The sequence below is a fragment of the Pseudoliparis swirei genome, chromosome 5 (assembly GCF_029220125.1).
Source record: "Pseudoliparis swirei isolate HS2019 ecotype Mariana Trench chromosome 5, NWPU_hadal_v1, whole genome shotgun sequence".
NCBI lineage: Eukaryota > Metazoa > Chordata > Actinopteri > Perciformes > Liparidae > Pseudoliparis > Pseudoliparis swirei.
The window spans coordinates 13,536,996-13,647,369 of record NC_079392.1 but is presented as its reverse complement, the minus strand read 5'-3'; the positions used below and the strand labels follow the sequence as shown (position 1 = coordinate 13,647,369).

The 110,374-nt window shown below is 44.0% G+C and overlaps 5 protein-coding genes and 1 long non-coding RNA gene across 8 annotated transcripts in view; 5 read left to right on the top strand and 1 right to left on the bottom strand.

The window, feature by feature from the left end:
• arhgap39 (Rho GTPase activating protein 39) overlaps positions 1–18,612 on the bottom strand; it is a 93,195-nt gene extending 74,583 nt beyond the window's left edge. Inside the window, exon 1 of the mRNA XM_056414932.1 lies at positions 18,536–18,612. Within this exon, the coding sequence (XP_056270907.1) occupies positions 18,536–18,546 (11 nt within the window). The 5' untranslated portion in view covers positions 18,547–18,612. The remainder of the gene's footprint in view (positions 1–18,535) is intronic.
• A 7,163-nt stretch (positions 18,613–25,775) lies between these two features.
• On the top strand, positions 25,776–33,792 carry dohh (deoxyhypusine hydroxylase/monooxygenase). Of its 2 annotated transcripts, none has more exons than XM_056414143.1 (6): positions 25,776–25,817; positions 28,919–29,036; positions 30,393–30,560; positions 30,819–30,895; positions 32,024–32,276; positions 32,963–33,792. In XM_056414143.1, exons 1-6 carry the CDS (start codon positions 25,794–25,796, stop codon positions 33,271–33,273), a joined length of 951 nt encoding a protein of 316 aa, XP_056270118.1. In that variant the 5' UTR covers positions 25,776–25,793; the 3' UTR covers positions 33,274–33,792. The 2 variants fall into 2 exon arrangements, with proteins under 2 accessions (XP_056270118.1, XP_056270119.1); XM_056414144.1 differs by lacking the exon at positions 25,776–25,817 and adding an exon at positions 26,162–26,273.
• Positions 33,793–34,259: 467 nt separating this feature from the next.
• Positions 34,260–42,047, top strand: rsph4a (radial spoke head component 4A). Of its 2 annotated transcripts, none has more exons than XM_056414142.1 (7): positions 34,260–34,435; positions 35,620–35,845; positions 37,537–37,821; positions 39,015–39,446; positions 39,523–39,661; positions 41,518–41,635; positions 41,743–42,047. In XM_056414142.1, exons 1-7 carry the CDS (start codon positions 34,338–34,340, stop codon positions 41,975–41,977), a joined length of 1,533 nt encoding a protein of 510 aa, XP_056270117.1. In that variant the 5' UTR covers positions 34,260–34,337; the 3' UTR covers positions 41,978–42,047. The 2 variants fall into 2 exon arrangements, with proteins under 2 accessions (XP_056270117.1, XP_056270116.1); XM_056414141.1 differs by having other exon boundaries at positions 34,370–35,147.
• A 688-nt stretch (positions 42,048–42,735) lies between these two features.
• Positions 42,736–60,968, top strand: lonp1 (lon peptidase 1, mitochondrial). Its single transcript, XM_056414139.1, has 21 exons — positions 42,736–44,464; positions 45,762–45,850; positions 47,617–47,736; positions 47,863–48,028; positions 49,289–49,402; positions 49,557–49,618; positions 50,428–50,557; positions 51,109–51,192; positions 51,278–51,346; positions 51,540–51,691; positions 53,072–53,210; positions 53,364–53,542; positions 54,102–54,189; positions 56,293–56,415; positions 56,527–56,643; positions 56,802–56,942; positions 57,651–57,816; positions 57,913–57,999; positions 58,710–58,837; positions 59,262–59,426; positions 60,359–60,968. The coding sequence occupies exons 1-21, from the start codon at positions 43,958–43,960 to the stop codon at positions 60,512–60,514; spliced, it is 2,982 nt and encodes a 993-aa protein (XP_056270114.1). The 5' UTR covers positions 42,736–43,957; the 3' UTR covers positions 60,515–60,968.
• A 5,046-nt stretch (positions 60,969–66,014) lies between these two features.
• Positions 66,015–80,889, top strand: LOC130194095 (leucine-rich repeat-containing protein 24-like). Its single transcript, XM_056414986.1, has 8 exons — positions 66,015–66,061; positions 69,578–69,762; positions 70,399–70,485; positions 72,266–72,457; positions 74,556–74,724; positions 75,271–75,533; positions 76,447–77,022; positions 80,479–80,889. The coding sequence occupies exons 2-8, from the start codon at positions 69,595–69,597 to the stop codon at positions 80,887–80,889; spliced, it is 1,866 nt and encodes a 621-aa protein (XP_056270961.1). The 5' UTR covers positions 66,015–66,061; positions 69,578–69,594.
• Positions 80,890–97,077: 16,188 nt separating this feature from the next.
• On the top strand, positions 97,078–98,367 carry LOC130193548 (uncharacterized). The gene is made up of 3 exons (XR_008831662.1): positions 97,078–97,162; positions 97,725–97,856; positions 98,324–98,367. It is a non-coding gene; the product is annotated as an uncharacterized LOC130193548 (long non-coding RNA).
• Positions 98,368–110,374: the final 12,007 nt, after the last annotated feature.

Below are 110,374 nucleotides of genomic sequence, written 5' to 3'. Positions count from 1 at the left end.
GGAAAAGACAAAAACCGATACCCATCCCTGGACAGGGATGTTGTATGTGTACAGATTGTAAAGCCCTCTGAGGCTAATTTGTAATTTGTGATTTTGCGCTATACAAAATAAACAGAATTAAATTGAATCAGATCATTGTTTCCGTTTGGTTGTCTTTGGCTGCACCTAAATCGATTCGGAGCTCAGCTTTTATATCTGGACAGTGTCGCTTGTGTGATGTTTGTTTGTTTGTTTTCGGCCGTAGGAACTGATTTGCAGCGCTGCGACGGACCGTAATAAACAGTCAGCCTCTTCCTCTTCAAACCCAGTTGCCGTTGCACCGTCACGATACCAGAAATCTATTACAGTTTTTGCCTATTGCTTACACACGTTTTGCTAAATTTGGCTCATTGTGTCAAAACTCTACACACAAGCAAAGAAGACACCACACTGGGAAATAAACCATTCACATCTATGTCAAATTGAAACTCTGCTATCAAAAACTAACAATCCTTTGTCAAAATGTCACTCTGATGACAAAATGTACTTGCATACACTCTGCATCATATGAAGACACTTTCAGATCAGCAGCAGCACACTTGTCTACTTTATATAAAAAACTGCAGTCTTCTGTTTTCAATGCTTTTATTCAGTTCCATAGAGGGCATATTTTCACAACAACCAAAAAAATGAAATACTGAATTCAAAATCATTACATTAGTATATTTTACAGTACAGTACATTTTGTTAAATCAAAAATAAAACAAACAATACACTGCTGTAAACACAGAAAAACACAATTGTGCACAAGTGGGCTTATGGATCCTGCCGTCTGTTGGGGTCTGGCCACAGGATCTCATCAACATCACAAGCAATGTCTTCTCTCGCAAAGCATCGGGGGAAATATCCCCTTGTGTGGCGAATCCATCCCTGGATTGACCTAACCTCCATGTCTCCGCAGGCCTGTTCCATTGCCTGCAGAAGAGGCATGTGGTTGGCGGTCATATACGCGCCATCTCCAAACGGAAAATAATTCCTCTATAGGATTTAGAAATGGCGAGTAAGGGGGCAAGTACAGAACTTCAAATTGATCATGGTTGGTGAACCAGTTCTGGACCAGAGCAGCCCTATGGAAACTAACATTATCCCAGACAACAACAAACCTGGGCTGCTCTGGTCCATCCTGTACAACTGCATCATGAAGTGCATCTATAAATGTGAATATGTGTTGCGCATTGTAGGGACCCAGTTTGGCACGATGGTGCAGTAGCCCTCGAAGACTCATGGCAGCACACAATGTGATGTTTCACCCAGCTCTGGCCGTGCAAAAATTGCTTTGGCCAATTATATTACGTCCCGTTGTCTGTTTTTGCTAAGGTTGAATCCAGCCTCGTCAATGTAAATACATTCATGCGGCTGGGCAGCTCCATCCATGTCCAAGATTCTCTGTAACAAAATGTTTTGTAGCTGGCTGATTGGTGTTCAGTTTTGTAAGTAAGTGTTTTCAGGTGTGTGTCTATGTCTTTTCAATTAACCAATGTGTGTTGTATTTTGAATAGAGGTGTTTTCCCAATGGTACCCTGAGATTTCATTTTTGAACTAAGTGTCTTATGTATGAAATAGTGTGTAGTGTCTAGGAGCAAGTGTGTTGCAGAAAGGAACAAGTGTGTTACAGAATTGCAACTAAAGTGCAAAGCAGCGCTTTTGTTTAAGGTATGGTTACACTTTGTTTAAGGTATAGTAACAACACCTTCAAGTTATGTTACTTTGGTTTAAGCATGTGTCTATAGTGTTCAAGCAACGGACAAAAACTGTAAGTCGAAATCGACACAATTCTCGATCCCAAATGGAACGTCACAGCAAAGAAATTATAATGATAATAAAAAACTGCATGTCTAATGTGCACGGATCAAAGTGTCCTGCTCCGGTTCCCCCATCTCGCTGCGCTGCCACCCCCCCCCCCCCCCCTCCCTGACGGGGGGATGTTTCATTTGTTCTCCGGCAGCAGCGTAGCTAATTAAAACTGCCTCCTGCTTGTAAGCGGCACCACCCTCCCTCCACTCGGCTCTGAAGTTAAGCTTGGAGGCGGCCACGCCGCGGGCTTCGCTGACTCAGGAGTAATTGATCGTTGCCTAAAACACAAGGCACACAACAGTATTAGAGCACGCCGCCCTGAATGGATAACTGTATTCACGGCTGACATCAAATCAATAAGTTATCACATGTTTCATGTGTTACTCACAGTTAAGACAGCGGGTCATGGCTCAGCTTACTTAGAACCAAACAAAGGCTTCATCTTTGTTAATAGTGAAGTCATTTCACAACAAGGTACTAAAATAGGCAACAAAGCCACAAGAAGCTGGAGCTGCACGACTGGGCTTTCACTTTTTATTTAAATTCAGACTTCAATTAAATAAACAAAATGTAGCAAAACAGTGTGAGGTAGTATTTTGGGTTTAACACTGTTGATTGTAAGATATACTACAGACATACATAATGTACATAATGTACACACAGTTTTTAACCACAGCTTCCTCTGAATCGTTAACAGAAATGTACAACTAGAGATCATACAATCAGTATTTTAAAGGTGTGTCTAAATGTACAGTCATCACATCAAAAAGCGTCAAACTAATGATTACATTTAAAGTGCCGATAACAAGAACACGCCCTCTTCCCAGTGAAGCCGCCTCCCTGCAGCAGAGACTCGCTAACTGACCTTTAAAGCCTTTGTCGTCCATTCAGAAGGATGTGTGAATTCTTTAATTTAAAGTATTTAACACGTTGTGTGTGTGTGTGTGTGTGTGTGTATGTCAAACTCAATGGAACTGTTAGTTGCAGCAGGTCACCCTGCAGCCACCCTTCCTGCTGCTCATCGTCGCCGCACCAACAGAACTAATCAATATCCATCCGATGAGGGCCAGCAGGCCCCCTGTGGTGTTCATGATCTCCGCACCACTTCTCTGATACCTCGGACTGGTGACACGCCTGCAGCACCCCATATAACTGGCAACAGACCAGAAAAACAAACATCCCAATGTACTGGGAATTTTCATGAAGCGTCAATATGAATTATCACAAGTTCTTCTCAGAGGGACGGCTGTGTGCAGAGGTGCTGAAACGCAGGGGAGGAGATTTATGGGACAGAACATCTCAACAAAGCCAGGTACTCCATTGTGCATGTCTGTAGAGGCTGCAGTCTATTTATGTCTGACAGGCCGACAGAGGAGCAAAGTCTTTGTCATGTGGGCAATAGCTGTGATGCATGATGTGATTATTGCACATAATGGAGCTTTTTTTTTGTTTCAATAAAAAGGAAACTCTGCTTTTGTCCTCATTTCATTGAAGTCGATGGGGAAATGACTAATTCTCTCTCTGTGACTCCACATTCAAAGAATGGTAACTTCTGTTGATTAGTTGCAAAAAACAACATGACCGCTGTATTCCAAGATGGCGACGGCGAAATCGCCGCACTCGAGTCGTCAAAGCGGAAGTCCACAAAACGATGGGTGACGTCACGATGACTGCGTCTCACCTCTGATACACGGTCTATGATATTTGCATGTACACAGGGTTTTTCCTGCATAGAGACAATGTGGGCGCGCGCCTAAGCCGTTTTCCCGAACGCCTATGACAAATCCCGAGCGCCGAAGGCAAAAAAAAAGTCTGCGATGGAAAAAAACAAAAAAAACTGTGTTCATCAATTCAATTCAATTCAATTCAGTTTATTTGTATAGCCCAATTTCACAAATTACAAATTTGTCTCGGAGTGCTTTACAATCTGTACACATAGACATCCCTGCCCCAAAACCTCACATCGGACCAGGAAAAACTCCCAAATAACCCTTCAGGGGAAAAAGGAAGAAACCTGGAGGAGAGCAACAGAGGAGGATCCTCCTAGGATGGACAGATGCAATAGATGTAATGTGTACAGAAGGACAGATTTAGAGTTAAAATACATTCAATGAATATGACAGAGTGTATGAATAGTTCATAGTAGGCATATTCCACGATGGAGACCTCCACGATCCATCAGGCAGATGGCGGTGGGGAGGAGGAGTGGGCGAGTCTCAACAGGACAGTGGCGTAGTCATGAGCAGGAATTCCACGACCCAGACGATCCATCAGGCAGATAGGATCTATGCCGTCTCATAGGGTCCGATGACCCCATGAGACGAATAGTCATAAGGACTTCCGGGAGAAAGCAGAGTTAGTAACGTGTGATTGAGAGATGAAAATTCATCCTTAAGGAGAGAAAAAAGAGGAGATAGGTACTCAGTGCATCCTAAAACGTCCCCCGGCAGCTATAAGCCTATAGCAGCATATCAAGGGGCTGGACCAGGGCAAACCTGATTCAGCCCTAACTATAAGCTCTGTCAAAGAGGAAGGTCTTAAGTCTACTCTTAAACGAGGTGACTGTGTCTGCCTCCCGGACTGAAATTGGAAGCTGGTTCCATAAAGGAGCTTGATAACTAAAGGCTCTGGCTCCCATTCTACTTTTTAAGACTCTAGGAACTACAAGTAGTCCGCATTTAGTGAGCGAGCTCTCTAGTGGGGCAATATGGTACGACAAGCTCCTTAAGATATGATGGAGCATCACCAATCAAGGCTTTGTAGGTTAAGAGAAGAATTTTAAAAGTGATTCTTGATTTTACTGGGAGCCAGTGCAGAGCAGCTAGTGCAGGAGTGATGTGATCTCTTTTCTTAGTTTTAGTGAGAACACGAGCTGCAGCATTCTGGATCAACTGGAGGGACCTAAGAGATTTATTAGAGCAGCCTGCTAATAAGGAGTTGCAGTAATCCAGTCTCGAAGTAACGAACGCGTGAACCAATTTTTCTGCATCTTTTTGAGACAAGATGTGCCTGATTTTTGAAATATTACGTAGATGAAAGAATGCAGTCCTTGAGATTTGCTTTACGTGGGAGTTAAAGGACAAGTCCCGATCATCACGTGCATGTCAGCGAATATGTTCTCAATAGTATGTTTCAAGTCGGCTCCAGCCGAACCCTCGTTCTGTTTTGATCAATAGTAATCGAGTTCAGTGTTTCCCCGAGGTTTACAGCTTCAGGGGGGCGGGACTAGTGCCGCTAGCCATGTTGGTGCCCTAAACTTAATTCAACACTGAGGTGTGCTCACCTGTGTGCGCGCATCACGGCTGAGCGAGGCGCGCGCCGGCATCGGAGCTCTGGGGCAAGAAGAGTTGTTGACGGACGGACGGACGGACGGATGGGAGGGGGGGGGGTGCTAGTGAGAGTGTGCTCACCCGTGTGCGCGGATCTGTGCGCGCCGGTATCGAAGCTCGCGAGCCGAGAAGTGTTGACGGGGGGGGGGGGGGACACTGGAGTTGATAAGCGTGTCTTATCAATACGCAACTGTGAGATGCACGAATGGACAGAGCGGCCAGCTGCTGATAACTTACTCAACAGCCCGACGTGTACGAACATACGGTGCGCGCACAGCGCGCAAAAAAAAAATTTGGGAGCACCGAAGACCCATTTTGACCCAGGAAAAACCCTGGTACAGTATGTAAATCAGGTGGACAACATAATTCAATCACTGCCAAGACAACAACACACCTGCAGCTGCAACGTGCCGCATGCTGCAGCATATCTCTGCCACGGACACCAACTCCACGGATAAGTGTTGTGTGTGATACACATGCAGAACCATGGCTGTTACAGGCCCGCCAGAACCAATGAAACAGTGACCTGCAACAAATTACATTCCAAATAGTTCATCCTTGAGTCAAAGTAGATTGTTAAATGTTTGAACTTGGCATGGATCGATCATCGGCTCCAATTTCTGCATTTTTATGATTATTTGAATCGTGATTTGTTTCGTGTCGTTGGACTGTGTTCGAACAGGGCCTCTCTACCGGCGACCTTTACAGCGTGACCTTTATACCAGAGCAGAGATCAAACTACTATGACTGAATATCAGCTGATCGGCGGCCAATCGAAACAATCACATTCATTCATTTCAGCTCCAGAGACACGTTGAGCCTCCCGAGCTGCAGCAGGAAGGCCGTGGTTCATAGTTGAGTGTGAGAACAGCAAAGGAGAGGAAGAAGGAGTGACACGGAGTTTGGACCAGCGATGAGACCAGATTATCATCATGTCAGAAGTCGCATTAACCAAATATTATTCATTGACTGTTTTCTTTTAATCAATGACGAATAAATCAGAATACGGTCCGTAATTTCAGACTCATGGTTCAAATATATCGTTAGCCCTATGTCTTATGTAACGTTTTAATGACGGGTTATAATAGATCATGACGTAATTTTCACAACCCTAAAACAATGCAACCGTAGTCTTACGCAACCACTGATATTAGTTGCAAATATCTGTTCTTGATACTAATAATCGGCATTGGCCCTGGGAAGAAAAAGCCTCATTTAGACCCAAGCTCCCATCCTGGGTCTCAGATACTGACACGTAGGGGTTGGAGAGGAAATTGCCCTGCAGTAAGAATATTGACATTTTATATTTAATTCTGTGTTTTCTGCAAATAATCATCGATGACAACCAATTAGAAAAAATACATTTAGAATTTTGAGACCGTTTATACTGACTTCAGGAGCGTTGAAACTATGCCACACACTGCTCCGCCCCTTCGGCAGCATGCATATCGACATTCTTTAAAAGTTATACCGTGATAGAAACTTTAGGCCACACCGCCCAGCCGTACCGACTGAAGCACAGCCGAGACTCTGCTGGAACAGAAACACCAACCAGCTGTTCATCAATGTACACACCCACACACACACACACACACAGATCTGGAAGCCTCTGGGGGCAGCCCTGCAGACAAACACATTTACAATAATCCTATTAGAGAGAGAAAGTGCTCTCACTCTCTCACTTCATCTGTCGATAGTTCCTCCATGTCGCCCGCCCTTCCCCCATCCACTGTCAATAACACTGTCGATATGCTATCTCCGTTCCTATTCTAATTCAAGTGGGCCTTGCCGCAGCCGGCGGTGTCCGAGGATGTCGGCGGAGAGCTCGGCAGCTCAACAGATGTGCGGGGAGTCATTCTCCTCGATGCGCCGTCCTCAGCCTGTCGATGTTCCCTCATAGCTTTGTTTCCTCTCCACAGCCCCCCCCCCCCCCCCATCCCTCCCTCGTCTTGGCTTCTTGCCAACACACAGACGAGCTAACGACGAAAAAGATTAGAGCTGCAACCACTTCAGCAACTGACGACACTGTGACGGACGACACTGACGGATGACATGTGACGGGCGACGGCCGTGTTTGAAGTATCTGCAGAGGCGTGCTGCGTTTTTACGGCGCAGGGTAATCGACATTTAGTGAAACAGACGGGGGGTTTTTGTGACGACGGTAAAAGTCAAACATCTCCCATCTAATTCAACAACGATTCACTAAACTCTATTTAAACATTTAATACGAATGTTGATGTTCTGTGAGATGGGTTTTATGATGACCCTTTGTGAAGGCCACGAGCAGAAACACTGGTCCTCGTGTTGTCACGAAGAAATGTGGAAATGTCTCTATTCTAAGACGCATCGCGATTCAGAGCGAGTCTGGACCGGTGCAGTGAAGCAACATAATCTGTGTGTGTGTGTGTGTGTGTGTGTGTTGCAGCTCGTTGGTTTGTGTGCGATGCACAGGGCCGGTCGTTAACAGGATTGTAATTTGTGATTTTGGGCTATACTTAATAATCTGAATTGAATTGTTTGGCAATGTGCCATAAAAACCCCTTAAGACTCATATTGCAAATGTATAAATGTCCGGAGAATGCTCCTTAAACCCGATTAATATCAGCATATCCCACATGTCTGAATCAGATAATTGTCGTTTGGAACAAGAATCGGAATATGCAAATAGAATCTGATGTTCACATGAGCCATATCAAATTTGGAATATTGTCATAGTCTGATTTATAGTGGAACATGTGTGTCGAGGTAAATGCAGTCGTGTTCTGGAGGTTCAGTGACTTTAACCACGTCGGAGTAGAAAAGCTCTAAATGAGCAGGAGGAGCTGCGGCTCTGTGCGGCAACCGATGAGACGGCATGCATGTCGATATGTCCTTTAAGGGGGGACATTGAAAAAATAATTGGTTTAACTGGCTCGAGCTCCTGGTGCCGACGAGCAACGCTTAAACTTGAGTGGAGTGACCGCGCACATCCTCTGATTCACTTGAATTCCAGTTTCTGTAACACAGACTGTGACTGCAGAGAGGTCAATAATTCAGCCCCACAGAGGCTCTTCTGCTCCGGGAAACACTGGAGACTCTCCCTGATGGAGCCAGATGGGGCCCATGACACTCTTCTTGGTGTTAACGATAGCATCGACATCCAGTGGATAGAAGGAGCATTCCAGAGTAGCCAGGGCGCATTTTTCTTTAAAAACTCTTAAAAACATTTGCACACGCATGACATTTGACCTCTGCACTCCCAGTTTTAAGCATTGAGGCTGCTGTGAAACGCCCGGGGTAATATTGTGTTCAGGGTAGGGATGGGAATCGAGAACCGGTTCTGTTTTAGAACCGGTTCCCAGTGAACCGATTGTTTGGGATCGTCAGCCAAATTCTTTAACGGTTCTGCTAACGGTCCTCTGTGGCGTTGCGCATGCACAAACTTTTTTTGTTTCTTCTTCAGACTGCAGCAAACATGGCAACTAGGCAGAGGCGTTCTAAAGTTTGGCTCTATTTCACACGACAAAAAGTGCTAGTGTGAGGTGAGAGTGTGCTCACGTGTGTGCGCGCATTACGGCTGAGCGCTGCGCGCGCCACTCGCTGTGAGCGCTGCGTGTGCAGACAGCATTTAACGGAGCAGAGCATTGCGTGCGCTCTGATCGCTCTTTTAATGAAGTATCGATACTAAAAATATGCTAAATCACATCATTTTTAACGCACGGGTACTTTGTTAGTATCGCTACACCGTGCAGCGTGACAGCAGTAGATGTAGCGGACTAACATTCAAGCTAACCTAACTTCCCAAACGCTGTCGACATCTGAACGCTGATTGGCCGAGACGCGACACGTCCCATCAAAGATGTTTTGTTGCGAAGAGCACCACTTCACATTTTCTCCGCGTCTCACTGCAATCTCAACGGCAGCGGGCCAGGTGAACAAAATAATAATCGGAATGCGTCTCTGGTATTGTTCAGGGGGCCGGTCCACATATGGAGGCGGGCGGGATCCGGCCCGCGGGCCGTAGTTTGGGGACCACTGGTCCAAGGTAAACTCCTCAAAAGTGATCACAACCACTCACTGTGTGAAGCCATTTGCCTTTATTGTGTGGAGTCGATCAAGTTATCTCCTGTCCCTTCGTTTGAAGCATACATTTGAGTTCCGGCATTGGTCCCATTATTGATCACTTCACGTTTGGATTGAAAGTCCAGTTTTGAGAAATGTTTGATCGTAACGGTGTTAATTATCGGAGGGCGTGTGTTATCAGCAAACGTTCGCGTTATCGTGTTAACCCATTATTAAACTGAGCATATCAATTTTTAATCCATTATTAAACTTAGCATATAGCTATGCTAGCTTAGCTACAGAATCTTCCATTGTCAGCCCCCTACATTGAGGTCGTGTTTGCCTCCCCTCTTAATGTGGCTTTATGTCAGCTCAGCAAATTCAGCGATTTTGTTAGTGCCATTTGTTTCATTGTGTAAACCAGCTTTCACTATATAAATAATCTCCATTGCCATCCAATTTAGCTGATGAGGTTCAGAGTCAGACCGGTGTTACGGTTCAACCTGAGACCCTGTTAACTGGCGACCTTCGGTCGAATGCGTCTGTTGTTGTCGTAGTTACGGCAGATGTTGATAATAGCAAGAGAACACGCAGCTGTCCTCGCGAATGCCGCATTGTTTCGTTCTACAATTCAATGAGAAACTAGAGATGCACCGATCAGGTTTTTGGTGCCGATCACTGATCACTGAAATCAGTATCTGCCGATCCGATAATACCGATCACCGATCACGGTGTCGATTGAAGCATTCTATTTATTGTGTAGCATTATTGCCTAGGACTATGAGGAAATACATATATAAAGCAACTCAAACATTAAAGAAATTACCGATTTCTTTAAACATTTAGGACTTTTACTTTGAAAAATGTCCTAATTGATACATTAAAATTGATTGATTGCTATTGTAGGGGATTTCAGATATGTATGGAACACATCTGCATTATTGATCTCCTGGAACTCTTGGGGAAATCTATTTACAGGACTGTTTTTAACATACAAAAGTCTGACTTATTTTTATAAACTCTTCCTTGGTCCAGTAAAAATGTTTTAATGTTGGCATAATTTAAACTAAATCTCAGAAATGATCTATAAAGATACAAAATCAGTTCATTGTTCACTTTTATATGTTCGTGTATGATTTGTCGACATCTTATTTTGATAAACGGATGTTGTTTCACGTGGTTCTTTCCGCTAACTTTGCAAAACCGGATGTTGCCACTTAAATCCTTCCGCTAACTTTATCAAAACCCTCGCGCGCTCCCGATGGAATGCGTTTACCGTGAACATCAGTCTGTAGGGGCTCAGACATGTGAGAGTCGGCTGAGTTGACCCAGAGATTCAACTCGGGGGACGGGGATGCCGCTCGGTGCGTGAGGATCCCCTCGTGGACCTCTCACTCTGCGGCCCTCGCCGGGCGCATCGTCTCCGTTGCGATGTGCTGCGATTGAAACGTCTCTGATAGTTTTTCTCGCAGATGTTACGTCATCTGATCGGCCGTTTTGAGAACGCCGATCAAAACCGATAATGGGAATATCGGCCGATATGGATCGGCGCCGATCAGATCGGTGCATCCCTATGAGAAACCTTCTCGTGTCGTGTCTGGTCTGAACATACCGGAGGAGACGATGTAGAAGAGAAAGCGTCCAGCAACTTGAAGCGTTGCGTGTTGTTTATGGGTTGAAACAGGAAGTTAGCAAACTGCCCTTCCTTTGAAATACATTTGGTCAAATAAATAAACACTTAATCAACATACAATTGGGAGTCTGTTTTGTGCAAACATGTATCACGTAGCATAACTCTGTAGTACAAAAACAACAACAAAAAATATATATAAAGATGTTACGGGATTCGAACTCATGTCTTTGGGAGGAAAAAAGGTTAATTGACGGGGATCTTACCACGAGGCCAAGATCGACACGATATACTCTGTTTGCACAATTAAATAACGTGCACTGCGGTCACTGGTCACCACGAAAGGCAGAGAACCACCAGATCAACTTGTGACCAACACACTGCCGACCACCATGGAGCATGTTGACGTGAACGAAGGAGCACTCGACAATAGTGATGGCTTCTCAAACTAATAGTCAGCTGTTTCAATTCAAAACGTCTTTAAAGGGCTGCACATTAATGAGGAAAATGTTTGTGTTGTTGTCATGAGGTAAACATACACAATATGGACAATAAGGCCAGAAATGGTCATACATGTATGAATATACAAACATTACACCCATATGTGATTGTTTACCATCTGTCCATAGACCATGGGCATTGACCACATTAAGTTTGTCATATTTACTTTGCCTTATTGTGTCTGTGATTTATGCCACTTAAATAAAGTAAATAAGTGACCTGTACTGTTTGACTTCTGTGTTCTTGGCTTGCCACACAATTAAGAATTCAACCAGCCAAGAACACAGAGAGGTCAAACAGTTCAGGTCACTTCTTTAGTTTACTTTAAATATGACAGATGTTCAGACCAGACACGACACAACAAGGTTTCTCATTGAATTGTAGAACTAAACAATGCGGCATTCGCGAGGACAGCTGCGTGTTCTCTTGCTATTATCAACATCTGCCGTAACTACGACAACAACAGACGCATTCGACCGAAGGTCGCCAGTTAACAGGGTCTCAGGTTGAACCGTAACACCGGTTCAGAGGCTGGTCGTCTGTCTGGGTCACAGGCTACAGCGAGCACGTCTTGTACACCTCCTCATATCTTTGTGTTCATCCTCCAGCCCATCTGAGAGAGTGTTCTCCACGGCTGGAGACACAATAAGTCCTGAGAGATCGCGTATCCTCCCGGAGAAAGCAGACATGCTTATTTTTCTGCACAAGAATTGTTGATGATCCATACAATTGATGGTTGCACACTTGGTATTTGCCACTGCTAGTTTCATTTTTGGCAGCTCAGTTCATATACCCTTTTAAAAAAGGAAGGAGCACTGTAATTTCTAGGAACATGTTTAAATTAAACAGAATACATTTTATTTAAGTTATGTAGGTTTTATTTTAAGTTCAAGAGGAATATGTATAAATGTTTTTGGTTATTTAAAAAAATGTAAATGTGTATGTATACATACTGTATATGGTGTATGCAGCATTATAGAAAATTATATAAAAGAAAATTAATGTAAATAAACCCGTTTGTGCTCTTTTTTTCACCCCTTGCCCAATAAGAATCGATAAAAGAATCGATATTGAATCGATAAGCAGGAATCGATAAGGCATCGGAATCGTTAAAATCTTATCAATTCTCATCCCTAGTTCAGGGTCTCACTCGAGGCCCCTTTAGCATACAGAGCCTGCATGGGAATCGAACTGCCAACCTAGTGATAAAAAGGACGACCCTGACTCCTATGGGAGTTGCCTCAGCATCGTTACTTCCTCCTGGGCCCTCAACATCAAAGCGTTACAGTTCTGAGGACGGAGTTTTGAATAAAGTCCACAACCATGAGATCAGGGAACCATCATGTGTAACAGATGAACGGCAGAGCGGATCATTTGAGTGGGATTCAAATGATATAATGCCATTTCAAAGGCGTCATTTTTATGGCATAAACGTACTTGTGTGAAATGGCCCTGAGGTGAGTTCCTGTTACGGACGATACGGACGTGTAGAACCACTGACGCCCCGATGAGTGGAGGCAACACGGGAGGCTGAGGCAGCGCCCCGCGCTCAAAGGCTGTCCTTTGGTGTGGCCACATCAGCGGGAAGTGAACAGTGTGTTGATTCTTTGCTGTCGGGTTGATAAGGGAGCGGCACAAAGATGGAGCCTGGGAGAGCCCAACGCAGCCGCCCTGAGGTGCGTATTAGGGCTGCAACTAACGATTATTTTGATAATCGATTAATCGGTTGATTATTTTATCGATTAATCGATTAATCGGATAAAAAACAAAAAAACATTAATTTTCAACCCTTTATTCAAAACAGGATCCGTACGGTCATGGAAAACCTGGAAAAGTCATGGAATTTTTAAATGGCTATTCGCAGGCCTATAAAAGTAATTGAAAAAAATAAAATCCCAAAATATTTGGAAAAGGAATGAAAATTTGTTTTATTCAAATTTTAATTTACACGGTATGCTTTGGAATTCTCATTGTTAGTTTAAATACTACATCTTCTCACTTTGTCACGTATAGACAGAGTTTTCACAAAATGTTTAATCATGCAAATTTGGTTTAAAGTCATGGAAAGGTCCTGGAGATCCACTGGTCAGCATGTGGATGAACCTGTTCACTGGTCAGCATGTGGATGAACCTGTTCACTGGTCACCATGGTGATGAACCGTCACAAACAGACTGACAGCTCTCCTCTCCTGAGCAGTGGTCCCCATGTGGCCCCCTGAACAATATCAGAGACGCGTTCAGATTTATAATTTTTTTCACCTGGCCCGCTGCCGTTGAGATTGCAGCGAGACGCGGAACAAATGTGGAGTGGTGCTCTTCGCAATAAAACATCTTTGATGGGACGTGTCGCGTCTCGGCCAATCAGCGTTCAGATGTCGACAGCGTTTGGGAAGTTAGGTTAGCTTGAATGTTAGTCCGCTCCATTTACTGCTGTCACGCTGCACAGTGTAGCGATACTAACAAAGTACCCGCACGTTAAACACGATGTGATTTAGCATATTTTTAGTATCGATACTTCATTAAAAGAGCGATCAGAGCGCACGCGCTGCTCCGCTCCGTTAAATGTTGTCTGCACGCGCAGCGCTCACAGCGAGTGGCGTCGTGGCTTATCTCCGTGGAAAAATATTTGCCGCTATCCGCCACGGAATAAATCACCACGTTTTCTACGTTATACTCTTGTGGAAATGCCACACACGTCGTGACATGTAGCGCCCTGGTGTCTGGGGTCATAACGTCACCCGGAGGCGCACTTAGCTCCGTGAATGTCTCCGACGACGTGAATGACTTCCGCATCCAGCGCCACGTGAGCAGCAGCAGCCAATTAGATTCATCAACAGAGGAGCAGCTCAGCGCTGATTGGCTCTCACAACGCAGCGTTCCGTCTCTCCCTCCACTCTTGTTTCTCCAGCGCCGCTCTGCGCTCAACTCAACTTTTTTTATACTCCGTGACTTATTGAGCGCCGTAATAATCGCGCGACACAACGAATCGATAATGAAATTCGTTGCCAACTATTTTAATAATCGATTTTTATCGATTTTATCGATTCGTTGTTGCAGCCCTAGTGCGTATCAACATTGCATGAATCCGACAGCCTGGTGTGCTGCCGCTTGCTCAACGCTTCTCCATGTGGGGTTCACTGCCTCCATCAACGCAGACATTGAAGCAGATATGCAGGAAATACACTGGAGAGGAATATCAGGAGTGCAACATGGCGAATGAACCGTGATGCTGTGGCTATTTAGTTTTTCTGTTTCTTAAAACATCCGCGTTCTTAAGCAACAGTTCAGTGTCTGTTTTCATGAGATCGTTCTCTTGCTCCGATCAGGGTTTTTGGGGACGATCAATGATTGGTGGAAGCAACAGCAGCCAATCACCATCACAGGGCCTTTGTGAAGCCTTCTCTGTAGCATGGAGCAGTATTCATTTATATAACTATTATAAACAACGATATGTAATAAGTGAAGACAGAAGTATTATGGATTTACCGTGACCCAAGTCCCTCCAACGCGGCCTGACCAATCAATCGTCCAGCACTGACCAGGATCAACTAGCCCTACTTTCAGGCCGGTTGAGTGGAGCTGGTCAGCGTTAAACGAGAGACCAGAAGGAGATATATCTTTCTAAAACGTTACATTTTCTCCGTTAAAAACCTGTAGCGCTTACATTAGCGGATTATATGATCACATGAACTAGCGTGAGCACATATATGCTGTGCTCGCTACTGGAGGAATGCTAAAGGTGTTCACGTGCTCATGATAATAGACCTTTTTATTAAACAGTCAAATATGTTTGTCTTTCACCAGGAAGAGTATTGCTCTCAACATTGACCTTTTTTTTTTACCGTGTCGAAAAAACACACCACATTCAAACTCAACAAAATAAAAAAGCGCTTCGGTTGATCTTTCCACTTCTTCAACAATCTCGAAGAGGTGTAAATAAACTTTTATCCTTTTATTCATTCAGGTGAGAAAACATCAGGACTATAGCGAGTGTCCAGCCAGGCAGCACTGAGGCAGCGGGGGAAACGGCTGTAGAGACAGAAAATTGCCCAAATTCGGTCTCATCCGCCGGTGTCACAGCCCGATGCGCTGACCACCAGGCCGGCTTGGATCTGTGGCTGACTGATCCACGCATTGTTAAATCTGAGGCTGAGGGATTTGACTGGTGTAGCACAGGCCGAGAGATACAGATGCTAGTCCCTGATGCGGGTCGTGCTTCAAAAGCGCTAGATCCTACATTTTCCAGATTTCCCGTCAGCCATTTGTTTGACGCGGGTTGAAGTGGAAATGTCACGCTTCATAGTGTCATATCACAGTGTTTTCAATAATAATGACAACAATGTCAAATCTCTTTCAAACATTGCATTGTAACTATTTCATATCTTACAAATATTTCAACAATGTGCTGCCGACCCAACACATAAACTCGGTGCCCCACCCTTCTGCTGGGATCAAATGTCGAGCTGGAGACACGTGCAGCGTGGGGGTCATGTGTGGGTTCACAGGCTTTTTTCAGGATGGTCTCAAGTTCGGCACTGACCGTTCGAGGCATTAGGAACAGGAATAATTTGGTCGATACTATCAGCAGCTGTGCGAGCAGCAGTAATATCATTCTTCGTTACTCTTGAGGATTACGGGCTTCTTTGAGAGCTGTTGATTGGAGGCCTTGTTTCCACAATCATGCTGTGAGGAAACCTCCCAGAAGAAGTTCACGGGATTTATTCATTCAGAGTAGTTTGACAGACTGGAGTGAAACACAACCACAACACATGGTGAGTTTAGAGTTTGGGGAGCAGCTGCATCAAGGCATACATGAACCTCCTCGGGGTCGGCTGATTACCGACCTGGCGCATCATCGGCTATCAGCATTTTTACAATTTCACATTTTTAAATGTGGTTCATTGGCTCTGATGCTCGCACCTACAGCACTGTCTCCTTGGTTACACGTCATAAGTAAATGATTAGTTATCTTGAAAATGACATCCAACAACCGAGGATCAGAAAAAGGGGAGTCACCAAAAATTATGAAAATTTGAGGCATTTTTGCTCTCCAATGAATGCTAAATCATATCCAGGCAAGTCAAGCTGATAAGGAAGTGTCTTAAAATGTGCATTCTCTCTAATTACTCCTCTGGTTGTATATAAGTATATGTGTCATTTGTTAAAGCTGCATTCTCTCTACTGGCCACTAGGGGGGAATCCTCTGGTTGAATCGATTGCTCTCTTGGTTTATTCCCTCAGTAAACATGAGTGTCTGGTCAATATACGGTCAATATCTAGTTTCAAGTCTCCTTCAATACAGCACTATGTTCATTTTGTAAATGATGGTCCATTTAGTTAAACAGACCATAGGGCGGGCTTACTGTGATTGACAGGTTGCTGCCGCTACGAAAGAGTCACTGCTCCACATTCTAAATATCAGAACTTCTGTTCATTAGTTGCAAGAAAACGATTTTGCGACGGCAAAATTGTCGAACTCAAGGCTTTAAAACAGCAGTCCACAAACCAATGGGTGACGTAACCATGACTACGTCCACTTCGACCGGGGTCATCTCCGCACGTAACACAGAAGTGTCTCTCGATGCAAATAAATTGGAAATTGGGAGGTTTCTTCCAAAAGTGCAGTCAGAAAAAAAGCAGTGCTTTGATGGTGTGCTCACCAGCAGATCTGACTGACCTCAACATGCTTCCCTGTCTACACCCCACACCTGCGTGAAAGCAGGTGAGGGGGGGGGATTCTGTTCCCGAGAATCCCAACAGACTTTTCCGTGTCCTGAAACACAATCGTGTGGATGATGCCTTGACATCGGATCACGAGTCCAAACCTCACCAGTCATCAATTATTGCTGCACCCACTTGTGAATGCTGATGCTGATGCAGATGATGATGATGATGCATTTTGACTGGATCAATGGGCCGAGTGGACGAAGCCTCAGTGGAACTCCCCCCCCCCCCCCCACACACACACACGAATTTAACAGCCATTCATTATTAACTCTGGGATTAGGAGCTTGCTCTGCTGGGGAGGACCTGCCATTGTCTCTGCTGACGCTGCGGGCCCACACCCTCACTTTAAAAAGGCAAAACACGGAATGAGGGAATAATTTTTTTGTTGGGGGGGGGGGGGGGTCAATCGGAGATGCCGTGAGCAAAGCTGCCTCCGCTGTAGCGCCAGGCTCGATTTAAATCCCGGACGTTTGAATTGTTTTACCGGAGCAGCAGTGAGTCAACACGCCAGGTTACGTTACGCAACACGGGGGAAAGGTCGGCACCGTCCGCACCTGTTCTCATGGACGAAGATGACCGAACTGCACCGAGCTACTCCAAACCCAGCGACGTTACAAGTTGGGACTCTCTTTTTTGTTGTCGTCACCTCCTCGGGTCCTCGCCATCCGAGGGAGATCACAGCGAGGAGTCGCTCTGGAAAATGGACATCATCCTCCTCGTGGCTCGTGTTCCATCATTGGTGAAGCGAGTGGATGAATTCCCCACGGGAAACTACTCATTAAAACACATGTCTGTGAGGATAAGTGCTATGAAATGATTGCCAGTGAGCAAGTTTCCGTGGAGATGCCACCCAGCAGGACACAGACGGGTAACTTGAGACTCGATGTCCGCATCTCGACCACCACCGGGCTCGACGTGACGGGCTTCAGAGAGCCGGCGCTCACAGGACGGGGCCACGCTTCTCCCGGGCTCAGCACCTCCTCTCATGGGAGGCGGCTCCATCCATGCTGGAGCCGCGAGGGAGGACCTGGCTCGCCGAGCCTCAGACCACACCGGCGGCTATAGGTGCACCGGGCGGCTCTGTCGCCAGCATCTTCCGGTTCGAGGAGCAGGTTCGCTGCATTCCAGCAAAGAGACCGCCGCGATTTAGACCGACAGGTGCAACAGCATCACCGCCCAGCCGCGCGCAGCCTCCTCTCTGCCGCTCCTTCCACCTTGACAAATATCCGAAGGAGGGGGGTGGGCGGAATTCTCACAATCCAACAGACCGGCGAGCGGACCCCCAAAACAACCCCCGAATACATAGACGTGTTATTTTTTTCGTGATGAAAATAATTACGAATAAGTCGCGAGCTAGCTAACAGTCGCTTCAGCGCGGCGACCAAAGGACCCGCTGTTCGCCTCGTCGCTGTGTCGGCTGCCTGCCTCTCGCGCTCTGAGACGAGGCATCGAGTAAAACAGTCTTGGTACTCACCTCTCTGCCATTTTCCCGGACGGTTCTTTAAAATCCCTTTAGAATAAATCCCACAGCGGCTCCCATGTTGCCGAAATTGCGGTCGCCGCAGTCAACGAGTCACTCCTCCCAGACCAGCGTCGAGCTGTCGATAGTGACAAACACCGCTTCCGGTCATTACCTTCAAAATAAAAGCGTTTTGTCCGATCGCACCAATGTGGCACCTGTTTTGAAGATATGGAAGTGAACAATATAAACGGGATACAATATTTCGACATAAATGTAGGCCTGTAATGTAATATGAAGAACACATAGTTTGTAGGCTAGTATTGATTAACAAAATACATGAAGGCATTATGAAAGACTTGTTTGCAAAACCACACAAAATAACAAATAAATACCTTGAAAATATTCAATATAATTTAAATGAAATATGGCAACATTTTTAGAAATGTAATGTAATGAATTGTATTATTAAAAAAGTGTATTTTTACAAATTATAATCCATTTGATTATTGATGTAAGCAATATTATTTAGATGTTGCACGACAAAATCATTTAGAAAAAGCCCATGCCAATCTCAAAAACTGCAATAACAAGATGGCCATACTGCTCTGTTTTATTAGCACGCTACACATGTATACCCATGAAGCAATTATGTAAAAACAATCCAAACACACATGGCAACTCATGAGCAGCCAGATGTTTCCTATCTTGAACATTTTCTCTGACATACACTCTCACGCCAGAGGGTACATGGTGAGACAGCAGTAGTTTAATGTTTTGCACATGAAAGACACAAAAACACAATAGACAAAACGCCAAACGTTAATTTTGTGTCTTCAATTACACTTGTTTATTCTGAAGTTAACATACAATAACGTCCGGTATTAAACGTGCTAAATTTGGTCAGCTTTATACAAAAAGAAACGCGCACGGCTCGATTCAAGTGGCGATGCATTCATGTTCTCGTTAAAAGGACTGTGTATGTGGCATTCTTGTCATGTATTGCTCATCAAAGATATCTGGATGAGGGCTTTATTGGTCCGTCTATATCAGGGGTTTAGGTCCCAGCATGCTCTGGGGCACAAGCTGGACATGTCTTCAACGCATCGCATGGCTACCAAAGAAACGGAGACACTCCCATTCACACCTCACTTGAGAACGACTTGGAGACATCCAGCCATGTGACTGTGGGATGAAACCCACGGGAATATAGAGAACGCATGGGAACCCCACAACAGGAGCCACACAACTTGATGGGTGGCATTAGATACCGCCTGCATGAGGATCATGGTGCATGTCAGGGGGTAACACATGTTTAAAACTAAAGGTTTCAACTAGAGGTCATCAAGAGGATCAGAGGACCGAAGTAGGACACGGTTTTTCTGTGACTGTCCGGGCAAAGACATCTCCTCCTCCCCTTCAACGGATTAATATTATTCAAAGAACTTTTAACCAGCCTGGGCTTAGTGAGACAAGTATATTATGATCAGACAGTAATAAAGTATTGGAATTCTTTGAGCGGTTGCCCTTCCCCTGCTAATAATAATTTTGACTGTTTAAATATAACTTTAGTGACTGTTTCATTTAGCCTTTCAGGGTCCATTTGTATTACAGAAGCTTATACTTCAAAGCATGTCTTGAAGACATAAAAACATGGTTAACCTGCAACTTCCTGATCTTAAACTGACAACACTGATGTTATTTTACTCGGCCCTGAACACCTCAGAGATCAATTATCTGGTAATGTGGTTTCTGTAGACGGCATTGCCCTGGCATCCAACACCACTAAAGAATCTCGGCGTAATCTTTGATCGGGACTTGTCCTTTAACTCCCACAGGAAGCAAATCTCAAGGACTGCATTTTTTCATCTACGTAACATTTAAATAATCAGGCACATCTTGTCTCAAAGAGATGCCAAAAAACTGGTTCACGCGTTTGTTACTTCTAGACTAGATTACTGCAACTCCTTATTTTCAGGCTGCTCTAATAAAGCTCTTAAGTTTCTTCAGTTAAACCAGAATGCTGCAGCTCATGTTTTCACTAAAACTAAGAAAAGAGATCACATCACTCCTGCACTAGCTGCTCTGCACTGGCTCCCTGAACAATCAAGAATCACATTTTTTAATTCTTCTCCTCACCTACAAAGCCTTGATTGGTGATGCTCCATCATATCTTAAGGAGCTTGTAGTACCATATTGCCCCACTAGAGAGCTGCGCTCTAAAAAGTAGGATGGGAGCCAGAGCCTTCAGTTATCAAGCTCCTCTTTATGGAACCTCATAAAAGAGGAGCTTGATAACTGAAGGCTCTGGCTCCCATCCTACTTTTTAGAGCGCAGCTCTCTAGTCTGGGGGACAGACAGTCACAACATTTAAGAGTCGACTTAAGACATTCCACTTTAATAACGCTTATAGTTAGGGCTGAATCAGATGTGTCCTGTTCCATCACCTATGTTGCTCTGGGGGAACGTTGTAGGATACACGGAGCTTCTCTTTCTTCTTCTCTCTCTCCTTATGGACGAATTTACATCTCTTCATTGCACATTATTAACTCTACTTCTTCCCCCGAGTCTTTGTGCCTTCTCGTATCACATGGTCCATCGGACCTGGCTGTGTCGGAGCCAGTCCTGGGTCCTGGCTCTTGGCTCCTGGGTCCTGGGTCCTGCCTCCTTGCCCCCTGGGTCCTGGGTCCTGCCTCCTTGCCCCTGCTTCCTGCATCCAGCCCCATCCTTCCCAATGACCCTGCCTCCTTCTTTGTGCCTCCTGCCTTATTGGTCAGGCCTCTTTCGCAATGCCTCCTGCCTCTGTGGCCTTGCCTCCTGCCATGGCCCTGCTGACGCCCCCCCCCCTCCTCCTCTCGTCCTCCTTCTGTTTCATGAATTGTGGAGGTCTGGATCGTGGTCCGTGCCTACTATATACAGGACTGTCTCAGAAAATTAGAATATTGTGATAAAGTTCTTTATTTTCTGTAATGCAATTAAAAAAACAAAAATGTCATGCATTCTGGATTCATTACAAATCAACTGAAATATTGCAAGCCTTTTATTCTTTTAATATTGCTGATTATGGCTTACAGCTTAAGAAAACTCAAAAATCTTATCTCATAAAATTTTAATATTTCCTCAGACCAAGTGAAAAAAAAGATTTATAACAGCTGAGTGTTTGTCAAGGCTCAGGAAACCCTTGCAGGTGTTTCGAGTTAATTAGACAATTCAAGTGATTTGTTTAATACCCTACTAGTATACTTTTTCATGATATTCTAATATTTAGAGATAGGATATTTGAGTTTTCTTAAGCTGTAAGCCATAATCAGCAATAAATCAGAATAAAAGGCTTGCAATATTTCAGTTGATTTGTAATGAATCCAGAATGCATGACATTTTTGTTTTTTTAATTGCATTACAGAAAATAAAGAACTTCATCACAATATTCTAATTTTCTGAGACAGTCCTGTATATAGATAGATAGATTATATAGATAGATAGATATATACTTTATTAATCCCCAAGGGGAAATTTGTCGTAGCAGTAGCAGCACCAATGAACCAAACACACATGAATAAAAAATAAAATATAAAAACAGGGATGAAAGATATAGAAGCATACAAAGCAAAAATATAAAATAAAATATATATGTATATATACAACATATATGCATACACAATACACAATACTAATGACAATTAAACTAAATATAAAAACACCAAATATAGACAGTGTGCAAAATGCAAAGTGTGTGTATGTGTGTAGTGCAAATGAAATGTGTGTGTATGTGTGTAGTGTAAATAAAATAAATGCAGCTACTGCAACAGGCTGCCGTTGGCACGGCGCCATCTTCTATACTATAATTATTCATACATTTCTGTCATATTCATCGAATATGTTGTAACTCTGTAACGCTGAATTTAATTTAATTATGCTGTCATGTTAAAACAACCTATATCGCTGCAGGTGTAACAGACTTAAAAATGTACTTAATCATTTTTTAATTGGTTGAGTACGTGTGAATTTAATGTTAATGAGTTTTTTAGTTTTTTAGTTTCCTTCGGAAATGACGTCTCACCTCTTCTGCACCTCCGATGTTTCCGTTGTCTCGTCATCCCCACACAACAGGATGATTGACAGGATTCACAGCTACACAGAGGTCATCAGACCTTCACCAACCTCCTAAACTCAGTAATTGCCATAAACCGTCTTCTTATTTAGAACAACTTCTTCCTGTAAACACAATAACACTTATAACTTAACAGGTTAAAGTTACATGTCACTCAGTCCGTTGAAATATATATATTTTTAAACGTAGCGCCGCAGAGATTTCACTCCCCTGTGTACATTCTGGTATATTGCATGTGTACGAGCAGATGTGCAGAGAGAGAAATAGAGAACAGAACAGAGTTCATGTGTGTTGTACTGTTTTCTGCGTGTGTTTTCCTTTGTTTAATGTTAGAATGTCCACTGTTTCTGCTGAGTCACTATAGTTCACGCAGCTGTTTACTTTGTCCACTCAGTGTCACTGTTTTCCTCTTGTATATAACTATTCATGGTTTTGAAAATAATTATTGTTATACTTTTGCATGAATTTGTTCATGTCAAGTTCTAGACTAGTAATAATATCTAGTAATGTTGTACAGTAAACATTGCACTTTCCGTGTTTAAGGAAAATGGTAACATTTTGCTCAATGGTATCTTGTGTTGCTGAGGAGAGCAGATGTGCAGAGAGAGACCAGAAGGCCATTTATGTTTGTTACATTGTATTCTGCAGGAGTATGAAGGTAGATTTGTGTCTTTATTACGCAAACAAAAAAGGTTTTGAGAAAAAAATGTCTACTCTCAAAAACCGTTGCTCTAAAAAAAAACCTTTTGCTCTCTTTTAAGGAAAATAATGAAGTCTTTGCACCATTGTCTTTTTCATTGCTAAAGGGGCAGATGTGCGGAAAGAGAGAGCCCAGAAGATAATTCATGTGTTGTATATTGTCTTCTGCAAGAGCAAATGGTTGATAGGCAGAACCGGAAGTACTGACCAATCAGAGCACACTGGGCTTTTTCAGAAGGCTTAAAGAGACTGAAAATAAATAATAACAATGGATGTGAATGAAGTTAATTTTGGGGCGAATGTCAAAGAATGACAGAAAATTCACCGAGCTGTGTGAGCCTACGGGTGGCATTATGAACCCAGACACGAAGGCGTTTGATGTTTCGACGTTTGTGAGATGTCCTCAACAAGTATAAAGCAGAAATAGTGGAAGAGATTTAAGAAACTTTTTGAAACAGCCTGATAATAAGGTATTGCAGTAATCTGGTCTTGCAGTAACAAATGGGAAAACTAGTTTTTCTGCATCGCTTTGAGAAACGGTTTGTCTAATTTTTGAAATGTTACTGTAAGGGCCTGAGGGGAAGGGTGGGGGCTGGAGTCTACATTCCAGAAGGTTACATCCACTGGTTCAGGTGAGCAGGGGGATCAGGTGTGAGAAGAGGCGGAGCTACGCTTTCAGTTCCTCTTTGTTTATTTGATTAAAAACTCTTAAACTCTGCAGACCTGACTGCCTGTGATTGCTGCACTGACCTAACTGCTGTGTCCTCCGTGCCATCCTGTTACACAATCCATGAAACGGAAGGAGGTGGAGAGGGGGAGGGGGGGCATTAGTAGGGCCATGGCAGGCGGCAAGGCCACAGGGACAGGAGGCCAGCAGGCATGGGGCACCTTTGAGGGAGGAGGCACAGAGAAGGAGGCAGGGCCATTGGGAAGGAGGTCAGGTCAAGGGCAGAGGCTGGATGTAGGAAGCAGGGGCAAGGAGTCAGGACCCATGAGCCAGGATCAGCTTCAGACACAGCCAGGTCCAATGGACCCTATGAGACGTGATGTCACAAAGACTCCGGGGAGGAAGTAGAGTTAGTAATGTGATATGGAGAGATGTAAATTCATCCATAAGTAGAGAGAGAAGAGGAGATAGGCACTCAGTGTATCCTAAACGTCCCCCAGCAGCCTATAAGCCTATAGCAGCATATCAAGGGGCTGGACCAGGACAGACCTGATTCAGCCCGAACTATAAGCTCTGTCAAAGAGGAAAGTCTTCAGTCTACTCTTAAATGAGGTGACGTTAGACTACTTTTGAGACTATAGTTTTAAAAAGTAGGATGGGAGCCATGAGCCTTCAGTTATCAAGCTTCTCTTCTATGGAACCAGCTTCCACCTTTACTCTGGGGGGCAGACAGTCACCACATTTAAGAGCAGACGCTAGACTTTTCTCTTCGATAATGCACCATTAATGCAAATTACTAACTTTGCTCCTTCTCCAGAGTCTTTGTGCTTTCTCTCCTCACAGGTTTCCATGGATTGTGTGTTTTATCTGGTCCCTGGTCATGCCTCCTCCAATAACCTTGACTGACACCCACTTCCACTTCTATTACCATTATTATTATTATACTTATTAGTCACATTTATATTACTAAATGTGATTCCATTAAGGCTTATATTGTCATTACTATTATGTTATAACATCTGCTGCTGTTATTACTATTAGTCCATAATCATACTTACTACTTGCCTCAAATTAATCATTTTAATAATTAGCTTTATTTAAATTATATAATGTTGTTCATTCTGTAAACATGACTATTGTAAACTGTCCATCCTGGGGAGGGATCCCTCCTCTGTTGCTCTCCCTATCTTCCTTTTTCCTTCTGTTTAATTATGTTGTGTGTGTGTGTGTGTGTTATTTATTGTCTGATTTGAATGGCTCCCAGGCTATATTGCCTCCGAGGCCAGAGGTTCAAAATAGTCAAATATTCAATTCAAAGTTTTTTGTTGTCAACATGGCTTCAATAAGCAAAATGAAAAGTAATGGTTGAATAATAAAACAGGTGTGTAATATAGCCGATGCTTTCATTACTTTGATTTCATGTGTTGTACCATCTCAACTCCTTAATATTAATGTTTTGTTTAATTTTAACAGGCAGGCTTTAGACCAGCAGTCGTCTTTTTTATTGACACATTTGTTTGGTCTTTAAGCCTCCTGTCTTTCTCTTGTAACGTCTTTAACGTCAAACATGTTTTTATATATTTTTCTTTTTTTAATTAAATAATAATGATATGTTCTTCGTGACAAAACTGACACGAAGCCATAACGGTCCACACTCCGGTCCACTAGGTTGCGACTTGCATCTTCAGCGTTGGTTTGTCGTCAGATATAGACTGAACGAAGAAGAAGTCCAAAGCGGAAGTTGCAGTACGCATGCGCCAACCGGCAGCACTGTTTTCCATGCCAGCGCTCCTCATATGTTCTCCCTGCAGAGTGTGGAGGTGAGGACGTGTCGCTGCTCAACGTGGCTTCACCGCCGTGTGTTGGAATTGTTGAAATATGTGGAGTCAATTGTCAGGAATGTTTCGCTGAAGTGAGTTTTGGTTTTATGTAGTGGAGACAGTGGATATAAGAGGGTACAACGGAGGACTTAATTCCGTACACAGATGTTAGTGAGTCGTTGATGATTATGTATGGGTGTCATCTTTACCCCTCTTTTACTCCTGAACAATCGCGAGTCCTCCATGTGTTGCTGTGTGAGATGAACTGGCGTTTGAATGAACTTATGCGGTCAACTAAGCAGTCTTTCGCAAAAACGCTTGAACGTGAATGTGTGTCTATTCAGATTCATTCAGATTCATCTTTATGTGTGCGTCCCATACGAGGCCAATAAAGCTCTCTACGTCCATACACGGGAATCGACAATAAAAAAACAAGGACAACTAAGTAGAACATAGGTAAGCGCAAACGATTTTCAAATATAAAAGTATATACGAAAGTGTAAATATGAACATACAAAACAGAGCTCTGTATGCCCCCAGAGGGGAGGAGATGGAACTGGTTGTGGCGATGTTTCCTGCCCGTTCGCTGATTCTGGATGAGTACAGGTCCTGAATGGAGGGCAGGCTGGCACCAAAGATATCCTCTGCAGACCTGACAGTCCGTTGTGGTCTGTTCGGGTTCTGTTTGGTGAAGGATCCAAAGCCGCCAGGGCTGGAAGTGCAGATCACAGACTGGATGAAAACGGAGTTAATCAGCAGTTCCTGTGGCAGGATGTACTTCCTCGTCACCGGTCCTGATGAGGCTGATGACCGGTGTGTCGTCTGTGAGCGTCAGGAGTTTAACACAGAGTCCCCTGAGGAACAGTTGTTGGTGTAGAGGTAGAAGAGCAGTGGGGATGGCACACATCCCTGGGGGGTGCCGGTGCTGATAGTCCGGGTGCCGGATGTGATTTATTTTTCCCAACCTCATCTGCGGAAAGAACTCAAGAAGTTAATAAAGAAATTGGGATTGTGACGTTATTATTGAATAACCTAGAATATGATTATGGTTTCTCTTCAGCACTGGAATTAACTTAATAGGCTCAATATTTTAGGTTCAACTTAAAATGTACAACTCATCAGACTGAGGAATGATCAGCCTCACGTGATTGAATGGAAATGATGATACATTATGTAAGGAGTGTTTCCTCTCTCCAGGTCCCTCTCTGACTTTATTTCTGTCTATATTACTGAATAAAAGTTTTAGAGGGAGAAAACAGATCAAGAAAAGACCATTCTTTTTATAAATGAGGAAAGTTGTTTGTGGTTCTTTGTTCAGACCTACAATGAACATATATTTGAACCAGATGGTGAATCAGAAAACAAATCTAATATATGACATCCCAGTATGATTCAATGCAAAAAAGTATTAAACATGCATTTCAACTTTGTAGTTAAATATTTAACATTTATTCCAACACTGACCTAATAAGGACATCTTTTTCATACAATTCAGTTTATTAATATATATATCATAATAATATTCAGTATAATATGATATTTTATTACCATATAATGTATATATAAAATATAAATATATTATAATAAAATATCAATATTGTATTCATAAATCACATATATATAAATACAATAAATCTAACATGATTATATATTAAGATGCTCCAATGAACCGCGTTAGGGTTAAAGTGAGCCTGTTTTTATCCTCAGTGTTTCTTCACTGTAATCTTGTGTCCGTCGTCCAGCTGGTAGCGACGTTCTCTTTGCCCAATATGACTGCTTTACAGAGTTATCCATGCATGTTGTTATGTTCAAACACCTTAATTTGGACTCGAAGAAATATCCAGAGATGGAAAATTGTAATACGTTTTTAATTACCAAAAATGAATAACTGTTCTGATACAGAGTATAACTCTCAGCTGAGGGAACGTGAATCGCTGCGTCCACAGACTGCAAGCAGATGACTGTCTACCAGTAAAACATGCACACTAATAATCCTCAATTGCAGACTTTAAAGATTCCTAATCCATGGCACACACAGCTAACCTGCCATTTCCTTCTCCTGTTACTCAAAAATGCCTCTGGCTGAATCAGAGATTAGATTTTTGTAAGCCCCGCTCAAAGGCAACATTCACTTCTCATTGGTTCAGATTTACAGGAAATACAATGGCGTTAATCTGCTCATTGGTTCAGCCATCTGTCGGTCGGTGTTGTACGTGTGTCCACGCCCCTTAACACATGATGTCATCACTCCGGGCTCCATCTTCCTCTGGCATCTTGTTTTCCATGTGCTCCTCTTGTCTCCTCAGGGGGTCTGAAATGCCCCTCTGTCTCCTCCCCCGTCCTTCTCGGGGCAGGGTGTGAAGCATCTACTTGTCTGTGCCTAATACACATCCAAATCCCACACAAATAGTCCCTTCCTCCTAAGCATCGCAACCCAAAGACATTCTTTAATAATACAGTACATGTCAAGATAAAAAAACATTACAACTCTACAATGTCCTGGTGTTCTCATGTTTTCTTAATTCTTCCAACAACTGCTTCATGTCCCTTCCTCCCAGAAGTGTCCATGCTGGATCTGTCCCCGAGATGTTTCCGCTCGGGCTTTCGCTCCCGTTGTCGTCTCGTTAAAAAAAGCGCCTGACAAGAACGCTCAGCTTTCGGGCAGATGACAGTCATCTGGCCCAAGACTGAACCTATTTTAGGACGCTGATTGGCTAAATTATACATCACTCATTTATATCTGTTATCAGTATTAGGCTAAACTGCTTTTGGACCCGTTTCCTCTGGGCCAAAACGATACGGCCCCAGCGCAGCTGAGACATGCACACACAGGCGGAGACGGAAAAGCTTACCTTTTGCGCAGATATCCTATTTTACAAATATGACCCAGTGTTGTGTAAACTGCAGGGTCTTACTGGCTTAATAAAGTGCTGGCCTTTAATCAAAGATGCTCTACAATAAAGGTGACCCCTGACCAGCACTGTCAATTGTTTGAAATGGTTTAATAATATATATTCTTTGATGACATTCATTACATAACTTATTTTGTCTCAAAATAATAGAAGCTCATATTTGAATAGTTGTTTGTTCTTGTGCCTAAGCCCTGCAGCAGTATGACCAGTGTCCAGCAGATGGCAGCAGTGGGACAGGTCCTGACCAACCCTGGACTCGACCTGAGCCAGCGGTTCAGAGCCTTATTCACCTTGAAGAACCTGGGAGGTAACACAGCCGTCAACATGTCTTGTCTGACATTGAATGTGTCGGGGGGCAAGGGGGTGTCTATGGTCTGACAGCATGGCACAGAATTCTTTTGAGATGCAGATGTATCGAGTTGTACCCGCCATAAATCATTCCATTGTCTCACAAGTTGTTCAGAGACATTTTGGAGTTTATAACTATATATTTTACAGATTTGTTGCTAAATAACAAAAAAAAGAGCAGCTTGTTTCCCCCTTTTGAATGGATACTGTGAGTGAGGGGTGGGAATCACAAGATGCACCACGGTGCAATAGTATCTTAAGCCACTATACGATATAATTGTATTTTAAACATTTTGTACTGAGTATTGTGAAATCAAACATTGCAATATATATTACCTATTTAACTGCAAATTATACAGTTTGTCAACATCTGTTTCATCTTATAATAATACTCGGTTCATCTCACTTTAGTCCCTTTTTATAGGCCTATATCCAATGAACTGACATTTTTATTATCATTATTGTCCTTTAGCTCATCTATAGTGGGCACTGCATAACAACACACACTTCCTTGTGTTTCTATTGATAATAAAATGTTTGCATTAGTCATTTTAATTCTTTATTTAAGCTGCATAGAGCTAGTGTTATGAAGTCAAACAGCTCAAAATTCTTCTCTAATATCTAGTTTGTATTGCTGTGAAAACACCTCCTTCAAACAAATGGATTTAAGTCTCTCACCAAAACCACTTTTTACAAGAATACATGTGAAGTCTTCATTATAACATTAATATGGACTTTAGTCCAATACAACGTGACCTTAGGAACTTTGCTTCCAATAGTATCTACAGGAACATTCAGCGCCTTTGCTAACTCTTTGTATTCTTTTCTTTGGTTTGTGTGAGGCACTGAGCTCTTCTCCTAACTTTCTGGACAATTCTCTTGTCTTACCCATAGTTCTAATATGCAATCAAACGTCGCTGCCAGTCCAGGTATTTGTTGTGTTCGATCTCAAGCACACCTCAATTAACCAATGAGGCATCAGGTGTGCATGAGAAAACAGCTGATTAGCAAATGTGTGCTCTTATGAGGGATTCTATTCAGGGGGTTAAATAATTATGAGATTGTTTTTAATAGTGACATTTAGTGTTGAATTAGTTGAAATCAGTTGAAATATTAATTGTGTTGAGCTATTTATATTATTTATTATTATTATATGTATAGAGTTGTTTATTTAAAACAGCGGAAACTTTGTACATTTGGCCACGAAACCTAATTTGCTCAGGAATAATTGTATGCCTGTGTGTGTGTGTTTGTGTGTGTGCCTGCGCCTGTGTGTGTGCATGTGTCTGTGCTTATGCGCTTGTGTGCTTGTCAGGTGCTGAAGCTATCGAGTGGATCAGTAAAGCCTTCGCGGATGACTCCGCGCTGCTGAAGCACGAGCTGGCTTACTGCCTGGGACAGATGCAGGACAGACGGGCCATCCCCACTTTAACAGCGGTTCTCAAAGACTTGCAGCAGGAGCCGATGGTCAGGCATGAAGCAGGTCAGTGTGCACTCAGTAACTATGAGGCAGGTCACTAACGCACGCATGTGTATGATTGTGCTTTCTGCAATATCCTACCAGACCACACACATACTTGAATCAGTTAAATCAGCAGAATAATCTCCATCACCTTCCTCTTTCTATTCCCCTCGGCCTCCTCATCATTACACAAAACAATCTGTATGCACTCAGATGTACTCACGTTATGAGGAGTAGAAGCAACAGTGCATGTCCCCGTCTGACTCTGTCTGTCTGTAGGGGAGGCTCTGGGTGCAATCGGTGATCCGGTGGTTCTGGATCTCCTGAAAGAGTACCGTCAGGACCCTGTCATAGAGGTAGGAACACAACAGCTACACAGTGGTACCAATACATGCAGAGACCACGGGATCACATCCTCAACTGCATACACTACATATGCAAAGGAAGGCAATAATCCTGGCAGATGATTGTTTTTGCTGTATTTATTTAAAAAGGAAACTATGGTATTTATTTATTATCCTATTTTATTTCAAGTTAGCTAAACTTGTGTTTCTTTTATCTAGTTGTGTTTATACTATTACAGTACTGATTGAATGTAAGTAGAAGTAAATGAAAACCCAATTGAGTTCTGACTTGAGTAACCAAACGGGTTTGTTGATGCTGAACGCTGATACAGAGGGAAGAATCCACATTAAAGAAACAATCTTTGAGAAAAGCTTAAGTGTTGCAGTCTTTAGGGTGGAATTCCACTGTCCCACACACACAGGCTGTGAGGCGTGTTCCAGCTACGTCAGCAAGGACTGAGGGCTTTCCAACTGCCACATCGTGGAGAGCTTGAGGCCCCTTTTTGAGCCCTTAATGCACTAATGCACTTAACTACCAGGACAATTCCTGAAAATATTCAACCAGTTCTTAGACGTCCTTATTCTCTCTGCTTTTCTTGTGAAAACCAGGTGGACTTGATATCCCTTTTTCTTACTTACTCCATCGGGACTCAAAAGGACTTACTGATCCTGAAGGCAGTGCTGTCTGGCAAATCTGGACCTACAACCTTAATTCTTGATTTAAAGAAATGATTGAGGTGCTTGAGTCTACACTGACACAGTTGACATGTTTTGGGGAGAAAAACCTAATCTGGACATATCTTAAAGTTGTATTTGCTCTCTCTTCCTTTTGTGCTGATCAGATCCATCTCTTACTCAAAACACTGATCCTATCCATACTGAGCTTTTTGATCCGCTGCATCTCCAACCAACAATGTCAAGTTTCAGGGATCTCTCGACTTCTGGTGTACTCGTCGTGTCTCAAATCACAACTTTGTTACAGAAACAATACAGTGTGTTGCTCTGACATAATAATAATAGCCAAATGCATATAGTCACATGTTTTTCTCCCATATGGTTGTATTGTGACTGATGTTAGTCTTGGTTATCGCGCCAGACAACTTGTGTATTGAAATATCACGTTGTCCGGCCTTGCTGCAGGTGGCAGAGACGTGTCAGCTGGCTGTCCAGCGGTTGGAGTGGCTGCAGACCAGAGAGAAGCAGACGGACGACCAAAATACAGACGAGAACCCCTACTGCTCCGTCGACCCAGCCCCTCCAGCGGTGAGGAAGAGCGCGTCAGAGCTTCGCTCAGCCCTGTTGGATGAGAGCCTGCCACTCTTTGAACGTTACCGGGCAATGTTCGCCCTACGGAACCTGGGCACCGAGGTGGCTGTGCTGGCACTGGGAGACGGTAGGATATAGCTTCCTGTTTCATCTATGCATCACTGTGTTTAACAATATAACTGTTTACTTTAGATCTCATCACTTTTGGTCATTTTCATGTCGACCTCGGTTTTAAGCTTCCTCGGCGCAAATTGAAACATCATAATCAGTCTGTGAACCTGTTTAAATATGAATTGGGGAAACAAGTTGGTAGTTTGCGCAATTATTGTGACAATTAATCCCAGTATATGATAGTTTATGAAATTCCTTACGAAAAGGACGTGGAAGATAACAACTCACTGGATAGTAGGCAAACTTCTTTGAGTCTTGTTTCGAAAGATATATGCCAAGAAGGTGCAAGGTAAAAACAAAGATATTTACTGTTAAGTCAGTTTAAACCATGTAAACATAGATTGTGCAGGAGTTATGTGTCCTTCACTGTGACAAATGTGCCATATTGCAGCAACAGTATTCAATAAGAACGTAGTCACCGTTATCGGCCTTTCAGCTTTAATGGAAGGGAATGTTCTCAGTCAATATAGGTGATGTTTCTGTGTACACACTTTTCCTTAAGTCCCAGTCAGATCCGATGTGAGGTCCTGGGACAGGGATGCTGTTTGTGTACAGATTGTAAAGCACTCTGAGGTAAATTTGTGATTCTGGGCAATGCAAAATAAATTGAATGCGGTCTCTTTTTCTACTGTTTGTCTCCAGGCTTGCAGTGCTCCAGTGCTCTGTTCCGCCATGAGATCGGCTATGTCCTGGGTCAGATGCAGCATCCGGCAGCGGTCCCAGCTCTGTGTGCAGCTCTGGAGCGTTCTAGTGAGAACCCTATGGTCCGACACGAGGCGGCAGAGGCTCTTGGGTCCATCGGCAAAGAGGAATGTCTGGTTGTGCTGCAACAATTCCTTGGAGACGGAGAGCGTATCGTCAAGGAAAGCTGCGAGGTCGCTCTAGATATGCTGGAGTACGAAAACAGTGAGCAGTTCCAGTATGCAGATGGACTGGTCAACTCCCAGAGTTAAAGGTCTATGTTGCACCTGAAGGGTACATTTACAACTCTCTATACTGAAAATAAGGCTGCTGTAAAACTATTTTATCCTGTGGGATGAAAGTTCACAGTACAAAAAAGATACTTTGCACATACTATAAAAGAATAAAAGCCCATAAAATCCATAGGAGTCGGTGAGCTGCACAGCTGTTGCTGTGCAGGGGGGAGAGGCAGGAGAAGAGTCCTTTGTGTCTTCCCCTTCCTTCATGTCTTCACTGAAACTACAGCACCTCCACATTGCTCTCATACAGCAGCTGTGGGCTGAAGGTTGAAGACCTGTCAAATTGATGTGATGATTTCAATGTTTCCTCTGAATTTTTATTTTTTGTCAGGGACCTGTATGTGATCATACTGTCCGATAGAATGGAAATGCGACAGAGCTTGATGGACTTGTTCTAAATGTAGACATTGGTTCTGATCCAGGCTGCATTACAGTTGATCAGCTCTATTAAATAAGAATGAGAAGAGGAAATTCTCATTCAAATCAACAGCGGTGGCGACTTTGAAGTGTTTCAAGTTTTTCAGGAAATATACAGCGTATTTCCACCATATTTTGCCTGTGCATGACGTGTCTCTAACATAATGATGGTGGTTTGAGGTCTTGCTATGAGAGTTGATGTTCCCCCTTATATGGATTCTGTGGCAGCTATGGGAAAAGGTTATACAGGTTATAACATTGTATTTAGTTGGAATGATCCACAAACATGCTGATTTCATCGGTGCATACGTGTACCACATTAACTAATTTGGAATTGTCTAGAAACACTCTATTTAAAAGTTTTTAAGGAGGAAGATTAAAAAGCTGGATTAATTAAAAGAATCTCAAGAGAAGCTATTAAAAGCCAACATGTCCACTATGAATGTCTGATAACGAGTCACATGCTTCAATTCCGGTTTTCTAACCGTCGTTTAAATCTTCGCGGTGCTTTCGCAAACCTAACAGTCGTTCGCTTACAGTAACCATAGCAACCGGTGAAGTTTGGATCTCCGTGTCCGGTGCTAATGCAGTGTGAGTGCTAGCAAAACAAGTGAAGTACGATGGACGCAACGCAAGACAGAAGTGAGCCGAGACTGCAGTCAGCGGCCTCGCTCAAGGCCTTCATGATGACGACCAGCACGCAGAGCGACAGGAACCTGTGAGTCCTGATTGAATGATGGTGGACACAGCTGTGCGGCTAGCAAGGGAGCTAGCTAGCTAACTCTGATGGCTACTATGCATTCCGTGGTCATGTTAAACAGAAACATTACAACAACGCTTCACTGTAATGTCATTAAACTGTATGCTGTCGTTTTCGGAAAAAGTAAGTGAACTCCATTGTAAATGCGTTGTGAGGCATGATACATCCCCTTGTGAAAAAACAGTAAATAACTAACGTAACGTTAAAATATAAATCCTCCTAAAATCGTGCAAATATTTGAAAAGATGATGCAAACATGTATTCATCTAGAAACAAGACAAAAATAAATTATAAATTAAATCCCAAAAAATAATTGCATCATCAAGCTCCTCCCAGCATGATATGATACCACGTGTTGCAGTTGTCACACTGGGCCCATGACACCAATCCCTCCCAGCTCTCAGGAGCATCGGGTTCTGCACCGGCCAGGAGTGTGACCTATTCACTGAATTGTTCTGGGGATTGGGTAAAGGGCGGAAAGAGGGCTTGGTAGGGCAGGACAACATCGGGCGCAGCCTAGGAAGATGCCGATGGGGTTGGTGGAGGCGATGAGGAGGTCCCACGGCCCGGACAACATGACCCATGACCATCCAATGGCCATTGGGTCCAGAAGGAAGATACCACAGCTCCGGAACCCAGCCACCGGCACTCTTCGGTTCTTCACTCTCTGGTAGGAGTGTCTTAGGACCCTTGAAAACTCCAACAAAGAAGTGTCTCACTGCCTCAGATCTCCTGTCACAGCAAGGGCCTTCAAGGGTCTGAGGAAACTCACATCCAAAGGCATGTGAGACCCCATCCTTGTTATAGAGGCCCCCTAGATATCCCCCCTTGTAGATGATGAAAGGGGGGACATCCTATCCAATCGTGTAGAGGCAGGTGAGGACGGTGATGTGGTCCCTGGTTCCCTGGACCTGCCTGTAAGCATGTTTAGTCCCCAGGGGCACGATGACCTTTCTTCTTGTTGAGTCCAGCTGAAACCCTGTCTCTTCGCCGTTGTGTACCCGACGGGTTTTCTCTCTCAACCTGTGCCAGATTACCATGTATAGACATGCATACAGTATACATGTGTGGATATATATATTTACATTAAACCAATGCAGAATTACAATTTCTATCACTGATGTCTTTCTTTAACGTTCCAGTTATGACCACCTCACCCGGTTGCTGATGAAGGTGATGGATGAGCAGCCACAGAATGCGGTGGATGTGATTGAGGATATGAGCCACGATGTGAAGCGGACTTTCTTTGAAGACGAGCAAAGCACCCTGCGAGACCTCAACCAGACCACAGCTGCTGAGCTGCTGGCTGAGCAGCAGCGCCGGCTGTTCGCTCAGCCAGCAGAGGAGGAGCAAGAGGAGGAGGAACTGGTATTGGCAACATACACCTCCACTATGAGTTGACCTTGTGATCTGAAGGGGAAAGGACATATAAGGAATGGGGCTTACATGTGTAACGTATTGTATTGTGAAACATGATGAAGCCAGGTTACACATCACTGTTGTTCTTTTAATAGCATTTTATTAACTGTTTTATGGCAAGTGTCTCAAATTGTATGAGAAATACTGACAGCTGTCATTGAATGTCTGGTCAGATTCATATTTTTTTCTTTGACATCTGATCAAAGGTCCTAATTTAGCCGGTTTGATCACTGGCCTCCCAAAGTGTCCTTCAGCAAGACACTGAATTCCTCGTTGTTGCCCAGCAGCCCATATCTCCTCATGACTAAGAATTGGTTAAATGCATAGAGCAAATTTCATGCAAGTAAAATATCTAATGGGACAAACATAGTTTAGTCATGAAAGTAGCACTAAAATCAAGCCAAAATGACAGTAAGTCTGCCCAGCCGGGCCCTTCAGGCCTCCCTCCAAATGATATCACCATGAACGCATCATACTGAATGTAAACAACCGACATCCAGACATTGTTAGAACTCACCGCTGTTAACATCTGGTGGAAGACTGAGTGTACAAGCAGAACACGCATTTCTACTTAGTAGTTAAATATTTAACATTTATTCCAACACTGACATAATAAGGACATCTTATTCATACAATTCAGTATATTAATATATATATATATTTTATATATATATATCGTATAATAATATTCAGTAAAATAAATATACAATATAAATATATTATCATAAAAAGTGAATGTCATGTAATATAAATCACATATATATATAAAATGTAATAGAACGTTTATTAAGATGCCCCTATGAACCTTGTTAGGGTTAAAGTGAGCCCGTTTTTATCCACCTCCTCTCCTCTCTCATGTTTTCTGTGTGCTTCATGTCCCTTATTCCCGTATCTGTCCATGCTGGATCTGTCCCCGTTGATTTATAAAGCAAAATACGGCATTAGCACGACAGCCTCCAGCTAACCAAACCTTCCGGGTGTCTATAAGCTTCCTGTGCCGCTTCCCTTTCAGCCGGTCTGTTGTTCTTTTGTGAGGTTCGGTTGATCTGGGCCCAGCTGTTTTACCTGTAGTTTCTCCCCCAAAGTTCTTCTCTCAAACAGGCCTTAGAGGAGGGATTTTAGCGGGTCGGGTCTTCTTGGAAGAGAAGTGCTCGCGCTCCACACTTGTCATGTAGTTAAAAAAGCGCCTTTCTATTTGACAGCCGCCATTGGTATTTTGATACTTAACCATATTAATTAATATTAATTGAAAAGTATACCAAGCTATGTTATTGGCACGAGTATTACATTATATTCCCCAACCCTTTAAATTCAAATCATAATATCCAGAAATCTTCTGAGTACGAGTGTGGAACTTCGGTCACATGATTGTACATCGTGTGAGAGGGTGACTGGTGGTCTCCGCTGTCAGAAGTAAATGTCCTTCTTGATCTCCCACTGACTCCCGGTTGATGACCTTTGACCTCATTCCGGTCGTTGCTTTGAGTGGTTTTGGTCTGGTTTTAATAGATGAGTAACCATTATAATGTTGCCTGCGAGGCTTACTTGAAAATATATGAGAAGAATATTTTTGTGAGGATTACCCGTATAGTGAGCACAGCTGAATTTGTCCAATTAACCCGTTCTTTGGTCTTCATCAGATGGAACCCTCCGCCCTCCCTAATGTGAGTGAGATTGGCTTCTACTTGGAGCAGGCTGGAGTCGGTCTGGGCCGAGAGGAGATGCAGAGGGTGTTCCTCGCGCTGAAGCAGCTGGTGGGGTCGCAGGCGCTGCTGCGCTGCCGACTGTGGGGCAAAGTTCTGGGAACGGAGAGCAGCTATATTGTTGCTGAAGCCGAATACGGAGAGGGGGAGGAAGAGGAAGAGAAGAGCTTCGAAGAAGTCGCCGAGGAAGAGGAGGGAGAAGAAGAGACTCAAGAGAATGAGGTGAGGAAGAGGAAAGTACCAGTGGTCTTTATTTACCTCAGCTCTAAACCAGGCCTTTTATACAAATCCATATACAAACTAGAACGGGCACTCGGTAGAGCGCATACCTCCGCATATCACAAGATTGGGCATTGAATTGTGAACACTTTGGCATTAGTTGCATGCCAATTGGATATAAATTGACCGAGCTATGGTAAAAAGAAGATTTTGATCTTTTTATGACCTTTGACCCGATCGATCCCAAAATCTAATCAAATGGTCCCCGGATAATAACCAATCATCCCACCAAATTTCATTTGATTCAAGAAGATGTTGACCTTTTCATGACCTTGACCTTGACCTTTAACCCAATCGATCCCAACATCTAATCAAATGGCCCCTGGATAATAACCAATCATCCCACCAAATTTCATGCGATTTGGTTTAATACTTTTTGAGTTATGCGAGTAACACGCATACAAATAAATAAATAAATAACTACACGGCGATCAAAACATAACCTTCCGCATTTTCAATGCGAAGGTAATCATGTTAAAAGCATAAGCATAGTTTAGTAGGGTCCCTCCCATTTCCTGATTTGTATTGTTTAATTAGCTGCAATCTCAACACTTCCTCCATGTTTGCTCCATGTTTACGTGTTTACCTCTTAAATGTTGTTGTATAATGTTCATTTCCAACACAAAACCCCAAGTAACTCTGAGCAGCGTGCATGGGAATGAATAACAATATAATAATCATTATCTTTTCGAAAACTTTTTCCTCGAATATGAGGCAAGAAGGCACAAAGACTCCGGGGAAGAAGTAGAGTTAGTAATGTGTGTGTCTGCCTCCCGGACTGAAGGTGGAAGCTGATTCCATAAAAGAGGAGCTTGATAACTGAAGGCTCTGGCTCCCATCCTACTTTTTTAAACAAATACTTTAAATGCACAATTTAATATCACAATAAAAGGTTTGACTACGAAGAATTTAATTGGCATTTACCAATGGTCTATTCATTTTCCTTTTTATTTTTTATAATATCTGATTGCACCTCCCAGTTACAATCTGTAACACTATGTGATTGTGATGAAATGGAAATGTATTTTGAAAAATTAAAGCCTCCTCAAGTGCGTCCCTTCCTCTTTTCAAGATAGAGAAATAGAATGAATTGTTGATGAGGGATGTTTCTGGTCTTATGGTGGCTTTGCTTTCAGATGGATCGACTTCCTCAGTCAGCCTATAAACCCCCACCAGCCGTGCCGAAGGAGGACCTCGGAACGGGCACCAACAAGTTTGTTTACTACGTGTGCAAAGAGCCGGGTCTTCCTTGGGTAAAGCTCCCTTCGGTGGGTCCAGCACAGGTCACTGCTGCTCGCCAGATCCGTAAGTTCTTCACTGGGAGGCTGGACACCCCAGTTGTCAGCTACCCGCCTTTCCCCGGGAATGAAGCCCAATACCTGAGAGCACAGATTGCTCGGATCTCTGCTGGCACACAAGTCAGCCCCCAGGGCTTCTTCCAGGCTGGGAGGGAAGAAGGTGATGAGGAAGACGAGGCAACCCGGGACAGCTTTGAGGGCATTCCAGCTGCTAAGATGGCCGAGTCTTTGTCGACCTGGGTGCATCACGTTCAGCACATTCTGCAGCAGGTAGGTGACCCAAGCAGGTGCACGGACCCTTTTCTCAACTGATATACTTATTCAGTGTGAATATGGACTGTTTTAGGGCCGCTGTACTTGGGTGAACCTGGCTGTGAAAACGGGAGAAGACTCTGAGGAAGGCGAGGCTGAAGAGAAGGAGGAGCTGGATGAACCTGAGCCAGAAGTTGGACCCCCTCTGTATACGCCCCTCTCCGAAGATGCAGGTCTGTCTTTGTATTTGGACATTGTTATGCCAAACCAGTTGTGTTCAAAGGGTAACCTATGATGTCATTACCACATGGGATCAGGTTACCTTCCCTTTTTAAAATGCATTTGACATCTCCCCATAAATTCCACATCTTTACAGTTTCAGTCAGATTTACTCACTCAAATCTCTCAAACATTCTCACTGTCCTTACAGTGACTGCCCAGCTGATAACGTTCAGATGAAATCTGAAAGTAATAACAATGTTGATATGCTCATTGAGGCTTTAGAATTTCACTTCAGAAAATGCATTTGTGAGCTTAAATAAATTGCAACGCTTTGCTGAAAATGGGAAAGTGTTTAAATGCATTGCGCTGCTCTGCTGGAAAAAAACTACTGGAAACTGAAATGTAAAGCCAGAAGAATTGTTTACTGCAATATATAAAGAAGCTAAGAAAATTGGGAGAAAATCCGTGAGCTAAACGGTGTCATACAGTGGAAATTAAAATGTATTAGATGAGGAGGTCCTGGTTACTTTATCTGAAAAGGTGAAGAAGTCGCATAAATACTTTGAAATGTTTAACTTTACATGAAGTCTGTTAATTAAAAGTCTGAAGAAGTAGCAGATATTGCTACTCTTATATCATTTGGCCTTCTATTTTAACAATCCACCCATGTCCCTTCAGAAAAAGTATTTTCATCTATCTTGGGTCTTTTAGTTTGAAGAAAATTACCACAGGCCACTTAAATGCCCCTTGTTAAACCACTGTTACCATCTCAGGGCTTTTATTTTGAAATACCAGCCGCCTATGTTAGCTTTTTTATGCCATGGACAAGTTTCATATAAGACAATATTTTCACGGACTGGCCTTCACGGTGTGGCTGATAAATATGACGTAATAAAATGGTACGCCCGGCATAAAAACAAATATAATGGGCATACAAAATAATATTAATAATAATATGTATATATATATACTGTATATACACATATATAACCTTTATTCATCCACAAGGGAAAATTGTGGCATCAAGCATGTTTACAATATACAGTATACATACAATACAATAAAATACATTTATTACAATAAAATACAACATTACGGCGAGTTAGTGGGAGTTAGTGGGAGTTAGTGGAGTTAGTTGGAGTTAGTTGGAGTTAGTGGGAGTTAGTTGGGCCCTGAGCTTGTTTCTCTGCAACGAGCCGCTCCCATCTCAGGGTGATTGGAGACAATGACACCCGACATGTGTCCTTCATGTCCAGTTCACTCATAACTTAGTTCTGGTCTCTGTCACTGCAGAAAACCCGCTTCACAAAGACAGGATGTTGGGAATGGAAACAGGTGTCAGCGCTTTGTTGGTGATCTCAGGATATTCTGCCTTGAAGTTAATCCAGAACACCGGCCTGTTGTCTGAAACGTTAGTCCGTCACCGGACTATATATATATTATATATATATATATACACCGTCAATCACTCATTTTTGCTAGCTTGTGCTTTTAAATACTTTTTGGGATTAAGTATCACGTGACCTCTTGACAAATATAATAATCAATCAAAAATGTTTTAATTTTCTGTGCGGCCCGGTACTCACGAGATGAGAGGTCATTCTAAATCATATATTCGATATATATAGTCTCTGATTGCATTCCTCTTATTTAATGTGTTTTAAATCCTTAATGTTGTTGTGTAAATGTAATTCATCCGGCTGATTCATGAGCCATCCTCTTTGTTTACCTTTTTTTACGCCTCCATGCTTCCACTGGTTGCCCCATGCTTAATCTCACATTGCTATGACTTGTGGGTAATTCCCTTGGGCAAAGTCTGCTTACGGAAATGGTTCATAAAGGACTCAATAATATTTGTGTCTCTCAGAAATGTTCAACGTTCCTCCCTGGACCTCCAAGATGTCCTCCACTCTCACCTCCCAGCATGCAGTAGCTGTGCAACGTTCTAATCTTTGGCCGGGGGCGCATGCATACGCTTGTGGAAAGTATGTGGAAAGATCAAAATAATCTGATTTCTTGTGTTTGACGACTCACAGTAGTCTAAAGACAATATTATAATGTATAACCAACTATGTGCTGTCTCCTAATTTAGGAAGTTTGAAAACATATATGTTGGATGGGGTCTAAAGTATGCAGGGGAAGGTTACAACCCAGCTGTACCGCCGCTACCACAGAAAGAATATCCAAGCGGACCAGAAATCACAGAGGCCCTCGACCCATCACTGGAGCAGGAGCTGGTGCTCAAAGAAGCTTTGGAGGAGCAGCAAGCTGCCATAGAAGAGATGGAGGACATGGACGATGAGGACGACGAGGAAGATGACGATTGAGAAAACACATTTCAGATTCAAGTATTTATTTGTAATAGGTCAATGCCCAAATAAATCAGTTTACTCAACAGCATGACTTGATATTGTTAATTCAGGTTAATAAGTCAACAGTTGAGTCAGTTGTGTAAAGATGAAACAATGCTTGCGGTGGCAATGTACCCACATTTTGTTCAAGCTATCCTGTGGATTTTTTTTTACCACTGGTTCCACTATGCAACAGTGTTTTACAAATGTTGGTTAATTTCTCTCTGACTTTATCACCGCAATGTTAGAGAGGGAGGGGAGACTTATTTTTATCCAACTGGTTCTGCTGGTTATTGGTGCAGTGTGCAATAACCATCAGGGAGCACATGTGATCTGGACTCCTTACATGTGCTACCTTCTAGCTGCAGTGCACACCAATAACCAGCGACTGCTCACATGGGCTACCTTCTAGCTGCATTTTTCCCCCCGTGAAAGGGGTTTCTCTATTTTTGTTTTAGCTTAGCCAGCAACTGCTTGAGGACAGCAATGCCCTGCTTGCACTGTATGGCTCGAGCTAGCAGTGACCTGAATATCAACGGTATTGGACATCACTGATCAGACATGGATTTAACCAAAAGAGGTCTGCGGTGCAGTGGTGACCTAAGCGGTGTTATTGCAGAATATACATTAATGGTTATTAGCAAAAGAAAATGGTTTTGAGTTAATTGCAAAACAGATGAATATACAGTATAACTAGAACGGGCACTCGGTAGAGCGCATACCTTCGCATTTCACAAGATTGGGCAATGAATTATGAACATGTTGGCATTAGTTGCATGCCAATTGGATAAAAATTGACCGTGCTATGGTAAAAAAGAAGATTTTGACCTTTTCGTGACCTTGACCTTTGACCCGATTGATCCCAAAATCTAATCAAATGGTCCCCGGATAATAACCAATCCCACCGAATTTCATGCAATTCAGTTTAATACTTTTTGTGTTATGCGAATAACACGCATACAAATAAATAAATAAATACGGCGATCAAAACATAACCTTCCGCATTTTCAATGCGAAGGTAATAACAGTAGAAGACCTGGATTTAAAGAATTAGCTGAATACATACATATTAGTGATTAGCTGAATTATATATTAATTGACTGTAAATAACAGATAAATGGAAACATGTACAGAAAGAAATTCTTTGAGCCAACAACGCACCCCCGACTCCGCTAGCCCATGGCCCAGTGTCCCTGGTCAACACTTAGCCACAGTTTACCTTGTGTGAATGTTGTTTAAATATTAGTTAGTCCTTTTGCTGGTAGGCCTACACTTTTTCCAAAGTTCAGTCGGCAATGTGGTGACATTGCAGCTCAGACGTATACATTTGAACTGCTCAGCAATCCATTTGCAGTTGATGTAGAAAGAGCACCAGTGAAATGGAGCCAATAGAGCTCCAGTGTAATGACACATTCATGGCAAAGTAAGACTGGGCGCTGCAGTTTCCAAGCTTCAACGCCGAAGCGATGCCTCAAGTCCGCCTCCATGATGCGTGATTGCTCTGCATGTTATAAAGCAGACATGCCTAGCCTACTAGCCTACTCATTATTCAGAATTTCTATCATATTCATTGAATGTGTTGTAACTCTGTAACGCTGTTCATCCGTAGCCTACACATGACATCTCAAATAAATACCAGCAATTGTACATAACTGATATGTTGCTGTCCCATCATGTGTGAACCATTTCAAGCTCTCACAACCTCACACTCAACCATTAACCAGGTGACGTCACCATGTCTCTGAGAGGTCAGAGTTTAAGGGCACTGGACCACAGCCATCGTGGGGGTCACGTCGGTCAAATCTAACCCGCATGCATTGTGCGACAAGAGCCGGTGATCGATTCTGGCTCGTCTCAAGCGAGCCAATCAGCTTGTCGGTGGAGCAACACGTCATCAAACACTGACGGAAGTAGGTCGGTCACACGCTGTTGCTGTAATAACAGAAAGCTCCAGAAATGGCGACCTGCGCCAAGATGATCCTCGCTGCTAGACACCTGCACAGAAAACTGAACTGGTCCAGGGTGTTCAGGACCAGCACCAGCCGCCCCGGCCTGACCGGCACCACCGCCCCGAGCTGGCTCCACTCTGCGCGGTCCAACTCGAACATTCCGATCAGCACAGCAATGACAGCCGGCTGCAGACTGACCGTCACTCCGCACCGGTGGATGCGGGTCGGGGTCTTTCTCCATGGCCAGACGGATTTCCTCACACCGACCTCTCGACCCTCTAGGATTCAGACCAGGATGTTCGGGAACCGGGGAGGCGGCGCGGGCTTCTCTGGGCAGGACGGCGGGGACAGTGCAGGCTCTGGGGGAGAAGAGTCTGGGGGAGATGGGGGAGTGCCCTATGGACCCCAGATGACCGCCCTCACCCCCATCATGGTCCCGGAGGTGTTTCCTAATGTGCCGCTGATCGCTGTGAGCAGGAACCCAGTGTTCCCCCGCTTCATCAAGATCATAGAGGTGAGGATGATGTTGCCACATTGCCTTCAAGGACACGTGGATGATGCAACCACACAGCAACAGGGAGAACCCTGGTGTGGAGGTGGCTGGCTTTCATTGACTGTGTTGTAACTCTGTAACGCTGTTCATCTTTACGCTTGACCTCTATTGCTTCTGTCCATCCGGGGAGAGGGACTCTCACTTACATGGAGCCTTTCTAGTTCTCAGACCACAGAAAGTGCATACACTGATAACAGAGGCTGCAACACACAGACACACACACACACACACACACACACACACACACACACACACACAAGCACACACACATGATGGAAACATTGATATGTGGATTGGAGGAGCTGAGCATCAACAGCTTATTTTACAATACAATTAGTCCACAACCCAGATCCGCCACAGAGATGTCACCAGGGTTAGCTCCGGTTTTGAGAATTGTTTTTTATTTCAACAAAAAGTTTCTTTAAATATGGACACTAATAATGCAACACACATTAATGGCACCAAATGAAATTATTAGAAATATTGTGAACTTTAGGACGAAAGAGACTGTCGCTTGCCAACTCTTTTATCTGGACCAGTCCCCAATTCCTCAGACTCTGCAGATGTGTGACACCTGTCGCCACATGCAATGCTACCAGAAGCTAATGTGTACACATATCTGATTAGTTATGTGTTTTTAAATGGATATAACATGTTTACACACCCTTGTTAAAATGCCAGATGTGTGTTAGAAAAAAATGACACAAAGATAAATCCTGTCCAAACTGTTCCTACCTTTTTTAATGTGACCTATGAGGTAAACAATTCAATTCAACTTTGTTTGGGGTGAGTGTGGATGGGGGAGCTGTGGCTCAGTGGGCGGCCCTTGGATATGTCTGGGTAAGACCCCTTATCCCAAATTGCTCCGATAGCTGTTCCTGCGGTGTATGAATGTTGTATGGATGTGAGTTAGTCCTAAATAGAAAGGTGGCATGGTAGTCCCTCTCATCAGTCTATGAATGTGTGAATGATGTCATGTAGTGTTAAAGCTTTTTAAAGTGGTATACACAGCTATAAAAGTACAGTCCATTTAACATTTGGTGCTTTATTTAATCAAGAGATTCAAAATTCCCGAAACTCCTGTTGGGTGATTTCCCCAGACGATCACTGGAATGACCCGAAAGTTCTCTTTTCTTTTTGAAGGATTACTGAACATTACATACAAGGGTACATCTGATATTTGAGAAAATGACCAAACTTGTGTGGTAAATGTCTTCAAGTGCTGAGTGTGTGTGACGTGTGTCTTTATCCCCGCCAGGTGAAGAACAAGGCGCTGATGGAGCTGTTGAGGAGGAAGGTTCGTCTGTCTCAGCCGTATGCCGGAGTCTTCCTGAAGAGAGATGATCAGTAAGTCTGATAAGTGTCCTCTTGTCCTTGATAGTCGGGTTGATATGGGCCTGACAAGAGCTTTACTCTTAGACCACGCTCTTCACCAATCTTACGGTTGCTGCTTTTCACCTGGTATAACGTCATTTATGGGACATCTGGTCTTCTGTCATTCGGGGTAGGAATCACCAAAGGCCCCACGATACAATATTTCCACAATACTCAAGTCACAATACCATTTTATTGCAATTTTAAACATTTTACAATATGCAGTGTATAGCTACTGTATATCAAATATCTTCAACTGCAAATGCTGTAGTTCGTGAACATTTGTTTAATCTAATAAGGTCCAGTTTTTATTGGTTCACTTGGTTCATCTCACATTAAAATGGTTGGTCAGTCAAGCAGACAGGCTGACATCATAAATAAAACCCTTTATTGTTGCAGCTGACAAACTGAACTGCTTGTTGTCGTCAACATCGTCCAATCCTGCTGACCTGAGAGATGATTGTACCAGAAAAAAACTCAGCACCCTCTAATGGACAGAAACAGATATGGTTATCAACGGGTTTAATCTGTATTTGCAATTAGTGTGACATCAAATAAAGTTTCTGTATCATGATTATTGTGAGAGGACATATCACAGCTTCACGTATTCACGATTATTAACCAGAATATTTCTATTAGGCCTAAAATGGACTAAAATATGTATTATCATCAACTGAATCCTTTTACTATGTTTAAGTCATATATAGGGGTGTTTTGCATGGAACCTAACATGATTAGGAATTAAAAGATTGGATTTTCATTGATAACAAATTAGTCATTTACATTTTATATTATACGTTGCTTCAAGCTAGTGCTAGGAAGTTGAACATCTCATAATTCATCTCTAATATCTATTTTATTTTGCTTTGAAAACATCTCCTTCAAACAAATGGATTCATTCAGGTTTAAAATGACATTTTACAAGATTACATTTGAACACATCATGGAAACTTTATGATTCACTTTTGCCCAATTGTCATTTTTACTGAGCTTGAACGCACCACAATGTAACTAATAACTAAATATAACCTCCTCACCAGTACGGCTCATTCAGTTGAGTGGGAGGACTCTTTCAAACACACACATGTTCATCGTATTGTTTGACCTTACAAGTTGTCGTCTTTTTACACTGAAAAGACGAATATCTAAAAAGCTAAACTTATCTTTGTCGTCTTTAGTCATGCAAGAAGAGGCTCAGGCCAGATTGTCTATCACACAGCGTTATAAAGACTGTGTGCAGGTGTGGGGCTGTTATTGGAGTATTCGGCTTTGACATTTACAAAGTAGCACTTATTGGCGTTGTCACAAGACGTATAAATACATACATGTATACAGCAAAGAGGCCTTAGTCGGTGCCCGCACAGCCTAAGATGTAAGCATCAGCCCTTTATTCAAGAGGATGTGCATGCTACTTGGACAGCTGCTGCATAAACCACGAGTCTCACTTTGCAGGTCTTGATAGTTTTCTCAATATCAAACTTCACTTCATCAGTTGACCGATATAAGAAAATAAGAAAACCTGATTCAGCCCGAACTATAAGCGCTATTAAAGAGGAAAGTCTTCAGTCTCCTCTTGAATGTGGTGGCTGTCTGCCTCCCAGACTGGAAGTGGAAGCTGGTTCCAATATGAGATATTTGTGTGTGTCAATACGAAACAATGGCTGCAGTGAGATGTGCTAAGACCTGGACATGCTGCTTGTCTCTGTGTTGGCAGCAATGAGTGTTTCTGTCTCTTGCAGCGATGAGTCAGATGTGGTGGAGTCTCTCGATGCCATCTATTCTACAGGGACCTTTGTTCAGATTCATGAGATGCAGGACCTGGGAGACAAGCTGAGGATGATCGTCATGGGACACCGCAGGTTAGAGACACTACTGCTTTTGGGTGAAAGGCATCGTGGTTGGTTGGAATGAAGACCTGTAGACTGTTGCATGTGTATTGTGTCTAACTGAACTATACACGATACCGCTACACTCTGGTCTGTCAGGATCCAAATCACAAGACAGCTGGATATTGAGCCGGAGGAGGCAGCTACGCCCCCCGTGTCGTCAGAGTCTGAGTCGGACTCCCAACACAAACTCCCACCGAGACGCAAAGCCAAGCGCAGCCGCAAGGAACAGCCAGCTCCTCTCACGGAGAAGCTTGAGGACAAGGTATGTAACACGACCCTCACACGCCACAACTATAGCCGTCTACACGTGCTTTCAGTATGACGCTCTCAATCAGCACTCAGACAAATATTTAAGCAAGTTATGCGCCCACTCAGCACTTTTGCCATCTTTTGAACTTTCGTCAACCAAGTTTGAAAAAACCCTGTTTCAGCTGTAAAGCCATGAATGTGTTTCTTCAGGGCTGGAAGTGAGTCGGCACACAGGAATATTTATTTCATTAACAATGACCTGTTGCACAAATAAAAGGAAGAGGACTAGCAAACAGCCAAAGAGGGCAAGTACCCGTGGCCTCTGATCCCCAGTGACCCCAAATATACCAGGTTCCCTCATGTCGACTAGTTTTGGGAAGTTGATTTATTACAAAACTATTTTAAAAATTCATGATTGAAGTACATTATTAACTATGGCTCGGGTCCTGCATGGCTGGCTGAATTTGTGGCCCTCTCTTATAGAAGGGCCCTATGCTTACATGGTGGAAATTTCTAAATAAAGTTTAGTGTCTTCGCATAGCCACACCGAATTAGTGATTAGCTTATTCTTATTGTAAATCTCTGTATGGCTGGTTACATGCAGTGGACGAGGATGGACGGTTCCTTGCCAAACAAACTATGTATTTCTGCACATATATTTAGCTTGTTGACCAAATGTGTTGATAGATTGCTAGTGCGTGCTCCCTGCCTTGTGACAACAACAGTTCTTAGCACGTACAGATGGAGGTGCGTGGAAGTGATTTTCTAGTGAGAAAAAAAATCTGATCTAGCAACATTGCATACGTTAGCTGTTAGCTTCGATGTTGCCAACGTTACTTTTTCTCTCGACGATTTCAAAACCGATTTGTTCTTCACAACGTAGCATTATCCCCACTGTGGGATCAATAAAGTATTTATTGATTATTATCAGGGATTGGTGAAGCATTAATGTCGCTCTCCCAATCAATTGTTTTACTGGAAACCGGCCGACAAAGATTGTCTGTAAAACTTTATTTCGCACTTTGATGGTCAAAATAATGAATGCTCCGTGCTCAACGTGGTTTATAAATGCAGTTTGGTCTGTAAATGTTCACATTTGCACAAGGATGCTTCTCGTGGATTTTATTATTACAACTAAAGATGAAACGAGAATAGATCAAATTAACTTTGTTAACCAGAGGGAAATACTTGAACTATGTAACTCAGTGAATGTTTGTTCATTATGTTTGTGTTTGTGGTTTATGTTTATTTTCACGTTGATGTTGTTGGTCAGATTTCAGAAGCAGAGCTGAGTCCAGAGCTTCAGCCTCTGCCCTCCAACAACATCCTGATGGTAGAAGTGGAAAACATTCAACATGAACAGTTCACAGTCACAGAGGAGGTCAAGGTACAAACACTCACACTACGTGTAATGAACAGCAGGCGGTGGTGCGATGGTACATTTCATCAATAGATTTTCATTAATTACTGATTTTATAAAACAGATGGTCTCATTAAAACGGAAACATCTAAAACTTTAATCTCTAATGTTTGTTTTGCAGGCGCTGACGGCCGAGATAGTGAAGACCATCAGGGACATCATTGCATTGAACCCCCTCTACAGGTCCGACCTGCCATGGCATTCAGTCATCTGTCACAATCGGTTCTATCAGCCCATATTTGTTTAGGTTTTGTTTAGTGCAGTTCACACTTATGATATAGATCTGCATTAACATCTGTAAGGCGATTTAGAAATGTTACTAGCTTTGTGTTAAAAAATCTACCTGTTTGCATCTGTGAGAATATCTTAATTTGAGGGATTCTTTCTATATTTTCTTGAACTGATCACTGCATGACTGGAGATCAGGTCAAACTATATCTTATATATCATCGCATGCACAGTATCGTGGTGTTGATCATCTTACGATTTGATGATTGATGGAACATGGTGCTTAAATTGTTGTAAGTCGTGGGTTAATTTTACAATGAAATACAGCCTTTGACACCAATCTACTTAAAACGTTTTTTTTAATAAATGTCCTCTTTGTCTGTGGCACACATTGGGACTGTTGAGCTGATTATCAATAGGATATGGAACCAAGTTGAACCAGGTCTGTTCCAGTCTGGGTCCGTTGCTGTTGAGAGCCGGCAGATGAAATCATAAAGTGTGCAATATGTAAAGATGCTAATCTAAAGTCATCAGATCCAGTTGCTGCCAGTCATTTTCAAAAAGCACCACTTGTGTGTCGACCTCAGGACGCAAGTCAAGGTTGAACCTGAAGTTTACTTCTCTTTACAGCGTTGGCTCCCCTCGAGTTCCCTTTGCCGCCTCTCCGTCCACTCTGAGTTTTCCCCTCCGATTGACTCCTTTCCAAGTCTCCTTTACAAGGCGGCTGAATTCATTCTCCTTGTGTGTGTCCGTCTGTCCGTCAGAGAGTCGGTCCTCCAGATGATGCAGGCCGGTCAGAGGGTGGTTGATAATCCCATCTACCTCAGCGACATGGGAGCAGCGCTGACGGGAGCCGAGTCCCAGGAGCTACAAGACGTCCTGGAAGAGGTCAATGTGAGTGTCTCCGTGCTCAAAGGCCTTTGAGGGACTGGTCCACTCCGTGGAGGACATGGTCGAGGTTGATCAGGCATTTATTTAACAAACCAAACAGTTAGTCCTGATCCTTCATGTCGTATCTTTTAAACTGAAACATACTGGCACTTCTATTCAGATGAATTATAATATCTTGAAAAACTATTCCGATAAATAATAGTTAATACAGCAACTTTGTGTGGCTTTCACAAGTACAAGCATTCATTCTGATGGGGAAAGCTTGAATGGGATTATTACTGCCCCCTGAGGCGATGAGGAAGGAAACACCCACAGGGACGACGGTCCAAGTGGCAGTTTGGTTTCATCCCATCAACCATAAGAGGCCCAACCGTCAGCCCATTTCACGATGAGTCAATATGTTTGGTTACAATGAAGTAGTTGATTTGGCGAATGCACTTTGAACATTACACATACTTTTCTAAATATATAGTTTCTATTTGTATATGAAGTTCTTCGATTGGGGAGTTGAAAGTGTGCAGGCCTTTGAAACCCATTGCTGTGTTCCTCTGCAGATCCCGAAGCGTCTCTACAAGGCTCTGTCTCTGCTGAAGAAGGAGTATGAGCTGAGTAAACTGCAGCAGCGACTGGGCCGAGAGGTCAGAGGTCATCACCAAACATGTAATGGCCACTTCTCTGCTGATCACCCTCAGGCATTCATGTGTGTCCCTGCTTTGCTCTCAGGTGGAGGAGAAGATCAAACAGACCCACAGGAAGTACCTGCTACAGGAGCAGCTCAAGATCATTAAGAAGGTAGAGCAACCCGGGTCGTCTGCCTGCCTGTCTGTCTGTCTGTCTGTCTGTCTGCCTGCCTGTCAGTAGCATTATTGTATGTGATTTACCAAAGTGGATCTCAACCCCCAACTGTGTGGTCATGGCCTGACTAGGCTATGGTGGTTCTATCTTCTTAACATGTGCCCACTTGTGCGTGCTGTGGCGGTTTCAGGAACTAGGTCTGGAAAAAGAGGACAAAGACGCTATCGAGGAGAAGTTTCGAGAGAGACTCACCGAGAGGACTGTGCCACAACACATAATGGACGTCATCAATGAAGAACTCAACAAACTGGGACTTCTGGACAACCACTCCTCAGAATTCAAGTTGGTCTTGTTTATTCTTTTTGTCCCACTAGATTACTCAGAGATTCTTAACAACGGTACTGATGGCAGCTATATCTTCAATTACATCATCATTCTATCATTTGTTTCAGAGATGTTTTTGCCCTAACTTTAGTTTTGTCTGAGTTTAACATCTCGACATTGCAGGTCATCCAGGTTTCTATGGACTTATGCTTGGAATTTAGCTCACTGGTTATTGTCGTCTGGCATTATTATCATTATTAAGGGTTTTGTAATAATATTGGCTGCTCTGGGAGTGCCGTGGTACGTCTAGCAGGAGATTAGCTTTGCTTGAGGGAGGAGTTATCTGGATGACGACCAAACAGAGTGGCCTTTCATTTAGTCAACTATTCGGGATGTGCAGAAAATAATTCCTGATTTCATAATGGCCCACTGATCTTTTTCTTTCTAGTGCCATATAAAGGAAACAATAAAGTAGTACTTGAATATGAGATACAAGTTACTGTTAATTACTATACTACAATATTGTATTATGTCTATGGATCATATCATTTGTTAAACCTTCAGATCTGTTGCAACTTGATTAATTTGTACACAAGCACAAGGACACAGGAATATAGATTCCTACCAACAGTGTCACACTCTCCCAGTGGCTGTAAGATGGAAAGAAAACGAGGAAGGACGCACTCCGATTTGCTCGACCCTAAGATACATACGATGTGGTTTGGCCAGATACACTGAATGTAAACAACTTGAATTAATGTATAACTTGAATATAACAAACTTCGTTTTAGAAAAATAGCAATACAGAGCTTTGTCATCTGAATAAAGATAGTCACGACAATTTATTATCAAGATGTAATATTGTTAATACAAATTGTGAAAGACAGTAACTGATGAAGAAGGAAGCTTTGACGGTGGTACAATTTACAACACGATTATTTCCCAAAATTGCACATTGATGCAGGAATTCCTGAAAACTTTTACCGGACATGTAATGAAAACTGATAACACATTGCCCCTGCAGGAGCAGAGCATGAGCAACAGTGTCAAATACTTGTGTCGGATGGACAAAGAAGGCAGCACAATATTTCCTCGTCAACAGCAGATACCACAGTGGCGGTGCGATGTACTACAGGCAGCTTTCAAGATTTAAAGCAGAATATCTTGAGTTCCCATACAAAGTAGAACCTGCCCATCAGGGCTTTAACTAATCCTTCGGACCCATTTAAAGGAATGAAGTGCAGTGACAGTAACAGATAAACATGTCTTCACATCCACTGCAGCAGCCTCTCCTCCCACCAAACAGTACGATTGAGTCCTGTCCTTCACACCTCAATCCTTTCTGTTCTGTTTTACACGACAACAACATCAACAAACAACAACACCTCTGTGTTTCAGTGTAACCCGTAACTACCTTGACTGGCTGACCAACATGCCATGGGGTACCTACAGTGAAGAGAACGTATCATTGCAAAGAGCCAAAGAGGTTCTGGAAGAAGATCATTATGGCATGGATGATGTAAAGAAGCGCATACTGGTGAGCAAACGCACACTAACACACCATTTCAAGCACAAAATAATAACAACACTTTTTTACTTGGATGACAAATATAGTTTTAAAACAATTCAAAAGCTGTGGAGCTTTTTCTTGTGGAAATGAACTCGACCTCCTCTTCGTTTTTTTGGGCAGGAATTTATCGCCGTGAGCCAGCTGCGTGGCTCCACCCAGGGGAAGATCCTATGTTTCTACGGCCCCCCAGGTGTAGGAAAGACCTCCATTGCCCGCTCCATAGCCAGAGCCCTCAACAGACAGTACTACAGGTTCAGCGTGGGAGGCATGACCGATGTGGCTGAGATCAAAGGACACAGGTCTGGAAAGCTACACTGTCATCATTAGTGAGGGACCTTACGATGGCACACGTTCAGAGCGCTGCCTCTGGAATCTGGCAAAGATTAAGAAAGTCGATGGGAAATGGACATCTGATTCTAGGATTAACTGTAGCAACAATGGGATGGATGACAACGATAGATGCACTGGTATTAAATGTCTGGGCCAATAACGAGAATAAGCTTACAAATGCAAAATGAGACTTCATCATAGTATAAAGCATTTGATTATTATGCACTTCAATGTTATAACCTTATTCTATCATTTTTTAAAAATATTTTAGATATGTAGAATAATTAAAACCAGACTTTCTCTACTTATTGAAACATGTATATGCTACAAAAAACATTGAACTAAATTGGCATATCGTTGGAAAGATAAACTGCAACCACTGATTCCATGTTGTGGCAATATTAGGATAATTACATTGCACACATCCTTCATATATCGTGCATTCCTACTTTCAACCTGATTAAAATATGGTGGCATGATTTTCTGAAATGTGATTTTGTGTGTGTGTGTGTGTGTGTGTGTGTACAGGAGAACGTATGTTGGAGCAATGCCAGGGAAGATTATCCAGTGCCTGAAGAAAACCAAGACAGAGAACCCTCTGGTGCTCATAGATGAGGTCAGTGGGATGCGCCTTCAGTTGCGTCCGATGAGTTCAATATAAATCCAAATCAGAACGATTAATAATATTGGAATAAGTCTGCAGATGTAAGATTAACTCTCTGCAATTACTGGCTACTTTCTTTAATCTTCAGTTACTTGGAGATGACTAATATGTCCTTTAGATGTGGACAGCATTGTTTGTATGTTTGTGATTTCAATCATATCATCAAATCCTCCTCTCAAATATTGTATATATTGTATTTTTAACCATTCACTCACACTGTATACCAAAACTCAGACCGCTACCATCACTTTATGATTATTCTTCTATATGGTCTCCTAATATCCTAAGAAATTCAGAGCACATTTAAATTAATCAAAATGTTGAAGATGTATTTATCTCATCAACAATGTCGTCCGAAGATGAAACAAGAGTCTCGAGCTAATGTCAGCGGCTCGTTGAGGCTTTACTCGAGTTAACTGCTGACATCAGCATGCTAACATGCCCACAAAGATTATGCTAGCATGTTGATGTTTAGGAGGTATAATGTATAACATGTTCGCCATATTAGTTAAGAGTGTTAGCATTCTAGAATGTGCTAATGATAAATATACAGAAAGTACAGATGAGGTGGAATGTCATGAGTTTTGCATGTAAAAGGTCATAGATCCAAGTATATGGCTCAGTGGTGGAGCCGGTCATCCTTCAATCGGTGGTTAGATCCCCGACTCTACAAGCCCATGTTCATGTGGAACCCCTCCCATCAGTGGGAATGGGTGAATGATGACATGTAGGGTTAAAGACTTTTAGTGTTCGGAAGACTGAGATGGCTGAGGTTGTGTGTGGGAGCGCGTCGTCCAGGAGGTCAGAAAGGTATGAAGAGGGTCAGGCTGTGAAGGGCTTTGTAGGTGATGAGGAACAACTTGAACTGGTTTATTTGCTGTGGGCGAGTCAGGGAGCTTTTGAAGGACTGGGGTCATGTGGTCTCTGGTGGACTGGGGTCATGTGGTCTCTGGTGTAGGAGAGCAGACGAGCAGCTGAGTTCTGGATGTAGTTTGTTGATGATTTTGGAGGATGTGCCGTACAGGATGTGATTGCAGTACTCCAGTCAGGCTAGCGGACAGGATTGTGCAGCGTGCTGCAAGTTATCCGCGATCAGGCGGCTTCCCACCTTGTTGAGGTGAATACCATCGTTCCTAAAAGAGGAAGAGCGGTCCCTGATCAGATTTGAGTTGTCAAAGAAGCCCACGTTGTGGGTCCTGCAGGCGGACTGGAGCCAGACACTGAGGACTCTGCTGAACCGTTGGGATCCACGGCGGGTTGGACCACTGATCACAACAAACAGTCCACAGCTGTTAAAGACGTATAGAAGACTTTTTTTTAAAAATCAATCTTGTTCAGCTCAGACTGTTGGAGGGCGGTGTCGTTGATTCCCACATGAACAATAATTCGTTGAACGGTGGTCGGGAGTGTGAAACAATGAGTGGCTCCATTGAAGAATAAATTCAGAATCCTGATTATAAAGTCGGACAGAAGACAGAACGTGGAGCTGACACCGTGCGCTTAGCGGGTGGATGAGGGAGGTGAAGTTTGGCTCGTGTCGGTGGAGAGGACCGAGGAGGACTGAGAACGTGATGCTGGATCTTGCAGCCGTGGCGGTGTAAAGATCGGTATAGAGCAGCGAGTCCTGGGGCAGGACCCTCAGGAATGGCTGCCGCAGACCTGGAGCTGTGCAAGGCAGCAGGTGTGGTGGTGGAGGAAGCTGGGAGGCCGACACCGAATATGATATGATTTGATATTCCTTTATTCGTCCCACAATGGGAACATTTCAAAAATCACAGCAGTGGTGCACATCAGAGCATCAATGAAAATAAATATAAAACACAAAACTAAATACTAAAAACTAAACACTAATACTAAATATACAGAGGGAAAACAAAGTAAAGTGCAGAGTTTGCCAGGATCTCCAGCGATCTACTGCAGTTTGAATGCACAACATCCTTCAGTTGGAGCCCATTTTCAACACAACAAGCACAAAATGAAAACAAAGTCCTGAAGTGCACATTTATCGATACTGTATATAAAGCAGCGTGTCTTTCACTAACTTGTCATGACCAGGTGGATAAGATGGGTCGTGGTTACCAGGGAGATCCATCCTCCGCACTCCTGGAACTTCTGGACCCTGAACAGAACGCCAACTTCCTGGACCACTACCTGGATGTTCCCGTAGACCTGTCGAAGGTAGGAGTGTGTGCTCCGTGTGTTCATTATCATCGTCAGTGCTTCATGGAGATTACCATGAAAAGCTTTTTTGTGTCGAACTTATTTAACTTTTCTTCTGTTCCAATAAAGATTTTGTTTATCTGCACGGCCAATGTGGTTGACACCATCCCCGAGCCTCTCAGAGACCGGATGGAGATGATCAATGTGTCTGGTTATGTCGCCCAGGAGAAACTGGCCATCGCTGAGGTTTGATATATTTACACCGAACACATTGTTATGGTTATTGTTGTACATTTGTAATGACAGTTGCATAGTTTTTCTCACAGTTTTGATAACGAGTACTAAGTAGAAAATGTATATGCGTTGCTTTCACATAATTCACATTTCTCTGTCTGTCTCTCCAGCATTACCTGGTCCCTCAGCTGCGCTCCCACTGTGGTCTGACGGAGGAGAAAGTCTCCATCTCCTCCGATGCCCTCAGTCTGCTCATCAGACAGTACTGCAGGGAGTCGGGGGTCAGAAACCTGCAGAAACAAATTGAAAAGGTAAAATACTGTAAAGCTCTGTTTTGACTCTACTCAACCAAAGCTGGCATGCATCCGACTACTCGGAACTAATATTTATTTCTTAATCAACAATAAATCATGCATATATATATTCTACTATTTCAATTAAATTCTGTATATTTTGCGGAGCCAACATTTTTAAATTTGCCTCCGAGGGCTTTAGAATCTGTACACATAAACTGTCCCAGGACCTCACATCGGATCAGGTACAACAGAAAAGAAAACTGGAAAAAAACGTTCACAGGGAAAAAAGTAAAGAAACCTTCAGGAGAGCAACAGAGGAGGACCCCTCTCCCCGGATGGACAGAAGCTACAGATGTCATGTGTACAGATGACCAGAGTTACAGAGATACAACACATTCGATGACTGACAGAGTGTTTGAATAATTAGTAGTAGGCTTGGACCACAATCCAGATTTCCACAATCCATGAAACAGAAGGAATTTAAACTATTTTATCCTTTTAAGAGGACGAGTAGAGATTAATGGTGTGTGGTGGGCGGGTCAGAAAACCACCTGCTGAACTTCAATCGGAGTCACTTTTACTGACTACTGGAAATTAGTAACTTCAGTCAGTGGACTGTGACAAATACTTTATTATTTCTGATCGTCATGGCACAGTGTGTCACACAGAACGCAGCACATCCTCCATTCTCTGCGTGTAATCCCTGATTGGTTTGTCCGGCAGGTTTTCCGTAAAGTGGCGTTCTGCATCGTCAGCGGTGAACAAACCACCGTGACCGTCACACCCGACAACCTGCAGGTCTATGTGGGGAGACCCATTTTCACAGTGGATCGAATGTACGATGTCACCCCACCAGGAGTGGTTATGGGGCTGGCATGGACTTCTCTTGGTGAGACACACACACTCACACACACACAGACACACACACTCAGACACACGGACGGACGGACAAAAAATAAACGAGTGCCTTTTGTTCACTTTGTAGGAGGGTCAACGTTGTTTATCGAGACTTCACTGCGCTGTCCTTCTGGAGGAGCTGACCCTAAAGGGGAGGGGTCACTGGAGGTCACAGGTCAGTCAGGAAGTCCATGAACTGAGTCACTTTCCAGGGTGGCGTTTAATTAAACACTGTCAAGCACCAGTCTGATATATTCAGCAGAAACTGAAATAGAGTAAAATATTTGACCGCCGAGACCACCTGAGTATTTATTTATTTATATATTCTATCATAGAAGTTGTTCACAGGAGGATATCTTGTTCTTTCTTCATTGCGTCTCCATTTTCTCTGCAATGGTCTGTGGAATATTCTAGTTTACTTCAAATGGATTCATAAGTTATGCTCGTACCTTTCGAAGGAGACCAGGTCTATGCATATGAGCTTTATGGTTTATAATATTTGAACTTGTTCTGTTTAGTTTTTCACAGGTTGCACTTATTGTTATTATCTTGAAGAGATATCCAGTGCAAAACAGGTTAATTGCACTCCCAATAAGCTATTTCTTTGCCAGTGTGCTTTTTGGCACACGTATAACTTTATTTGCATTGTTCTAACAAAGTGATTACACATTTGGTTTACTTGAAAGTGATTTACATTTTCTTTATTCTATTATTTGAAAGAGCACAGATGGAGGAGTCACAACAAGTTATTTCAATAAACATTCAGCATGGACCGTTTGGTTGGGGCGGTGGGGTCTCAACGTTTCTTCCTCCAAAGCGATGCGTGGCAGAAGAGTTTGAGAACCACTCAGTGAGGAGGTCAACGGTGTTGCTGCTCCTCTGCAGGTCAACTGGGTGATGTCATGAAGGAAAGTGCAAAGATCGCTTCAACCTTTGCCAGAGTCTTCCTGATGAGCCACGAACCAGACAACCCCTTCCTGGTCAACTCCCACCTGCACCTGCATGTCCCTGAGGTAACCATGGCAATGCAGTCATGTATCATAATGACTTCATTATTAGCATTGCTCAATTATGTAAACAAATAGTTTTTCTAGAGTTCTTGACAAAATGTGTTGAATACATTTGCAGCTCGCTAATTAATTATGTAAGTCATTATCTTGGATTGATTAGCCTGTTCTGATTATTAACATGTGTATGGCGTGGCTAACGTTCACTGCACGACACAAAGATGGACGGATGCTACCAAATAGAAAGCTGAGCGTTCCTGCAGATTCATGTTCCGCTTGCTCGCCAAATGTTGTGATAAATTGCCGGTGTTACCGTCTGACTGGAGAGGTTTTATTGCATCCGTGATATCAGTTCTCAGCATCTACTGCAGTAAGATGGAGCCACACTGTGGATCCTTTCTACTGGTCAATAACGTCTCTTGTATCCTAGGGGGCGACTCCCAAGGACGGACCCAGCGCTGGCTGCACCATCGTCACAGCCCTGTTATCCCTGGCCACCAACCGGCCGGTGCGTCAGAACTTAGCCATGACTGGTGAAGTGTCACTGACTGGCAAAATACTGCCAGTCGGCGGAATTAAAGAGAAAACTATCGCGGTGAGTCCAAGAAGGTGGTGGTCTTTACGAGCGCTAGATTCCTTTTAGGGAATCTGTCATTTTACTGCAGTTCCGAGCAGTCCCCCTGGGGCTCGGGCAGGATCTGGGTCGGTCCGTCGTCGGTCGCAGGACAGCATGCTGGGAAGAGTGGCCATTGTCACTACCTGCAGGGAGAGAGGGGGCAGCAAGCCCGCAGATTAAGGATCTCGTAAAGCTGACAGAGCTATTAGCCACTTTCACTTTCCCGGACAATTAGAGCCGGTCAACGACAGATGAGGACTGGGAACTAAACCCATGAAGAAACAGTTTAGCTCGTTGGCCGTCTCCCTCCAACCCTGAAGCCAGTTTTCTGCTTCATCCCGCTCCACACCTCCCTCACGTTGTTCTGCTGGAGTTTGGCCTCATCCACTTCCTGAGCTTGTCCTTCAGGTACTCTCCTGATCTCATCCTTGTCCTCAGACCTGAAAGCTGCTTTCTTCTTCTCACCCTGGTGGTCCATACAGCACATCCCAGTCCGTCAACTCACAGCAGCCCAAAAATGCACCAGGAAGCTGAATCTGTAGTTTGGACACAGTGGAGTGGAGGGTGTCCGCTGATTGTTGCTGAGAGCCCAAAACATAAACTCTCATATTACTTCACAAACCACACAATGTTACTCACAAGGTGACAGTGTGAGGGTGTATATTAGCCACATTTATTTTCAGGTTTAAAACATTTATTTACACATAACGGTGCTTGGAGAAGTTCAGGGAGTGGATACAACTATTAGGGGTCATCTGTCCAGCAGTGGGCCAACATGTCGGATGACATTACAAGCCGTAGAGTCCACTGCTGTCGGGGCACAAATGTAGTTGTTTTTGTCAAATTCATTTTGAATTTCAACTAATGTATGTATTTACTCATTAATTTGAACTGGATCTTGTCACTATTAGGCCCGCCGTGCTGGTGTGACTTGCATCATCATGCCAGATGAGAATAAGAAGGACTTCTCTGACCTGCCCGACTACATCAGCCAGGGCCTCGAGGTCCACTTTGTGGATCACTACAGCCAAATCTACCCCATCGCCTTCCCACAGGACCAGTCTTAACCGGCTTTCAAGATGGACTAAGACTTATTCCTCCTGGTTTGTTACTGGATAAGACGGATAAGACGGGCATCTGGTTGTAGTTTTCGTAGATGTGCCGTTTGCACAGTTATTTCTTCTGGAGTCCTCCAGAGGAACAGCTGACTTTGTGATGATTCACGGGACCATCATGTGGGAGGAAACAACATCACTGAAGTGAAAGCGTGCTGCCGACTGTGCCAAAGACGGACATACACAGGAAAGTCATGGTGGTGATGAACACTGGCCGGTCATCACAGGATATGATGTCATCGTTAACTGAGGTTGAGGTGGCAATCTTGCAGCCTCGTCTCTTTATACAGGGATAGGAGGGACTGTTTCAAAGATTTCTTATATTATTTTTAATAATCCTGGCCAGATGTGAAGATGATGTTGAAAATAATTCAATCATAAAATCAACTTTGTCTTTACCAATCAACCTGTGATTTTTTGTTTTAATTTAGTTGTCATCCTTGTCTGGATGGTTGTTGTGAGAAAATGTTATCTAACAAAAACTACAAGATTTCTACTGTTGGGATGCAGCCATTCACAGGTCTGGTTATAAACTAATATTGAAGATGATTATTAATATCCATTTAAATAGCTATATAAAATATACTAAATTATCAATTTGGATATCTAAAAAATTACCAGAAATGACCACATCATAGCTAGTATTTATTTTATTTTGTGAAGCACTACAAATGTTTGTATGCAAAGTACTTTACAAGTAAAGAGTGACATATGCAGTATATACACGATTGATGATGGTCAGTCTCCCACCTGTGGGCGGAGTCATCCCCATCTGAGAGGAGTCCACTGAGGGTGATGTCATCAGTGAACTTCAGGAGCTTGATGGACTGGTGACTGGAGGTGCAGCTGTTGGTGTACAGGGAGAACGCAGCCTTGGAGCAAGCTGACCTCTGACCCCCCGCTGTTTTTACTGTACGTACAAAAGTGAGCGTTCCTTTGACCAGAATGTCCAATAATACCGTTTGTGGTAAATTAACAAATACAAACATTCAACACAAGCGTTGCTACGGTTTGTTCTTTTTTTAAGCAAAGAGTAGATGTTTATCAGACTCATGAGCCACAACGGCTCCTCATCCCAGAACACTCTTTGCACCATCAGTTGCAAAACATGTCAGTTGCCTACGAAGACATCCGAAAGATGGTGGAAATTGACTGAGTCTAACTCGGTAGCAAGATTTGCTTCAACAATTCCCTCTGACCATTCTATGGTCATTTTAAGTATGTACAATCTATATCAAAACCACAACAGAAGTATTTATGTAACTTTCAGCAAATTCATCATCAAAGGTCGCCTTCGCTGGTATTGCTGGACATACTCATTAATAATTTGTAATTCTGGGCTCTACAAAACAAACTGAATTTAATTGTATAGAAGCGTGTCGCAGTGTCTATATCTACAGAGACCTGCCCTCTGACAGTATTTTATTATTTTACTGACATTTCAACCGCCATAAAAATGCAGTGAACAGGTGCAAGCACAAGCAGAATAGGACTCTCAATAAAAAAATACTTAACACTGAACACAGAGCTAATTTCTGCCTCTTTGTCATTTGTACTCATTTGCATCATCGACACCAACGCTTCATCATCCATTGTGAGAATAACCACCATTGTTTCAACATTCTCAGACAGGCCAGGAAACACAGCACCGTTGTGGTCGGGCTCCATTGCGAGCTCATTGGCTCTTCCCACATTGTATCTGCTCCATCTCTTGACATAGACACAACTAACGTCAACTAACAGACGTGTTGTTTGTAATATAGACAGTTTATGGTTTAGCTCTTTACCAAGATGAGGTACACTACAGCTCTGGACGCCCAGCTATATTTTCCCCCTCCATTTCTGATTCCACGATGTCATTGTTTACACGAGGATCTCGATGCTTATCTTCTGTTTGCTTTGCGACAAAACGACGCACAGATTTTTTACTTCAGTTTAAATATTTCAAATTGCGCAAATATATGAATGTTGTGTTACATCATACTCTTTGTGCCTTTAACATGTGCAGTATAATTATGTATTTGGTTGTTTGCCCATCCAGGACAAGATAAACATACTTGCTCATCTTGGCAAGAAAAGAGCACTTTAGTAGCACTTAAATGGCACTTACTTCAAGATAAAATCTGTTAGTTTACAGCCAAGATAATGCTTTCATAAATATTTATGACACTTCAATCCCACTCAAAATATCACCATATTCATGTGAGCTGTATCTGTGAAGACTATTTTTGCAATATTTTGCCTACCAAGCCCCCCCCCACCCCCCCCTGCAGACTGGGGGCTTGGTAGGCAAGAAAACATGGAAGTCTGTGTGTGCCTGAAGATGGAAGAGACCGGTAGCTCCGGTTTCCTCACCAAATGTGTTCTTCCTTGAGTCTCTACAGGTGGAAAGTTAAACGATCTATCGATATGCTGCAAGGAGCCGAGGTGCCCCCAGCCAGTTCTCGTCCTCCAGAATGTCCTTTAAATAAGAAAGACATTTGAGAATTAGAAGGGATACATTGATGCATTATAATAAGGATAAAGCACGGCCGGTGAGGCAAAAACACTGGTGAAAAAATTATCATTTTTCATCCAGGACAAGAAAAAAAAAGAAGATGGATTCTGCAACATATGAAATTAGTGGCCACATTTTTCAGCATTTAGGAAGAAACAGACATTAAACCGAGCAGTTTCTGGTCAGAAGGACATTTCCCTTTTACATTTCATTTAGCTGACGCTTTTATCCAAAGCGACTTACATTCATACACCGTAGACTCAGCTACGGGGATTCAGGGTTAAGTGTCTTGCTCAATTCTCTGTAGCTCTCTGCTGGATGGACGTTACGTCATTCAAATGAATTACAATGAACTCTAATGTAATGAGAATTAGTCTTGACATTCTCTTGTTCGCTTGACAGCTGTAACGACATGTTGTGTTTCTTCAGTTTGGTTTATTAATGTGTGACTTTATCCGGTTGTTGTGGCCGGAAGTACATGTAGCCGTCATGTCCATTGAAATATATGATAAAGGGTTTTCTACTGTACGTCAGTCAACATAAAAATATAAATAGTGTGGATATTATGATGAAAAGAGCATCCCAGGGTTTCTTTTGAATCACGCCACGTGATAAACGTGCACGTCTCCGCTGAATAACGTTCCTGATGAAGGCCTTACTTCAGGATACTCAATTAATGTTAGAAACAGTCTGCTTCATTGGATTTGGCTGATAAAAGCAGGTGAAGTAAAGATACTTTCTGCCTTTACGAACAGAATTGTGTGTGTATTGTCAAGATATGATGCCCATTAGAGGCTCATTCCAGGAGGAGGGTTATTACTTCCACCAGGCGCAGTGAGTCACTGGAACACACGTTTCCCCAGAGCTCTTTCAAGTTCAGGGGATGGCTGTGGCACGGTGCCAGGTGTTCACCTCCAAGCTGAGCACGCATTCATGGCCCGGCTCAACGCAGTCTCCCAACAGGTGTTGGGACACGTCCCGTGTCCAGCTTTTCATTTCTCTAGTGGAGACACTGGAGAGAAGTTTGGCCTGAAGCACGTTGAGCCTGGTTGCGCCAAGTTCCTCTGGACTGGGACCAGCGCAGGACCAAGACAGACTCTGCCCGGCCCTGAATCCACCTCCTCAAAGCAGCACGCCCACTGCCCAGTCATCCTCATCCTCAATGCCACCACTCGAGCTGCTTCAGTTTCCTCCACGCCCTCCTGCGGAGTCTGCTGTCCAACCAAATGTGAATCCCAGTACGATGCTCGGGCCACAGACGGATCCAGTAACCATCAAACAGACAAAGTAATTGACGAGATTTCAGCATTAGTTTGTAGAAACTGAATTTCAATCATATTTATTTGTATTAGGAGGGTAATGGATATGTTGCAGGTTTATTTTCTTACGAGATGTGACAATATTGAATGTGTAAATGAATAGACGGTTGCATAAACAAACGAGTTAGCAATGAGTCAGTATTTGAAAGTGGAACGTGTGTTTTCACCCATTCAAGTGTGTGAAATAAGGCTTTTCATTTCTGTAGGTCAGAATAACTTCTTGTAATCCTTGCTTTTGTTTTCATAGAAACCACATGTCAGACATTTCTGCCCCTGCTGTCCTCACCAACTGCCGCTCGCACTGGACCTGTGAAGACAGGAGGGAGAGTGTTGGACCACAAGCGGTGGCCGGCCCCCATGAAGGCAGCTATTGAAAACAAAAATATACATATGTATGTATATATATGTATATGTAGACTATTTTCTAATTTTTATTATTATATTAATTATATTGGTTTTAGATATGTGTGTTGTGTTTGTGTGACCGTACACTATGGGCTCTGTGTTCAATATTTACTGTCCCTGTTGTGGTTAATAAATATATTTCACGGACTAAAGTCTAGATGTCTCATTAATATGTGAATCCTTATAATGAACAGTAAATACACATTTAAGTGAAGTAATTAAGTAATTGCAATTAAAATGTTCATAAGTAGGACAACTGTTATATAATAGGTTAATATCCCTACATAAGTAAATAACTTATATAATCTGTCTGCCACTATGATATAATGACAATCAGTAAACATCAAAGTATTATAGACTTTTCTTGATTGATAAATAGCTCTTCATCGTTGATGTGTGGCGTTGGCCAGACTGAGACTCGGACCTGTGTCCAGGAGGATATTTGAGGAGAAGGTGCAGAAACAGCCTCTGTGTTTTCAGCACCTTGGACAACGTTAATAATGCTGCAATTTCATTGGCTGTCAGTGAGTTCCAGCTCTCCACGACCGGAGGAGGCGGGGCTTGAACCGCTGATCCTCTGAAAGACGGCCCGATAACCACTTGGAGATGCCGTTCTCAAGATGCACCAAATTACAAGGGAGGTGGGCTGCTGCGTTCAAGATCAGGTCAGCACAGTCTGTAGGCTTATGGAATATAATAAATCATAAGACACAGACTACAAAAGCTACCATGAACTGTTTTTATGTTGCAATAAATAGGCTACATATGACCAATATACATACCAATAACAATCCAAGTGTAACAATATGTCTGACTGCACGTCACAGCAGCACATGTGGTGCAGATATAGACGTGATCGCTGTTGTAATGCTTTTATTCTGAAAAATCCGCGACGGAAGTGGTTTTGGTGTTGCCACTGGTGGAGCTCAGTCTTGACTGTGGTCCTCCGGATCAGCAGCGTGCACTAATGGAGTGAGAGGCTGCACCGGGACCGGGAGAGCAGATCGGTGAGCAGCTGGATGTTGGATCGCACACCGACGCCTGATCCGTTCAAGCGGCTCGGCTGCTCGACGCTTCCCGCTGCCGCTCGGAGGATGCGCCGGGCCCGCGGTGCTCTGCGCACTGAGGGCTCCTCCAGCTGCTGAGGTTCTGCTCGCAGGTCTCCATCACTGAGAATACACAGAGGGATCCGGATCAAACACCAAGGAGGAGGGAGGGAGAAGGCGTCGTGCGGGGAAGGCGCCACTGTCGGAGTCGATTCCATCCTCTTCCAGCGAGGTATGAAACAACAACAACAACATCATTGGAATGATTTCTTATGATCCTATGTGTACATCTGGGCGGCTGTTGTTCTGCTGCGAGGTCACAAGCATGATGGGCCTGGCCAGTCCTGGATCAAACGTGGTCTCCTGTTGCGGTCTGTCGGGGTGGCTGCAGCACCACACATGGCTTTATTGTACTGTATGTCCATATTCATGTGAATAATATTTTATTTTACCTGCAGGGCTGCTCCCAGCCTCCATATGGCCCCAAGTAACCATTTTAAACCATTAGATGAAACTGTAAAGGATTGCCAAAAATATACATGGTGTAAAACAGAATATTAATTAAGTAATAGCTAAAATATTGACACAAATAAGAGAGAAATGTGAAAGATATTGAAACTACATATTGCCTCTGATACAATGGCCAGTTTGTTGGAAATGCCCCCCTGGAGACCTCTGAAAGGTTATTTTAACCACAACAACTATCTTTTCCTCAACATAACAAATGTTTCCCGAACATATTTCACAATCTATTCCAATCACAACCATCTATTTGAATTCAATACAAAGGATTTGACATAAATTGTACCAATGCTGAGTTTTGGACATTTATTGATTTTCTGTTTGTTTTCTAACGTTGTACTGGACTACATCATACTGAGACATCTGTTCTCCTCCTTTATATTGGGGTGGGGGGCAGAATATTAGAAACACCTCTGAATATAATGTAGCCCTGTCCAAGACCACACTACACATCTTCATATTTATATATATTATATATTTTTCTTTAATTAGGCGGTTTCTCAGCTGTTGTTTTAATTAAGAGATTTTGTTGTGCTGAAATGTTTGATTCACACTGTTTTTAATATCAGCTTTATTCTATATTTGTAGAATTTACTGCTGCATTTTCTATTAACTTTAGCTTTTATCAGATACAAAATCGAATCAAATGTTTGAGTGTTTGAGTACTCACTTGAAACAAACAATGAAACAGTCCCTGTAGATGAATGTTTCTCAGGCAGACGGCAGCAGAACCCTTCAGTGAGTGATGGGACTCAGGAGAAACACAGAAAGGCCTTGATGATAGATTGTGAGATGGAAATCAATGCCTCTCGGCACGGGGGGTTCCCATGGTGACAGGAATTCAGAGACTGAGATGAATATCCAAAAGAGCTCTGATCGGTACCCAGATTGGTACAATGGATGTATTCCCCTTCCTCTTCTTTTACTGCCACTCAAGTATTTTATATCACGCTTTGTGCCCGTGTGCCACACGGTGTCCCCAGTCTGAGCCGTGTCTCCGGTATTCAGGCTGTTCTCATCCAGCGTTTGCAGCCACACACAAACTGTTGCCATGTAATTCTTAGATATACCACAACATAGAATTGTGTATAATCCACTAATATGTACCAGACAAAGGACGGTGGATGGGTCGACAAAAAAACATCTGCCCCCGTGAAGACCGCTGAATAGTACCGGTGCTAAACAGGAAGTCAGCATTGATTTATTTGTCACGGAACTTGTGTACCTCAGTAACGTCACCGATATACCAAAGTAGTATTGTCTTCCTCAACATACCAAAGTGGTGTTGCCTGAACATATTTCACAATGCATTCCAAACATTACCAAGTATTTTACGATCTATTCCTAAATCCTAAAGTTGTTTTCTGTGAAGAAGGAAGTTTATTTTGAGAAGACCATATGTATGCAATGAGCAGATATTTGGCTTTTTAGGATATCATACAAACTGTTGTGCGAGGATACTTTGTTTTATTAATTGGGGTTTTTCAAATCCATGTTATGTATATATTCGTCAAACATGTCATACATTTGTGCGAATATAGTGTACTTTAACTTTGGGTATTGGTACCATCAGGTATGATACCATTATACTCATTTAGTTCATATCGGAGTTCAAGGAACACAGTGATAGAAGAGCCAGCCGACCAGCTGGAAGTGAAAGGGAACAGCAAGATGATCCACTTCCCCACTCACCAGCACTTCTGGGCCCGTTTTCTGTTTCCTGTCCGATTGTCTGCCTTATTCCAGCTTTTCAGAGAAAAGGCCTCTGAACCAGTGTGTCCACTGAAATCCTATTGAGAGAAAAAACTGGGAGGAATATGACGGGCTGAAATCTGCCCTCCGACAAATGAAAGCATCCCAGTTATGATTTGATGGTTGGTCTTAATGCCGCTGTACTCTTCCACCGGTATCTAAGGTCCAGTAGCTTCATGTCCATGACTTCAGATTTCTCTTCTCTTGCAAACACTTGATTGATTTTCACATGGCAATGCTTCCACTTCTGTCATTCGTGCTGGGTCTCAGATCTTACTTTTGACTTTAGTCCACATTTGGCAGTATTTCATGTTAGTTTCCTGAGAGTGCACCAAACATTTACACTGTAAATGGGTTTGTTATTTACTATTTTTAATAATCTTGGCAAAAGGACCATACTTCTAAAAAGGGACGGTGCAGAAAAGGTGAATAACCCCTGAATGCAAAGAAAGCGTCTTTGCTTGAGTCAACAAACCTTTTATGGTAACTGCAATTCAATTCCCAAGTGTTAAAAAAGTATTGTGATGAATTAAAATGTAATTTCCCATTTCAGATTCCTACAATCACATTTTTATTTTATTCAATTCAGGTATATAAATCTTTCAAGATTTATAATGATCACTTTGACTTGTGGAAATCTCTTTATTATATCTAAAATGTAGTTCTGACTATATTATTTTTACTAGTTACTAATTGTAATGACTGTTAAAAAGGCCTTCCATACTACTCGCTACTTTCATTAAAATTAGTAGGTTTAAGGTGAATATTGTTTTATAAAATCTGGTAACAATTTATTGTTCATTATTCATATCATTGGTATACACAGATAATAACACATTGCTCAGGATCCCTTCAATGTGGTCCATAAAGAATGTGACTAAGTGTGTGTACATATTGTGTATGTGCAGACACACAAACTCATTTGTTTTTTCCAGATTCCAGAATTTGTGTTACTCTATTTGTATCGTCAACAAATGTTCAGTTGTGACCAAGATATTTAAGATCATAACATTTTAAATTGCAAAAAAAAGTTGTCAGGGCTGGTAGACAAACTATATTTCTAAATGGCCGTATCATATTGACGTTTCTTGTTTCCCGGATGGACAGAAGCAAAAGGTGTCATGTGAACAGAAAGAACAGTTACATTTTTCATAATTTCTTTCATATTCATTGAATGTGTTGTAACTCTGTAACGCTGTTCATCTGTACACATGACATCTGTTGCTTCCGTCCATCCTGGAGAGGGATCCTCCTCTGTTTCTTCTCTTTTTTCCCCCTGAAAGAGTTTTTTCTGTTTTTTTGGGAGTTGTTCCTGCTCCGCTGTGAGGTCCTGGGACAGGGCTGCATATGTGTACAGACTGTAAAGCCCTCTGAGGCAAATGTGTGATTCTGGCCTCTAGAAAATAAACTGAAGTGAATTGAATAGAAGCTGAGCTCAGTTGTTAATGCAGTGACTATGTTTTCACCTCCTCAGTCCAGGCCGTTTATGTGATGGCTGTGCTTTGGGGGCTTCCTCTCTCGGTGCTTCTTCTCTCCCTGCACACTCCGAGTCGAGCATCTCCGTCCTGCCCTGTGCACTGTCGCTGCTACAGCCTCACCGTAGAGTGTGGGTCCACCAGCCTGACGGACGTCCCTAAACACATCCCTCCATCCACACAGGTAGGACCTCACGCATCAACAGTGAGGTATTATCATTTTTGATTTACTCTTTTGCTCTTTTCGTTCGTTGAGCTCGCAGGAGTGAGTCACGTCAGATTCAGCAAACACTCCTAACTTTAGATAACTGGGCCAGCGTGAACACTATGACTTCCACTTTGCTTGATGGAGCCTTTGTGACAATTGTGATTGGCATAATCAACACCTCAATAATACCATGTAAGGCTTTGCGTCCTGCTGATACGAAACGTAGAACCCCAGTAAACACAAGATGAGGTGGAGAACAGCTGTCCTCACTGACCAGCAGAGGTTTGGTACCCGGGTTAGCAGTCAGAATAGATAGGGAGGAAAACAGTCTGGAACATAAAAAAGACAAGGAAATGGGTGAATGCAGCACGTTGTCCAAAAGTATTGAGAATGTAAGGGTGGATGTGGTATGAAGCCCATTTCACTGAAGAAGAATATATCTTTCCTCAATCCAGACTGATAACAGAATTAAAGAGCAACATACATAGAATGAATGTGCACATATACATACACACACACACGCATACATATAAATCAGAACTCTGAAACATCTACCAATGCTAACCAAACCTCTTCCTCTGTCCATCTTCATCGTGTCTTCTTTGTATCCAGACCATCTTCCTCCAGGACAATGTGATTGGTCAGATCCGCCGACAGGACCTAATTCGACTGCGGCACCTGCACTACTTGTACCTGCAGGTAACAAGAACTCACACTTGCACACACTTACAGTGTTGGACATAGATAACGGCTTCTGACTTGGAACCAGGGATTGTTTATATAGCGTTAAAATGTTCTCATACATATTTCTGTTAAATATTTTTCCATCTACTTATATTTCCATATCCACAAAATTAGAAACGCTATTTATATATATACACTACCGTTCAAATGTTATGGTCACCCAGACAATTTCGTGTTCTCCATTAAAACTTAAACTTTTATTTATCAAATGAATTTCAAAATGAATAGAAAATATAGTCAAGACATTAACAAGGTTAGAAATATAGATTTTTATTTGAAATAGACATTTTGTTCTTGAAACTTCTAGCTCAAATGAAGGCCAGTGTTATAGCTTCTCTCACAAGCATAACTGTTTTCAGCTGTGCTAACATAATGTCACATGGGTTTTCAAGGGCTTCGAGTCATCCATTATTCTTCTAAGGCGATTAGCAAACACAATGTCCCATTAGAACACTGGAGTGATAGTTGCTGGGAATGGGCCTTCATAAACCTCTGGAGATATTCATTAAAAACCAGACGTTTCCACCGAGAATAGTTATTTACCACATTAACAATGCATAGAGTGTATTTCTGATTAATCTAATGTTAACTTCATTGGAAAAAACATTGCTTTTCTTTAAAACGTAAAGATATTTCCAATTTCATTCTTTCTTTTATAAGTGACCCCGAACTTTTGAACGTTAGTGTATATTAGGGCTAATAAATTAGCATATTATGCCCTTAATAAAATCGTAAGAAAGGCCCTCTTAGCATCCAGGATGACTCGAAAAGCTTCGAAAAGTTTGTTATGGTTCATTTGTTATGGTTTATTATGGCAAAATGCTCATACCACTCTGAAGGAAAGCTTTTCTTGCCATGTCTCCAAATCATCTTCACGTTCATCAAAGTCCATTGGTATTATTTACTCTCATAGCATTGTCTAGAAAAGTTGCACACAACTTTTTCATTTTTTGCCAAAGCTGCCACTAGCCAGGAGGTTCAACTCACTGGTGAATCCATGAATGACAGTTTTTTGCCAATTTTTCTTCCAGCCTCAAGCTTATAATATGATACTTTTTTCTGGATAAATGATGTGCGTGATGAGTCTATATAATCTCTGACAGAGAGCATTGTTGGTCCACTTGACTGTTTTCATGTGCCTCAGTAACTAAATGAGCCTCACATGCACTTCCCTGTTCCCAAGGCACAAGGAAGTGACAACACAGGAGAACAATGTGTTGCACATCTTCCTAGTCTGAATGTGCTGACCTCTACTCTGTGTTCAGGGATATCTCAGTTGAGTCATAGATGTAGTTGTGTTATGCTCGCAGCAGATAATATGCCCAGAGCTGAGCTGCAGGCGATACATTTATTTTACTTTTCAAACTTGTAATCTTCAGTCCCACCCAATGTGGACTCAAGTGAGTCCCTTGAGAACATGTGTTAGACTTCACAAAGCTCCCTCTGCAGACAGTAAAGGCTTATTAATACAAAGTCTTCGCATTTTTTCGGCACCTTTAAATAGAAAACCAAATGTGATATTTATATTGACAAACACAAATATAATGTATCTCAATATCTGCATGTGGGTGAAAAATAAGTTCCCAAATTTAAAGGGAACAAAACAGAAGAAGTCATTAAGGCATTGATTGAAATGTTGTACAAATACTCTCAGCAGTAGAAGCTGCAGTTGTTGAGCAATAACCAGACGCACAGATTCTCGTTTGGTCACCCTCTGATGCTCCTCTTCCTCCAGAACAACACCATCGCAGCAGTGGAGCCGGGCTCTTTCCAGAACCAGGGCCAGTTGCTGGAGCTGGCTCTGAACGGGAACCGGGTCCACCTGGTGACAGCTGACATGTTTCAGGGACTTGAACATCTCCGCATTCTTTACCTGGCAGGAAATGACATCACACGCCTACTGGACTACACCTTCCGTGGTTTACAGGTGAGCCATTGTAGCGTTGTTGCTGGTCGCAGATTTAATAAACAATGATTATTATAATGACTATAACTAATTTTTAATTTATATAGCACTTTTCAAGACACCCAAAGACACTTTACATAACATATTTGTCCTAAAAGAAAGGAAAAAAATTACAATAAAAAATAAATAAATAAAAACAATAAGAACATAGAGTACACAATCAAACACTAAAAGCAGTTCTGAACAGGTGGGTTTTGATTTGAATATGGAAGGGTCAGTCCAGTCTCGGATGAGTTTGGGGAGAGAGTTCCAGAGGGAGGGGGCTCTGTCACCCCATGTCCGGTGCTTGGTCCTATGTGGGATGGACAGGAGATGGTCATCAGGGGAGCGGAGCCGACGGGATGGAGCAGGTCGGAGGTCGGAGGGGGGCCCGATTATGGAGGGCTTTGTGAGTGAAGAGAAGGATTTTGTATTGGATTCGTTGTGGGACGGGGAGCCAGTGAAGGTTCTAGAGAACAGGGGTGACGTGATCACAGGAGTGGGATTGGGTAAGCAGCAGAGTTCTGGATGAATTTATTTAGGATTTTGGATGATGTGCCATAAAGATACTATTGTAATAGTCAATCCTGGAGGTGATGAAGGGATGGATCAAAGTTTCAGCAGCAGATGAGGAGAGTGATGGGCGGAGACAGGCAATATTTTAATTGAAAGAAGGCAGTTCTGGTGATTTGTTTGACGTGGTGTTCAAAGGAGAGGTCGCTGTCAAACATGAACCCGAGGTTGCGGATGCGTGGGGAGGGAATCAGAGTGGAGTTGTCGCTGGTGAGGCAGAAGTTGTGACTGGTTTTGGTGAGAGATTTGGTTTCCCTTACACTCTCGATGTACATACAAGGAATTTACAAAATGTATAAATTACTGGATAAATATAAAAAAAGACATTGGAGACAACATAATAACAACATGAACAATATACAACAACAACAGTGACAATGAATGGGAATGTTAGTGCAGAAGGAAAGTGGTGATAGTGCAACCATGTAGATGTGTCTGATTAACTGTTCATCAGTCAGTCAGTGGGAAGAAGTTGTTCCTGTGCCTGGTGGTTTTGGCGTACAGTGCTCTGTAGCGCCCCCCAGAGGGGAGGAGTTGAAACAGCTTGTGTTCGGGGTGTGAAGGAACTACATCTATAGTGATCTTTCCAGCCCGCTTCCTGGTTCTGAAGGTGTACAAGTCCAGGATGGAGGGCTGGCTGGAGCCAATAGTTCTCTCTGCAGACCTGACTATTCGTTGTAGTCTGTCTGTCCTGTTTGGTGGCCGATCCAAACCACAGTGAATGGGGGGCGCTAGTGTTGATATAGTCCGGTTGCTGGATTTGTTTTTTCCCAGCCTCACCTGCTGATTCCTGTCCGGAAGTTACTGATCCACTGACAGGTGGAGGCTGGCAAGCTGAACTGGGAGAGTTTATGCTGAAGTACCTCCGGGATGATGAACACTGAGCTGAAGTCCACAAACAGGACCCTTGCATATGTCCCTGGGGAGTCAAGGTGTTTGAAGCACATGTTGCAGTCCCATGTTGCATCATCCACGACCTGTTTGCACAGTAGGCAAACTGCAGGGGGTCCAGCAGGGGCCCTGTGATGTCCTTCAGATGGGTCAACACCAGAGAGAGAGCAGTACCGAGGCACCATCTTGATATATGGGATGGGATCCAGGATCCAGGTGGAGCTTCTCGTTCCTGTTTAGAAGGAAGATAGCTCCAATGGGGACACAGGGGAGAACTGAGTTGGAAGTCTCACCACTTAGTGCCCTCTGGGTCGTGAGACCACTTATTGAAAAAAATGTATTAGTTCAGAGTGTGTCATGGATATTTCAGGTTCATAAACTCTCGATGGAGGTCCGCTACAGCGTGCTTAGAGCATATGTATGATGTCCATGAAATTTAACACGTTTTGACAATAAACTCAATATGTAGCTATCTATCTATGCACAATGCAATCTCCATGTCCGGTTCAGTGCTGCAGTCGTCTTCATCCCTAGATGAGGCTCCAGAGACTGAACCAGGCAGGCAGAGCCCTTTTGACTGAACACTGGTCATGTTCCATGTACCATGTTTCTGCAGCGCCTGCAGGAGCTCCATTTGCAGCACAACAACATCGAGATGTTAGCAGACCAAGCTCTAGTTGGTTTGACTTCTTTGGCTCTGCTGGACCTGAGTAGGAACAATCTACACACCATCGGCCCTGCGTCCCTGCGACCTCTGGTCAGTCTCCAGGTGCTGCGTATCACAGGTGAGGCTGGAAGACATCGCGAGGAAAACTTTTTAGTTTTTCTTATTTTTCTCTGCAACCTGCACTTTTTCCATTGTCAAATATATTGAGTAATAAGACAACCATTTTCTATGAATAGAGGGAACCAGGCAGGCCAACCCCTTTTGACTGAATCCTGATTATGCAATTAAAACATAACAATAATTCTAATGAATCAGTTTATTTCACATTCTTCCTGAAGTTATTCCTTATGCAGTCAATGCATTTCTCCCTCTGTGGTTAGTTCCAAACCTTTAATCCAGTCATGATAAAATGCAGTTTCCTCATTTTCCACTCGTGAGCCGCCTGTCAATACATATACACTGCTTATGTCTTAGCCTCCTGAGGACACGTCTCACAATGTTTTTTGAGAAGTGAATACGGTGTGTGTGTGTATAAGGTATTTCATACACACACACACACATAAGGTACCTTATACACACAGACACCGTATTCCCTGACAGTCGGTGACATGTCCCCTCCCTGGAGGGGTCCCAAGCTAACCTCCTGTCCTCTGCTCTGCTTTAGACAACCCATGGCGCTGTGACTGTGCTCTCCACTGGCTGAGGAGCTGGATTGATGAGGAGGGCCAGAGGCTGCTCAGCTCTGCAGAACGTCGACTGGTCTGCACTGAGCCGCCACGCCTCACACACCTAAGCCTGGTGGAGGTCCCCCTCAATAGCTTGGTGTGTATTCCTCCACTGGTGCAGCTGGAGCCCAGAAGACTAGCGGTGCGGCTGGGAGAGAGCCTCAGGGTGTCCTGCCATGCCTCTGGTTACCCGCGGCCACAGGTAAGGATACTTACATCAAATACGTATAACTTACATTTGGCAAGTACAAGAGAGTTCAGGCATCTTGCATGTGTAGCTCAGATTTAAAGATTTAACAGAGAAGCATTAAAGCAAGGAAGAGTGCAGCTGACCCCTCTCCCCCTGGTCACAAGCTGTTCGAGTGCCTCCCCTCTGGCAGGAGGCTGAGGTCCATCAGGACCAAGACCTCACGCCACACAGACAGTTTCTTCCCGTCGGCAGTCGGGCTCATAAACAGAGCCCGGTTCCTCCACTGACCCTCATGACCAGAGCCCGGTTCCCCCACTGACCCCCATGACCAGAGCCCGGTTCCCCCACTGACCCTCATGAGCCCGGGTCCCCCACTGACCATCATCACCAGAGCCCGGGTCCCCCACTGACCCTCATGACCAGAGCCCGGTTCCCCCACTGACCCTCATGACCAGAGCCCGGGTCCCCCACTGACTGTTATCTGCAGGACATTTCCTTGCGGTCTCTCCCCTGCACAGCTTTTTATCCTTAATATTTAACATCTAATTTCACGACACTTTAACATACACATTAAAGTACCCTGTCTACAGCACTGTTATCTGCTTGTGCTTTATATTTTATTTCATACCATTGTACATTTTATGTTTAAATTATTGCACTATGTTGACTGTTGATTGAAGTTGATTGTTGGTTATTTGTCTGTCTAATGTACACACCAGCCGCCAAGTCCAATTCTTCATGTGTCTAACACACATAGCAAATTTTTTTTTCGGATTCTGATTAAAAAGGTACACGGTGAGCTGGTTGGATGTACAGTGCGTGTCCAGGAAAGGAGCTGATGACTCTGTTGAGGACATTAGCTCTCTTTTATTGTTATTCATGTGACATAAAACAACTGCTCATGAAACAATGACTGATTTTTCAGGTGACCTGGAGGAAGGCGTCCCAGGGTAAAGTGGTGCTTTCTCCCAGAGGCCTGGTTCAGGAGCTGGGTGCAGGAGGAGGCGGTTTGGCTGGAGGAGAACAACCCTCAGAAGAAGGCAGAGTCAGCCTGCAGAAGACTGACGGCGAGCGCTTTGATCCCGACACTGGCAGTGGCATGCTGTTTCTTAGTAATGTGACTGTAGCTCATGCGGGTTTCTACGAATGTGAAGCCTGGAACGCAGGGGGTGTGGCCAGGGTGACTTTTCAGCTCGCCATCAACTCATCCACTTCCTCTTCCTCCGCTTCTTCCTCCATCTGGGCCTCGTGGTCCCAGGTGTCCTCGCCATACTCACCCTCCTGGCCCAGGCTGAGGAGCCGCGGTGCTGCTCCGGGCTCAGATGTTAGTCGAGAGCCGCTGTACGCACTAGGCAGCATGGCCTTCAGCGCTTTGGGAGCTGCCACTCAAACTGCTATAGCTGTTGGCATCTCTCTGCTGGCTCTGACCGCTCTGCTGCTGGTCGCCATGATCTACAGCCGGCATCGCCAAAGAGAGAAGGAAGCGGATGGAGCTGAGAAGGTGTGTGTATGTTTGATTAAAGGTGAAACACACAAAACAATTGTTTTCTTACACACAGATAAAAGCAGTTTTGGCAACGCATAACATTCTTAAGTTAACACTTGAAACCTTCCCATTGGAACTGATGTAATAATTATTAACTGACAAGAAACTGCTGTGAAGAAGAAGGATATGCCTTAACATTTAATGTCAGCCCGTACAAAATACAATATTAATAGTGTGTAAATTCAAATGTTCCTGCATGTTTGCAAACTGGTAATTAGATTAAATTCAGTTTATTTTGCAAAGCCCAATATCACAAGTTACAAATTTGCCTTAGAGGGCTTTACAGCCTGTACACATAAGACATCTCTGTCCCAGGACCTCACATCAGATCAGGAAAAACTCCCCAAAAAAACAGAAAAAAACCTTTCAGGGGAAAAAAGGGAAAACACTTTCAGAGAGCAACAGACGAGGATCCCTCTCCCCGGATGGACAGAAGCAATAGATGTCATGTGTACAGAAGGAATCATGACAGAGGCATGGACCACATTCAATGGGTATAACAATGTATGTATAATAGTAGGCATGGACCACGATCCAGACCTCCACAATCCTTCAAACAGAAGGAGGTAGAGAGGAAGGGGGTGGGGGGCATCAGCAGAGCCATAGCATCAGACCCAGCCAGGTCCAATAGACCCTATGAGACGTGAAGTCACAAAGACTCCGGGGAAAAAGTAGAGTTATTAATGTCCAATGGAGAGATGTAAATTAATTAAAAGTAGAGAGAGAAGAGGAGATAGGTGCTCAGTATATCCTAAAATGTCCCCCAGCAGCCTATAGCAGCATATCTTTTGGCTGGACCAGGGCAAACCTGATTCAGCCCCAACTATAAGCGATATTGAAGTCTTAAGTCTACTCTTAAATGTGGGGACTGAAGGTGGAAGCTGGTTCCATAAAAGAGGAGCTTGATAACTGAAGGCTCTAGCTCCATCCTACTTTTTAGGACTCTCTGAACCACAAGCCCCACATTTAGTGAGGCAGCTCTCTAGTGGGGCAATATGGTACTACAAGCTCCTTAAGATTTGATGGAGCATCACCAATCAAGGCTCTGTAGGTGAGGAGACACATTTTAAAAGTGATTCTTGATTAGACAGGAAGCCAGTGCAGAGCAGCTAATGCAGGAGTAATGTCATCTCTTTTCTTAATTTTAGTGAGAACACGAGCTGCAGCATTCTGGATCAACTGGAGGGACCTAAGAGACTTACGAGAGCAGCCTGATAATACGGAGTTGCAGTAATCTAGTCTAGAAGTAACAAACGCGTATAACAGTTTTTCTGCATCTTTTTGAGACAAGATGTGTCTGGTTTTTGAAATGTTGCATAGATGAAAAAATGCAGTCCTTGAGATTTGCTTCACGTGGGAGTTAAAGGACAAGTCCCGATCAAAGAAAATGCAGAGATTCTTTACAGTGGTGTTGGATGCCTGGTCAATGCCATCAACAGAAACCACATCACCAGATAATTGATCTATGAGGTGTTCAGGGCCGAGTAAAATAACTCAGTTTGGTTTGAGTTTAAGATCAGGAAGTTGCAGGTCATCCATGTTTTCATGTCTTTAAGACATGCTTGAAGTTTAGCGAGCTGGTTGGTCTCCTTTAGTTTGATCGATAGATATAATTGAGAATTATCTGCATAACAATGAAAGTTTATGGAGTGTTTCCTGATAATATTGCCCAAAGGAAGCATATATAAGGTAAATAAAATTGGTCCATGCACAGAACCTTGTGGAACTCCTTGATTAACGTTGGTGGTCATCGAGGCTTCATTGTTTACAAATACAAATTGAGATCGATCTGAAAAATAGGATATAAACCAACTTAGTGCAGTACCTTTAATGCCAATCGACTGATCCAGTCTCTGTCATAGGATGTCATGGTCAATAGTGTCAAACTTTAATCAGCTATTCGCAGTTTCACTGCACTTAGGTTTGCATGGCATTCTTTATTAGTATAGATGTACAACTTCCTGTTTCATGGTGGTCTCTACATTGTATGGACCACATTTTAGGTCTATTGGATTATATCTGTGGAAGAAAAATATTAAAGTATATCATAAAATATCATACTTAGGTATGTAAAAGACAAACAAATGCCTAAAATGGCATATTAAATATAAATGTCCAACTTCGTGATGGATTTACAGTATTCCTCCAAGAGACTTTTTGAACGTCTCCACATGCTACATAGACCGACAAAACATCATGTTCATTAAGGTTGGGGCTTTTCTTAGCAAACTGGTTAGGGGGTAGATCGGACACCATTTGCAGAAATGTGCAAAGTTTCATCAGTTTTTTGTCTTCTCAAAAATCTGCTTCCTATTTCATTTAGAAGAAATGCATTGCCACGGCTACGCTGTTCATTTATCTTCACGATAAAGCATCAAGGTCTAAACACATTTGAGGTGGATCTGGTCAACCCTCTGGGAGGAGTAAATCAAAGTATAAAACATGTTATTTCCCGTTGCCAGTAGTTGGCGCGATGACCGATTCAATATTTGCATGTATATGTCCTCAGGTTAGACCCTAAACATGCATTATAATGTACGCTCAAGTTACAACACCTTCCTGTTTCATGGCAAAAGGCACTTTTTTTCCACCTCTGCCACATAGTTCCATGAGAAAGGTCTTCAAATTGTATTGACCAAATTTAAAGTTAATCTGGTAAAAATCCGTTTGTCAAGTACACTTCCTGGAAATTATTAAAATTGCCCTAAAATATTACATTCAATAATAAATGGCTGTTGGTTCATAGTGGACCTCCAAGGCGCTTTTTTGCATGTCTCCAGATGTTAAATCTGTCTACCAAATCTCATGCATCTAGTGTGATGGCTGTTTTGTTCAAATGTTCCAAGAGAAGCATTTCAGTTAGATTTTGCCTGAGCGACATAAAATATGTAATGTTCAACCACATCTGAGCAACTTACGCCAAATTGCTAAATTGCAATTCATTTGGAGGAAAAATACAATAGAGCCCTAATAAACATTATGAATACAATAGGGTTGACTGCTTGTCAGTGCTTGGGCCGTAATATTATAGTCAGCAGGGTCAGTCCAGCAGGAGCAACTGGGTTATTGTTACATTTTGTATTGATTGGTATGATATATTATTATACTTTCTTCTTTTTTTTATTATAGAGATTTTAATTTTTCTATTTTGACTGATTGATCCAACTTTTGGTTTACCCCGGGCCAATAGGAGGGGATTGACCCATCATGGGCTTGACTCATAAAAACACTGCTCCCAGACCCTGAGGAGGGGGCTGTAATTGGAGAGGGGGAGCAGAAGACAAAAAAAGTCCCTGAGCACTCGACAGAGGCTGCCATGTGCAGCCCCATCTTACTGCACTGATTAGACTGAACTTGTGTGCTATTCTTTCTCAGTATTGCTGTGTTATTGCTGTACATATTAACTTGCAGGAGGAGAGCATCCTGTACGTGAATGACTATTCCGATGGCCCCACCACCTTCGCCCAGCTCGAGGAGTATCGGGATGAGCGAGGCCATGAGATGTACGTCCTCAACAGGGCCAAGCCTGTGCTGCCTCCTGCTCCACCCACAGCTGTTTCCACCACTAACCTGGGTGGCCCTGTTCCATCTGACACCTCCAGCCACACCCTCTCCTCTGGGCCTTCCCAGAACATGAGTCCCACTCTGGCCCCCAACAAAAAGCTGCAACAGCAGCAGGAGGGCGACATACGGACCATGAGGAGGATGGCGGGGGAGGGAGGGGAAGCCAAGCCTGTGATCACATCCGAGGCAGAAGGGATGTTTCTTAACCACACAGGCCTGTTCATGGACTCCCAGATAGCCTATGAGATCCACTGCTGATGGGGGGCAGGGGGAATCATCCATTCCTTACAGAGGGTCTGTGTGTAAAACAGTAGTTTACAGCAAAGCCTGTCTCATCTCAAAGTCTGAGTCACTGCTGGAATCTACCAGTAAAGGACATAAGTACTCATCACTGTGGAAGGGTTTACTTTCTACGAGTCGAATCCACTATTGGAGAAGGTTTACATAGCTGGCTCACTCTTGGGTTTATTAAATCAAAAGCACCAGGGGACTTTTCAATGGACAAGTTGTGTGAACGTGCACACTAAAGTCGGCTTGTGTGTACATTTCCATTTAAATGCCTGATACTCAAAAACAAACTGAACTGGACTCAACAGAACCCTGTATATGAATCAATCCATCAAGTTCTGAAAGGAAATCATTGAATCATCCATTTCATAAGCATGTAGGAACAGTAGTGTATTTTATAACTTGTTAATGTCTGGCCATGTCTTAATTTATTCTCACAATTTGTAGGTTGCTGAGCATCTGAAGGCAGAATATTTCAGTATGTTTCAGAACGTTTCAGCATACCAGGTCTTGTGCAATAATGATGGCCAGCGGTGGTACATCTACAGGGATGCACATTCTGAACAAGTCCAGATTTGAAATTAAACTGATTCATTTCAACAACAGTTGAATTGTGTAACTACTTATCCAAAAGTTTGGAATATGTTAATTTATCAGATTTAAAGGCCAATTCCTCCATTAATTTGATTCTTAATCTCCCATCATTAAACTAGGATGTTAACACAGTGGTGCTGTATTCAGCAGGCTAAATTATTTAGGATAGATTCACTCAACTGAAGCAAAATACAAAGAAATCTAAATTAAATATTAAGGCCTATTTAGTAGATGGGATGATTATTTAGTATGGTGGCTCTGAGGGCCAAAAACACTGCAAATTAAGAAAACACATTGGAAATAGACACAACAACACACAAACTGCTGCTCGTGAATCATTCATAATGTTGTTCATTGTGTACACATGACATCTATTGCCCTTCGATCATCTTTCGTTGCTCTCCTAAACTTGTTTCCTGTTAAAGAGCTTATCCGATGCGAAGGTTCGCGGATGGAGGATGTTGTTTGTTGAACATCCACTGAAAAGCATTCTGAGGCAAATTTGTGAGCTATACAAATAAAATGTAATCGAATTATAAAAGGTTATACCATTTGGGGCTGTACGGTGGTGTTGTGGCTAGCACTGTCGCCTCACTACAAGAGGGATGCAGGTTCAATTCCCGGTCTGGGCGGTCCTTCTGTGTGGAGTTCGCATGTTCTCCCCGTGGCAGCGTGGGTTCCCTCCGGCTTCCTCCCAAAAACATGCAGCTCAGGTTAATTTATCTCTAAATTGCCCGTAGGTGTCAATGTGAACATGAATGGTTGTCTGTCTCTATACGTGCCCTGAGATGGACTGGCGAAATATAATTTATTTTTGCCTTGAACATTTCTTGGAAAGTAATTATAGCCAGCTGATCGTCACACTTCAGATTATTTGAATTTCTAGGCAAATAAGCAAAAGGCCTTGTTAAGGCTAACAGCATATATCTGCAATAATATCTGACGCATGCGATCACAATGTTCAAATAAACTAAACAAAAAATAACCACTTTTAAGCTAATTTTCCAAGGAATGACGACTTTAATAACAAGCCATGTGATTCGCTTGCTCTACATCTGCAGCACGTTTATATGCGTTTGTCTTTTCTATTTTTACATCATCTCAACGGGTTTCTGTATTTGATGGGTATTCTGTCTGAAGCACATTTTCTCTATTTACTGTTTTTTTTATTCTTAATGTTGCAATTGCTGAAGATGTTTTCATACTTGCAGTGTGTTCAGCTTTCAGAGTTATTGTAAAATATAAATTACAAAAAATGTTTCTACATAATCAGCACTTAGTGGGGGAGAATGAATACATTTTTAACTTGAACTATTACTGAGAAAACTTCTAAACAGAATAAATACTTGAAAAATGTAAGAATTGAAAAAAGTGAAATCTAATAAGGTCTATAATGAGTGTTGAACACCGATTATTATTTCCAATACAAATGCTATATATACACACACATGTGTATATGTATATACACACACAGACCCATGTACATATACACATTTATATATATACACACACACAATTACATATATATAAATACACATTCATATACATGTACACATTTATATATATGTATATATATATATACACATACATATATATATACACACACACACATGTATATTCCCTCAACTAGACTTAATTTGCAATACAGATGTGTTTGTCCCCATCAGAATGTTGTTGTATTGATAACAAGTGTAAAGTCATTGATCAGGTAAGTTATTCTTGCAAGAAGGAGCAGAGCTGAAATTAGAGCATTCCAGAGAAGCACTTTTTGGGATACAGTGTTGTTGCAACCCTGTATCCCAAAAATTAAGTTCCCACAGAATTTGCAATTAGGTTTGACTGAAATGTATTTCTCCCCAGATTCTGTTTGTTTTTGACGTATTGCAAATACGTTTCTTATCAACGTATCTTTGCCATTTGTTTTCTCGCTTTCCTACAATGCTGTTATAAAATAATAATAAATAAGACGAGAGTACGCTTGTTCCAATTTATATCTTGTATCGCCTGCGTATGACAGTAATAGGTGTGCTTACTTCTCACTAAATTAAAAAAACAGATATACCTAAAAATATCTTAACCTCGATCACAGGTCAAGTGAAAATCACCCGAACACATGTCTGTTCGCTGCATGATAACTTATTTTAAGGAATGTGTCGCGATTTAACCAATCCACGACTACGCGTGCAGGAGAGACCAGCCGTACTGCAGGAGGATTTTAGTTGAACTTCAACCAGGTTTATTCAACAGAGTATCACACAAGCTGAATACGTGTACACAGGTCTGTAGGAAGGGCCTCCGCTCGCTCGATTCCTGACAGACTGAAATTCCAAAAGATGAGTTATGCATATAAAGTCTTTAAGAGCATTTGTGATTGGTGCGCATAATAAGTAGGAGGCGGCCCGTGGTTTAGACTTAGGAGCCTCATTGGAGCAAAGGGTGTAGTCCAACCCTCTAGGCCCCACCCAGGTCTTCCTTCTCCAGCCATCAGTAGTGTGTGCATGTTGTTTCTCATTTCAGTGTATATGGGGTTAATTGATTCTGCTTGAAGAGTTCATGTGCGGGACAAAGACATGATTCACTTGTTGCTTTTTGAAGATTCTCTACCGTGCTCGGGAGGTTTAAGATAGTCTTATCTCTTTCGGGATGGGACGTGCTGTACCTAGAAGGTCGTTCCCAGGATAGTTGCAAAGGGCCAGTGTAGGTGTGTGTGTGGGGGTGGCAGAGAGAGAGCCAGTGTGTGTGTGTGTGGGCAACACAGGGCCAAGGTGCTCAGTGTTCCACTATAATTATAAAGTGTCTATATATGACCTAAGTTCTTTTCATTTCTTTCTACAAATGTGTTAATTTAATTCCACATATATTTTGTATCGCCTGCGCATTATGACAGCATTCGGCGTTTTTCATTTATACGTCATCGGAATTGTTTGTGTGTACAGTAACGGCATTTTTTTCACCTAAACTGATTAATGCAACTTTCCTTCAATGGGAATTCCCAAGTGACCTCATACGTAACAAGGGTGAAGGTCACATGAGGGTCGAACGTAAGGAAACTCCCACTATGGCTAATGGGGGTATCCCTACCTGCATTTACGTGTTTACGTGATCCTGCTAGCGTTTCATTTTCAACCAAATCCATTGGACTAATTATTATGCAGGTTAATGGCTATATCACAGGGGTTTTGGTGCGTCTAACGTTTTTTTTCATTCTACGTTTTCACACCAGCGTTTTGTATTTGTGGGATGGAGTGCAAGCTTGGGATCCCTTTTGCAGCTTTTGAACTGTTATCAGAATCAGAATCAGAATCAGAAACAGGTTTATTGCCAAAGAATGTTTTCACAAACAAACGAGGAATTTTTTTTGGTGGAAGGTGCAACATTTGGACATGACAAACAAACAACAATCAATGCGACGGAAAGACAACAAATAATGTGAGAGTGTTTGGGTGTGTGCTTCAAGTGGTGTGTTTTAGTTGTATCCAGTCTATTGTTAGAAAATTGCCAAATTAGATCACTGATGAATCACAGGCTGACTTTCTGAACAGTCATCATATCAGTAACGGTATTAGTAGCAAGCAGCGACAATAGTGGTACATTTAGATATCCTGAGACGTACTCAGTCAATAAATAAATAAATATGTATATATGTCTTTGTATGAGAAACATTTATGTTCATTGGCGAATCAAGTGTTTGACACACCCACCCTGTCAGATGTGCAACTTATGACAAGACCAATGAATACAATCAGAAACATGACATCATGCATTGAAAAAATTATTTGTGAAAAAGGGTTAATGTCATGTCATATACAATTTAATCAGATATAATTCAGGACGATGACGAGCGGAGCTGCTCAACGCTGATTGGCTGACACAACTATGACTCACGCGTTTTTGCTGCCGGAGTTGGGAAATTTCAACTCGCGCGTTGACGAGCTGCGTCTGTTCGTTATGTTCGCCCCGCGACAAACTCTCTGTTTGTGCTGCTTCAAACGCGTCTGACGCGCTGCTCGCTGGAAAATACGCAGCTTTGCATTGACTTTACATGTAATCTCGACGCGCGTCGAAATTTCGACGTGTCCGGTGTGAACACACCATAAGAACTTAAAATCCACCCCGATATTGGAAAACAACACAGACTTTGCTGGAATCTGTATTGTTTCCATAAAAGGAGCCTTTCATACAAATGAGCGAAACTGTCGTTGATGCTCTCTTTCGCTCTCACACATTGTCAGCCTGTCTGCTTGATGATTTAGGAGTAGATCTGCACAACGGACATTGAGCTGTTAGCTGTTGGCATGAGGCCAAACTATTTACCAAGGGAATTCTCGCACGTTATTGTGATAGCTGCGTATGACCCGCCCTCTGCTAACGCTGAAGCGGCCTGTGACGTCATCCACTCGGCGACAAGCAGGCTGTTGACACAACACCCCACTGCCCTCCTCCTCTCTGGGGACTTCAATCATGCCCCTCCGTCCTCCACTCTGCCCACCTTCAACCAGTATGTCACACCAGAGACAATAAGACACTGGATCTCCTGTATGCCAACACCAAGGAGGCATATTCATCATCACCTCTCCCTCCCCTGGGCAGATCTGACCACAACCTGGTGCACCTCCTGCCTGTGTACACCACCCTTGCACAGAAGCAGCCAGCTGTGACCCGCACAGTTAAACGATGGTCCGAGGCAGCGGTTCCCAAACTCAAGAATGCCGCGGCCCAATTTGAAATCTTAAAATCTTCTGCGGCCCCCACGGCGAGCGTTGTCGACGGGGGGGGGGGTGTTTGCTAGTGAGAGTGCTCACCTATGCGCGTGGATGTGTCGGCGCGCATCACGGCAGAGCGATGCGACCCGAGAAGTGTTGACGCGGGGTGCTGAGCGATTAAATATATCTCTTGTTCTGCCTGTTTTGTGACATACATGCCTAAAAGGCGCCTAATATTTCTAGACTGAAATAGTTGCCTATTTTGTGGAGCCCCCTCAGGACTCGGTGCCCTACGCGCAGCACGTAATGCGCGTTATGGGAGCGGCGGCGCTGATCACAACTCTGATCAAAACATAAACTAAGATTTCCCGCTATTGACGAGATACAAGACACGTCACAGATCAAAAATAGGTCAGATAAAAGAATAACACGTAATTTAAATCATAAATATTTTTATATTAATTTCAAACTTTTCAAAATTGAAAATTAAAAACATTTTATTTATTTATTGTAAATGACCTCTCGCGGCCCACCTGCAGTACCTTCGCAGGAATGGCTGGTCTGAGGGATCCGAGGGACTGTTTTGAGTCTACTGTGTGGGAGGCATTCAGTGACGCCCATGGGGAGGACATTGACGGTCTCACCGACTGCATCACGGACTATATCAACTTCTGTGTTGAGAACACCGTACCCACCAGGACTGTACGGTGCTTCTCAAATGGCAAACCCTGGGTCTCTCCGGAGATAAAGGCCCTCCTCAAAGAGAAGAAGAGGGTCTTTAGGACGGGTAACAAGGAGAATCTGAGGACTGTTCAGAGGGAGCTGAGAATGAAGATCAGGGAGGGGAAATACATTTTCACGAAGAGGATGGAGGACCAGCTGCAGCAGAATGACACCAGCAGGGTCCGGAAGGGCCTCAAGGCGATGTCTGGGTTCAAGGGGGGGGGGGGGGGAGACCAACAGTGGGTGAATGAGCTGAACTTATTCTTCAACAGATTTGACCAGCCATCCCCCACACTCAGACCCCCCCTCCCTCCCTGCAGCAATCCCCATCATCTGCACCCCTTGTGGATTACTCCCCCTCCTCCACCTCCCCCCCTCTCATACTCACTCTGCGACCAGAAACCCACCCCACTCCAGCATCTCACAGCACTCCACCCCCCAGTATCCCTTATCCAGGTGAGGAAGGAACTGAGGAGGATCAAGGTGAGGAAGGCCACAGGTCCAGACGGCATCAGCTCAAGGCTCCTCAAATCCTGCACAGACCAGCTGTGCGGGAGAGTGGAGCACATCTTCAACTTGAGCTTGAGGCTGGGTAAAGTACTACAGCTATGGAAGACCTCCTGCGTGGTACCAGTACCACAGACCCCACGGCCCAAGGACCTCAACAGCTTCAGGCCGGTGGCATTAACATCCCACCTGATGAAGACCCTGGAGAGGTTGGTCTTTGTCAAGCTTCGCCCCCTGGTGAGCTCATCCTTGGACCCACTTCAGTTTGCCTACCAACCTGGCATCGGGGTGGATGACGCCGTCACCTTCCTGCTGCAGCGATGCCTCTCTCACCTGGAAAAGGCTGGAAGCACTGTGAGAGTCATGTTCTTCGACTTCTCCAGTGCCTTCAACACCATCCAACCTTTGCTTCTGAGGGACAAGCTGGAGCAGATCGGGGTGGACCACCACCTCACTGCATGGATCCTGGACTACCTCACCAAACGTCCACAGTATGTGAGGATACGGGGGTGGGCGTCAGAACGGGTCTCCTTCACCATCTACACCTCGGACTTCAAGCACAACTCTGACAACGTCTACCTGCAAAAGTTCTGACAACCCTGCAATCGTCGGCCTCATCTCTGCCGACGATGACAGGGAGTAGAGAACTGAACCAGGACTTTTTGGAATGGTGCCAGAGGAACCGCTTCCACATCAACTCCAGTAAGACCAAGGAGCTGGTGGTGGACTTCCGCTATTGTAAACGCTCTCCTCCGGTACCAGTGAGCATCCAGGGACTGGACTTTGAGAAATCTTATAAGTACCTGGGTGTTCACCTGAACAACAAACTGGACTGGGCTGACCACGCACTAAGAAGGGACAGACAGACTCTTTCTGCTGAGGAGACCGAGGTCCTTTGGAGTACAGGGAGCACTCCTGAAGGCCATCTTCTATGGAGTGGTCTTCTGGAGCAGCAGCATGGCAGCGGCTGACAGAAAGAGGCTGAACAAGCTGCTAAAGAAGGCCAGCAGCGTGCTGGGGTGTCCTGCAGATACTGTGGAGGTGGTGGGGGATGGGAAAGCTCTCGTCCCTGATGAACCACACCTCCCACCCCATGCATGACACTCCAGCAGCTCTGCAAAGATCCTTCAGCCACTGGCTGATTCATCCCCGGTGTCTGAGGTGTAACAGTTTAGCTCCACGCCTTCCTTTTTGTAATAGTTGTTTTCATCCTGTCACACCATCTTGTCAATCCAACTCCCCTCACCTGCCTCTGATCACTCCCTCGTTAGTCCCTCATTCCCTTCACCTGGTCCTCACGCCCTTCTCACCTGCAGCCCATCCCCTCATTAGTCCCTCACTATTTAGCTCCCTCACTTCCACTTGTCCTCTGCCAGATTGTCTTGTGCTTTCGTGCCAAGTTCTCCAGCGTTATTAGAGCATATTCCTGACCTGCCTGCCTGCCCTGACCTCTGATTCTCTGCCCTGCCCCTTTTTGGACTTGTTTGCTTATTCGACTGATCTCCCAGTTTTGACCCAGCCTGTTTCCAACCAAAGACAGTATTCTTTGTTACTCCTGTCTGAGTCGTGCTTATGGGTCCACTCTAATAGCGCCGTGACATTACAACCTGGCCAAATCATGGACCCAGCACACCAGCCTGCAGCAAGCCGGTTTGAGAGGATCGAGGAGGTCCTCCAGCAAGAGCGGACGCAGATGGTCAGCTTCGCCGAGGAGACACGGCAGACTATGGCAGCGATGATGAACCAGATACAACAACTATCTACAGCCCTGACCCAGCGCGGAGCCTCGCCGTTGTCTCCTGCTGCTCCGCCTTCTGCCTCTCTGCCTCCTGTCTCACCGCCACCTGCGCCAAGACCCGAGCCTCGAGTGGGAACCCCGGAGCGCTATGCTGGAGAACCTGAGGGCTGCAACCCATTCGTCACAAACTGATCCATCCTGTTCTCCCTGCAGCCCCACACCTTTGCCGCGGAGGAGGCTAAAGTAGCCTTCACCATAAACCACTTGACTGGTAGAGCGAGACTGTGGGGTACCGCGGAATGGGAGAGACATACGCCAGCCTGCACTTCGTTCCTGCTGTTTTCGGCGGAGCTTCGCAAGGTATTCGGGGAGGTCTCCAGGGGTCCAGATCCAAGCGGGGGACTGGCAGAACTGTGCCAGGGGGACCGAACTGTGGCAGATTATGCCCTGGAGTTCCGTACGAGAGCACGCCTTAGCAGCTGGAATGAGGCCGCTCAGTGTGAGGTGTTCTTGACTGGACAAGCGGATTATGTCAAGGATGAACTGATCTCTTTCGATTTGTCTGCCAACTTGGATGGCTTAATAGAACTGACTTCCCGAGTGGACAGATGCATCCAGGCAAGGCGACAGGAGCGACGCAGGGGGGATACAGATCATCGCGTTTTCGCTCGATGGCGAGCTGCTCCAGCAGCTATCAGCATCACCCCCAGGCCTCAACCAGGGGAGGTCGAACCCATGAAGGTCGGGCGCACCAGTCTTACCCGTGAGGAGCGGGAGCGTCGTCGTCGGGGAGGTCTTTGCCTGTACTGTGGCCAGGTGGGCCACTTCGTATCCCGGTGTCCAGTAAAGGGGCGTGGCTCACCCGTAGCAGGAGAGGTACTGGTGAGCGGAACCACAAGACTCTCTCCCAACCAAAGGCCCCTCTTCCACGCCCAACTGCTGCTCGCAAACGGGCCACAAACTCTCGCTACATTCATTGACTCTGGTGCTGACGACAGCGTCATTGACGAGGACCTAGTTCATCAGCTGGGGATCAAGCAGTTACCGCTTCCATGCCCTGTTCCGGTCAATGCCCTGGATGGCCACCTACTGAGGACAGTGACTCACCAGACCACGCCACTCCGTATGCTCCTGTCCGGTAACCACCATGAGACCCTTCGGTTTCTTATCCTGCGGTCACCCAAGCATCCACTAATCCTGGGGCATCCCTGGTTCCGCCGCCACAACCCCCACATTGACTGGGCCACAGGAGCCATCCTGGGTTGGAGTGCATCTTGTGACCTAATCTGCCTGAAACAGGCTGCTGCACCTCAGCAGTCAGTTTGGCCCAGCTCTGCATTGGACCTGTCTGGAGTACCGATGGAATACCATGACTATAGGGCAGGGATTCCCAAAGTGTGGTGCGCGCACCCCCAGGGGTGCGCGAGCTGTCTCTAGGGGGTGCGCGAGAGGAAAAATGTAATGGCGGTCTAATGGTGTAATAATTAATATTAAACATTCTCAGGGCTCTCAAGTGTCACGCATTGAGCGTGAGACTCAGTGGCGTCCCTAGGCAAAAAAATTAATTAGCCCTGAATGTTAATTAAAAACAAACAAAAATTTGGCACACAAGTGGTTAACACCTCCAGGTCGCACGTGACGTCATTCACCCAAAACAGCGGAGTCAGACAGGCAGCAGGCGCACGTAACAGCAAGCTTCTGTCTGAGAGTGTTTCTATGTCTACAAATTTCGCTGCTTCACTCCTCTGGGCTAAGCCCAGCGCCGCCGCTCCCATAACGCGCATCGCTCTGCCGTGTTACGCGCTGACACATCCGCGCACACGGGTGAGCACACTCTCACGAGAAAAACTCACTAGCACCCCCCCCCCCCCCCCCCCCCGTCAACAACTAAAAGAAAAAGTGGGGGATTGGGGTGCGTGAACCCGGTCGGGATGCAGAAGGGGGTGCGTGGCCTAAAAAGTTTGGGAACCCCTGCTATAGGGAGGTATTCAGTAAGGTCAAGGCCTCATGTCTGCCGCCACATCGACCATACGACTGCGCCATTAACCTGCAACCAGGCACCACCCCACCCAGGGGCCGCCTGTATTCCTTATCTGCCCCTGAGAGAGGCCATGGAGGCATACATTAGTTCCTCTCTAGCTGCTGGGCTCATCCGTCCCTCTTCTTCACCTGCAGGGGCGGGGTTCTTTTTCGTAGGGAAGAAAGACAAGTCACTTAGGCCTTGCATTGACTACAGGGGACTCAATAACATTACCATAAAGAACCGCTCCCCACTCCCACTCATCTCTTCTGCTTTCGAGTTGCTGCGGGGGGCTACCATCTTCACAAAGCTAGACCTGCGTAACACCTATCACTTAGTCCGGATCCGAGAGGGGGATGAGTGGAAGACAGCTTTCAACACCCCTACTGGACATTATGAATACCTGGTTATGCCCTTCGGTCTAACTAATGCCCCAGCCGTTTTCCAGGCCCTTGTGAATGATGTGCTCAGACATGTTAAACAAGCAGGTGTTCGTCTACCTAGACAACATTCTTATTTTTTCGAGGTCCCAAGAGGAGCACATTCACCATGTCCAAGCAGTTCTTCAACGTCTTCTGAGGAATTCTCTGTTCGTTAAGGCAGAGAAGTGTGAATTCCACGCCTCTTCTGTCTCCTTCCTGGGTTATATCGTGGGACAGGGGATCGTGCAAATGGACCCTGCCAAGGTGGCAGCAGTAACGTCCTGGCCCATCCCTGACTCGCGTAAGCAGCTGCAACGATTCCTGGGGTTCGCCAACTTCTATCGGAGGTTTATCCGCGGTTATAGCACCGTAGCTGCCCCACTCACGGCCCTCACCTCATCTAAGGTCCAGTTCCGGTGGTCACCCTCGGCGGAGGGGGCCTTCCAGGGACTTAAGGCCCGGTTTACCTCCGCTCCTATCTTCCAAGTTCCTGACCCCGAGCGACAGTTTGTTGTTGAGGTGGATGCCTCAGATGTGGGAGTGGGGGCCATCCTTTCTCAGCAGGCTGCCAGTGACCAGAAGCTCCACCCATGCGCCTTCTTCTCTAGGTGGCGCTCTCCTGCTGAGAGGAACTATGATGTTGGTAACCGAGAGCTGCTTGCCGTTAAGCTGGCCCTTGAAGAGTGGCGCCACTGGCTTGAGGGGACCAGTCTGCCATTTTTGTGTTGGACTGATCACAAGAATCTCGAGTACATTCAGTCCGCCAAGAGGCTCAACTCTCGGCAAGCCAGATGGTCTGTTTTTTACCCGGTTTAACTTTTCACTCTGTACAGGCCTGGTACCCGTAACGTCAAGCCAGACGCCCTGTCCCGCCAATTCCACCCCTTGTGATGACAACATCCTTTCTGCCCCAGTCTTGGTGGCCGCAATCACCTGGGAGCTAGAGGATAGAGTCAAGGCTGCCCTGGAGGTCCAGCCCGGCCCGAGCTCCTGTCCCCCTAACCGTCTGTTTGTTCCCCAGACCCTGAGGTCGGAGGTCCTCCAGTGGGCCCATAGCTCCAAGCTCACTTGCCATCCTGGGAGCCAGCGTACTAGAGATGCCTTGCAGCAGAGGTTCTGGTGGGCTACTCTGGAGAAGGACACCCGGGAATTCGTCAACGCCTGTCCTGTCTGTAACCGGCACAAACCTTCCCACCAGGCTCCCGCTGGTTTCCTGCAACCGCTCTCTGTGCCCCATCGGCCCTGGTCTCACATCTCCCTGGACTTTGTTACTGGTCTCCCACTGTCCAACAAACACACCGCCATCCTAACAGTGGTAGATCGGTTCAGCAAGATGGCCCACTTTGTGCCCTTGCCCAAGCTCCCCTCGGCCAAGGAGACTGCTGAGCTGGTTCTGCTGCACGTCTTCCGGCTTCACGGTCTTCCCACAGACGTAGTCTCTGACCGGGGTCCTCAGTTTACATCCGTGTTCTGGAGGGAGTTCTGCACATTAATTGGGGCCACAGTCAGTCTGTCATCTGGATTCCACCCGCAGTCCAACGGCCAGACTGAGCGCAAGAACCAGGAAATGGAGACGGCTCTGCGGTGTTTGGTTTCTGAGACTCCAGCATCCTGGTCCCAACAGCTCCTGTGGGTCGAATATGCCCACAACACCCTGACCAGCTCTGCTACTGGTATGTCCCCGTTTCAGTGTGCCTACGGATTTCAACCTCCATTGTTTTCGGCCCTGGAGAAGGAGGTTTCCTGCCCCTCAGTCCAGGCATTCGTCCGCCGCTGCCACCATACCTGGGCCAAGGCCAGACTGGCGCTCCTCAGCTCGGCCGACCGTTACTCCACAGCAGCTAACCGGCGCCGCTCTAAAGCCCCCATCTACCATGTTGGCCAGAGGGTGTGGCTATCGACCAAGGACTTACCCTTGCGAGTGGAGGCGAAGAAGTTGGCACCCAGGTTCATCGGACCATTCGAGATTCTGAAGGTTATCAGCCCGGCAGTAGTGAGGCTCAAGCTGCCCCGGGCCATGTGGGTCCATCCGTCGTTCCATGTCTCCAGAGTAAAGCCAGTTCGGGAGTGTCCGCTGGTTCCTGCTGAACAGCCCCCACCGCCACCACGGTTCATCGAGGGAGGTCTTACCTACACGGTTCGCCGTCTGCATCGTTCCCGCCGCCGTGGAAGCGGGCTACAGTGTTTGGTCGACGGAGGGCTACGGACCAGAGGCGAGATGCTGGGTCCCAGCCCGACATAACCTAGATCCACCTCTCATGAGAGTTTCACCGCAGCCACCCTGACCAGCCCTCCAAGGGCTCCCAGGCCAGCCCCTGTTCCCTCCCTCCCGTCTGCAGCATCAGACAGGAGTCGGCTTCTGATGAGGACAACTCACCCGCCGATGAGGAGAGGGGGGAGATGTCTGAGGAGTATTAGTCCTCCCCCAGATCCTCTCTGCCCACCCGGCGTGGAGATTTTGTTTTGGAACGTCAGGAGCCATCCCTTTGAGGGGGGATTCTGTAACAGTTTAGCTCCACGCCTTCCTTTTTGTAATAGTTGTTTTCATCCTGTCACACCATCTCGTCAATCCAACTCCCCTCACCTGCCTCTGATCATTCCCTCGTTAGTCCCTCATTCCCTTTACCTGGTCCTCACGCCCTTCTCACCTGCAGCCCATCCCCTCATTAGTCCCTCACTATTTAGCTCCCTCACTCTCACTTGTCCTCTGCCAGATTGTCTTGTGTTTTCGTGCCAAGTTCTCCAGCGTTATTAGAGCATATTCCTGACCTGCCTGTTCTGACCCTGCCTGCCTGCCCTCTGATAATCTGCCCTGCCCCTTTTTGGACTTGTTTGCTTCTTCGACTGATCTCCCGGTTTTGACCCAGCCTGTTTCCAACCAAAGACAGTATTCTTTGTTACTCCTGTCTGAGTCGTGCTTATGGGTCCACTCTAATAGCGCCGTGACATGAGGGAGAGGTACCACAAGTCCTTCCTTCCTGCTGCTGTCAGGCTGCACAACACAATGCAGTAGATCGCTGGAGATCCTGGCAAACTCAGCACTTTATTTTTCCTCTAGACCCCATTCATGCGAATTGGGGCCGGAAAGGAAGTTCACACCTGGCTCAGAGACTGAGTAGCAGACGGAAAGGCATCCTGAGGACCCCTGCGATGCCATTCAGAGCAGGGGACAGAACGACGCAGAGGAAGAGGGACAGATGACTTCAAGTGTCATGGGGCGTGGACACGCTTTCAACACCGACGGACAGCTCAGCCAATGAGTGGATTAGGACTAATATTTTACCTAGACAGGTTAGCCAATGAGAAGAGGCTATCTCTCCTGGGGCCGGGATGCCCGGGAGGTATAAAAACAGATGTTGACCAGAGAGACAATGCTTTTGACCTTTTGGATGACGGCAGAGATGCACTGCATGCAGGTAAGCTGCATGTAGGCCGTTGATCCTGTGAGAAGCCCTCAGTTGAGGATTAGATTTAGTGAGTTTGACTTCTGTTAGACAGTTAACTGCTTTGGCGGTCTGTGGCCACAGTGATTCATGCTCCCTCAGCTGAGTTATACTCTGTATTGCAACCGTTATTGACCATTGGTAATATTTTCAATTAAACACCTTTTATTATAATTTGGCACTGTCCAGACATTCTTTCTCGGTTCTGCACTCGAGGATTCTTGAAAACACAACACAAGCTACCGTCGCTATTCCGAAGGGAAATGTGGAGTGGCACTTTCGGACGGTTCACAAACACTGACTTCCCACCAAAAACTGAACTGAGAAAGAGAAATATGAAGGAACTAAAATCATAGTTGTCCGGACAATTGAAAGCCGCCACCAAAGCATCGTCACTCCATCATAAAGCACAAGAAGTCCTTACAAGATGGAGAGATGATAAAATAAATATTCGTTGAAGCAGCGGACTCATTGTTTTAGGACTTTAAAAACAAACATTAAATATTATCTTCAATCAAAGCTCTCCATCTATCAAGAATTACAGTCACGCAACGCTGTGAAGTCATGGCCGTGAATTTGACACAGCAGCTTTGAAAGGACATCTGTTGGAGTTGGACAGGATCACACCACCTGGATGGTACTCACTGGGAAAAACAGCGGTAGACTTTTACTTTAAATCTATAAAGCGTTTATTCAAAATCAAGATACAAATAGACAATCATGCGCATGGACCCCAATCCAGAGCTGTGACCAATGGCCCCAGCGCTGCAGAAAGGATGCCGGTTCAGAGTGTGCGGCCATTTTTAATAGCCAAAAGGTACAGTTCTGATTGGCCAGGAAGAAATGAGGGTGGTGTCTTCTCATTGGTTCTTGTTCCTCTGCTTCCGCCGTGGTCGCTCCTTCATTGGTTCTTGTGGTCTGCCAATGAGTGCACATGTTTGTGAAAGGAAGTGTGAGAAGGGGAGAGAGTTGATTTAATAGTTCCTCTCTTGAAAGAAGACTCCCTTCGGGGCCTTATCTGTGCAGGGATGGGGCCTGGATCTTCTCAGAAGGTCGTCCATACACCGGGGGATCTCTTCCCATGTGTGAGTGTGTGAGCGTGGGTGAGGGTGTGAGAGGGGTCGGTGAGGGGGATCAGTGAGGGGCCTCAAGTGTCTAAAGGAGAATAATGGCCCCATCTGGACCCTTCCTTATCTATCTTCCCGGTGAGGTAAGGACTGTGATTGCTCTTTCTAAACTATGAATGCAATGAGCTCTCTATCTAGTCATCCTCTTGGATGAGTGCAGTACAGGGAAGGGGAGGGGGTGCATACAACTTCCTGAGGTGTCACTTATCTTTCTTTTGATCAGTTCAGGCGCCAGAGCGCCCTGCCGAAGTATTCAACTCTCATTCAGTGTTTTTCCACCTTACACATAATCTATATGCACACAATATTAAAGGGTACCTGTAGTGCAAAACAACAACGTGCTACATCCATTCGGCGCATCAAATAAATCATATTTACCCCGCTGCTATTGTCAACAAGTCACGCATAGCCCGAGGATTTACATTTCTTTGTCAACATTCCGAATCCGTGGGCGCAGCCATTTTGCTAGTTATTTACTCCAGCTCAAAGCTAACTATGACGTAGAGTCGTTGAAAGGAATTCAGCCAATCCGGAGCCACTTCTACACGCGTTGCTTCTTGGGATAGATCGGTGGGCTCAAACCAGTTCACGTCTGGAGTTCACGCCAAGATGGCGCAGTGCAAGGCGTTCGGTTGTCTCAATAATAAACGGAGTCACAAGACTAAAAAGTTATTTTGCGTGCCCAAACCTAGTACAGAGGAAAAGAAGGTGCTCGCGAAGAAGTGGCTGCACAATTTAGGAACCGGGCATACTTTTAAAACATTTACATTCAGCAGAAACTCCGTGGTATGTGAAGATCACTTCGATCCAGATTGCTATGAGAGAAACATGCAGGCCGAATTGTTGGGATATCAGGCCCGGACCAAGTTGAAGCCCGATGCTGTACCAACAGTATTTGTTCATCGAAAAGCAGCAGCATCAGATAAAGGCCGCAATGTTCGTGTTGCGAACAGAGATAAACAAAAGGTAAGTCTGGCATAAATATTATTATGGGACCTGTGATATGTAATGTAAATTTACTTTAATTTGGATGACTAATTTATATTATAACTGACCACGTATCTGTGGTATAATTAGATCTTTATAGAGGAATGTCAATGTGCTTGGCCTATTAATAATAAACATAATTAATTTTATTTGTTAATTAAATTATTATATATAGATTATATACATATAGGCTATAACATCATATGTGGAAATAAGCCATCCTACCATAAGGTATACTTAACATAAAATAATAATTATTATTATAATGATAAATAATCCTAGAAAAATTAGGACTAGCATCAATGTTATCATGGTTTTTAAAGGGTACCTGTAGCCCAAATCAACAACGTGCTACACCCATTAGGCTTATTTGTAGGTAAAATAAACCAAATTATGACATATGTTTGTTTGTAATTGGTCATTTTCTGGTTTACAGTCTCCATACCTATTAAAGTATGGGGTAGAACCATTTATATTACCTACGATCCTCCCACTTTTAGACATTCACAATATACATTATTAATTGTCATTTATTTTTCAGTTTCTTCATGAACTGTCAAAAGCCTCAGCAGCAAGTTCAGTAGCACCAGCACAAAGCCCTCCATCATCAGGTGATTGTGACTCTGAAGAACCAGTTCAGCTGGGACAGCCAGATCCTGTATATCCTGCCAATGTAAGTGACATTTTCATAAAGCTGCTTTTTCTGTTGTGGAAAACATATTAAAACTTAGTCACTTTATTATTAGACCTGAAAGATCCTGCAGTTTATAGAAATCAGACCAGTACCTATGTAATAAATGCAGAACAGAGACCTCTTTAATTTTAAGAATAAAATATATTTGAAATTGTTCATGTTACTATATACACACTAAAGTATAGTATCTAGGCTGCTAAGGGAGCAGGCTTACTTGACACTAGGTAGAAGGTACTGGAGTCTGGACTCTGGAGGTACTAGAAGGTACCAGTGAGTTTCCGGTGAGCTCTGCCTACACATATTGCCTTAGGTTTATCGTAGGTCACTGCAATTGTTTTTACAATTTGAATCAGTTCTATATGAATTAGCAACCTTGATTCCCGAAAACCCAAATCAGATAGCGCAATTCTTTTATTTTAATTATCTGTACAATTCTTCTGTTTCAGGTGTGTCATCGTGAGGTCCAGACAGACCCAGTACAGATATTTCCTGCCGAATCATCAATATGTGTCCTTGAACCAGGCACACAAGTTTTGCTGAGTAAGCAGGCCAGCTACCCTGCCGTAGATGATGACCACTGTTACAGTATGAAGCGGCCTGATGACATTTCAGCTGACGCTGTGGTTACCTCCACACCCGTGATAAATAATCCACCAAAGGATTTCTTGCATCCATGTAGCCCTGTGCCTTCATCATCAAAGGGTTTACAGCTTTGCTCCACGCAGTCAACTGACATACACATAGAAACTTCTTCGGAGTCCAGTGATATGTTATGTGGACACGGACAGTGCAGAGGAACCAACCAAGCTGGAAGAAAAGTTAGATGGTAGCTTTCTAAATGGTTCTGGCGATTCGTACGAGTCCAGCATGGATGACGACAATGGTGAATTCTGGACTCAAGTACAATGTAGAAAGTTTATAGTGTTTGAAGAGTCTATCGACAAACTTGTCAGCTTGACTGTTTGTTCACAATGTAAAAGCCCAGTCCACAAGACTCGTACAGTCATCTCTGGCACAAATATCCTCATATATATAGAATACTTGTGTGACCATAACGAGGTGACCTGGTCAGGCCAAGCATTCATTGGGAAGGGAAAGGGCAAAATAGCATCAGGTAATCTTTTGTTAAGTGCTGCTACTCTCTACTCTGGGCTAACATACACCAGAGTAAAGAAGCTTGCAGATTTGATAAATGTTGCCTTCATCTCAGTCAACTTTCTATGGCTTTCAGAGAGATATTCTGTTACCAGTGATTAATGAGAGGTGGGTGGCAGAGAGGCAGAGATTGGTAGATGAGGCAAAAGTTTCAAGTGAAAAGTTGACCCTAGGTGGAGATGGCAGATGTGATAGTCCTGGTTTCTGTGCTAAGTACTGCACATACTCCTTCATGGATTCGAAGACTGAAAAAATCTTAGATTTTGAGTTGGTTCAAGTGACACAAACAGGCACTTCTCAATCCATGGAGAAGTATGGTTTTTGTAAGGTCCTGGATAGACTTCTGGAGGAGGGTGTACCTGTTGGCACTGTGGCCACAGACAGGCATGTGGGAATTCGAGCAGTGATAAAGAAGGATTACAGTGGGAGGGGCATTGACCACCAGTTCGATGTATTCCACATTGTAAACAGTATTAGGAAGAAGTTGAAGGAACTTACAAAGAAAAAGAAACATGCAGACTTGGCCCCCTGGGTGAGGAGTATCCTAAATCATGTGTGGTTTAGCAGTAGCAATTGTGAAGGAAACCCTGATAAACTGGTAGAACTATTCACTAGTGTGACTTACCATGTAGCTGGCATACATAGATGGTCAGGGAGCACTTTTGTCAACCAGTGTCCACACAAGCCATTGACAAAGGAAGAACAGCAAGAAAGACTGTGGCTGAAGGGTCCCTCTCTGTTGGCTTTGAAGGATATTGTGCTGGAGCCTAAGCTAGTCAGGGACATCCGGCAGCTTAGTTTGTTCTGCCATACAGGGAAACTGGAGACGTTTCATTCAAAACTCTTGGTATTTTGCCCCAAAAGACAAGAGTTTGATTTTCAGTGCATGTTAGGCAGGAACCAGTTGGCTGTGTTAGACCACAATGCCAATGTTGGGAGGGAGCAGGCAGTTGTGCTGGCAGAAAATTCAGCATCAGCAAGCGTTGGGGAAAGTAGGTTCCGAATGGAGTACAAGAAGCATTCGGGGGCTTATCATGCAAGACCAATTTATGTTGCGACATCCCAGGATCACCTACAAGGTCTTGTGCAGAGGGCACTGGAAGTGAGGTCACGAAGAGTTGCTCTGCCACTAGCTCCCAAACCAGGTGCCAAAAACATCTCTATGAAACCAGCTCCTTCTAAACAGGAGCTCATTCATAAGCAAACATCCAGATTTTAATCTGATGTCGATACTCTGCCAGTTAGTTATTTGCTAGAATTTCCTCACTTTTGCAATAATTATATCTGAAATGACAACGATTTTGTTATAAGATTACATATTGAATATACATGGGGATTGTTTGGTTTACAGTGGAAGTGCAAACTATGAAAAAAATAATTGTGTGATTATGGAAATAGCAATAAACAAGATGTGAGCTCTCATGTAGAAACAAAATTGAGGAAGCAATTAACTCTGTGTGATATTTGTTTACAAGTACAAGGTCATTGAGGGTGTCAAAAGATGTTACAATTGTAAATATATGTTCAAACATACATCCATGTGCAGCACCCAGAACTCCACCTTTGATCTGCCATGGTCCTCCTCAGCATCAGCTGTACTTGGTCATTTACAACCATGTTTACATCTAGTGGGGCATATGTTTGTCATTGTGATTCAGCTGCTGCCTCGAACACATTAACACCTTTGAATTCAAAGGCAATCCGAAAGGCCTGATTATTCTTCGGCATTCTTTATCAGTACAGGCATTATTTCCCAGAAAATCCTGGGCCAAAATTGTATGGACTGTTTACCTAAAATTCATATGTAAGAAAATTATCTTGTCATGTTAATAGAAACCAGCTGCCTATAAATTGTATGTATGAACACTTCGTTATATTCATAAATAATCAATAAAATAGATAATCTTCACAAAATATTATGACTTGATATTTGTGTTATTTTATACAGTCTGTATAGCTTTAGTTTGTGATGCACATGCTAGTCCCATCAGATAATGAATGCAAAAGCTTATTTATACCTACATTCAAGAAGCGAGGTTGTGTAAGGATGCCAAGTGGTAGATACAAAAGGGCTCAGTGGTGCTAGGTATAACATGTTTCAGCAATTAGAGGATGGGTCTGAGATATAAATGGAACTATGATGACAAATAACAAACACACATGCATATATTTCCTTTCTGATATGAATGTATAACAGAAGTTTATTTCCAAATTCAATAACTTGTGAAATACTCGTGAATCAGCACCATGTGTTCCTTCTACCAAGTACAAATTGGCACTGCCCAGGGCTCCAGACTGCGACCAAATGGTCGCATTTTGCGCCTAAAATTAGACACAGTGCGAGTAAATTTTTCATCAACTCGCGCATGCGCGACCAGTAAATTAGCAGATTTCTTTTTTTTGTTATGAAATATTTTTGTTGCTTACAAACTTGTTCTACACTTCAGCCCACTATTAGCGCTAATGCCTGAATGACTGGTTTGCTAACCGACATTAACTCCAGAAGAGGGGGGGGGGGGGGGCTAATGTGTGAAAAGAGGCGCACCGCAGCGGAGGGCCGCAGAGTGAGAGGTCCACGAGGAGATCCTCGCGCACCGAGCGGCGTCCCCGTCCCCCGAGTTGAATCTCTGGGTCAACTCAGCCGACACTCACATGTCTGAGCCCCTATAGACTGATGCTCACGGTAAACGCATTCGATCGGGAGCGCGCGAGGATTTTGATAAAGTTAGCGGAAGGATTTAAGTGACAACATCCGGTTTTGCAAAGTTAGCGGAAAGAACCACGTGAAACAACATCCGTTTATCAAAATAAGATGTCGACAAATCATACACGAACATATAAAAGTAAACAATGAACTGATTTTGTATCTTTATAGATCATTTCTGAGATTTAGCTTAAATTATGCTAACATTAAAACTGGACCAAGGAAGAGTTTATAAAAATTAGTCAGTCTTTTGTATGTTAAGAAAAGTCCTGTATATAGATTTCCCCAAGAGTTCCAGGAAATGAATAATGCAGATGTGTTCCATACATATCTGAAATCCCCTACAATAGCAATCAAACAATTTTAATGTATCAATTAGGACATTTTTCAAAGTAAAAGTCCTAAATGTTTAAAGAAATCGGTAATTTCTTTAATGTTTGAGTTGCTTTATATATGTATTTCCTCATAGTCCTAGGCAATAATGCTACACAATAAATAGAATGCTTCAATCGACTCGGTGATCGGTATTATCAGTGATCGGCAGATACTGATTTCAGTGATCGGTGATCGGCACCAAAAACCTGATCGGTGCATCTCTAATCATAACATCTTCAAACCCTAGATGGTATTGAAAAGAGAACGTGCTGCATAGTAATATTTAGTTTTGATTCCGTTTCCTAAAAGAAACTGCTTTCTATGAATGCATTCAATCAATTGGTGGGGGGGGGGGGCGGTGAGAGTGTGCTCACCCGTGTACGCGCATCACGGCAGAACTTCGATGTCGGCGCGCGCATCGCTCTGTCACGCGAGCCGAGAATTGTTGACGGGGGGGGGGGGGGGGGGTACACGAAAATTACAGAGTGGCGGGTGGAGATTTCACCCTGTTATAATGGTAGGGGAAACACTGGAGTTGATAAGCGTGTCTTCTTGTCTGATCAATACACAACTGTGAGGTGCATGAATGGACAGATCGGCCAGCTGCTGATCACTCACTCAACAGCTCGACCAGCACGAATAGACGGTGCGCGCACAGCGCCCAAACATTTTTTTTGGGGAGCACCGAAGACCCATTTTGACCCAGGAAAAACCCTGTGTGCGCCCCTAAATTTTCTGCTTGCGCCCCTAACATTTTAAGTTAGGGGCCACTGTGCTCCGAGTAAAAAAAGTTAGTCTGGAGCCCTGCTGCCCAACAATGACACATTATATATATTACTGGTTCCTCACGCTCAAATATATTTAGGATTGCTTGCACTTTTAGTCATTCACAGTGGCTTTTGAGTACTCCTTGAAACCTGTGTAGTGGCCATCTTCAGAAGGAAACTTCTTATGGATATACTCCACACAGCATGAAGGTAGTGGTCTTCTGACGTGTCTTCACAAAAGCTCGCCACGGTGGATGTATCTGGTAAACGTGCGATAGGCCATCAACCTGTACTGGCTGAAAAAAAGAGGAAATATTAAAACGTATACTTGAAAACAATGTATTCTACTGACAAATAAATGTCTTTCCCTCTATCGTGAAACATTCGTAGCGAAGAATTACACAATCTATATGGTCAAAATCAATGGAGATACTGCGAATGCCACGATACACGGGCAGGGGACGCGGCCTTATTCGATATACCGCGGCCTCCATGGTGCGCGGCCTACTGAGACCGCTATATAAAGTATGGGCTTCTTAGTCTATGCTAAAGGATCATCATAATCATGGGCGATAGTATGCAGGCAAATGTTAGGCCTCTCGCTTATGGGAGAATAAAGGTGAATATATTCAGAATATTAGTAATAATCACACCAACTCTGGTGATCGCAAATTAGCCTACATGAAGCAACTGGCTAACTTACCGATTTGACAGTTCTCCCTCGGGTGCAGGCCCCCGAACATGTCGGCCGATCATTGCATCAATGAAAGACATCTCCAGCGCTGGCTTATGCGCGATGTAGCTATCAAGCTCACTCTTTTGTGTGAAGCAGATGAGGTCTAATGTCACTATATCATCGGACATAAGTTCGTGCTCTTTACAACAAATGCACTCAATGTCTGTTTTCTGTGCCACACATTTCCCAGAAGTGCAACAAACGTCCGCCGACTTGCGTGCACGGTCCGCGACGGTGAAGCATCTGTACCGCGGTCCTTCGGCATCAACTTCATCTGAATCATCGCTATCATCGCTGTCACAATTCACTAAATGGGGATAGTCTGCTTTTAAAGGTTCAAACAAGTATCCAGTTGCTGAATCAGACAATCTTTCATCGTCCATATTCTCAATCTCAGCATTTGTTTGCGAGCGCTCGACGTTGTTTACATTGGTATCTGAACACATCCGCTGTGGCTGGCTGTCGATCTATCAACGATCTGACGTCACACCACCCGCGACATATTCAAGCTCCAGTGCAATGTCGCATGTCGGATTTGAGGACTTTGAACAGCCTAAACTACGTATTGTTATTGAATACTGGACCGTCAGTGCATGAATAACCTTTAGAAACACATTATCTTTTGATCTGGCTACATATTGTTTTGCACTACAGGTACCCTTTAAGGGACAAGCCAAGCAAAAGTACATATCCTTTACACATCACGGACTGCGACTGTTTCTCACTGCAATTTGACGAGTCTATGGACGTAAGTGACACAGCCTAGTTTTGCATTTGTATTCGGATGGTGTTTTACAGACATGCCTGCAAAAGAAGAGCCGTTAACCATACTGCCCATGAAAGAACACTCAGGAAGAGGATATTTTTCAGTCAAAAACTTTAGCGACAGAACCCAGCTCCCAGTGTGCAAATTAAAGTTAATCACCACGGACCCGCAATGGTCGGCCGTGTGAATGGATTTATTGCAGGGAGGATGATGTTTTACCCTGTTTCCTTAATTCCATCCATCCATCCATCCATTCTCATCCGCTTATTCCGGGGTCGGGTCACGGGGGCAGCAGACCCAGCAGGTTGACCCAGACTTCCCTCTCGCCCGCAACACTTTCCAGCTCATTCTGGGGGATCCCGAGGCGTTCCCAGGCCAGCCGGGAGATGTAATCTCTCCAGCGTGTCCTGGGTCTTCCGCGGGGTCTCCTCCCGAAAAAAACTACAATCATTAACTGGATGAAAAAGAAACAAGAGCAGCCAAACTATTTGGTTGCTCCCAAAAGGTGTTTGTTCACGTGTTCTCTTGTTGTTGTTTTACCCTGTTTCCTTAATTACCACTGCAAAATACACCAACAAGCATTATGCGGTCAAATGCTAAACATGAAGGAGATAATGGATGTGGCAACGAAGATTGCCTGTTCTATTCGAGCGATAGCTCTTCAAAGACGGCTGTTGTGTGCAGATATGGAGAAGGCTGACTGCGACCACTCTGACTTGTTACAAACTGATGTGAGATGACTCAGTCGGGGGAAATTCCTGCAGAGATTTCGAGAGCTCTGTCCGGAGATAAAGGAATTTTCCATGTTGTTTAACCCTTGTGTTGCCTTAGGGTCATTTTGACCCGAATCAATATTACACCCTCCCCCCGCCTTTGGGTCATTTTGACCCCATTCAATGTTTCACCCTCCTGTTACCTTTATATTTACTAACATATTTTACCCTTTGGGTTCAATTTGACACCAGCAATTAAAACCTCCAGAAATTTATTAGAATTAATATTGTTTTCCAAGTTTAAGTGTGAGGCACTTTATGTTTGTTTGTTGACTACCGAAAGAACACCGACATTAAACATTGAATGGGGTCAAATTAATCCTAAGGCGGGGGGAGGGTGTAATATTGATTCGGGTCAAAATGACCCTAAGGCAACACAAGGGTTAAACATGCAGAATACAACCAATTCACTAATAAAGACCACGCCAGAGGTGACACGGGTTTACAGTTGGTTTATTGTGAAATAAATGAAGGGATGATTATGTCTGGAACGAGAAGGGTCGTGAATAGCGGGTTGGAGGGGTGCGATTGGAGACCAGGGTTTTTCCTGCATAGAGAAAATTTGGGCGAGCGCCTAAGCCATTTTCCCGAGCGCCTATGACAAATCTCGAGCGCCTAAGGCAAAAAAAAGTCTGCGATGGAAAAAAACCAAAACTGTGTTCATCACGTGCATGTCAGCGAATATGTTCTCAATAGTATGTTTCAAGTCGGCTACAGCCGAACCCTCGTTCTGTTTTGATCAATAGGAATCGAGTTAATAAGCGTGTCTTCTTGTCTGATCAATACGCAACTGTGAGGTGCGCAAATGGACAGAGCGGCCAGCTGCTGATCACTCAACAGCCCGACGTGCACGAATACACCTGGACTATATAGTAATGCACCGATCTGATCGGCGCCGATCCATATCGGCCGATATTCCCATTATCGGTTTTGATCGTCGCTCTCAAAACGGCTGATCAAACTTGGCCGATCAGATGACGTAACATCTGCGAGAACTATCAAGACGTTTCAATCGCCGCGCACCGCAACGGAGACGATGCGCCCGGCGAGGGCCGCAGAGTGAGAGGTCCACGAGGGGATCCTCACGCACCGAGCGGCGTCCCCGTCCCCCGAGTTGAATCACTGGGTCAACTCAGCCGACACTCACATGTCTGAGCCCCTATAGACTGATGTTCACGGTAAACGCATTCGATCGGGAGCGCGCGAGGGTTTTGATAAAGTTAGCGGAAAGAACCACGTGAAACATCTGTTTTCAAAATAAGATGTCGACAAATCATACACTAACATATAAAAGTAAACAATGAACTGATTTTGTATCTTTAGAGATCTTTTCTGAGATTTAGCTTAAATTATGCTAACATTAAAACATTTTTACTGTACCAAGGAAGAGTTTATAAAAATAAGTCAGACTTTTGTATGTTAAAAAAGTCCTGTATATAGATTTCCCCAAGAGTTCTTCCCATATCCCTTGCTGGCCGTGTCAATCTTATTAAAATGGTAATTCTGCCGAAATTCTTATATCTCTTCCAACATATCCCAATTTGCATCAATAAATCCTTTTTCACCAGTCTTGACAGCCAACTAAATGCGTTCATTTGGGATGGCAAACCTGCCCGTCTTAAAAGATCTATTCTTCAGCTCCCCAAGTCGGAGGGTGGTTTGGCACTCCCGAACTTCCGCCACTACTACTGGGCCTCTAACATTATCCGACTCCTTTACTGGACTGTCCAAAAGATCCCTAACCCCAGCCCACCATGGGTTCACATGGAGATCTCCTCTTCTTCTAGCTCCTTACACTCTGTGATATGCTCCCAACTTCCCATAATGGCGCACAAAATTTCAGCCAACCCAATTGTTACCAGTACCATTAAGATTTGGCTTCAATTTAGAAGACAACACGGCTTACACAGAGCCTCAATCCAAGCTCCGATATTAAATAATCACTTATTTTTTCCATCCTGCTCGGACCCCACCTTCCAAATGTGGGCTGCCAACGGGCTTGTCACAATCAACAATCTTTACAAAGATGGGGTTTTCTCTGACTTTTCATCCCTGTCAGCCAAGTACCACCTGCCAAACAGTCATCTTTTCCGCTTCTTCCAAATTAGGCATTTTGCTCAAAAGCAGTTCCCCCATTTCCCCAACCGCCCCCCTGAATCAGGAATTGACCAGTTTCTCACCCTTGATTGCGACCAAAAAAGGCTGGTATCTACTATCTATGGGAAACTTGCCTCCTTGGACCTAGCCTCTACTACATCTGTAAAAGAGTCTTGGGAGGGTGAGCTGGGTGTAGACATATCTGACATTAAGTGGAGGGACATTCTTCATTTGGTGCAAACCTCATCTATCTGTGCTAGGCACAGTTTAATGCAGTGCAAGGTGCTACACAGGGCTCACTTTACCAATGCTAAACTAGCCAGAATATTTCCTCTTAGAGGCGATGCCTGTAACAGATGCAAGCAGTCTCCTGCCAATCACACACATATGTGTTGGTCATGCCCCAGCCTGAAGGCCTTCTGGTCTAGTATTTTCAATACCCTTGAACAGGCCCTTAACACACCCATACCCCTTAACCCTCTAACTGCCTTATTCGGCGTCCCCCCAACACAGAACATGCCCACCACGACCCAGCGGGTCATCGCCTTCACAACCCTGCTGGCCAGGCGCGCCATTCTCCTTAAATGGAAGCACGTCTCTCCACCTACACATGACAGGTGGATACAGGACCTATTACAGTGTATTAATCTCGAAAAGATAAGATTTTCACTACAAGGATCCCTGACACTCTTCCACAAGACCTGGACTCCCTTACTACTGCTAATCAATGACCTTACGATTAACCCTGATGAGGTGTGAATGAGATCTGGTGGGATGGAGAGACTTTTCAATTCCCCTTTCCTTGTCTCCTTAATACACTGATCATTACTCTATTTGCTTTCTCTGTTTACTCTTATTGACTATTAATATGAAGAAGCACCCGTATTTTTATTTCATGTAATTCTGACCCCCTTTTATTTAATTCCCTTTCTTTTTCGTTTGTTTGTTTTGTCTTAGCAATTTTTTTTCTTTTCTTTTTTTCTTCTTTTGTGACCATAGGGGTGAGGGTGGGGGGAGGGCAGGATGGATGGGGTAACTATGCAATTCTCCTACAGACCATCTTTTCTACGTTGTATACCTACTGTATCGTTATTGTGATGTCTGTCAAAAATCCAATAAAAAAAAGATTTGGAATAAGAGTTCCAGGAAATGAATACCAAAAACCTGATCGGTGCATCTCTAATTGTCAATCTATTAGCCTATCTATTTTAGCAAAATGATTTCTTAACGCAATGCCTCCATTATTTATGGGGAAAAAAGAAAAAATACATAGATGTCTGCTAATTACGGCGACATGGCAACACACCGAAGACCCATTTTGACCCAGGAAAAACCCTGGAGACTGCTGGCATCTGGTGGTTAGAGGGAACGGCGGGGGTGGAGACTCGTGGGTGGGGGTTGTCTCTTCTGAAGCTCTGGCGGTGCAGAGTCCCCAGAGTAGGAGCGGGTATCGGAGAGGTAAGTGAGGGAAGACCGCAGCCAAGAGTCTAAAGCAGTGGCGGTGCGTCCATAGAGGGCGCTAGGGCGCCGCCCCTCTTAAAATTTGGAGACGAAAAAATAAATAAATACATCCTGTCAAAAAACATTATATGCCAAATCATTTAAATAGTAAATATACCGTGTTGACGCGCTAAATGTGCGTGGGAGACCGTCAGCCTGTCAACAACCACTTAAGTTAATGTGAAAAAATATAATATATCGCCACTCATTATCACGGAGAGAAGCCCCGCCCCCTTTACGGGACACCGGCCCAACGTGTGTACGGCATCGAGCAAACATTTCAGTCGTTTCGGCAAGGACGGCTTCTCATTGGCGGATGAGACCGAACTGGCATCGAAACACAACGAAGAAGTTCAGAAAAACAGACACATTCCCTCCAGAATAATGTAAACAGGCTGGTTACAGACATGATTGACTTTAACCAGAGAGTTATTGGGAAGTTTGACCACTTTAAAGAGAGGCTACTTTTCTTTACACGTAGTGGCTCTACTCTGTCACCCAATGTAACATGTGATCTCTCTCTGACTCTATTCTGCTCTGAACCTCTTTCATGTGAGGGTGAAACTCTTTTATTTTGTAAACCTCTGAAACCCAACCCAATGTTTCTTAAAGCTGCTCTGAACCTCTCATGCCCAAAGTTACAGTGTGTTGATAGTTGTTATTGGACAGTGTTGAGCATGGTGTGTTGTTGAAATAAAGCTTTGTTTTTTACAATATTCTACTCAAAACCTCTTTTCTTCTCATTGTTGAGTGCTATTTAAACTGCGCCCCCCCCCCCAAATTCACCAACCGCCACTGGTCTAAAGATGTGGTTGCTAAGAGGTTTGGCTGGCGACGAGTGTGTGAGGAGGCATGGTTAGGGTCATGACCCCATGAGTCTACTCGAAAGACGAAGGTGGGTTGAGGCAGACGGAGTTGTTGCTCTTGCAGAGTTTATGGTGATGGATGATGTGTCGGCGGGACGGAGATGTCGGGCGTGGTCGAAGTTTGAGGTGGTAAACTGGAGGATGCGGGAGGCCGGACGCCAGCGAGACGATCGACTTTACTACTTGGCTGTGCAGGGAAAGCGCTAGCCTGAGCTGCGAGTGTGGCTTGTGTGGGGAACTGAAGTGGGAGGCAGACTGTTATGTGTGCAGTTGGTTCGTTTTTATGGAGACCGCTACTTTGCGTGTGTGACAGGATTGTGGCCGTCACCAGTAGGTTTCCGCCCCCTAAGCACCAAGGAATGCGCAACCAGAGGGAACGTTGGTAAAATGCTTTATTTGAGCGCTCTGACCGCCGACTGTGTCTCTGCTCATGGCTCCCGATCTTCCTTCTGCCCAGCTCCTTTATGGAGACAGACTCAGATACACAAACACCGATCGTCATCAGCTGGACTGATTACCAATCTAATTACCAATGAGTCCAGCTGGATGTGGCCAAGTGTATTTCAGTCACAAACTGCAAAGAACAAATAGTTTGTGTCTCTGGCAAAACGATCATCAATACAGAAAAGCCTCGCTTTGAAATAACTGCTGGGTGTTACTTTGACACATCTCATTTCATCCAGAGTGTTTTGACCAGTAGGGAACTGCACCGGGAAAGCCATCGCCTCAAGTTTAGGCGTTTTGAAAAAGCCAACAGG

Coding starts and splice junctions, on each gene's coding strand:
- LOC130194095 (XM_056414986.1), top strand. CDS start 69,595: ATGGCTGTGCTTTGGGGGCTTCCTCTCTCGGTGCTTCTTCTCTCCCTG. Junction 72,458..74,555: donor ACACCTTCCGTGGTTTACAG/GTGAGCCATTGT, acceptor ATGTTTCTGCAG/CGCCTGCAGGAGCTCCATTT. Junction 75,534..76,446: donor CTGGTTACCCGCGGCCACAG/GTAAGGATACTT, acceptor CTGATTTTTCAG/GTGACCTGGAGGAAGGCGTC.
- rsph4a (XM_056414141.1), top strand. CDS start 35,002: ATGCCGATGGGGTTGGTGGAGGCGATGAGGAGGTCCCACGGCCCGGAC. Junction 39,447..39,522: donor TTCAGCACATTCTGCAGCAG/GTAGGTGACCCA, acceptor GGACTGTTTTAG/GGCCGCTGTACTTGGGTGAA. Junction 41,636..41,742: donor CATGCATACGCTTGTGGAAA/GTATGTGGAAAG, acceptor CTCCTAATTTAG/GAAGTTTGAAAACATATATG.
- dohh (XM_056414143.1), top strand. CDS start 25,794: ATGTTCTCCCTGCAGAGTGTGGAG. Junction 25,818..28,918: donor TCTCCCTGCAGAGTGTGGAG/GTGAGGACGTGT, acceptor CTTGTGCCTAAG/CCCTGCAGCAGTATGACCAG. Junction 30,561..30,818: donor GATGGTCAGGCATGAAGCAG/GTCAGTGTGCAC, acceptor GTCTGTCTGTAG/GGGAGGCTCTGGGTGCAATC.
- lonp1 (XM_056414139.1), top strand. CDS start 43,958: ATGGCGACCTGCGCCAAGATGATCCTCGCTGCTAGACACCTGCACAGA. Junction 50,558..51,108: donor ACGTCCTGGAAGAGGTCAAT/GTGAGTGTCTCC, acceptor GTTCCTCTGCAG/ATCCCGAAGCGTCTCTACAA. Junction 53,543..54,101: donor GCTGAGATCAAAGGACACAG/GTCTGGAAAGCT, acceptor GTGTGTGTACAG/GAGAACGTATGTTGGAGCAA.